Consider the following 144,179-nt stretch of genomic DNA (forward strand, 5'->3'; position numbering starts at 1 on the left):
ATCGAACATTTTTTTTTAACAAAGAACGACAGGAACGTCTTGTAGAGGATACTTTGAAGTTTTCAAAACCCTGCTTAGATTTTCTGTACAATCATTATAGAGGATTTTAAAAGGAACTATTCAAGATATTTTATTACATGAATCAGTCAATTTTTTTCCAAAAATACTTTTCAACCTCTTGTTTTGAAGGAAATTTTATCTACTTTTTTTTTCTATGAGCAATGCCTATACCTATCTTTAATCAAAAAAAAACTAGAGACAAAAAAGTAAAAATATCCAAATCGAATTTTTTGCTATTTCTCAAATTGTTTATTAACGATTTTTTGCATAAAATTTTCGTTTTAAATTTTTTAAATAAGCTATTTCCATGGGAAATTCAATTCTCTAAATAATTTTTCCTATGAACTAAGCGAAATTTTGCTTCGTTTTCGAGCTACAATTAAAAAACTGAAAGGGGTGCATTTTCACCCCTATCTCCAATTTCCACCCTCTAATTTAATAGCACTCCGCGGTTTTTTCATCTAAAATGACCCTTTGAACGATTCATGCAATAAAATTGCTTGAACGTCATAATTCCTCTTAACCCTGTTTTTTTTGGATATATTCAATATCCTATTAGTAAGCAATTAATTATCAAAGCTAAAAAGTCATTTTTACTTTGAACGACGATTACTCAGCGACAAATCATCGTGCAAAGTTCTTGACTGCCTCAAATTCAAGAGGATGAATCAAATTAAAAAACGCTGGCAGGTGGGAGTACCAAAAAAAATTGTTGAAACCCGTGAAGCTTTTGAAAGGGGCGCAAAAATTTCGAGAAATTTTTGCCGCTGGATTTTTATGATTCCTTAAAGCTGGTCAAGGTAAAAATGTTTGGCTTTCAGATTCTGAAACTTCAAGCTTCAATTTGCTTTTTATTTTGTTGCTCTACGTCCATTTTTCGCTAAGTTACAGCCTTTTGAAAAATCTAAAAAAAATTTTTATCCTTTATTTTTTGTAACAATTGTACAATTCCAAGATTAACTCTCTTGCACAGAAAATACTATCGGAAATGGTTCTTTGTGGAAACTATTACGCAATATGTTGTCTGAATCGTTAGAAAACACTTTGTTTCAAAAACAAATTTATATATTTTTGTACAGAATTACTGAACTAGGTTAATCTTTACTTTGTTGTCTTCTAATGAATATACTGACCAGTTTCATTTCTGTTTTGTTTCAACATTTGCGTATTTAAAAGTTATGTGAGAATCAGATATTTTCGTTCAATTTTCTGAATTTGTTGGATACCAGTTCAGTTAATTTCAATAGATGTCGCACATGTAAAATTAGTTGGTTCAAGAATGAACTGTTAAGCTATTTTTCACGAACAAACACTTATTATGGTTAATTTGATATACACAAGTATCAACGTTAAGAAATATAAGTTGAATATAATAATATTTTTGATATCAGGTAATTAACCATCACAAGATATTTTTAATAGAATTTTTAAATAAATATTAACTAAATTCTAAACTTTTTTTTTAACTGGAGTCCAGGTTACTACTATTTTTACTACAAATGTATTGTGTACAGCGACATTTAAATGAATATTGTGGTACTTTGTTAAACGAAATTTCAAAATCTATTCTTAAATGTAATGTTTACACCTCTTCTTTGCAGTTCACCGTGACTGAATTAACTTAATGTTCATTTGAAATAAAAGATAAGTACCTAGTGGCCCAAACACTGGCCCTTGTGGAACTCCAACAAAAATTGTTTGATATGTTCACCTAATCGCAATTAAACATAATTTAGAGGGATACAAAAGAAAAATATATTTTTTAATCGTTTGAATTAATGCAGGAAACAACTGTTTGAAGATAAAACGGCAAAGCAAGTTCCTCGAAATGGTGTTTTCGACGACGTGTGTACTTAGTCGGTTTATTTATGTACGAAATCTATGTATGGGATGTTTTTGTCTGCACAGAATTCGGGCCCCATTTAAAAATATACTCAACCACATGCCAAGCCGACACACGTGACCAACTTTTTATACGGGCATCGTTTTTCATTCATTCCTCGCTCGCGCTGTAGTCTCAAATTTAATATTAATAAGATTCAAATTATCCATCTAATCTATTTTTATTATACCATATGTTTCTATCCGCGGTCGGTTTTTTGTGTCTGTGGTAGATTACTAATATGGAAATCGAAGTAAATTATATGTTCCAGACCTCGATAATTTTTATTTAAACTGCCGAAAAAGCTGAAACGGTATTAATTGGTGGGCGACGGCGCATTTCCACTGCATTTGCAATTCTAATCTCGCTCAGGCTGGTCACAAAAAATGCCCAAAAGATGGTTTTTGATTCTGCCGCGGGCTGTGTCGTCGGCGACTACAAACACGGGTCTCATTCATTTTTGTTGTCGTTTTGGTTTGTCTTCGAGAAGACGACCTCCAGACTTGTAAAAATGCGATGATATGAGATGATTGCAAAACTGAAGAAGTGTCACTGCTATAACTAAAATATGTACAGTTACTTATTCCATCTGGGCGGTGAAGGCCGGATGCGCAGTGGTAAGGGGCCCCTGGAGTACAGAATTTTAAATGCGCAAGGAAGAGAAGTTATAAGTAATAAAATAATAAATAAATAAATATACAGGGTGGTCCCGAGGTAATGGGCCAAAATTCATGGGTAGATTCCCCAAGTAAAAATATTGCGATTTAGCCGAACTTACCTTAGTCCAAAAGTTGATAGTTAAAGAGATACAGGGTGTTAAATGTAAAATATTATTTCAGTTTTTTTTAATTTATTCCTTAACAAATGCAAATATCCTCACAAAATTTTGGGGATTGGAGTTCTTTGAGTAGAGGAATTGAAATCTGTTCACATTTTGGTTAAAGTTCATAGAGGGCGCTAGCTGCAGTAGATTGAATGTGTTAAAAACGACATAACTTTTTTATACTTTAAGGTATCTCATTTTTGGTATCAAATTCTTCTTTTCCAATTTTTTTTACACAAAAAAGGTAAACTTTATGAAAGTAGCTATCTCGCACCGTTTCCGAGATATTTGGCTTTGAAACTTCCAATGCTAATATGTAGTTGAAATAATTAAAATAATTTAGAAATGTCAAAAACAAGGGTTTATTTAGAATTAAAAATTGTAATGAACTGTAAAATAGTAAACATTAGTAAAAAATATGCCTTTTTGACAATAATTGCTCAAAATGTTCACCTCTAACTTCAATACATTTATCAACACGTTTATTAAAATATTGTCTTATTTTAAAGTATAAATCTTTAATACGAATTGACTTTGCAGCATTTAAAACCTGCTACTAAAGTTCTTCTCAAGTGTTTATAGTTTCTCCACAAACAACAAAAAAAGTTGAGAAATAAGAATTTGATACCAAAGATGAGATAGCTTAAAGTACAAAAAAGTTATGTCGTTTTTAACAAATTCAATCTACTGCAGCTAGCGCCCTCTATGAACTTTAACCAAAATGTGAACATATTTCGCTTCCTTTCTCAATAATTGCTACCACTTTTATCATATAGGGTGCACCAAAAAGACACGAACCTCCTAATAATTTTTCAGGATCAAGTTGGATTTGACCATAAATTTTAAGGTCAAGCCAAGGTCATTTTGAAGATATTAAATTTCTTTTTACTTTCTTGGCAGTGATTGCCTCAATAACAAATAATTTAAAACTGCATTGAATGTAATTAGCATAAAATGTCAATACAACTATACGAAGAGAACATTAGAGACTATTTATTTTGTTTTTGTATAATAACCAGTTCACGCGTTGTAAAATTTTAAAATATACCGATTTTTTTAAATACCTATACAGGCTGTTTGTAAATAAGTGCGAAATACGGTTGCCGAAGTTATTTTGTGAAAAAAAAAGTTGAATAAACGTTTAAATTTTAATTTTTTATTTATTTTAATTAATTGTTTCGAAGATCAAAGATATTGACTCGAAATTTGAAAAATGCTTTGCAGGGATAAATTTACAATTTTTGGGGTGATCCGAATAATTCTACTTGCACCAGTGGCGTTCGTGCGATAATGCCATAACTTTTTTTAATAAAAAAAATGGCGCCACTGTAACCTGAAAACAATTGACAATTCGAAAAAAATTTCATTACATTCTGCTATTATTTTAATCCGTAGAATCACCTCCCGGAGGTTCCTCATGGACTTTCCGCACACCCTGTAAAATCGAAAAGTAGAAAAAATCCAAGATAACTATTGTTCCTACTGAAAAAAAAAGATTATTGTTTTATAGCTTCGTAACTACAAGATTTATCAAAAAACTAGTATTACTATGAATATATAAAAAAATCCATTGTTGATATTGCTAAAATCGAAAGTTTTATTTACTTACTACACATTTTGCAGTTCTACCTCTCGTTTTATTCAGTGTAGTTTCGGCGTTGGTTTTTAAATTACAATATTAGTAACGCTCCAACGTGGTGATGCAAGAGCATGAGATAATTTCAAATTTCGTCCCGAACACCGCGTAGAATTCAAATCTTTAGCCCCAGCTGTCTACCTGAGTCGGGCGCCATATCTCCAAAAGAAAAATATTAGAGATAAGATAAAAATTATCAGGGCAGCCGACTCCTAATAGAGGCATGTGAGATTCCGAACGTAATGTCCACGAAAAATAAATCGGTTAATTATTAAAAACGCTCGGGATCGTTAAACCCGGTTAACATTCGAATAGACGGCCTTGGATTCGTTACTGGGCTGGTTAATTTCGTGAGTAATTACGAAAAATGAACGCGCTGCCATAGGGCGTTCGTCTGCAGGTCCACTGACCTGGAAATATGGGTGAGGTCGTTATTTTTTTTATGAACGGCGATGGGATCAGGTGTCGGTTGGCGCCGATTCTAACAGTAGGCCTTGAAAAAAAACCGCGAATGTTGGGTTACATAACAGTTCCGGTAAGCGATGAAATATCTGTTAACGTAATTTTCAAGTTGGCGGGAAACTGGACGCGAAATTGCGGCGTGTTGGCGGCGTGCTCAGGAAAACAGTGGCGTAGCGTGGAAATAGTTCTTTTCGAAATCGATAATATGAAAAAAAAACCAAATTACTGTTTTTACTTTTTTTTTACTTTTACCTACTTGTACTTAGTTTGCTAAACTAATAATCGACGCAATTCGTACTTTTTAGATTTTAATTGATATTTTACAAAGAAATACAGGTTAGTCAAAAATAAGTGCTGCCGAAATTTATCTCTAGTCAAATCTATCTTGTATAGTCTTTCCGAAGTCAGTTGAACGTGCAAAAAAACGTCTGGTAATAAAATTTAATGAGTTTCATAGGCGTCCCTAAAAAAGTTTTCTGCTAAAGGTAAAAAATTATAATAATTTGTATATAATGTGTAGAAAATTTCTATTATATGTTCATTTGGCCAACAACATATTTTAATTATTTATGTCCTCAAACAATTTTATTATATTGGTGGTAAATTTCGTTTTGTTCCGTTTCAAAAGGTCTCCAAAATGCCATGTTGTGATAATATTAGTAAACAAAATATCCCTCTTATTTCTCCCTTTCGCAATTGTAATATGAATGATTGATAGAAGGTGCCTATAATAAATTAAAATTACCTGAATCACACCAAATTCCGCATTGCTGCACTGCACTGCTGGGCAATTTATCAACCACTTGTCATCTGCTGTGATTTATTGCCCAGTAGCCCAATACAACTGTGATCGTTTTCCTTTGCCCGCGCTCGCGCGCTCGCATTCTTCAACTGAGCGTATACATTTCTATCGCCTCCACGTTAGTTCTGCACTGCATTGCTAGGCAATTGGTCAAATCATTTGTCAACGACTGAGATTTATTGCCCAGTCACCCAGTTCGGCTGTGTTTGTGCGCCGTTTGCCCGCGCACGCATTCTTCAACTGGGCGTATACATTTCTATCATCTCCACGTTTAGTTAGACCAGACCTGTATATGGGTATAGCTAAATAAATATGGGAACAAGTTTTTCAGATATTTCAATGCCGAATTGCTGCGTCAGCGACCGAACCTGGTACATACTATCAATCTGTTGGTTCTTCAATTGATATCGGAAAAACTATACAAGAAAATGTTTAATAATAAAAGTGTATAGTATTTTGTTATTGGATGGTATTCTATAATGAAAAATAATACGAACTGTAAAATAATAAAATATAAAAATAAAAGTTTTACTAATATCTCATATAAATTTTTACTTGATTTAAAAAAATAATAATTTGGTTAATACGCCATTATTGTCAAACTTAAGATGTTAAGCAACTTCTCTCTGCTTTAATATTAAATAAAGGGAAAATAACAGTGGTATGAAGTTTTAGTTGCACTTTCTATTAATAGATAACACAACTCTTAACTAGACTCTGCTATGACTTTCATTACAGTATTTTAATAAAAATAATTTCTAGTACAAACTGAAAACGGTCTTTGGAGCCACTGTACTAATCTTTAATGTCTCTGCATGGCATATATCCACTATATTCTTTTGACTTGTAGCTATTTTTTTTAAATATCCAGTTGAGTACCGATTTCATGCAAAAATTAATAATGACAGCCCATTTTTCTTCCACATTATTCCATTTTATGGCAATATCCATTATATTGGTAGTTCACAATTTAAAAAAATTTAGAATCTTTAAAAGCTATACATTAAAACTCTGTTAACATTAAGCTCACTCAAAATTTTAACGATATAAATCTAGTTTTGTCGCTTTTGATATCATTTTTTCAGTTTTACGCTACAAAAGGTACAAAACAAAACACATCGTTACTTAATACACAACTGTTAACTTTGAGACGTGTCCCAATTTGTAATCCCTTAAATCCTGATATTTACCGATTTGTGAAATCTCTTCCTAATACCTCTGATCTCAGTTATCTCCGATTTTACTGCCGAAAAAAATCAACAGCTAATCGAGTCGCCTATTTCGCCTGTATCATTAGTATCCGCTGCTGAATTATTCCGATGTTAAGTGACAATGCCTGCTCATATTGACGGCGGTGTGCCGAGGTGCCGATTTGATATTGTTCGACAATCTCTCCTCGGTCGTTATTCCAACGCTATCGCCGCGACATATTGGGGTTATCGATTGCGCTGGGAAGGATATATTGAACTGGAAGGAACAATACCGCCGATTGTTGTCGACAGAAACAAATGTCGAGCAAACTGTGAGCCGTAGCGTTCGATTTTTTAATAATAGGCGACGTTTTTTATCGTTTTTATTCCACAGTTCATTGCCGAGGGACATCTCCTAGATCAATAGTTTGTTTCACCATGTGGCGTCCATTGAAGCTAATGTTAAAAAGAATTATATGTCCTTATATATTAGTGAGATTAACGTGAAGCTATAGACCGCAACGCTCATCTCGTAAATGTGAATAAAATGTGTAGAAAATTACAAATCCTAAGACCATCTCGGACCTTTCCTGGAACTTCCTTACAATTTTTACCTGGCACCACTAAAGATAGTAGTTTTAACTACCGTCCCCTTATCTACCTGTCACGCTAGGACCCTTGCGGTTCTTTTTCGGTTTCCTGGGTCTAATTGTCGAAAATTAACACTAGCCTTATTATTATTCTTATCAGCAAACTCGAGAACTCAGAGTCGTTTACAATTTTGTCTCCCTTTGTCTCGATTTTTCCTGTTTTTCGTTGAGCTCGCTTTGGTTTATTGCCGACCCTAAATCTTTTCGACCGAGTGTCTAATTTTGGGGTAATTCTCTTACCTACAGCCATTAACCGTGTGAAATTAGGCCTGCGTGATAGGTAGAGCAAATTACCAATGGGTAAAATGGCGGAGGCTTTTTACTATTTAATGAAACGCTTTAACCGAATGATCATCAATTTTGACAGGTATAGCCCGTTTCAAAATACCGAGGTTGTTAGTTAATATTTCTGTTTGAATTATGACTTTCTACGACTAATTTTAGCAAATAGAATTCAATATCAATGGCACATACAATTATTTTTCAAAGTAGAAGTAAGTTTACTTACCATTTGTTCTGTGTAATGTAAATCTTTAGAACAGTTTGTTTAATAAATCGTTTCCGCTGCTATATTAATCAAGGGTGTTACAGAATAATAAAGCCTGCAACGAAATTATTATCTTACAACACCCATGGTACAAGATTACTATATTTACTGAGCTTCTCTTTGGATGATGCCCTGCAAATTAATAAATCGTCTCAGTTATAAAACTTTACCTAGAGACTGAAGTAAATCAATACAGAAGTTTTTAGTTATCCTTTTTCCTTTTGTAGCGCTCTCTTTTATCTTCATTTAGATAGTTATTTTCACACTATATGCTGAACTGGTCCAAGATTGTAGATACATTTCTTTCTTGAGGAAATATATCTTTTGCCAAAGCTTGTAACAATGCCAACGACTCACACTGTATATCAACAATTACGCAACAACTACCTTTAGTTTTATTAGGAAATATGATATCTAAGAACAGGAAAAGTTCATGTTTCAAATCTTAATCGAGAAAAAATGCATATTAAACATGAAACAATGCTGACGTGACGCTAATGCGCTAATGTCAGTTCCTAGAAACGCCGCTAGATAGCGTCTTACTCAGTTCAAACCAGTGTTGTCAGATCTACGTGTTATTTCCTAGTTTTACGGATGTACGTATTCAGCTTCTACAAAGTAGTTTAATAAAATCAAAACAGACAAACCGTTTATGTACTGAAACAATAGGTTTAATCTTTTATCGCTTTATTAGTCATAAACATTGCGTTAAAAAAAGTTGGTGCAACACTTTGAACTTAACATAGACACATCTATAAATATTTTATATTAGTGTACCTACATATATCCATATTAATCTATGTTTTTGTTTTTCTACGAATAGTCCAAGTACTTACTATAGAGAAGTGCTTACAGAAATTATTACCTGAAAACAACAAAATTTGACGTCTAGGATATTAAATTTTAAAATGAGTTTCTTCTTTGAACTCAATCCAAAATGGTGAACATGGCCAAAAAAATGGCAAATTTGCAAAAAACGGTTTTTCTTAAGTAACTAAAAAACTGATCTAGTTCTGATCGAAACATTTTAAATGAGAAAGTTGTAGGTCTTAAAAATATCTATCGACCGATTTTTTTATAATTATCGGTTGCTTCGCTACTTTTTGAGATATATCGAAAAAATCGTTAATAATCTTCTTTTTTCTCTTCTTTTATAATTCGTTTACATTTACGTCCCCATACTTGCTACTTACTGTAGCAAAAAAAAATTAATGACTGAAAAATTACACATTTTGGGCATGTTTTTTTTTTAAATAACTATTTCAATTTTTATTTTATGATAATGAATTTTAAAAAGAGAAATTGCTGAAATTTTTTCAAGAACTTAAAAATATATATTTTTTATGGCCTGGAGCCGAGATAACTTTTTTTTAGCAAAAATCTAGAGGACGCAATTAACATTTTGCAGCGATGCGCTTGATGGAGGTTAATATTGAGTACTAATGTTTTCAAGAAAAAAAAAAAGTATATATTTCCTTTATTTTTTAGTAGTAATTGAGTATATTTTTTCTGAAGTCAGTTGAACATGTATAAAAACGCCTAGCAATAAAATTTAATGAGTTTCATAGGCGTCCCTAAAAAAATTTTCTGCTAAGGGTAAAAAATTATAATACTTTTTATATAATGTGTAGAAAATTTATATTAAATGTTCATTTGACCAACAACATATTTTAATTATTTATGTCCTCAAATAATTTTATTATATTGATGGTAAATTTTATTTTGTTCCGTTTCAAAAGGTCTCCAAAATCCCTTGTTGTAATAATATTAGTAAACAAAATCTCTCTCTTATTTCTCCCTTTCGCAATTGTAATATGAATGATTAATAGATGGTGACTGTAATAAATTAAAATTACCTGAATCACACCAAATTCCGCATTGCTGCACTGCACTGCCAGGCTATATGTTGACAACTGAATTTATGGCCAAGTCACCCAATGCGACTGTGTTTGTGCCGCGTTTACCAGCGCGCTCATTCATCAACTGGGCGACCATTTTAATAATTATTTAATATTACACGGTCATATTTTTTTCCAGGTAATAATTTCTGTAAATTTAACAGGCCGTTACAGAATGCCTGGACTAGAATGTTGTGTTAGATACCTACCTAAGATTTTCCTCCTTTCTGAACTGGCAACACTGCTTCAAACTTCTATAGGTCATTTTCTGATCGAAGTCAGCCTGGCTCGCGAGCGAAATTTCGCCTTCTCTTCGCCGGCGATCCTATCAACCGAATAATTCCACATAAAAAGTCCACCTACCCATATACGAACCCCATCCGGACGACTTCTTAATATGGCGAGCCATCGGCATAACGAAATGTTGCAGGTTGAGTGCATTCCTCGCCTCCCCCCTCGGCCCCGCGGATCTAGCCGGCCGCGGTCCAGATTGCACGCGCTGACCCATTATCCGCGCGACAAGTGCCACGCTACTCCCCGCTCTGGTGCACCGTTTGAGACCGGCGAGAAGCCGGGACGTAGGTCTTAGCTAGACGGCGCGCCCAACCCTGACCTAGGCCACTGTTCAATGACTACTATGATGCACCCACGCGTTTTGATGTGTTTACCAGGGGAACGGCGAAACGGTGCGATGGATCCCATTCAATTGTCTGCGATTTCGTGGCATACTGCGATTCGAATGTTTGGATCATAATAGCGCATAAATTGCTGTCAATGGTAATGTTCGGCACAAACAAAAGCGGAACGAGTAGAAAAAATTTATCTGGTGCTTTTAAATTTTGAATTATTCTTAATTGTATAATCGGTAAAATGAATTTAAGACAATCCGGATTTTTTTAGTTTAATGCTACAATTGTTGCTTGTAACAGTATTACGATATTCCGTTATGCCTATAAAAAATATTGGTGTTTTAGTCTTTCCGATCTCAATTGAAGACCAAAGAGGGACGCAGCAACTCGTCATTGAAATATTTAAAAAATTTTCCATATTTATTTAGCCATACCTATATACAGGTCTGGTCGCCCAGTTGAATAATGCGCGCGCGGATAAACGGCGAACAAACACAGCCGGACTGGGCGACCGAACATAAATTTCAGTTGTTGACAAATTGCCTAGCAGTGCAGTGCAGCAATGCGGAATTTGGTGTGATTCAGGTAATTTTAATTTATTATAGGCACCTTCTATTAATCATTCGTATTACAATTATTGCGAAAGGGAGAAATAAGAGGGATATTTTGTTTACTAATATTATTACAACATGGCACTTTGGAGACCTTTTGAAACAAAACGAAATACCGCCAGACAATATTGAATTAGTAGAACCGGTTGTTGGTTAAACAGATTTAGGATTTAAAAATAAACATACATAAAGAAAATGAAAAATCAAATAATGGAATTATAAATAGAATTCATATATTAAGTAAAGTTTCAGTGTCCGCAATTTTTTGTGTATACAAGGTATGTGTTTTAACAAGGTATTATAGATCATTGCGTAAAGAGGAAGTGAAAATAAAAATTTTAAAATATCGATGACATGACGAGAGACGTAATTCGGGGGACAATTATAATTTATATAAAGAAAATTGAGGACATAAATAATTAAAATATGTTGTTGGTCAGATGAACATATAATAGAAATTGTCTACAAATTATATACAAAATTTTATTATTCCTTACCTTTAGAAGAAAACTGTTTTAGGGACGCCTATGGAACTCATTAAAATTTGTTGCTAGGCGTTTTTATACATGAATGACTTCGGAAAGACTATACAAAGTAACCCCATTGCAAGAGGTTAAGTTCTACACTTTGTTTTCTTGATAATTTTTTTCGTGTAAATAAAGTAAAAGGCAATTAAACACAAAGAAAAATAGAAATGTGTACTCAAAATTTGACTCGACAACAAAAATTTAAAATTGAAAAAGTATATATTACCCTAAAACTAAGGTTTTCGAAAAAGTTATTAGACAAAAGTGGTTGTTTTTGACAAATTCATTACGTAATCAATTTTGACACTTATTTCCTTGGACACCTTATATAAAGAGTAATATTCTTAATGTGTTGTATATAATAAAACGTCAAAAATAATTACAAAGTATTAAAATTTTACTTTAGGTCCAGAAATATTGTAAAATATTTTGATTGTAGTTCGATGCTCAAAATCACACGAAGATTGTTTTAGTTGTCAAAAATACATTTTCAAACCGATTGACGTAACGATTCTTGATATAATTCGTTTTATATTAAATGAAGTAGCTAATTTTTTGCAATAAGTAATATTTAATCATGAAAATAAGGTTACATTCATACCTGGGTTTTCCCTAGAGATAAAAAACATACACAGAAGCTAGTATTTTGACGACATATCACCAAATATAGAATAAAAATAGATCCATCGTCTTTTACTAGTCGGTTTTTATCAGTACAATTCCGGAAATTTTTATTAAATCATTAAACGTTATAAACAAATGCAAGTTTTATCACTTGGCCGTGTTTATTTATTCCATCTAGCATTAAAATAGCTTTTGACACAGTCAGGTGTAGCGTTAATAGAATGTTATCTGCGATGATTAAACTCTTAATTTTTTTAGTGCAATGGTTAAAATAACGTTTTTCGAACCATTTATTAAAATCCAACATACTATACTAGCAAGTCAAAATTTATTTCCGAATTCTGAACACATTTTGTGTGAAAAAGAATTTGTTTAATAAAAATTTTTACTTTGTGTCTCTTGATTGCATCGATTTTAGACTATTTTTTCTTAGAAGCGAATTTTTTCACAAACTATTGGTTAATTGTAAGTTGAATTTAATTTTCACTTGATTTTTTTACTCTGCTTTCATTATCAAGATTTATTACTATTTATAAATTATTTTTGTGTTCATTCAAGTATTTAGTTTGAAACGCACCAGGATATTTACAAATTTGCAGTTTTATAAAACTTTCCTAAACATAAACTTACTTTTCACAATTATTTATTCTTAAACCTGACTCATTTTGATTGCCTGTACTTCTTATTGATGTCTCTTTCCTGCTTTCTTCTGGTATCTGAATTCTCCTTTTACTTGTTTGTGACACCCTATAGATGTATTTTGTTTCCAGAATTGGTTCTGTCGACCACTTACTTTCTAGTGCTTTGGTTTTTACCTATTTTCTTATTTCACTTTAGTTTTGCTTTTGAAAGCTAACCTTGTAATTGTTCTGTGAACTCTTTTCTTCTGTTTTTTTTTTTATTCGGGACTACACTCTATGTTCCTAGTTATTGATTTTCTTTACTTTTCTTCAAGGTTTTTAAATTCCATACTTCGCTGTCGAACTTTTAACCTCACTTCCAATTCTAAAATTTTTCCAACAGTGTGTCAACAGTCTGTGAATCCAAAAGTTTTTTTTATATTACAGAACGATATTTGCCTTTGCGTGGCTTGATACAGACTGATCTTGAGAAACATTCTGAACATTTTTATATGGAATTCTACAAAACAAATGAACATTGAAGACTTTATTTACTAGGGTGCCTTATTATGCCGAATCTTGTTGTGGAAACTTGTATGTTTATGATAAAATTGTCCGTAAATCTAAAATATAGTTCATAATTCTTACGCTGTCTTTTCATATACAACTTGATTAAGTTTAAGGTATTTCATGTTTTTTTCCTCTTGCCCTTACTAAGACTAACTTCAGAATATCAATTGAAATTATTTATTAATGTCAGTTAGCCATCGTGAAATGAAAATTATTGCGATTATACAGGGTGATTCAGTCTTGATGACATTAATTTTAGGGGAAGGTAGGGAAAAATTAGTAAAATACGTATGCGCTATTAAAAAAATTTTAAAATCCACATTTACGCTGTAAAAAAATAATTTCAAATCATTATTTAAACCGTTATCCGGACCGCTTTTGACCCATAAAAGTTTATTCAGAATGAATCTTGACCTACCTTAATATGCGGTCATTAACCTAGCTTTTAATTCCCTTTTAATCCGTAGGGAGATACATCATTAAAGTCAGCTTTTAGCTAGACACATGAATGAATAAGATATTTTTTACCTTTTAAATTTTAAGAAATATTACTTATTTGTTCCATTGGAATTAATTTTACTCAAATCGATTATTGCAAATTCAATGGAAATCAATTCTGGAATGATTTGTATGCTGTTATTCGCCTCTAAGCATTTCTAGTCGGTATCCTTTTTTATGCAAAATATGTAGTCTTTCATTAATTTAAACTTTCAGTGTTTTTATTTTTGAATTTGAATTTCCCATTTTTTTCAGTTTTCAGTTTCCCTTTTCTTTACCATTTCGTCCTTATTTTGTTGTGCGGGGATGTCGGACCCTCGAGTCACCAACAAAAGCCTCCTGAACCCTCCACCGCACCAATTTCGAACTCATTAACGGGCGCATCATCAACAACAAGACCAAATGGACCCCGCCACGACCAGAAACTATATCGCGGCCCGTTTATCGGCGATCCCCTAATTAATAGCGGGCTATTAACGAGGCGAGCATTTCGTTTGGGCAGCAGCTGCAGCTCTTTGTTCTGTCCTGGCGGACGGGTAGAGAATTCCACCGCATATAGACGTCTCCGTCATGCTTCCTGCGCTCTCATGCTCTCGGAGACCTTGAGACGGACCTAGTTCAACATCCGAGCGGCGGACGGTGTCAGCCTCAGCCGAAGGAGTTCATCCAGCCGGGTTTTCACTCATTTCACTTTCATTAAATCGCCTCCTAGGAAGCAGCGGTCCGAAAAACGGCCGAATAACACATTGGGTCGTTGTGACACTTAAAAATGTACACTGTGCACCTAGAACTTAATTTTACACACTTTTTTTTAACAAAGACTTGAGGAATTAAGTAAACAATATACAGGGTATAACTTTATGTGGAGTAATAGTACGTGTGCTCCTGAATACGAATCGGAAATTCTTTTTGTTTAAACAAAGAAATAGTCGTGTAACAATTTATTTTTTAAACTGCGCATTAATTCTTGTGTACGCCGCCACTGGGCGCCGCAAACTGGGACACTGAGAATTAGCTTAGTAATTTGTATTCCTGCACTATCATTGTTGCCAGTTGTTTTTAAATCAACCTACATTGTGCGAAGTTACTATGGAAAATAATTTAGTAAAACAGATCGCTTTTGTGTAGCTTAGCGACGTGTTACTTTAAAGTCATCATATTTTTTTATAACGAGCGTTCAAATAAAAACGTGGTCGAAGTTGGCTCTGACACATTGGACGTAGGGAGTAGCTTATAGCGACCAACTTAACCTCATTCCTCAACGAGCTGTGTAGTAGCTGTCAGTTTCAATAACGTTAATGACTATATAACTTTATTTTAAAGAATAATCGTGATAACAATAACAAACAATTAAAGGAGCTGCGGAAAGTGTCCCCCTCCTTGTTATAACAATAAATTAAAGCAGCTGCTGAAAGTGTCCCCCTCCTTGTTCCAAGCACTTTTCACACCTGTTCCTCAAAGAATTAAAGACATTTTCTAAGATGCTCGGGGTATTGTTAATTTCACGAATCTTGTCTATAAGTCGAGCCTGCAGATGGTTTAAATCAGGAATAGGCAGTTCAAAAATAGTGTTTTTAAGGTAAGGCCACAAAAAGAAATCACACGGCGTAATATCACATGACCTCGGTGGAAATTCATGTTCAGCATTGAGACTTATTAGTCGATTTTGGAAAACTTCCCTCAACATATTCATCGTCTCGCCTGCCGTATGTGCCCTTGCGCCATCTTGTTGAAAGTAAAAGTTTGTAATTTCGTTTTCTTCCAGCTGGTTAACAAAAGGAGCGATAATTTCTTTTCTATACCTTTGCGCAGTAAGAGTACCATTAAAAAAATAGGTCCATAAATCCTCCTTCGATTGAGAGCACACCAAACTCCAATTTTTTGTAGCGTGTAGAGGGCCCTCGACAAAAAAGTTATCTGTTTTTCAGAAGACCACATTCTCATATTCTGTGAGTTTACGTAACCACTTAAATGAAACCAGGCTTCATCAGAAAAAAAGATGATATTATGAAGTTCACTGCAGTTGTTTAAAAACCATTCAAAAAATAGAGCCCGTCGCGGAAAATAACTTCATGAAGTTCTTGCTGACAAGTTAAACGATAGGAGAACAAACGCAAATCTTTTTTTAACACTGTGTGGCAGGTACCGACTGATACTCCCACCATTTGTGATAAAACACGTACAGAAGTTCTTGGCGCATTTTCCATTATTTGTTGGACATTTTCTTTTAATTCTTCAGTCCGCTTTTTAGGTCGGCCGCTTCCTTCTTTTCTTGTTACACTGCCCGTTTCACGAAAAACATTAACACAACGCGGAACTGCACGTTGAAAAATTTTGTACTCAACGCCGGGAAATTGATTTTGAAATTCTATGAAACATTCCTCAATAGAATACTTCCATATTCCATCAATCTTGCGTCCATTTCTAAAGTAGGACTCTATGATAAACACTTTTTGTTCTTGAGAAAACACCATTTTAAACGCTTTTTAAAACGAAAATATTCAAATTGATAGCGGCGATATAGCGCTTTGACAGATGACGTTTAAGTTCATTTGCTATACTCTACGCCCTACGTCCAAATTTTCAGAACCAACTTGACCACGTTTTTATTTGAACGCTCGTTATAATTGTGGTCATTAGCCACAAAAGTTTGCCATACTTATTTTTGTGTATTTCATTTGTTATTGGCTTGAGTTTTCTGTTAAATTACTTGTTAACTACCGTTTTATAGTTTTTTATCTTATTAAAAGCAATTACATTTTCGTTTTTATGAGATGATAGGGCTCCTGACTAACACCCACTCAACAAAAGCAACACGTCAAAGAGTAGTACCTCACGACAGAAGGTGTGGAATTTTTTTTAATAAGTTTTCCTTTAAATTATTAGATTTGACAACAATGCATAGATATCCAAAATAAATTTTAAAATTTTTCACCGTAAATTATAAAATTTGAAAATATGATGTGCATTTAACTCTTTAGCCAATATCCCAGAAACGGTTGGTTTGAGAGATTTCGACCAAGTTTACCTTTTTTGCTTAAAACTGATAGGGGAATACACGCACTACTACAAAACAGCAATACCGGGTAGGGAAAAATTTATCTCTACAAGCAGCGTCAAAAGCAATGATATATTTAAATCTACCTTCCTAAAAAAAAACCCGTACCCCAAGTTTTATGCGTACATTCAAATCCATTTGGAAATTATTCCTAAAAATAAAATACTTTGATCCTGTATATCGAAAGTAAGTTGCCAATTTATGGGCTCTTCTCCAGTTCTGGAATTAAATCTTTAAACGCATCAAAACAACGTTAGAAAAATTACTAAATACATTCGTCTTCCACACCGTTTGTAAAAACTGAATAATTTAAAATATGGTCTAGTTTGTAATGGTGCAGTTGCGGAAATTATTTATAAACTGGAGTTGCATGTCCAATCAAATTCGCTAGACGCTACAATTCTTATCGTTCATGTAAATCGAACACCGTCCGTCGCGTCGGTTTGAAATCGAAACAAGATATATCCACCCCACCTTTCAGGCTATTTATATAGTTATTGATCAGCACGTAAACCCCTTTAATGCTGTCGCTTGGATTATCACTGCATATGTGATGAGTCATAACATAACAAATTGATAACCGATATCTTGATTAAACCCTGGACGGATATAGCCCGATATCGACGAAAATTTGCATCAGGCATTGCAGAAATTATGCGGTTGGTGTAATTACAACCTTCAAGCCGTGTTTACAATGAGTTGTTTCTAAATTCCGCGCAGATGGAAGAGCTATACACTTTTTGCAGGTCTTTTTCTGAGCGTGGTAAATGATGTGTTATGAGTAACTTTTTTAAAAAGTTTGAATTGTAGCGAGTCAATGTGTAGCCATAAAACTTCCAAGTCTGTGTTGAACTCGATATGTACTTTGTAAAGAAATCTTGAAGCCTTAGAAAAAGACATGCTATATGTAATAAATACATCGTGAAGTTTTTTTAGACATTCTAATACATATAACTTTTTTAATTTTATATGTAACACGTTTAAAAAATAAATTGTAGGTTTAACAATCTTGTGACGATGTAGGTTTTTCTTTATACCTAATTCCAGATATTATTATTACATTTTTTTGTGTTCGTTACATGAGCAAAATTTAAGCTTTAGACAATATTATTATGACTTTGCCCATCAAACTTATAAAAATCTATTTGACTATTTGACATTAAAAATTATTAAAAAATATGATTTTGAGTGTTTTTAATAAAGAAACATGTTTAAAGTGTGTTATGTCGTGGTCTATATATCTAACGCCACCAGTTAAATAATTGCATTGCACCTTGCGCTGTTGCCCTTGTTGTTCTCGGAATAAGCTCTGTGGGGGCCAGGCTTTGAGGCGTCGCACACTGATGCCTTTTGTAGTTAGTAGTACCAAAAACGCGTAGAGTCTATAAAAAAGTTCCAAAATAGAAATTTTTTTAAAATCTTTTCCTTAGGAACTTTTTTGAGAAAAATTACTCTAAATTTATTAAGTTGAGCAAGGTTAAATTTGGTTTTTTAATGCTTTTGGTGTAATTTTTACATGCTTATACGACTTGTTCCTAGCAAATCTTTGTTTTTAATGGTTGGAATTGAAATAATTAGAATACTTTAAGAAAAAAGGCTCAGAACTGATAAATTTAGATGAGGTTAGGATTGTAAATGTTATGTTCAGCTTAGAAATCTAGAATTAATCTTTTCATGGAAGTAAATCATCAAATAATTTTAATTTTGGTTTTTCACTAATTGCTGATATTTTACTTTGAGGTTAAGAAACTTTTTTATTTTTTTAGGTTAGGTATGTTAGATTTGAAGTTCTTGAAATAAAATTCACATACTTTTTGCGATGACAAATTATAAATAATTTACTTTTATTTACCTATCAACAAGTATTATTGAATGTTAAAACAATAATACTTTGTAATTTGTTTTTAGGTTATGTTAAGTTAGGTTGGGTTAGACTATGTAAATTTAAATTTGTGTCAAAACGCTAAGTGTGATTTTTTACTATTTGCAATATTGATTTCACTGCTGTTTGAGAAAAAAATGTAATATCTTACACAAAAAGTTAAAATGTTAATCAATTTCTATAAATTTAGAGTAATTTTTCTCAAAAAAACTCGTGAGGGATCCCTTAGGAAATCTCTTAAAGAAAAGATTTTAAAAAATGTTTCCATTTTGGATCATTTTTATAAGGCTTTAGGCATTTTTAGGGCTACTAATTACAAAAGGTCCCAGTGTGAGACGCCCCTACAGAACGCAGACAGAGATCAATAAGGGCAGTCTACGATTCCTAGCTCTGTAACTAGTGGTGACTAGCTACGCTACATAGTATAGTCTTTCCGATGTCAGTTGAACATGTCCTGGCAATAAAATTTAATGACTTGCATAGGCGTCCCCAAAAAAGTTTTCTGCTAAAGGTAAAAAATTACGATAATTTGTATATAATGAGTAGAAAATTTCTGTTATATGTTCATTTGTCCAACAACATATTTTAGTTATCTATGTCCTCAAACAATTTTATTATATTGATGGTAAATTTCGTTTATCTCCGTTTCAAAAGGTCTCCAAAATGCCATGTTGCAATAATATTATTTCCTCCCTTCGCAATTGTAATATCAATGATTAATAGAAGGTGCCTATAATAAATTAAAATTACCTGAATTACACCAAATTCCGCATTGCTACACTGCACTGCTGGGCAATTTGTCAACCACTTGTCAACAGCTGAAATTTATTGTCCAGTGGCCCAATGCAATTGCGTTTGTATTTCGTTTGCCCGCGTTCGCATTCTTCAATTGGGCGTATACAAGTCTACCACCTCCACGTTTAGTTCAACTAGACCTTGTGTATTAGTATGACTAAATAAATATGGGAACGAGTTTTTCAAATATTTCAATGCCGAGTTGCGGCGTCAGCGACCGAACCAGATACATATTGCCAACCTCTTGGTTCTTCAATTATTGATATCGGAAATACTATACCAGCTACATAGTATACCTTTACAACATTCTGTTTATTTTTTATTTCGTGAAACTTAGGGTTCAGATTTTGAAAAGTTCTATTCAGGCCCAAAAAAAAAGTTAAAAGAATGTTACCGATATGCCGATATGACAAACATAATAATATTAGATCTTTTAGCTACGCCCATGGGTAATTGCACAACCACATAAGATTTTTTAAAAAAAGGGCAATGCTGTTTCATGCTATTTTATATAAAGGTATACTTCAAATAAATTTAAACAATTTTTCTAAAATATCTTTATTAAATTAAGTTGGTGTTGCGGGAAACAAGTACTGTATGGGTTATATCCCCAACTAGCATTGAATTGCACCAGCAGTATCTAGATAAATAATATCTGGGCAAGGAACATCCAAAAGAACAAACTAACACGATTTTGCTTTAGTTATTTTTGTTCCAGCGTCTTACGTATACAATTTTGTGAATAATTTTACCTAAATAATGAAAGATCACAGTTATTTCAGAGTTACTATAAAAACCAATGTTAATTATTAAGATCGCTTCGTCTCTTGCAAAGGCATTGTCTTTGCGTGTTCAAGCAAAACATCGTAATCCAGTGGTTTCAAATTTTAATTCGTTAACGGGAAGATGTGATTACTTCAGATGCCGCTTTTGGAAGCGATGACCCCCCCGATCTACGATCCCATTTAACCCCTTGGAAGCCAAATCCGAAGTTCAGAGACACCATGTCAAAAACCTCGACGTCCGCTTCATGACTAACAAGTTTAGCATGTGGTCTTTTCATTTCTTTTTTTTTTCCTTTTCCATCCGTATCGTACCCGTCGAAGATGCGAGTGTTCAGCGAGCTCTAAGGATAATAATAGTTATTCCTTCTATTACGCTCGACGGTCCGTAAAACTAAATGGTAATATTATTGAAACGCGGCGCCTAGAAGGGAGAATTTATGTACGTACGTACGCACTGTACGCTTTGGGAAGGCAAAGCGACGTTCGGTTTAATAACATGAGACACAAACCGACAAGGTCAGTAAACAATATGATTACCCACTGTGGATATTACAATACATTAAAATTTATAAAAGCGCGCAAAGCGAAGCGGCTGGCGGTAGACCTCAGCCCGAGTGCAGCTAAGCCCACACTGCGTCTGTAAAAACTCGGTCAGGGGTGTTAAAAAAATGACGGTGGCGGTGACGTGGACTTCTAGCACACGTTTGACGTGACCGAAGAATGAAATGCACGTAAGAAGTTCCTAAAAGTGGGAAGTAGGATACATAAAACCATTTTTACACACTATAAGCAAATTTGAGCAAATTATAACCAGTGGCGGGTTGATCATAATTGAATTTTCAAAAACAGTTGTCCTGAAACCGGAGGAAATTTGGTGTTGCAAACGTGGATTAAGTAACTGGAAAAAATTAATCTGAAAATATTGCAATTTAACCTAAAACGTTTCAATGAACGAGTTACTTGAAAATTATATTGAAAATACAATTTCCAGTGTGTTTACTATCTCGTTGTAAATTTCCTGTTATTAAACTAGTATCAGACTGTTAAACTATTATCAAACCAATATCAACTAGTATCTAACTAGTATCAACTAGTGTATCAACCTACTATCAAACGAGTATCAAACTACTATCAAATTATAGGTTTGTTCCAACTTTGAATCACAAACAGATTTCCAACAGTTTGCAAATTGTTACCAACGCGCATGTCTGTAAAATAATTGGTTTCCTGATCAATTTTGTCTATGGTTAGAGCAGCTGATAATTTACTTAAAGTTCGAAGTCTGTGAATTTGAACATAACCTTCCTAAAATAAGTGTAGACTGTAGACCTATGTAAATAGACCAATACTATTAATACCAGTTTTTTAAAAACTGGTTTATATCTGCACTTTAGAGGTAAATAATCGTATTTCCAATTTTGTCTTAAAATCTGTAATAGTTTGGCAATTTGGCGGGTTATATAATAGGTTATGTTGCAAGAAATATAAAATTATAACAGAATAACAGCGATACGCATGCGCCAGATCAATGGTTAGAAGATAATCCGCAAATCGATAGTTCTCAAACAGGTTTGATTTATTAGATGGAGAAAAAACTGATCGTTTACTAATCGTTAGTAGAGATGTTTTAAAATCTTATGAACTTTGACCTTCATATGCGCAGAAACATAATTTCGACCGTCGCCTAAATTATTCTACGTCCTAAAAACATTACACCTACTATTCACAGTCTCTTTCGAGCTTTAGCGTAAACAATTCTTTATTATTATTTAAACAATAAAAATATATATAACGAACGTTCGCCAGTTGACTTTATTGATGCCCGAGCGCCTTAGTTCATGTCTACTTGTAATGATGCACATGGTCTAGTTCTGAGTAAATGTTTTAACAACGTGCTTATTAGAAGAATTATGGGGATACGCCACGCCTTTCGCGCATTTCGCGGCTCATGAGATATTAAAAGACCTCTAACTCTGGTTGGAACGCATTTAAGTTACTGCCCAGAATCCTAAAAATGAGTACTTTCACTCAAATTTAGGTAGCCTTAAATAAATTCTGCAAATAATCTCGTATTTGGTGCACTTGTAGCTAAATAGGAGCAAATGTACTCATTATTGATTCTATCGCTATCGTGCGTTGTCTTTGTCCATTCCCATCGTCCCCATTAGGTCATCTCGTGGCGTGGTGTATGGCGTGTAGTGCTGGTCCGTTAATCCGATTATTTTGGCGAAAATTATGATTAAATGCAGTGGTTTGATTATAATAATTAAATAAACAGTAATACCTATATTGAGCCTCAATTAATATGTATTTGGTTAAATAAACAGATAGTTAAATTGTCACCTACACTTACTTACGTATCTGTAACGTACAATATAGATTATGGCATTCTATTCGTCGGATCAGTTAATCAATTCATTTAATCGAGACCTAAAATATTGTCTCTAAAATAGATCTGTGTAGAAACCACGTTGGCCAGCTTAGTAGTTTATGACTTTAATACAATGATATTTAATTTAATTTTAAAGAGAATATGTGGTGCAAAACCACTATAGATATTAACAAAATAGAAGCAGCAGTGGCTCACAATAGAGTCAATAGTCACTCACTTGATAATTAGCAGAAACACAGATTTGAGTAAAATTCACTCACTTTTGTTGTAATGTTTCACTCATAAAATTTTAGTTGTACTCATACTCATACCATACTAATAGAGTGAAAATTTCACTCAACGGGGTGTGGATTGATGCATTATTGAGTAAAACTGAGAGAATTTGAGTGAAATTTTGTGTGTGTCAAATTATATTAAAGTACAACAATTGTTAAATTCTTTTAAAAGATTGGGCAATTTTAGATTCATTTAAAGATATGACAGTGTTAGATTCATTTAAACGACTGTAACGTATTTAATGTTAAATACGTACATATTAGATTTAAAATATACAAAAATATCACAAGTAAGATAAAATTACACTGAAAATGTATAAAGAACAATGTCTCATTGGAAATTTACAAAAATTCTGTAAATATACTAGCGTTTTCTGTGAAATTACTGGTGAAATAAAGGGTACATAATAAAATAAAGAATTACAATTATAAAAAATTATTTTCACTGTACTTGGCAAATATTTTGGGGACTGCTGGTGTTGAAAGGGAATGGCACGTCTTATTATCACAGTAAGCGTTCGAAAACGTTCCATAAAAAGCTTCAGAAAAGCCAGTTTCAATTAACAATTCGCATTGTTATTCTGCAGGCTGCAAATTTTACGTCACAAATATATCCTGGCACTTGAGTCATTCCACATGCAATGTACAGCAAACAAATTCAATGGACGACGGTTCTTCTAAACGTAAAAGTAAACAAAAAAAGGCAGCAGACAAGACAGATACATAAAGCGATATTTATATTATAATCGTTTTTATATTCAATGAACAATCCGAAGAATGGTTCTCATTAAAATAAAATAAACGTGGCTCTTGACAATGACTCGTAGTACTTCCGGTTAATTTTAGCTTCGCTTTAATGGTGATCGTACGCAGTTAAGTTGTAAACAAAATAAACAATCGTTACGACGAATATATTACTCAAAAATTATGGCCGGTCTTGAACGTAACCGTGGATTTTATTGCATCCACAGAAGCTGGGTCGTTGAAAAGATGGTGTTTATGTGTGTCGCAGCCGAAATCTGAAATCGGTTTGTTTTGGTATCGCTCCCAAATTGACAGCGAGGAAAAATATATGAGAAAAAACGTTCTCTTTATTTGCGTTCGTTATATCTTACTTTCATTATTTAATATTTACACAAAAGGAAAACGACGCGATTACTCTCTAGAGTGCATTTCGCATTTGGAGCGAGAACCAAGATCGCAAAACTGCGATAGCGAGTGGAAAATGCACATCAGATATAACAGGAGTTAAACAAATACCTTACACTTATGTAGCACACCGTTGTTTATACAAAACTTTTGACTATTCAGCATTGTTTAACGTTTGCTAACATCATTATCATTTTAATTGAAAACGAACTTTTGCTTTGCCAACTACACGGTGTTTTAAACAGTTTCTAAAACGACGTTAAAAGAAGTCTGCTGCTCGGATATTTTGCTCTGAGCAAACACTGTTTGAAAGAGAATTATACAGCAGAAAAGGAGTTGGTGCAATTCTGTTACGCTTTAGAATAACCGAAAAAAAGTAATTATATGTTTTTTTTTAATTAATTCTCAAACTTACCTTGGATATGAAAATTACAATGAAAGTTTAAATATAAATTTTTCAAAATACAGTAAATTTTCCGGATACTTTTACAAAATTTCATAAAACTTATATAATAAACCGAAGGTAGCAAGAAAAATTCTGCTGAACTGAACACTGTATTGAAAATTTCCAGTGTTATATTTCAGTGTAAAATTGTAGAATTACATAATTCTTCTAAGTATCCGCGATAATTTTTAAGATGCAAGCGCATCAAGCGGCGAAAGCGGTAAGCTTCGAGACAAGGTAATTTTGACATTGCCGTTCGTATTTAGATTCATTTGAACAACATTCGTTTTATGTCCCATTATTATTAGTAATTTTGTTATTAAACTGCGGTTATTTGACTTTTGTGATATTTTATAAGATTCATATATTTCATAAATAAATTTCAATGCAAGTATTTCTGTCTACCTTATTTGTTTCTAGCATTACAATGTACTTATTCTGAGGTTATAACTATGAAGTTATCCGTTGTGGAATACCAACATTTCCTATTTAAGTTCCAAGGAAAACTCTCGTTGTACCTATATCAGAAGGAAAGGCAGTGTTTAACGCTGGTCATGTGGTACTAGGTATGCGGGAAAATTGAGCAGTGATTTAAATTTAGAAATTTATTCATTGTGTCTGCAAACTAGTGCCCTTACTAACGACGCTCTTGAAATTCATGGAGTATTGTCTATCGACTAATATTTTGAAAACTTCAATTTGATGAAAACTTAATTCTGGATTTTTCTTGGACCATGAAGAACAACCATGAACAATAATAGTTCGACAATTGCTTCTTTTTATCCATAACCCTAATTTCCACAACTGCTGAAGTTTTCCTCACACTATGTTTTTAATATAACAGTGTTCAAAAGCAAACACTACACAGTTTTAAATAAAATACAAAACGAAATGTCACACACAAGAAATGTTTACACCTTCTTTCATTAGTATCACTTGTCACCGCCAAAGGGCGAGTTCTTGGCTGCATTCGCGGATAATGACTACTGTTCCCAAGTCAATTTTTCCTATTTTGATTTAATATTTAAATGACATACTGTAATGTAACCTTTCTGTATACGATTTGAGTAGCAAATAAACGGTTTTTTTTTTATCACAAACACATTTCAGCTTTACAAATCGTTTAGTAGAATTGCTTAACTTTTGCATTACAATCTTCTTTTTCTTAATATTGTCAAATCTGTAACAGGAAAAACTAACACAGTAATTGTTTTTTGAGAACATTTTTAAAAAATTTGAAATTTCAGACAAATATTAATATTAAAGGAAATTTTATAGATGTTTGAAAAATAATGACGTATTCATTTTTTATTTTTATGGTTTATCAAGTACAGTACTGACAAATTACCCAAACACTTGAAAATATTATAGATGTTTCGTAGTATACCTATAGGTATTTGGTATTCATTATTTTCTTAGTTGTTTTATTCTTATAATGAACAAACTGGAGTTTATATTATATGAACTAGTTTTCAACTCTAAACTAAAAGAAATATATTTGTTATCAAATATGACATATATAAGAATACACACAATATATACAGGGTGTTTCATAATGATGTACAAATATTTTAAGGAGGTGTTTAGAAAGTAATTTTGGGGGGGGGGGTACTTATATATTTTTTTTATTTGAGCCCCCCCTTTGAGAAAATATTCAAATCTCAAAGTGGCCGAAAAAATTAGCTTTTATTTTTTTTCACGAAAACGGTAAAACTTAGAAATTTGAATTTTGATACAAGTTAACAACTAGTTGAATGGTATATTTTGGCAGCCTTTTTATTTCTGGTTTATGTCTTTGAATAGAAGAAATTGGCACCCCTTGGTTTTATTTCTCTCACAACTTTTTTCTACGTTAGCCAATTCCAACAAGAAAAATAGCTTTTAACACTAAATTTTATTTAAAAACTTTTTTACTCTTCCCCTTGCTTAATAGGTACATATAGTTAGTATAATAATTACTAAAAACGATCGTCATTTTGACATGATTTTTGCAAAAATTCTTTTTTTATCAATAGGAAAAGCTAAGCAAATACGAACTAAAAATTTAATAAAAAAAAATGAAAGCTAATTTTTCGCCCATTTTGAGATTGGAAGTACCTTTTTAAACACCTTAAAATATTTGCACATCATTATGAAACACCCTGTATAATTAAAAATATCTTTAAATCATACCATACAATCAAAATACTCTTCCATAAGAAGGCATTTTTCTCAAAAACCAAGCATTTCATTTAAAAATAGTAAGAGGCCTTTTTGCTGTAGAATAAACCGCAATATAAGAAAAATATTTTCATTTTGAAAAATTTCCAGTAGCGTAGAAATTATATTAAAAATAAGGATTATCAGACATTACCCTTACGGACGGCTATGATTGATCTATTTTCACAATAATTGTAAAATTGATCGAGAGATTTTCATTCGTACACTTCACACTAAATATAAAACTAATGACGTTCATAGTTTAAAAAAAATATATAAAAACCAAAAAAATTTTTTTTTTCAAGAGCTTTATATCTAAAAGGAAGCCTTTAGAAGGAAAAGTGTATACTTCGAAATGACATTATCTTGACGAGATCTATCGATGATTAAAATCCTATTAAAAAGATGTGAATCACCAAGCATGTAGTACTTTAAAATTTAAAACGCTATAAAAACTAGCCCGAAACTTTTTTATATCGCGCTGACTGAAGTTTTGAAAAAGAATTAATTTAAAAGCTGGAGACTGGATAACGGAAGAGAGTGCTAAAAAACTGTATAAATTGGAACATTTACATAAAAGTTCTGTTTAAGCTTGACACGCTGGTATAATATTTATAAGGTAATTACATCTAATTGCATTTCTCTGTATCACACATAAAAAGTTTAGAGAGCGATTTACTTACCTTTTCAAAATACAACCAGTTATACGCATAGTAAATATGCCGCTTGCCGGTATCTTGATACACAAACGAGGAAAATGATATCGAATGGCCGATTTATGATGACGTATCACTTATTTCATTAAATGAACAGGAATATCACTGGTACACTGAAAAATTATAGCTGATATTAAGATAAATCAGATTTTATTTGTAAAAAATTTCAAGAAAAAGCATTTTTTTAGTAGATTTTGTAGATTAAAATACAGAATGCGAATTTTGCCTAGAATAAATGTAACTTTTTGTAATAAACATACACGCTTCTTTTTAAATTGTACATTAAATTAATGTTGATGCTCTAATGCTACAAATTATAATCACCCCGACTATTTCGGACCTTACTGATGTGTTTTTTCTTGTTCCAGGTACGTACCGGTCCTGCGAGTTGGCTGGCTTTAGCAACAAAGTCCTTAAAGCGTTGTGCAATGAAAGAAACGTAAGTTAAGCAGTAAAATCTAATCTTTATAATTCATAAATGCGCGTGAGGATTCCAGGAAGACGATTATATGACGCCGTGGAGTAGGCGCATCTTTTAACTAGCCTAAGACATTATTTCACGTATTAACATTGCGATAACATTGCAAAAACATCCGAGGAATAATCTGCGCGAAGGCGATTACGGCCGGTTCTCGTATGTGCCAACCTCGGGATTTGATGCGTCTTGCAAAATTTTCGTTTCATGCTAAGTACCGGGCGCCCACAATTTTATCGGGCCTCGTTTGCAATTGTTACGATATGGCGGTCGCCGCATCGCTGGTTTCGCAACGATCTGAGAGAAAGAACTTACCATCTTCCTATGTCTTAGTTGAATTTGGGTACTAGATTTTATGTTCTAAACATTTTTCGAATAAAATTTTCGTTAAAAGTATAAAATTTCCTTTGGTTAAAATAAAATAATTATAAATTCGACCTTGATAATTGTTAATAACATCAGTTTTTAAAGCCGACCCTGGATATTTTGGGACGCTGATATTCATTGTATGACAGGCAGCAAATGTGTTTTTTTTGGTCTCGTACGATAGTCACTTCACCATAAAACGTAGTTCCACAAATTCATTGTCGGTCGAAAGAAAGAAGTAGTTTTTTAGATGTATTATTTTACATCTGCAAATACTTCACGAAGTCAATTACTTCACGTCTGCTATAATCGGAATGAATCAGCGGTCGTGAAGTCAAATTGAACGTGAAGTAAAATTGAGCGTGAAATAAAATTGAACGTGAAGTAAATTGAATGTGCATTTTTTTTAATGCATAATTAGAAGACATAAATTGCATATAGTTAATATGCAAGAAATCAGCATTTTTTTCAACAATTCCTCAAAATAATAATGGAAACGGAGTGCGGGAAAATGCACGGAAGCCATGTTGTGACGTCACACCACTCGCTAGCGGCTAGCCCCCATATTTGGAAAAATGATTTATCACCATTAATATTAACGCTATCGGCCTGATTTTTTCACTACATAATTAGGGGGTTAATAGCTTAAGGAAAATATAAAAAAAACTTATAAATTAAATACTACTGAATGAGTCCGTGAGGTTTTCGAGGACGTGAAATAATGTGAAATCCGAGGTGAAATCTAAAAAGTGATACCAAATCAAAGATTAATAAAATCGAAGATAAATTATTAAAGTCGGCAGGAAAATTTTAATGTACGATAAAAACGTATTTTTATAGTTTTGCACAAGAAGATTCGCTTGTAAAAATGCAACTTTTTGTCTCTGTACATAAATAACTATATATTATTAACTCCACTGATTTTTATTGCGACATTGAGACGAATTTTTGCTTAGGGTTTTATTGCATGACGATATACTTATGTTTTTTGTATTTTTAATAATAATAAAATAATGGAAGCGCAAATGGAGGAAAGACTCGTACTTTTTTTGGAGCACCAAATATATTGTTTATAGTCTGTTTAGAAATGAAAGAGAGCAATAAAAGCTTATTATGTATGCAAATCGTAAATAAATGTAGTACTGGTGCTTATATTCAATATTTTTATATTAAATATTATGGGTATAGATGAGGTGTACTTTTAAAAAAACTTTGTGTGACCGGGTTGTACTAAATTGTAGCAGGTAGCTAAAATTTAATCCCCGACAATCCGTCCTTGTCTATGCCGCTTCAATTTCTCGGTCCATTTCTCTTATAAGTAAACAATATAAAAACAGCATTTCAAAACATGAAGCTACTTTAAGCATCATAACCGGGTTAAGAGGGTTTTTTAGTAATTCAAATAAAATTATTCAATATTATCAAAATATTTATTTAAATTTAATGAATAGACTTTTATTCCACACAAAAATATATGTTATTTTGAAAATTCAAATTATGTTGAGTAAATGTAGTGTTGTATAAATGTACAATAAAGAAAATAAAAAAGTAGGTATATTAAAATTCATCCTCCTGAATATTCTGATGAATTATCTTCGTCTCCTAGATTGATAACGATAGGTTCCACAGTAACGTTAATTAAATTATCGAGTTCCCACTTTTCCACGATGTCGTCAACACTGTTGGTAGGATTTTGGTGTTTCTATGCATTAAATACATTTAATATAATAATCTTCTCATTCTGAGACAGCGCACATCTTTTCACACGTTTAGCAGGTACGTAATCTGATAAGCTCGATATTTTACCCAAACAATATTATATTCACTGGAACAATAGTCACTAAACACAAGTCGAATTTTACTCTACTGCACTAGCACGTCTTCGTATATTCAGCTCTAAGACTGGATTGATCTGTCACAATACACTGGCTCCTGCCCTATGATGTATCCAATAAAATATACTAATGTACACCCATTACCTGTTAGCATTAGTGTTACCCGATAATTACCTGAAACGAAATATCACCACGCCCATGGCGGGTTCTTATCTCGGGGTTTTATTACTCTCTTTTATTTCCAAACAGACTCTAGAAGTGTTTTTTTCGAATTTTTTAAATTGTTTTTAAATTTAGACTACGGTTTCTGGTGAAAAAAAATTGTAATTTACCATGTCGCTTGTTCAAAAGCGGCAAATTACAAAGTTCTTTACAAAGTACAAAAAGTAATTTGAGTTTTAAACTAACTCCACTTTATAAAAAATCTGCGTTAGAATTGAGGAAAGTCTGTTATTTGTGCATTTATTCATATTTAGACAAATTGTGTAATAAAATCTATAAAAATGTATTGCTGGTTGCCTATTTGCTATAGAGCCCTCATAAGTAACGAACTAAGCTTTTCAAAAATGGAATTAATTTGGTTGTTAAAACCGGACCCCTCTGCTCGGTGGCTCAGTCCGACACTGTCGACACTACTAGTATCTACAGTTCGGGGATAAGCGGTTCTTAACAGAACCGGACTCGGTTTACTAATGCATAGTGACAGCAATAGAACTAAATAGCACACTGAATGTAAAAGTGAAGAACACATTTAAAAGCGAACAACTGACAAGATATTGATGTCATATTGATGTTTCGATCACTACGTACTTTTTTTAATTTTCCGGAACCAAATTTTCTGCTTTTCTTCTTAATTCAGTTATGCCCTCCACTAATGCAGACTATGTAATTATTTACATATATAGTTATTTAAATATAAAACGCCCGATTGCCATGAAAAACGACAACAAGTAAACAACTGAAATGAAAAATGCAAACCGACTACAAACTCTATTAATATCCGGACCATGTCTATGACGGGGTATAAGTATATAATTAGTGTTACATTTATATTAGTCGAATTCGACAGGTTATTAATTTATTTTCAATCACTTTCTTAAATTGAGGTGTATAAAATTAATAATGATGCGGTAATTGAATTTGTTACATTAATAGGAGATTGATCGTGATTCAGCCAGATAAAATATTGATTGATACAAAGATTAAATGCAGGTTTTTGCGAGGTACGTAAAAAATTACAATTTAGAAATATAATATCCGTTTTATTTATAACAATTATATTTATAACAATTTATAACAATTTCTCAAATTTTGTTTTCAAATACATACGTCATTTTAGGTTTTGTTACAAATATATATTTGACATTCATTTGTTTTTTTTTTGTCTATTTATAGTATGTTAATCGCTCGTACCTATAAATTGGATATCTATAAAAGAACTGAAATAAGTCACTCAATGTCGTCAAATTTAAAAAATAAATAAAAATAAAAGAAAATAAAAGTAGGTATTTCGCTTCATATTTTGCGTTTTATATAAAGATAATTTTTATTTCCTTTTTATATTTCTTATTATACCGTATTTTTTTCAATTCTTTGTTTCTTATGCGACTTTTCATAACTACTTTCATTAACTGTGTCGTTTTAAAATATGTTGACATTTAAGAATATGACAGACAAGGATAGAAAATAAAAACCGCCGATAAAAGTTTATTTTCACTATAGTAGGATTATATTCGATGCTAAGTAATAAATCCTGTCAAGGGATCCAGTGCAGTACGGTTTTAAGGGGTTTAGAAATCGAATAATTTCATTATGCATTATGAAGGGATCAGTTCACGTCTGGCATCCGGTTCCTACAAACATCCCTTTATTCTCATAAACTATTTATTTTAAATGTAATTTATTATAAATCTAATATGTTTTTTGAATGTCACATATGTAGGTACTACATTTTATCTCTGTGTGCGCCTCTGTTGTTTTCTTGTTTTTTTGGAGGCGGTCTCTGAATTACGACAAATCGCCAGGTTAGTTTTTGACGTATAACCGACCACTTCGTACACTCGATGCACCCGGGCGACTACAGCTACTACCAGAACACAGCACGTATTAAGCGGTACTTCAGATTTTACATTCAATTTATTTTTAAATTTGAAACCACAATTTTTTGTTTTACTTTGCATCGAATACGATAATAGTAGATGCTGTAGATAAAAAATACAGAATCTGAATATTCAAATAAGATTGGGGTTTGGTATCAAAATTGTTGCATAAATCGTCTATTTGGCGACAAATTGCCCAATCTGGCAATACTGTTGGGAGAATGAGCCGATTCGTGTTAAGTGCTGCGCGTCTCGGGTCAGTTCGGCGACCAAGAGTATGGAAGGTTTTAAATCATCCAGTGTTGCCAATTTAATAATTTTGTCACTAGATCTAGTGAAATCCAGAAAATATTTAAGATTTTTCTTTAGTAATTCGGAAATGTCTTAATTCTAGTGAATTTGAATCCTGGGTCCCGGTGATTATGTATTGTAACTAATAAATTAAAATTCAAGTGAAATTGATATATCTGTAAGTAAACAAAGTATTTTTTAAATTCTCATGATTAATGAATTAGTTGCGTAAGTATGTATATATTGTAAGTACATACTTTAATTTCACCTCTATTTATTAGTACCTATATAAGTTTAGATATACAGGGTGTTCTAAAAAAACCCGAATCGTCGGATAACTTTCAGTGTCAGTCCTATCAAAAAAGTTTCAAATATAAGTTTTAGGATATCAAAAACCAATTCATCACACACAAAATCAATACCCATCTAAAATTTACCTTACGTATACGCTTTTAATTATTGGCCGTTTCGTCCTTCTCTTAGGCGCGACAGACGTAGGTGGACGCCGGTCATCGGGAACCGCCTTTCAGCGGCAACAACGCAGTAAATGTGGTTCACTTCACCTCGTAGCGAAATTGTTTGCGGAGATACTTACACAGATTATCCTTTGTTCGAGGTCGGGTCTCTGAACTACTCAACTTACTAGAACTGGCGAGCCGTTTGCTCGTTTTCAATTCAAATGTTGGCTAATTGCGTTCTTTTTTTGCCTCGCTATCGTTCCGCGTCGCCTGCTAAATAATATTATTTCTCGGTTACGTAAGACGCCGCGCCGTGCTCGCCGGCGTACTCGGAAGTGCGGAGGCGAGGAGGAGGGGGGAGAGAGAGGATGCACTTATTCCTATTCTCGATAAGGCGCGCTGCACGAACTGTACGGTTTGGGGTTAGGATTAAAACGCGAAGGTCAGGGTCGAACTGCAAAAGTTAAATCACTTACTCGTCCTGGACAATTAGAAAATTTGTATATATGCAATAGTATGCGCTGATTACGCTTCAACCTGTAGGTTAGGCAACCCTTCATGCAGATCCCGTTGGATGCCGTGGGAGTCTATGAAAGTTTCTCCGTGGCACAAGTCATTAATTATACAGGGTGTGAGAAGTTTGACTGCCTTAATTTTAGACAATAGAATACATTAAAATAAACAAAAAAATCTTATATGACATGGGTCCTAAACTCAACCATTTCCGAGAAAAAAATTATCAAAATCAATCTCCAACTTGTACAAAAATCCGACACGCCCTCCCGCTGAAATCTGATGGTCGCGATTGCCTCGAATTGCGCGAGGGTACTGCTTTATATTTTTTATTTCCCCTATTTTCTACGATAATTTGTTTAAAACTGTGCCGAAAATACTCATATTTATCGACCGGGTGCCTATTTCACGCTTTTTCTGTAGAACTTTCCGCGAAATCAAATGCGGGTTCGAAATGCGGCTGTAAATACGTTAAAATGTACTCTCTAGGAAGGTCGAAAAATGTGAATTTTGACCCACAAATTTCCTTCTCCGCAAGCCTCGAAACGGCGTGCGACTGGGCACAGATGCTCAGTCGTTCGTCCTTATTCGTTCAGGGACATTTTTGTAACGTTTTTTTCGCGTTTTCATATTTAACTTTGCCTTTTTGGGGTCTCCTCGACGACAGACGACCATTTCACAAGCCGTAAAGATTGAAGCTTTAAGACACGCCCACTCGGAGAAAATTCGAATGTCGTTAGAAATGTCAGATTAATTATGTCAAAATAATTTCACGCCAAACGCGAAAGACGTCTGTAGGGTTGCGGCGAACCGTTATTTTACCTTACTAGGCCTTTTTTTTAATCTTAATACATTGCTACGCCACGACGTATACAGGCATTTCTTATTATTAGGTTAGGTTGTTATTTACATTTTCGTAGCTCTACCGCTTGACATGCCTACGATTAGGATACCTGTCTCCCGAATTAACGTAAGTACTTGCTCTCTAAAACTGCATAATTTTAAACCAATCCATAGTACCTAAACCCTTGAACCTTTATATTAGTACATTTGCTTCGTTAATTTACTAGATTGCATTCGTATTACTCCCCAAACGTCAAAAGTTAAGAATCAGTAGAAATAAGTTGGAGTTAAAGACTTCCAAGTCATAGGATGTCGTTATTTATCTGTGTTATCTCATTGTGGATCTTTTGCGAGACGACTTTGTGTTAGAAAAATGCAAATTTAACATTACAAAAATTGTTGATTACTTCAGCTGTGAGAATGACAATTAAAATATCAGTACAGACAGATTGTGGATGAAGCAGTCGACAGCACAGCCGTAAAAACGCCTCGTTGTATTCTTAAGGTCGGCGGTTCAATCTCAGACGAGGTAACCTAAGATTTTTTATTTTATTTACTGCCGTAATTTAATTTCTTGTATAGATTAATCATTTTAAACCTTTCTATAACAAAAAAATATAAAAATTCAAATAGGTTTCTATATACAGGGCGTCTAAAAAATTGCGTTGAAACTCGAACGGTCCAGAGGCTTCAGCTATTTCAGTTTATTAATTGCAATATTTTTATGAAAAATCTGATATCGTAGTAATCATATGCTTTCTACAAAGGTATGTACCGAATGTTTCATAAAAATGACACAGGTGACCTTTGATTTTACTTATCTTTTCATTTTTCCACATTTTTAATTGAAATCTTTTCATGAAAAGTGATATAGTTACTAACCAAAGGGTTTTTTTGAAAATCCATATACTGCATGTTCTACATAACTGACCCAAGTTAAAATTATCGATCTCTAGAGGCTTCTGTATATTTCAGAAATTTATTGTGGCAATATTTTTATGAAAAATCTTATATTGTAGAACTCGGAGGCATTTTGCAAATTTATATACTGAGTGTTTCAAAAATGACAGACGGACTAGGATTTTTTTTCTCATTTCACTACGTACCTAAATTTTCAAATAAATATTTCTACACGGTGTCAAATGTTTTTTGCAATTTATGTACAGGATGTTTCATAAAACTGAGACAGGTGGACCGGACAAACTCGTGGGTGCATCAGCTGTGTAACATTAGGTTAAGCGCTGTTGTGATGAAACTCCCCAATATTAATACTCGTTGTATTTTGAAAACTGTTAATCTTACGCCTCTGTAATATGCAACTTTCTTGTTCATTTATGATTACTCTATCCCATGCTGAAGTAACGGCAGTCAAACTTCTTACATCCTGTATTTCAGTCTTTTTGGCATGTTGGCAACGAGCCTTCCATTCTTTTGGTGTCGATAAAATTCGTTGCACAATTTGTCTAGGTCTGTCAAAGTGAAAATGACACTTTTGACTAGCGACATATTGTTTGAGTGACACCCAAACAAATTCGATAGGGTTCAGGACAAAATGGTGTGGTGGTAGTCTCAGATCAGTATGACCTTTTTGTAAAGTTTGATCGATTTCATATATTTTAAGTGTTGCTATAACTCTACTTTCAACATTATACGCAAATTGAATTCCTTTATGTCACAACCATTTGCGACAATGTTACAAATTGTGCATAACTGCCAATTCTGATTGTTGTCTTTCACTAATTGACAGCCATCGTCCGTCTGTTTGCATAGAACAATTTTCTGCATACAAATACAACTATAAAATATTTTTAGTACGTTTTGTTATTTTACTATTACTTTAGTTATATTATCATCTGCATTTACGCTTAATGAAGCTAAAGTACGGCCCTGATTTGCACGGATTGGAACCGGCCCTAATAGGGTTACGGGTCACGTCATCCAAATCGCTCTGCGTCGACTTAATTGCCGAGTATTCCGTATTTGTGTTCGGGATTGATTGTTAGAGCTGACTTCGCTGCTACCATTTCATGTCTAAGTATATCCTACTCGTTCAAGAACGGTCTGCAGGAATTATTAGCAGCCTAGTACTGCATTGGAGTAACTAATTATAGCGGGGCTATTTTCGATCGAGACGCCATTGATAAATACCTAATTGCGAACGTGCTCTCGGTGATGCATTAGAGCAGAAACAAATGACATTGTTGTGGCACTTTTTTACAAAGGTACCAATTAAGAAAAACTAAATGTTATACAATTACAAACAGTATGTTTTTACTAATTTTACTTATTCAGACACTTCAACAACTTCAAAACAGCATAAGACAGGAAGAAAATTAAGCCGCCAATGATACGCACGACATGAAGACTATAAGATGTGCAGTCGTGATGAAAGCGTGTCTTTGGTGGTGATTGCCGTTTGATCTTTTTCCACCAATAGTTGAATAATTTCTCTGTCGCACTCTGATCATTTATACAATTTTAATCTGCAAGTTGACTTGATATGATATGTCAACAGGACGGTAGACAGAAAATAGAAAGTAGTATTTAGTGAAGCGTTTTTGTGTAATGAAGAGAATAAATAATCTTATAATGGTATTTATTTTAGTGTTTAGTGATGAAACGATGTGTTTGTGTTTTCGTTGTTAAATTTATGTGATATATGAAAAAATATGTAGGTATTTTAATCAACAGAGATGAGATTTTACAATTATGCATGCCGTAGTTCGTTCTCCCGGCTAGCGCATGCAGTAGATTGAGGTTATAATTGTTTGTCCAGTGGCGGGGTATGCTAAATGTTCAATTTTCTCAACGGAATTTAAGAAAACAAATAAAAGTCGAAGGTAGGCCTCCGTATGAATATGAATTAAACCATGTGTGTATAAAAAAATATACAAACTAAATTTGGGTGACCTTTTAGGGTGACTTCACACAGCATAAAGACCACTTAATCTGCAGCACTTAACATTTCACTTTCAGTAGATGAAAATATAATAAAATCTGAAACGGACGACCTTCCATTTAACTTTTTATGATGTTTTTGCTATACAGTGCGTCCCAGAAGACGCAAATAACTTATAAATAGAGAATTTGGTCCAAATTGTAATTTATTTCAATATCGTGGGTAGTCCCGTATGATCTAATAACGGATGGTCTTGAACTAGCAAATTTTTTTTATCGAATTTTTCGAACTAATGCCAAGTTTTTGCGGACACATGGTGTTTCGGGTTCCAATTAAGTAGCACTCGAGGTAGCACTTGTCATCAAACCTATCACAACTTTAGTAAAGTCTATTTTGAAATGTTATGGAACAACAAATTAATTGATTTTAAATTGGCCATAGGCGTACCATTAGATTTGTTAATGTTTATAGAAATAATAGTAATTCCTTCGCAATAATTAGTTGCGATCATACTACATTTAAAATTCTTCCAAAGTTCTTTTAAATTATGCTTTAAAATATATAATACCAAATAACTGGCAGAGATGCATAAACCAATAAAAATGAGGGCAAAAATGTGATAGCTTGAATATTAGAATCTATCTAGTACCTCAGAATATTCTGGCACAGGATATTTTAGTTTGTATTTTTTTTTTCAATTTGCTAAATTAGCAAAATATGTATACTATAATCTTTGAATGGGAATCATATTTATGCGGAATTTGATCTTTACTGACCCATATAACGCCGCTTTCTTAAATTCCGTCATGAAAGTAGAGTTTTGTACTTTTTTTATAATTTTCTTGCCCCATCGCTGGACAAGTTAATGTGACGTCAAACAAGTGCATACGCAGAAGGGAGCTACGGTATGCATTGTAGTCAAAGTTCATTTACATACTGTTTTTCCATAATATCGCACAGAAATTTAGCAATGAAGACACACAAACACACCGTATCGTCAGTAAACACTGAAGATAAATAATTTTATAAATGGTTTTAAAGCTTTCATGGTCTCTGCATTGGATAAAGATCGAAACGTAAATATAATCACGAGCTGCACTTTGTTAATTGGGTTTTCAAATATATTAATAGAATATCTTTGATGGCAAAGAATATTATTCATTTGACAAGTTTTTAAGTTTTTGGAATTTTTTTTGGAGATGTGTGAAAAATATTAAAACAACAGAGACAAAAAAAAAAAAAATTTTTTATATCTCCACATTATTTCAAAACAAACTACATATTATATTAGTTTTAATATATACATATATAATTATCACAGTTTTTAACTGATATTTTAAGTTTTTTTATTATTTCGTCTAAATTAAAATAATAGAAACATTCCCAGCTCATTATTCACAGCTTACTTCGATGTTTATCCTTAATAACCCCGTCATTCGCCGCGCCTCTTCGCTCGCGCTAACCAGATCGGGATTTACGGACTCCGGCGATCCAGCTCCATTTTAATAACCCATTCCCAATCAATGGTGTCCCGTCGTACACACGCCGGCCAAGAATCGTAGTCATAGTAACTGCTGCAGTGCGCGGTAGGGGTTGCAGACGATCACGTGATCCGGTGCAGCGCCCCCCTCCCCCTCCTCCCGTGACCGTCAAAGCGTCGGTTTTGCACCGCGACGCTCCGCTCTGCCGGGGTCGCCGCGGGTTCACGTTCAATAAGAGTCATTGCCGTTTCGGACTAGATTCCGCGCTTCCCGAATTTCCACGGTGCGAGAAGGCGGCCATGGAAAGAGGAAATGATTGTAATTCGCGTATGTAGAGGTGCTGAGGCTCCCAACCAAATACACTTTGCTGTGGAAGCTTCTAAAAATTTTATGCTTAACTGCAGCATCGCATGTAGTTATTATGTCAGAGTATTCTTGAGGAGTACAAGTTGCCTTTGTTACACTTTCACATCACAACCTCGCACCGAACAAACCACTTACAATTTTTTTTCAACCTATCGTCGGGAACAGGAAGTGATATAAAAAAAAATAATTTTTGAACAATATAAAATAAGTAAACATAGAGTAACCTACTCTGTTGGGTTCTAATGAATCACCCTGTATTGTACGAACATGAAACGCTCCCAAGCGTATGAAAATAATCTTCGTTAACGAACAATCGTAAGGACTTTCATTTCGTTTGGTTGTGGGTGTTCGCTACGAGTTAGACTTGCGTAATATTTTCTCTTATTTCGTCCTCCGTTTTATAATACATATAATATGCTATTTTTTGCGTGCGTTTTTGGGAGCGGCGTTTTCATGAATGCCGCGGATGTGTGGATGATGGGCGTTTTTCGTTGACCTACATGCGATTGTTGATTAGAAGTGCAGTTAGTGCCACTACTTTTGATTTCGCAAATAAATTGAAATGTATTTAAAGAGATTAACATCGTAATTAATTGGAAACTGGAGACTAACCGGTGGTCTATAAAAATTAAAAAATATACATGCTTTTAAAATTGTTTTGCTTTAATTAAAACTGTGTAAAACTTAACTCTTCTCTGAACTGAATTATTTTGTACATCCCAAGACAAAATTCAATGCATCAATTCAATTCTGCATCACAAATCATTAAAAAATAATAAGGACAAAAGATATATACAGGGTGATTCACAAATGGTGACCAAAAATGACACCTCGTATTCTTTGGTGAATTTTAAGGGCAGTCTTTCCTATAAAGTTTTGATCTGGGACGCTTCGTTAAAAAGGTACAGGGTGTTAAACTTATAATTTTTTTAAATAATTTAAAAACTAGTAAGTAAAATAATTTGAAATTGGGCACATGTTTTTATGTAAACATTGTCCAAAATCTGAGGGTTTTTCCTGAAATTTACTGGCTCCAGTGACGGAGATATAGGCCATAGGTGGCATATTTTTCTAAATAAAATAGTACGACACTGCTTTACGATAATTGGTCTTTCAATTTTCTACAAATTACTACTCTCTTATGTCTTTCGAAAAAAGCCTGATTTTCGAGTAAAACTTAAAAAAACAACTGAAAACGCTAATCACTCGGTTATTTATTCCAATAAAGAAATTAATAACATTAGTCATCATTTTATTTGAGTAAATGCTCAAAAATAGCTTCATTTTCATGAACACGGGCGCGAAATTTATTGTTGCTTGAATCTGATGAAAAGTTTTATTTATTCTTTCTTCTAACTGCTCAGAATGTCAAAGTTTCTATCGCAGTAATTTTAAAATGCATTATATTCGAATATCGAAATGTGTTCTCAGATCGTTTTTTAAGTTTTACTCGAAAATCAGGCTTTTTTCGAAAAACATTAGAGTAGTAATTTGTAGAAAATTGCAGTGGCGTACTATTTTATTTAAAAAAATACGCTACCGATATCCTGGAGCATATAAATTTTAGGAAAAGGCTTCAGATTTTGGACAATGTTTACATACATATATGTGCCCAATTTCAAATTATTTCACTTACTAGTTTTTAAATTATTTAAACAAATTTAAAATATTTTTTTAAGTTTAACACCATGTATATTTTTAAAGAAACGTCCTAGATAAAAACTTTATAGGAAAGACTACCCTTAAAATTCACCAAAGAATACGAGGAATACCATTTGTGAATCACCCTGTATAATAATTAAATATTCTTGAAAATATTTGAAGCAGATTGATAAAAATTGGTAAAATTTTTGCAAAAATTTGATGAGTCTGTCCAGTGGCGGAGATGCCTGGAGATGCATTAGAAATCTTAAAATTTCGACACCACTGAATATTTTACAAATTAGATAAGTGCATTTAATTTCGGTTGGTATTTCTAATAAAACAAACTTAAATTTTATTTAACGAATAAACCATTCTCCAATTATTATTTTTTTTTATTATAAAATAAGCCTACGACATACTTGAATAAATCGAAAATAGCTCCAATAATATTTATTTCATAATAAAAATAGGAATTTTTTAAAAGAACCATTGTTTTCGGGTTGTTGTGCCATGGCCTATATACCTGTTAGCCACCAGTTACAGACTTACATTGCATAGGACTCTTTGATCTGCCCGTGTTGTTCCCGGACTAGGGTCCATGGGGGCGGACCCGCCCTAATTTCTGTTCTTGCTAGTTCTAAGACATTCCATAATTGATCGCATCCAATGCTTCCAGACGTTTCGTTGTTCTTCACTGTCGACATCTTCAGTAGTCACTCTGTAAAAGCTTCGCCGCGACTGAGTTAAATATCAGCACGAGCCTTATAAAAAATTAAAGAACAAATCATTGGTGTAGGAATTTTTAATTTTTTGAAGAATAGCAACCCTCTAAATAATTTAATGTTGCTACGCCAACGACTTTTTTGACTTGTATTTAACATTGTAAGTAATTCTAACAAAAAACTCGAATAATTTTTTATGAGGCGAATAGTTTTGTGATATTTTTATTTGTAGTTTATTCAGAGTTTACAGAGTTAAATTTGAAAGAGATATTTGAATAAATGTGGTATATTTTTTTTAATTTGAACATCCTCTATCTCAAAAACAAAGTTTCTGGACACGCCTTCATAAGAAATTTTTTGTTGGTTTGTGACAGAATCCACCATTAAAATTTGGAAGAGTGTATCAACACCCTGTGTCTGCCGCACATTTATAAACTCGTCTTTATTATCTCGTCCATTTCGAATGATAAAAAGGTGAGGAAGCATATTTCAGCGGCGACCCAGCACATAAAACGTAATTTGTAACAATGTGTATCTCCTTAACGCGTTTCGCTTCGCCATCCCGTTATATACACTTATTAAACCTGCGATATGGAGATAGCAGTTCGGTGTGTGTTAGATAAGAATACCGCCGGTGTTTCATATTACAAAGTAGAGAATACAATGCGCAGCCGGGTTGCTCCCCCAACCGGGGATCACCGTTCGCCAGCCCCTCTTTATTATTTCCCCAGATCTACCCTAATCTAACAGACAGCGCCTCGATATTACATTCCTTGTATGTTTCGGCAGGCCAGAACAAGGAAAAAGTAGTTGGCAGAAGATAAAGTCTAATCTTTCGATGGTGGAATCCATTGGACCTCAATTTTACTTCAGATTATGTACGTGGGGGAGCCTCAGTCCTATAGGGTGGCCCTGGGAATGTGACAAGTTGTAGTATAACAACCCCGGGTTCGATAAAAAAAATACATATAAACGTAGTTGTGGCCAAAAATATATGATCATCATAAGGAATACCTACGTTGTATACATCCATTTTTAATTGACCGGAAGGCGCTGGCTACTAACTTTAAAGAGGGGAAGTATGGTTTAATTTTGTAAAACAAAAGCAGAGTAAATACTCCTAACTTTATTATTTACGTACAACAGTCTTCAAATTAAACATGTGACAAACATAAAGAACAACAAAAACATTAACAACCATTTAACATAAAATGAGAGTGCCAGTCTCACCTAGAGCTCCTGTGGGGAAAGAGCTTGGCAGAGAAACCCACGATCGTTGCTCTAACTATTCAAATATAAATACAAAACAACCGCTAACCAAAAGGCATAAACTAGGATCCTTTGCTAATGATAAATAACGCCCGACTCATTTAATTTCTCACTAAATGTCACCTCACTCGAATTAGACATACACACTTCCAAGTAAAACTGAAGAGGTTTGGTGTTAGTTAGCCGGCATGGCCGGAAGGTACTGGAGTCCGATACGAGAGGCAATCCAGCTATGAGTTGAGATTTCGGAAGATCTATTTTAGCAATTCTTTTTTTGTATTTAATTATTCTTTTTTTTCAGATTCGTTCCTCACGGGCGAAAATGTTAGTAAATTCAACAAGGCTCTTATATGCGTACGACATAAAGTGAGCACAAGAAATACTTTATTACTTGTTTTTCGAACAACGTAATCATGACAAAACAAGTTAAATGTGAAACAAAGGAGTTGTTATTGCAATATCCGGGCAGTCACGACAATATATACATATGTTATCATGTAACAAATAATGAGCAACCTTTAATAATAATTGTAACAATTTTACCTTAGAAAAATGCCATTGAGCATAAAACAATGAAGGCTAAACATATACAGAATTATTATCATTAAACATCTATAACCACCACATGTAATCATAAGATTACATACATAGAACAATTAACAACAAAGTACTTAAATAATTACCTGCTAATTAATACGGGTTAAACACTTTGTATTTTCACTACTTATTTATTTTCACCGTGCACCGATCGTCTTACTTTTCACTCTGCGCTGTTCTCACTTCCACTATCTAGGCTTCCTTTCAGAAATCCCCACCCAAGCGTTTGCTTTTTGCACTTCCTTCTACCAACTGTCAATATTACTTTTTCATTGTTATACAACACCCCCGTAAAAAGTGACGTCGAAGTTGATATGATAAGTATGGTTTTGCACAAAGTTATGGTGCACTGTAAGGAAAGGACAAAACTGATGTACTTTTAACAGTTCCAACACTATACAACAAATTCTAATGTTAAATTTTACAAAAACTCTTGTTAACTGGAATGAAAAAAGACTATTTTTTACTAATTTAATTCGGATAATTTGCTTCAATATGGAAATTTATTTTTGAAATTATGTTTATTTCTATTGAAGAAATTTTACAAATCAAACTAATCAAATACATACCATCATTTTCTTTGTTCAGATATTACAAACTGATATTTCCAATGCTACAGCGGATCCAGATGTGGAGGCAAGTTAGTTGTCCTGTCAACTTGTCCTGGCTCTAATTTATTATTGCAATCCATGGATTACCAAGTATCAAAGACGGTAACAGAGCAACTAAATCAGAAACTTCAACGACTTTTGTATACATTATATTTGAAGCTTGAATTTTATTCTCAAATATCTTCATTGTACATTTCCTCCACTGAAATAAACTTCTAACCCCCAAGTCGTTTCTTGGAGGTAATTTCTTCCTTAGAACCAACTAATTACTCGTATTCATTGATTTGTCTTGAAGTGCTTCTTATTTTATTAAAACCAACGACTTGATTGGCACTTTTTCCATTAGCATGATTTAGCATAAAGCAAAACATTCAATTTTAGTAAAGCAGTGTATTTTCGATATAATGTAACACTAAGTACATCTGAAACGACAAATATCCTCTAAGAATGTGTCTTGCTAACAGGAATTAAAATGATAACCATATAGCCTTTACAAGCCATCCAATTTACTTTTTAAGTAGGTCACAGTGTCAAACCTTATGTGTAGCACCCAGTACATTGCTGAAACGTTGAATAAGAGAGGTCAGGTGGACATCGTCTTACTGACTGGTCCAAAGCATTGACATTGATCATGGTAAACTATTTTGTAAACTTGAAGGTTGTTGTGTCAGTGCATACTTTTTACATTTATGCTAAAATCTTATATTTCCCATCGGGTTCAATTTTACGGTACCGTGTTATTTCATCAAATATCCGGTGTGCCGCAAGGTTCGATACTTGGCTCATTGCTTTTTACTCTTTCTATTAACGATGTCGCCCAAGGTATCAACCTCACTTCTTTAGCAAGACTTGAACCTTCTTAACATATGTTGTCTTTTTTTTTCCATAAAAACGACCATATTCAATTTCATTACATTTTAAATAATCATGTACTTGATTCGTTTACAGTGAACAATGACAAACCGTTACGTCTATGCTGGAGATAATGTCATCGCTGATTAGTTGAATAAAATCTCTTGAGAAGTTATACCAATCACCATTCAGTAAAACAAAATATTTTGTTATAATGTAATCTTGTTCTTAATGTTTATTAATTATGCTAGATTTGTCCAAAATTTTATATTTATTTTCTTTATATATTATTGATATCGTTTTATATGTTATTATTCTGTAATATTTTCCGTTTTGTTTTAATTACTTTGACTATTTTTTTTGTTTATTTTTTTACGTATTTATCTGCATTTTATGCACCCCATATCCAGTTGAGAGAATAAAAATTAAATAAATAAATAAATATTTTTTATTTTATTTTTTGAACTTTAGAACGATATGAGGATTACTACTGTTTGCTACTCCATCAAGAGCGATTAATCGATTTATCCATCAGCAAAGCGAACATCTACGTCGTCCTGTAGATTATTCGTGCTGGGGGCGAGATTTATAAAAACCTTTATCACGAGACCTCTACAGAGGCTTTCATAAAAGCTAATTGTCATGGTAACCGTTGTTGTGGAAACGAAAGGAGGATTGATTATTAGCTACAGCTAGGGCCTCTCTAGCATCTTCTGGGGCCAGCGAGACTGTGATGTATCGTGACGCTTTATTTATTTTATACGCGGGCGTAGATACGTGCGGGAACGCAGGGGACGACCTAGTTTTTTTATATTATGGACCGCATTAATCGAAAGTCGATATTTCCATAAATAAATAAATAAGTAACGATTGGTAATAGGAGTCAGTTTTAAATGTATGTATATGTAATTAAAGGGTAAAAGTCCGAAATGAATAAAAAAATTAGTAGAAATAAGTAAAAATTCACAAATAAAAAAAGAATTAGTATAGACGATGATTTGCTTACAAATAATAAAAACAGTGTTAGTAATTTATATCCAACGAACGAAATTAAAAAGTTATTAAAAGAAAAACAGTTCTGTAAAAAGTAAAACAAATATTTCTTTATAATTCAAAGTAAACATTAGGGCTTTTATTTTCTTTAAAATACAGTTATAAAATATGGCAAGTATTAATTTTGTTTTCAGAATGAGATATTTGATGAGATTACTGAGCATGTAGACAAAATAAAATACATTAAAATAGCTTTTTAATTTTTTATTTGTTTTTGTATACAGATTTGTGGAAATTTAAAATTCAGCAGTTTTGAATACAAAAGCAGCAGATCTTCAAATCAAACATGGAAGTTAGTATATGAAAGTTCCAAAAGTCATTGCCACGCCAATTTTGATTGTTTTAGAAGATTATGGCTCTTAAAAAAATTTAAAAATTCTTCGCCAATATTTTTTTTTAACTTGTTGCAAATACATTTTATTTAAAATCATGACAAGAAATCCCGTAAGTTGTGATTGTAACACAAAAAGTTTTAAAGGTATTATATAATTCAAAAAATTTTTCCTAAAAAATCTTAACATTGAGGTTAAGTAATGTTTCTCGTTGTCAGAAATTGCCCTAATTGGCATTGAATTATACTAGCAATACCTAATAAATAATTATCCAAAATAGAAACTAAAAATGACAAAATACACTTTTGCTGAGTGTATGTATTTAGAAATTCAATTTTGAAAAAAAATCAAATTTTTCAAAATTTTTTAAAATGTTTTTGCTTAATCTTTTTTACAATTTTACATTGAATGAGTATTTAACGCGAAAAAAATAACGCAAAAAATAATTCTTTCATCTTAATCATTAATTGATGTTTAAGGAGCAATAAATCTGCTCCTTTTTGCTAATTTTTTATAAAACTGATTCAGGAAAGGAAAATGGTTCGATCGATCGATTTCAAAATTTACAGGCCTCATGGGCATGTACTGAGCTAAAAAAACCTACAAATATTTTTGTACTTTTCGTAATATTTGTAAAGAGTCGTTGATTTTCCAAAACAACAGAAAAAGTTATTTATTTGCACTTTTTCAAATTGATGCTGAGTATAAAAAAAATTTTCAAACATAGCAAAAGGCCCTTGAAGATGTTTGATTTAGGTTTCTAAAACCCACCTTCCGTTCGCTGTACGATCATTAGTTCATGAGATAACGATGATAAAAAAAGGTGACTTTTCAGTCAATAACCGGTATCTCAATGAGATGTAATCGTACACAAAGCAAAAAAAGCCAAATTGAAGCTGTTGAATTAGGTTAAATGACCCTGGCATTAATTAAGCCAGAGAAAATTTTTCTGATCTCGTGCAATTTTGAAAAAAAAAATTGTAAAATTTTTGCCTTGCATTATTTCTTTTGATTGCAACGAAAGTGGTCCTCAAAAAATTTTTTCATCTCAAGATATCAAAACTAGAATCTTCAAACTTCAAGATGCTTCCTTTTCTCGATACTATTATTCACAAAGTTACAACCTTCCAAAAATTACTAAAAAAATTTGAAAATTTTATGTTCCTTAAATTTTTTTGCTGAGTATAATTAATACAAAAATACGTACTTGATATGTTAAGTTGTTAAATAATATGAAAATTCAGAGAAATGTCTCAAATTTTTAATGCAATTCTATTACCATTGATAAAGAGCAATTACGAAAAAAAAAACAGCTACTACAAAAAGATCTATTTCATAAAACAAAGGATCTCGGTACCGACACCCCGTATATCCGCCTCTTGTAAACGAATTTGTACGACTTCAGATATTTTCTACGACCCACTTTTAAAAGAAAGTTTTTGCTTAAAATCACGTGTTATGTGGGGTAGTAACCTGAAGCACCCTGTATCTACTGAAAAATCAGTAAAACTGGAAACATTGTAGTCCAATTAAATGGGTCTTTAAATCGCAGTTTGGTCAATATGAAAGGAATCCAAACCTTTAATCCAATTGAAATTCCTTTATTAAATACATTAATTTTCTGAATTTTTGATACCTATAAGTTAGTTTGAGGTATATAAATAACAATAAGATAAAATAAAGGGGGTTTTCGAGATAACTCAAAATGGGAAGAGCTAGATAAAAGTTGTAGAGCATAAAATTCTACATAAAGATGGTCCATTGACTTCTTCTTGTAATATTAAAATTTAGGGTTAGGGAGACCAAAAGTAAAGGGATGATTTCAGAAATTTAAAAAATCATAAGCAGAAAAATGAATGAATTTTATAATTATTTTTTCAATCTACTCTAAAAACTGTAAACTATCTTTTGAGAACAGATATAATTTTTAATTTTTAATAAAAAAATTATAACACATTCACAAAGCGAATGTGATTTTTTATCTTTGTCGTAAAACAAAATTTCGAAAGCAACTTTTCATTATTTTAAATAATCACTCGAATGGCATAGATGTTTTAGTGTTAAATCATAAAAATTAATGATTAAAAAATTGAAATTGTTATAACTTTTTTATTAAAAATTAATAAAAAATATATCTAATTCTCTGAAAAGAAAGTTTACATTTTTTAGAGTATATTGGAAAAAATAAGTATAAAATTCATTCATTTTTCTGCTTTCTACGATTTTTTAAAATTTCTGAAATCATCCCTTAACTTTTAGCCACCTAAATTCTTTTAATTTTAATAGTACGAGGAAAACTTTTTATGTAGAATTTTATGCTTTACAACTTTTATAAAAAACTTTTTCCTCTAGCTTTTACCCCTTTTGAGTTATCTTGAAAACCCCCTTTAGTTTATCTTTTTTCACCCCTGGCCGGGGGTTGAAAAAAAAATTGCTGTCACTTATTGTTATCATACACCTCAAACTAACTTTTATCCAAAATTCAGGCAAATTGACCAAATTATTTAATTGGACAATTGAGAACGACCAAAGAATTAAATCCGCGCACCAACGAGTCGTTAAACGCCGGTAAAACTCCCGATCGAAAAAGTCGTTAATCAGGTTATAAACTATTCAAATGAAGAACGAAAGGGGGTCGGACCGGGGCCCGTTCGGCACGTGCCTCCCCGAAAAAACTACTCCCGAAACCGACTGTAACGTTTATGCAAATCTCCCGCGCCGAAAAAAATAAACGCTGTTTAACATTCACCCCTTGCCTACACGCGAGGTTGGGGTGGTGGGTATCGATTCGGTGTTAGTACAGACATCGCGCCGTTACGTGGCCCCGAACCCCGAAAGCTAATTTCCGCGACAGAAAATTCCGCTCCGCAGCCACGTGTTCTCGAGGAAATGCGATTAACGCTATGGGAACGCCGCCGAGCGAAGTTTAATGCGGGACCGTTTCGGGGGGTGTCGGCACGGTTCCCGGCACAATGGACCCTTCAGGGATGCTATGTGGAGGCCATGACGGCCGTGACGGCGCTAAATGTGACGGGCTGGCGAAATTTTAATTTTTATGTGATCATTTTTAAGATGCATATAAGCATTGTTGTCAAAAAACACATTATTGGCCAAACAACCTTTCTGATCGATCTACAGGGTGGACCACCAAACCTGTCTAGGTGGGATGTGTAGGTTAATTACGGCTATATTTAAAAATATTTTGAAATATACAGGATGTCCAGGATAAAAAACGAAACGGCACAAATATCTCCAATACCGTTAGAGATAGGTATAGGGAACCTATACACAGTTTGAAACAGTTTTAAATTTCCTAACTTCCAAAGTAAAAATATACTGGGTGTCCCATTTAAAATAACCAAGTTATATATATAAAGTTGAAAGAAGTATTCAGCAGTTTTTTTAACACCCTGTACAATACTAAGTGACGACAAATATAATAATTTATAACTTCAAGGATCTAAAATAGACTGTCCAAAGCTGCTTCCTTAAAATTATTTTTTTATTGCTAATATTAAATTTCTACGCTAAGCCTGCATTTTCACTAAAATTGAAATATCTCAGAAATAATAAGTCCTAGGCGTGTTCCATTTAAAAATACAAAACTTTGATTGGTACACTTTTCCTGGACACCCTGTATATTTCAAAATATTTTTAAAATTTTAGCCGTAGTCAACCTACACCTATCCACCTAAAAAGGTTTCTATAACATTTGCCGTTTGGTCTCTAGCTACCGAGGCGTTACTGGTGGCCCACCCTGTATATCTAAATAATTCTTTGAAAACAGTATTTTCTTAGTACTTTTCTTGACAAACTGCCCTAGAGCAAATTTAACATAAGGTAGACTTAGATCTGTTTATAACTATAAGACATTTTAAAAACATGGTGCCAAACTGGAACATTGTAGTCTATTTAAAAGCACTTGAGAGTTGAATGACCTTTCCATAATTCTTGCGTTGTAAAAAGTCGCAAATAATTAATACATGGTGTCATATTTATACTTAGGCTACCTTTGACCTTTAGAAACACGTGTTTGTTTTCTCAAATTGCTCGTGAAAACTGATTCTTTTTTAACCTTTTCGTACTTTTCATACCCCGCCACTGGACATGCTAGTGTGACCTCACAATGGCGCGCGTTAGTCTTACCACATATACACTTGGGAATTGCGGTATGCATTGTTGTTAAATCTCGTAATTTAAATGAAAGGTGGATAAATTGATTAAAAAGCAATTTTTTGCGTGTTGCTTCTATTAATGGGTGTTCCCCAGAAGCCCAATCACCCCACATAACCTAAAATTTAATTGTTTTAAATAAGATAAACTATGAAAGACCTAATAAGTAATCTAACAGAAAACTCAGTAATAATTAAATAACGACAAATGAAATACATAATATTAAGTAAATAGTATGTTTGCTCACCTGATTTTTTACAGCATATGCTCAAAATTTCCTCGCTTGCTGTCTAAACACAGTTGAGTCAAAACTTCTCTTTCTTCTACAATAAATCTTTAGGTTTGAACGTCTACATTTTCTGAACATGAGATAGATGAAGTGTTAACGTTGGCTTACAGTCATATGACATACTTGAAATTTTGTAGCTAATATTCGAGTACCGATACCAGGATCTACCACTCTCTGAATTTATTTCCCTTCAACATTTCTTGGTTCATACATTCCTTATAATATCTCACAGAAATTTGAAAATGAAGACAAAAATAGTCACGTAAATAAGATAAGGTTATACACAAATATACTTCACAAAACTTTCCCGAAAACTGATCAACACAAAACTAAAATTCTGCGCTTATAGTCGACCAAAAATACACCGGAAGCTACACTTGTCTATAGACTCTAAATATCTTGTACATAAGGGCCACGCAATTTGATTCGCTGTAGCTTTGCCACCCGCATTCATACGGCACGGAGGCTAGCCTCCGATTGTTTTCCTAAGCGTTCGGAACAGGAGCGGATTCTGGTTAAATTTAAACTGTGCAGGGTGTACAGTTGATCGGTTGAGGGTATTTTGTTTAGAAATTTATAACTGTTTAATAGTACCTACCTATTTTAACTTTCCCAAATGCATCTCTGTCTACGTAGAGGCACAATTGTTTTTAAAAAATTGAAATTATTAAAAAAAATTTCATATCAATCAGATAAATATTTTTATTTTATATTATGTACGTTTTTTAAAAGAGCGAAAAAATGATTTTAAAATAAAAATTTGTTTTACATATTTACAATTAGCTTAAATTTATCTGCATACCGATATTAGTTAATATTTAATAAATAATGTAAACAATTTTAAATGTTTAAAAACTATAGAATGTTTTTTTTTTAATGTTACATCAAACAAATTTGGTGACTTTAAAATAACAAGTTGCTAAGTCATAAAAAAGCAAACTACGCAAGAGAGGTAAGCTAATACATATGTAAGACAAGGATACGTTTCTTTGAAGGCCAATTGCACCGGTGCCTCTTATACAGATTTTACTTTCCTCCTGGATTTACTTTAACCATTCAGATTCAGTTCGTGTCTGTAGCAGATTTAAATACAAACTTTACAGAAAATGCTTTTGACGATTCCATTCGTTGATGTAATGAAACGATTACGCGAGTCTGTATTTCGTTACAATTACAATTTAATCGTATCTGGATTACGCCGTACCCATTCTTGGGGATTTATAAATAACGAAATCCGACAACGGCGTTCATCCTGTCAGATTTCTTGCCGACACTCCGGGCTTTTGTTGCGCGTTGTTTCCAATTCCTCTCACGAACGCCTCACCTCCGGCCCCATCGATTGGGTGTCTTTTGTGTCTCCTCTCTTTCTCGAAATTACAAAAAAATATATATGATAGAATGCCGGATATTACAGGCGACGCTCTTCCAATGCTGCTGTATTTTTAGAAGGACTAACTTTGGATATTGCCTATTAGTCTCTCTGATTTATTACCGACGTCATATATCAGTATAAATGTTTTATTCATGTCAAATTTCACGTTGTACCCTCATATTGACTTCCAGACGGAATAATTGAGCGTGAATCTAACGTTTTTTTTTTTCAAATCCACGGTTGTGTTATGCGGAATAATGAGGCGAGTGTCAGGAAACAATTTTAGGCCTGAAATGGGCTGTAATAAGTTAGGGGTGTCATATTATTAACTCCAAATGAAGACAAATTGTTACAAGACTATTTAAAATTTATGGACCCGGCACCGGGGAATAACGGGGTAAATGGGGTACAAAATGGAAGCACCTAAAGCCGTTTTACAAGAGAAATTTAGACCCCGTCCAATCTATAACAAAAAAAAACCTCATTGTAGATTTAAACAGCGCTTTACATTTTAAATGTATCTAGAGGGCGTGGCGTGTATAATCTAAAAATTAAACTACAGCTTCCTAACGATATTTGTAATAGAAGAGTCATACGAAAAAGATCTATTTTTGTGTTTTTTTTTCGTAAATTAAAGTTCAATTACTGATCTAAATATTTTCTAGAGAAAATATTGCAATTGATCCCCATTAACGCGGATACAGACATGGCACCGACGCACCCAATTTTGACGAATATTTTCCCAAATTCCAGGTACTCCCCTAATTGTATTGTGTCAGCAGCTTCAAGTATACGGTTTCGCAATTGTTCCACCGTAGCAATTGGAGTATTGTAAACCAATGACTTCAAGTGACTCCAAAGATAAAAGTCCATTGGAGTTAGCTCGGGTGACCGAGGTGACCACGGCACAGGACTAAAGCGTCCAATCCATCGCTGAGGAAACATTTCATTCAAGTGTCGTTACTTCTCGAGTACTGTGTGGAGGAGCCCCATCTTGAAGATAAAACATGCGTGCCCGAACTTGTAATGCCACATCGTCCAATAATTCAGGCAACCGGTTCTCCAAAAAGTCAGCATATGTTGGTCCATTTAGTCGTCCTTCAAAGAAATCGGGACCCATGCATCGCCTATTTTGCCAGCCCAAACATTTACCAGAAACCGATGTTGAGAATGAGTTTCCCTAATCGCGTGAGGATTTTCATCGGCCCATATGTGCATATTATGGAAATTCACTTCATCACGGGTAAATGTCGCCTCATCTGTTACACAAACATAACCAGGAAAGTCTACCTGATTGGCACATTGCCGTAAAAATTATCTGTAAAAACGCATTCGTTGATCACAATCGGGGGGTAAAATCTGTTGAACTGGTTGTAGATTATAGGGGTGCAACAGATGACGCCTTAAGATGCGATGTACGGTACGAGATGAGGTTCCTACTTACTGTGCGAGTCATCGAGTACTAATTGTGGGGTCTTCGTCAAGATTTCGAAAACTGCATCTTTATCATGAAGGTTCACTTGCTGACCACGTCCTTCTCCTCGAGGAATAACACTTCCCGTATCTCGCAGCCGCTGAACGCACTGTAGGATTGTGTTTGCACAAGGGGGGTGACGTTCTGGCCATCGTTCCCGGTACAACCTAGTCGCCGCGAGCGCATTTTCTTCGGCTGCACCATACACTAACACCATATCGACACGTTCGGAAATAGTAAATGCATTGTTTTCTCGATTCATTGTAAAATTAGTTTTTGTACAAAATAAAAAATTATGCAAAGTAAGAAATAAGAATATCGTTTTTAATGTAATCGGCACGCTATTGTTATTTTTTATTTCTTTATAAAAATTACATTGTCACTATCGTGGAATTGCAAAATAAAAACTTTTGTCTGGAATCTTTCACTTTTTAACACTGATGGGTCGATGGACGATGCCTAATATTTAATAATTAAGTGAATAATGAATTCAGTACAAATACAAAATCAGTTGACTGCACAAATTTTTTGACAATGTAACCTAAACTTCTTTTAGTATTAGTAGTATTAGATTATACCTACCGACTTAAATTACAAGGTTGCATCTCGGGTCGCATAAAAACATTTCCAAAGTTTTTAATAAATAACACAGGGTCGGCCTTCATTTTCATTGAAAAAATGAACTTTAATTTACGAAAAAAAAAACGCGAAGATGGAACTTTTTCGCATAAGAGTTTTCTATTACAAATATCATCAGGAAGCTATAGTTTAATTTTTATAAATTATGTACGCCACACCTTGTATATGATTTGCTTGCATGTTTATAAAAAAATGTACGTATATTGTCATTTTAATTGCAGTGTCGTATGTCCAAAACGTTTCTAGGCATTGCTTAAAATCGCCACCCAATATTTAGCCGATAATGCTTATAAAAGCATTGACCTAATTGCCTTTATTCATGTTATTGCATAGTTACTTTATTAATGGCGAGCATGATACTTGCTAATAACTACATTTTTAAAACTGGCTTCAATTTCACAACCGGACTAGTGTTGTAATTGGGAGCTGTCGTGTGCGCAAAACTAAGTAAAAAATACAAAGCCGAATTAGTCTCAAACTTTAAATTTCCATTTTTTCCACATTTTTCCAATGACATTAGTTCAATTTATTTTTTTACCAAGACATTGCACAAGAGACACGCCTTCATCTTTCCCTGAAGTGTAATTGAAAATAAGCTATAATTTTAAAAAAAACTGCTGTTTCTTATTTGGAAAACGACTTACTCAAAGAGACCACTTTCGTGTCCCGCGCAGTGTGGGTACACGAAATTGAGAGTAAACACAATAAAGCAGCCAATAAGATGTTAATGAATGCGCAATATTCGTAAACGAACCTAATGACCTTATTTTGGAGACACTATTTACATATCTCGTCAGACAGGTAGGTCTCATTTCAAAACATTCTGCGCGTGATGTAATATGATTACTCTTGACATGGATGGTTGGTACAATATTGAACGATTGGCTTACGTCACAACAACCGGTCCTTTTCTTCAATCTCCCCTTAGAGATTTTCCATTTAGAAATTGTAGAAGAGGGAGCGAAGGAAAGAAAAACTATTAGAAATGTGTGCCATGATTCTACACAAGTGAAAGGGGGGGCTCTCTTTAAACTCCATCAGAGAATTTTCATTCCAAGAATCTGTAATTAAACTTCAATATAATGCAACTGAGGAATATCTACTGGCAACGCTGGAGTACGTGTTAAATGGGCAACCAGTTGGTACCTGTGATAAATTTTAAAATAGACTGCGGAAGAGTGGCGTGGTGCATCGATGTCAGAGAATCTGGGGACTCGAGAGAGGTAGACAACCTCCGCCTGACGGTGTGGGTGCATGTGTTTTCCATACTGTGACAAGTTTTGCTCTAGAACGACGCTAACCAGACCCAGTTTATTAAAATCTTTATCAGTATTTGTTTTGGGGCATGTGGTTTGGTGATAAGCGCGCTTAAAGCGTTTCGTTTTAACATAGTTTTATTCCCTTTTATCGCTATTCCGATAAAACTCGTAATTTCAGTTTAGATGTTTGTCTAGTAAGTCTGGACGAAGAGAAGTTTCATTCCATATCTGCCCGTTTTTATTCGAATCAACAGTTCGTATGAAAAAGGCAAATCAGAAGTGGGATAATTTCTCTTAATCCTAAAAAAATAGCGAAAATAATAAAGGAACATGCGAAATAAGTTGTAAATTCGCAAGGAAAAAATATCACTATAGAAAAGATTTAATTGGGAAAATACACTAGTTACAAAAATTTAAGGATACAAAAAATCCTAAATTTTTAGATGATTTTCGAAAGGCTGTAACATCGCGAAAGATGGTAGTAGATCGATAAAAAAATGCCCTTCAAATGACCTTGAACCTGACGTGATGGAGCTTAGCCAACCTTCAATCAAATTGAAGCTTGGAGCTTCTAGTTTTAGGATCAAAAATTATTATCGATGAGAACCTTTAAGAAATCATAAGAAATACAATAGAAATTTTTTTTCAAAATTTTGCTTCCCTTTCACGGGTTTCAATACATTTTTTTGTCAATCCCACCTGTCGCGTCGGTTCTTTTAGATTGAATGCTGTTCAAGAGCGTAGTACGAAGATTGGTCGCTGAGTTATTGTCGTTCAAAAAGAAAATGACATTGTTTTGATAATTATTACTAATAGCAGTGACTATCTAATAATTATAGTGCCCGTTGGCAAAACTTTTATCGATACATACTCTTTCCAACCTTCTTATATAGCTTCATTAGTCCTAGTCTGACACCTTTCTCCTCTGTGACTTTTTTCGATTTTGGGACGTTTTCCCTCTAATTTTTCCGAAACACGTCGCTTTGACGACATATGACAAATTTATAGATACTGTTTTTTTTTTAATTGAATGATAATGAAAAACTTCAAATGAAACGTGAAAATAAAATTCTCTGACAATAAGATATGAGCCGTTCAAAATGTCTGCAACTCGAACATGTCAGAAAAACTGCTATAAAAAAAATTATTAATAACCAGCTGATTTTTTCAAGATCATATCTTTAAGAACTACAAAAACAACTTTTCATGTTGTCTGACGAAAATTATTTTCCAATTTTCCAGTCTGACGCGTCAAAGTTGTCGATTTCATGATTACAAAAGATTTATTAATAACCGTCAGACATTGAAAATTATATGCAGTACTTAATATGTGGTACACATCTCTGACAAATATATTGGGGCGTAACTAGAGTTTGACGAAAAAATTACATTTGTTCAACAATGACAGTCTAGTTTGTAATAATTATTATTTCAATAATCGTTATTCAGCTTTTTTACAGTACTATAAATAAAAATTGCATTAATTAGGTAATCAATAAATGAATATCATGTATATATAATGATTTTATAGGAAAAATTTCGAAAATTTGGAAATAAAAATAATATAAAATCAAAATAAAATTATAAAAAAATTAATTTTGCTTAATTTTCGTCATCGCTTTCTTCGTCATTCGTACTTTCTTCATCTGTATCATCACTGTCGTAATTGTCTTCTTTCTCAGTTTCGGAATCAAGATATCCATCATCAGCATCTGAAAATCTGTATGTACATAATCAAGCGCGAAGTTCAAGAAATTCAAAATCGGAAAAGCAATCTTTGCATTTGAAGTAATAAAATTTATTCTTCAAAGATTAATATGAAATTATGAGGATGGATTACAAACATTAAAAAATTGTATTTCTTGCACCAGACTGAAAAAATGGAAAATATATTTTCTCAGACGATTAAATTAAAATTAAATTGTATTCTATTTATTTTAATTAAGCTACGGTGAAAAAATCAGCTGGTTATTAATAAATATGGTCTCAATTTATACCTGCGAACGCAATGTCCAAGCGTAGCTAGAAAACTAAATTAAAAACTCTTTTATTTAGGATTTTCATGTAAAGGGCTCTGTTTCAATATCAGACAAATTTTTATCATATTCTAAATTCAATTTAAAAACCAAAAAATGTTGAAAAAAATTGTTATTAATAAATGTTTTGTCATGAAATCGACAACATTGACGCGTCAGACTGAAAAATCAGAAAATAATTTTCATCAGACAATATGAAAAGTTGTTTCTGCAGTTCTTAAAGATAGGACCTTAAGAAAATCAGCTGGTTATTAATATTTTTTTTATAGTAGTTTTTCTGACATGTTCAAGGTTGCAGACATTTTGAACGGCTCTTATCTTTTGTCAGAGAATTTTATTTTCACTTTTTATGTGAAGTTTTTAAGCTATTCAACTAAAAAAAACAGTATCTATAAATTTGTCATATGTCGTTAAAACATGTTTCGGAAAAATTAGAGGGAAACGCCCCAAAATTGAAAAAAGTCACAGAGGAAAAAGGTGTCAGACTAGGCCTAATGAAGCTACATAAGAAGTTTGGAGAGAGTATGTATCAATAAAAGTTTTGCCGGCGGACAATCTAACTATAATGATTTTACAGAAAAACTAAGCAGGGTTTTGAAAGCTTGAAAGTATCCTCTATAAGAAGTTCTTATCGTTATTTGATAAACATTAAATCGATGTAAAAAACTTGATTAAAAATCGCAATCCAAAAGATTGAGGTTGTCACTTTTTTTTGTCAATTTTTCATCTTTTATTACATTTATATTTAAATATTGTTGCAATGATATGAATCAGTTTTAAAGTACCTAAACCTGAACATACAAATTTTTGTTATATAATGCCAATATTTGCACAGTAATGGCTGATGGTGTTCTACTCTACCTGTTCCGTGGGCCGGTCGTAGTTGCATATTAAGTAGTATAGTAAAAATTAAATTTTTGAGGAAAAAAATATTTGTTATAAATGCTTGTGTTGGAATTACAATACAGTACGTGTTTAGTATTAAATATTTAATCTAGATAACAAATATATTGACAAAAAGTAAAAGTAAATTATTTAACGAATAGTAATCTTAAAAAAATTTAAAAAAATGGTGAATTTTAGTTACTAAAACTTCTTACAAATATGAAACAAGATTTTGATCTCAGTTTACAATAGTTTGCAAAACACAATTGAGGTTAGAGTTTTTTAATTTAATAACACTGCTGAACTGAGAAATCTATGTCGGTGCAAAATAACGCGATTTTTGAAATAAATGCGCAGCATTCGAACTGGATAAATAAAAATGTGTCGATATAGGTGGTGAACGGTTGGTAGTCAAGTGAAAATGGCCATGTCGCAAGCGCTAATGCCTTCAAATAGTGTGTAGTCATTAGTACATAATTCAACTATCACTCTATTACAATTAAGTGCATATGAAATTGTTACCAATACCGGAGCTCATGCATATTTCAGTTATTGTAGCACGTACGGATTGACATTTCAGCCAGCGATTCAAATTAACCAGGCTCGTACGACACACATTGTTACGTAATTTCTCCTTTCCTTGTTTGAACTTTCCTCGCGTAAAAAAACCTTACGTAAATATCGTGAGCAAACATGCCCCATGCCCGAACCTCGCTCGGAATTTATGCTCTGATAATGCGCTCCACTGTGTCGTCTGTGTGTGTTTTTTTTTTGGGGAAAATAAATATTTACGATCTGTGGACCACGCGGTATCGGAGCGTCGATGAAATATGGACAGACAGTGAGGAGATTCTTCCATGTGGCAGACGATGAGAGCTGCTAACGTCTGTGACTACTAAGTAGGAGTGATTGAAGCAGAATTAGTCATTATTGTCTGCCTTTTATGAATAAAATCGGGTATTAGGGTTGCTTATACTTCACATTAGAAGAGATTAGACCCATTTTTAAAACAGTGGAAACAACTTACAAGATTTTACAGAGCGTTATTCAAAGAGTAGTTAAAGACAACAAAGTAAAAACGAAGTAAAGTTATGTAGAACAGCTTTTTAAATGTTTTTGAATGTAACTAACTGTTAATTGTTTATAGACAAGGCGAAAACCTTGCATTCGTGGGAGAAATTTCCCGACTCGATTTTTTTCCATATTCAGATTCGTGGGATGTTCCTTAACATGAATCAAGATGACGCCGGCCGGAAATNCAGTGAAACACTTAAATCTGTAATGTGAGTAACATATAAACAATATACGTAGATTTAATTTTAATTTAAAATTTTCTTTTTCGCATGTTATGTACAGGTTGTTGGTTGTTGCGTTTCTTGTTCATTCACCATATTTTGTTATTTTATTATTTATTATATAAAAACATTTTGTTTGTGTAATTTTAATACTTTTCTTTTTAAATTTGTGACATATCAAAATTGTTAGTGTGTCTGTATTTGTAATTTTTTTTCATGTTTATATAGATATTACTGTATTCATTTTATTGTAATGTTTTAGACACACTTTTTTAATTTTTTAATATTTTAATGTTAAGTTTGTTATTTATAAATTGTGATGTAATTTTGATATTATTAAATTTTATAGTGTCCTGAGGATGTCACGATAAGTGACGAAACGTCGACAATTGAGAAAATTTGCTGTTTTTCTTTGAAATTTGGCCTCTAATCTTCCCACTATTGACAACAAACTGAATAAAAATAAGGCTACCAATATCATTAGTTAGAACATATTTTAATTATATTTTTCTTCAAATGCAGAAAAATGTTGTGTTAAGTGGGCCAACATATACAGGGTGCTCTTTGCAAAGAAATTATAGTACAAAGAAATTATATCAGTTAATTTAAGTTTAATATGAAAATGTCGATATGTCGTCCAAAAATGACATTTTGAATAACGATTTTGTTTGGATAAATATAATTTGCCAACTTTTTTTTTCTTAAAAATTAAGTGGGTCTTGATGGGAACAAATTTTTTTTGCGTATAGTGCTTTTTTCGTAAAATATATCAAATTTTATTAGGAAGAAAATATCATTATCTTCAAAAAGAAATTTTAATTATGAATAACTCCTATTCATAATTTTCTTGCTGTCAATAAGGCATACTTAACCTTTTAAAAATGGAAATGTGCAACGAATTACTTTTTAATCATACAATATAAAACTATATTATATTTCCAAACATTTCTATCAGATAGCGAATATTTTTTATATTTTTCAAATCATTTAAACATCTTTTTCGTACCGGTCCTTACCACTGACCTATAAAGGTTTATCGAGAGTGAATCCTGACTTACCTTATTCGGTCACTAACTTGGCTTTTACTGCGTTTCTAATAGTGAACTACAAAAACAGACCTTTTTACTTAGACACATGAATCAATAAGAAACATATTTTTGTATACATTTTAAATATTAAGTAGGTATTATTTAACTAATAAATTAATGAATTATTTAATGTTAGGTTATTTAGTATTTTTAACATTGTTAAGTATATTTGACAATTACGACTAGAAAAAATACTCACTCATTTGTCAATAGGATCCGTTTCACGTTGATTTTGAACCCAATAGCAAAGTTCAAGATGACTGGGGAAATCAGCTGTTTCGCTTCAATGTTTGAACGCTTTGTAGTCCGCCGTCCTGCGCGTTTGCTGTTGCGCTGAGTTCCGAGAAAATCGGAAAAACTATACGTTGTGACAAAACTGTGTTTCAGGTAAAGTTATAGCATGTGGAAATATACAATACACCTAACAAGCAAGGCGATACACTCTCGCTCATTTTGCTTGGCAAAAAAGGCAATATAATGTTTTCTTTTCCATTTCCATTATTTATCACGTCGTTAATTTCCAAACCCCGAATTCCACGCAACAAAAATAGCGTTTCCTCCAGCTGCCCTGCGAAGGTTTTTATTCGGTAGGCTTTTACCCGGGCGACGGGAGAAACCGACCATAATTTTTCATCACGCAAATGTTTTCGCCCGCCCTTCAGGAATCGGTATCGAAAGAAAATCGGAGGTTGCGTGTATCAACATTAGAACCGGCTTAATGGGAATCTACGCAGGCCAATTTATCTCGCTCGATATATAGCCCCGGCGGCATCAATATTGATAATTTTCCGCGAGGCGGAGGCGCTCGGAACGAACGGCCGCAATCCGTTATCTTAATAGAGATAAATTAGCGACGTTCACCGGCGGTTTTTAACAATGGATCCTGGACGCTTTATTTTTAATCGCCGCAATCAACGCACAGAGAGAAGTAGACTGGCGATGGGATATAAATAATACTCTTCGGTGGTAGAACAGCTGTTATTTATTTTTACTGGTTTAATGGGGCGTCGAGGCGCGGCAACTGGGAATCAGCCGCAAGTTGTAATAAATTTGTTGCAATAAGATCACTTTGTTCGATTTTGAGGTTACGTTAAGTGTGAAGGAAACTCTTTTTCGTCGCTCACTCGATCTTGGACAGAACTTCTTTCAGAATATGTTGAACTCATCGAGATTTAGAATGAGTGGAACGAAAAGACGAAGTGGAGAACTAAATAAACGTTTTTGTAAAGATAAGTTGATGATCAAATATGAAGGAATGTTTCTGTAAAGAAGAATACAAATAAACATATGATGGCAACTAATTTCCATTTTTTTCCGCGTTTTTACAAAATCCGTTTTAGAACTTCGAGATAAAAAACATATACTCCGAATATTAACATGGTAAATAAATAAACAATAATAAATTAATCATTTTTTAAAGTAACTGTTTATATGTCAAAAGTCCAATAATTAATAATAAATGGTAATTGAAAATATGATAATTGAATTTTTTAAGCTGCGAGACATCGATTTAAAAAAAATCATCGAAATTGGTACATTAGAAGCTGAGATAAGTGACATTTTTCCGAGCGTCGCAGTTTTGAACTCGAGAATTCAGATCGGAATAGCTGTGTTTGCTCCCCCCAACACTGAGACCTCATTGATTTCACGCGGTCTTGAATATCTTGGATGACATTTTAAATGGGACGCCCGTGATTGCAAATTTTGAAAATTTATATCTGGAAAGTACTCGGAATGACAAACCTATTAGTTCAAAAAACAGCCCTTATACTCTTATAGTTTTGCTGTAAATAAGGGTTAACTTTAACGGGCTATAACTCCGAAAATAATGGGCGGATCACCAGGTTTTTTTTTTAAATACTCGTCTTTCCGAGTATTTTCAAACCATATTTTAAAATAAAAAAAAAACATTAAATTATTGCAAGCGTGAAAATTGCGAAAATGTTTAAACATTCACCATGGCTCACCTAATCGTCCGATTTGAATTTTTCAAAAAACATTTTAAAGCTTGAGAGCTCTTCTTTTTGTGGTGAAATTTTCAAGTACCTATTCAAAGGCTTTAGATTTTTAGAAATTTTAATTTTGAAACAATTATTATGTAAAAACTATCGAACCGAATTGGATGAAATTTGGTGTGATGATTCTATGCACTAAGAAGTTTAATTGGGAAAAGTATGAAGATCCTAGGCATTATTCAAGTTCTGAAAAAAATTGACAAATAAACTAGCATTTTTCCAATTTTTGAAAACCACAAAGATATAATATTCTTCCCAATTGGAAAATTCTTGTACCATCCCCTTGTATTTATTTCCTTCGAGTTTGGATTTGGAGCTAAAAAAACAGTATGTCGGTCTTAATATAATTTCTTCTTATTACGATCAGTTTCTTGTACGGATAGACATGACTTATTTGTAGCAAATTTTTTCTGGATCACCGTCAGCACAACTCGCATAATAAAAGTGTAGATCCCTAGATCTGGGCGAGGTCCGGAACATTTTCAAAATTGCAAAAATGTTTAAAATTTTTTAAAAATATTATTTTTTACTTATATCTTGGAACCTACACATTTTGGAAGAATATTGAAGAAGAACAAAAGTTTTAGAATTTAATTTTGCACAATATAGTGTAATGAAAGTTAAAAATGTTTAAATTTATTACCGATGTTGCAAAATAGCAGTAATTGATGAAAAATAGGGAAACTAATCAAGTTTTTTGGATAATTTTTTTAAAATATTTTAATTGCTCCAAGGGCATTCTAATTTTGGGGAAAAAAAACTTTAGAGTATAATAAAATAACACCAAATTTCATTAAAATCGGTTCGATAGTTTTCGCAAAATAATTTTTTTTAATTAGAAAAATTTTTGGCCAAATTTCTAATGAACCATTTACTGTCTGTTAATCTTTTGCAACCACCTTGTGTAGTGTTAGGGAAGAAGATTCAATCAATGCGACTTGACTTTAACTTTCCCAGATTATCAGTTTCTTCTTTGAAGAATTGAATACTGGCACAGAATCCTTTCTTTTCGCATTTCGAGCAGTTCTGACGGCCACAGATTCTACATCAGAAAATTAACCTTAATTTTATATATTTTCATAAAATATTTCTTGTAACTGTTTTGCTGTGGAGTTCCCCATTGTTTTTTAATTACACTTTCTTTATAATTTTTACAATTTCTCTTCATATTGAGGGCATAACCTTCCAAAATCTTTGGAAATTGTTCGACAACCAATAATTTTCAAGACATTCCTAGTTTCCAGCAAAATTCCTGGTATAATTTATTTTGTCATCATAGTTATTGCATTCTCATAAATTTTCAGAGACATGTAACCGTTCCAACAGCGGTGCACACCGCAGACGTGTTTATTCACCGGAGATTATTCGAGATGACACACTTGTCGCCGTCTCACGCTACCTGTCCCACTATCGATATCGGATTGTCCAAAATTAGACGCGGAAAGTTTTCCAGCGACACAGGCGACAACGGCGCATCTCTATCTAGTGTGCTCCACTCGCAGGAAGGTCTATTATTGTGTAGTGGCATTTACCCTAGAGATATTTCTAGACTCTCCAGCTAGACTCGCTCACACTAATAAAACGAGGCGCGAGTGCAATGTTGTCAGCTGGACGGCCGCCAGATCGGTGACATTTCGTCTTCGAGGCGGCGGGTGCACCTCGGGGATTCGGCTCCCGCTGAGGTGGGGCCTTTCTTGCGTCCTTGAGGCGAAGTACACGAAATAAATAACAGCCGATGTTGTCCTCCAACTACCGTGTTTTTTAACTGTGGGGGCGAGGGCTTGTAGTAAACTCGGAGCGAACATAACCTTAATGTTGACGTAAACCATTCGTTTGTTTCGTTTCCAAGGCGACTAGAGATTTTCGAAGTGTTCGTCCCACGGTTTAACCTCATAGTTTGGAATTTCCGTCGTTTGCCAGGACAAAATAGACGGTTTATTTTTGATGTGTATGTGTAATAATATTGATCTCCTAGAGAGACACCTATAGGGAATTATTACAGTTGCCACCTGTGAACAAAATTAAATAAATTAATGCGTCAAAAGGATCGGTCTAGGGTAGTTTTAATTTCTTATATTCAAGACAAAGCATGAAAAGATTCAGAACAAAGGCAAAAAAATCAAAACAACCAAAACTATATATTTTTAATAAAACAGACATGAATGGATAGAAATATTTTTTTTCAGCATTCATATTTTCCACAAAATAGGCAATACTTGACAAACTCAACAAGAATACAAAACGGTTCTAGTTATTATATTAGTTTATTTTTTTTTAATTTAAATACAAACTTACAAAGGACATTCGGCGTCTTACAAGAAATTATCGCAGGACGCAGGACAACTGATGAAAAATTAGCTCAAGTGGTCATCAGTTTAGAAGGGAAAACAGATAGATTTTCGAAACGTCAACAACCTTTTGAAGTTCGCGAATGTAGCGATGTGTATCTTATATTTATATTTTTTTCAGTGAATATTTTTGTTAGGCAAAACTATTTTTATTTAAAATAATCCTTGACTGATTTTTTGGCGCAATATCGAGAAGACGTATATAGGGTGTAAGAAGTATGACTATCATAACTTCAACATGACATAGAGTAACAATAAATGAACAAAAAAGTTGTATATTACAGGGGCGTAAGATGAACAGTTTTCAAAATACTGCGAGTATTAATATTGGGGAGTTTCATCACAACGTGACAACAGCGCTAAACCTGCTGATGCACACCACGTGTTTACGCGGCAGACTTGTCCTACGGAAAAAATGTAAATAGCTATTATTTTGAAACATTTAGTAAATTCCAAGACAATTGTTTTCCAGTTTTTAAATAAATAAAATAAAATGTATCGATTTTGTAGTACGAAGATACTGTTGTGCTTAAATTTTAGCTCGAATATTACTTAGTGATTATGGATCTCTTAAAACAGGAATTTAACTTTTAATCTAATTGTGAATTTGAAAAATATGGAATTAGAGTACCAGATAATCATACGTTTTAAAAATAATTTAGGGACTTACCAAAAAGCAAAATTCAGTAATTTTTAAACGCACAAGTACAAAACAAACTACGACATATGGTCAAAATGTCCACCACCATTTTCGATGCACGCACGACACCTTCGAATCCAATTTTCGCGCACTCGTTGGAAAACGCTTCAAGAAAAGGAAATAGTGGTAAGTAGTGGCAAAAAATACTCAGACACGGTCCAATTCCAGATACCAACACCAACTGAATTGCGTATTGGTGAACAGTTTAGTACCTCGTGTTAACCGCCGCGCCGTTGTCACATTGCTCGATATCAATTTTATAGAATTTAAAATTTATTACAACGATAATTATTATTTTTTAGAATTGAGCATAAAGAAATTCAATTCATATCATATAAGGTTTTTTTGCTTATTTTAATGTATTCTATCGTCTGTTAAAATTAAGGCAGTCATGCTTCTAACTGTATAAATGCTGAAAAATATGGAACCTTTATTTTAGAGCCAGTTTTAGCACAGTTATAAATAAGTAGGTTATTTTCAATAAGATGACGCAACCGCACATACTACAAGATCAAGAATTCAATTTTTGGAAATTTTTTTGATAATCGACTAATTTTTCAACGGTTGTGACCATCAAAATGATTCGATTATTTTTTTGTTCGGATATCTGAAAAATACTAAAATATTTATTTTATATTGCAGCGAATTAATATTATTAGAGCAGCGGCTTTATGTAAATTAATGTAGCTTTTTATAATGCTATTTTATCTACAAGAAAAAATAAACTGTCTCTTTATTTTACTCTGGAATAAAATAAAGTAAAAATATACTATTATGTTCTTTTTATTCTTATTGTAGAAATTTACAATGTGTTTAAGCAATAAGCTAGGTAGTTTTCTTCTTTTGATACGACTAAAAGCTCTTCAATTACATCAGGAGTAGTTGTCGTAAATTGTTTGTATTAAGTTTAATACCAACAATTTGCTTTAATCAATTTCAAAAAGAGAGAGTGACCGCAAAAAAAGCCATTTTCCGCCTGTTTTTGAGACTTTAACAGAGGCGACAGGGAAAATCCTAAAAAAATTCTACAAATTTTTTCAATTTTTCGAAAATTTTCGAAAATCGCCCTTATTTTAGGGATTGAAAAGACAAAAAAAGTGAACAAATTAAGAATTATCAAGAGTTGTAAAACCCCAAATATTTCTATGTTGTTATCAAAATAATATTATGGACGTGAAAATATCTAATTTCGAATTTGATACGGTCTTGTCCGGATTGAAAATGAACCCATGATATCCCTAAAAACGCCTAAAAATGTAAAAAATATATTAAAAGTTACAATTTTGTTTCTTTTTCTTTTATACGTGATAATTTAACCGTTAATAACCCACAATTACTAGATCCGAAGGAAAATACTCCTAAATGAGGGTAAAACCACCCCTGAGTTCAACAATCGGCTTCAAAGTACATAAAATAATTATAATGCATGAAAAAAATAATGTTTCGAAATGCATTCATTTGAATAATTTACACACTATTACTCCCATACATTATCAATCATTTTCAAAAATAATAATCCCTCTCAAGGGGTAAAATCATCCCCCAAATATACAAAAATTGTAAATAATGTGAAAAAATATTATTTTGATAACATATAAATATTTGGGGTTTTACAACTGTTGATGATTCTTAATTTGTTCACCTTTTTTGTCTTTTCAACCACTAAATAAGGGTGATTTTCGAAAATTTTCGAAAAACTGAAAGTGATACTCATTTTCATTTTTCATGACGAGTTTTTGGATATTTTTAAAATATTTTTAGGATTATTCCTGTCGCCTCTGTCAAAGTCTCAAAAAGAGGCGGATATTGCAGTTACTCTTTATATACTAACTAACCCTTTCAACCACTGCACTGAGGTTTAGGATTTTTGCTTGACAGTGCCAATCGTGCAATGTTGGTTGCCTATGCTCAACGGTTACGTGGCTTGTAATCACTTATGAAGGCTCTCTGTAGATCCCAACAAACGCATAACCTGTACAAAATATAAATACCCCCGGCTATGTTCTCGAAAGATTTATCGGTAATACGATCCCATTGCCCTTCGCATCCTCCAAGCGTGCATCATAACGCGAAATTCGCAACTGTGTGTCTGTGTTTAAATCTCGCTTACAGGTTTCCCAGAAAGATGCCCGTCCGTCTCGAATAAACCACGGCACCGTACGGCCAGTCCAGTCCTTCCTACACAAATACCACCAGTTCTCTTCTCTGCCCGCTGGAATACTACGCGCCGTTTCTTTTCAACTAATCGCGATTTTAATTCGAATTGTCTTCCGCGGGGTACGTTGACCCCTCGCACCGGGAGCATGCACCAGTGTGTCTTTGGCCATTTGTTTTGCTAACCACGCGCTCACTTTGATTCTAAACCAGCCTCTAAATGCCTCCGAGGTGTATGCACTTTTATTCGCACCTGCATAGTGCTGTATCATTCCGGAACTCCTACTCTGTTAAGTAATAGCGCGTATATGTGGCATTGTCCGATTATCGTTGTCTATTAACATTTCCGTAAGGTCAGCTAGAAGTGAAGGTTTCGTTAACGAGATAAAAATCTTTAGAACAAAAAAATTAAAACCCTTACAAGGTAGTGCACAATCTATTCTAAACTGCGTCGCTTGGTCTGTTGAAGTACTGCTGGATCGGATGGATCAAAACTGTGTGGTCGAATATTGGTAGTATTTTTTATTACCATCTTTAATATAAGACCTTACGTGTGATACGTTATTGCTTATTTACGTCACTACCGTTCGTTTAGCCAGTCTCTATTCGAAAATACCATAACTTACACGTTGTTGCCAGCTTGTTGAAGATTTTGCCACCGTCGATGGCTTCCAACCACCATGCCTCATCAACTTAGAATCACCCACATCATCAGGTTTGACTATGATCTGTATACTCCTGCGGATTGAGCAAACCAAGATATCCATCCAGCAATGTCTTTTGATATTTGCTCAAAGGTCGGCCGAGCAGAACGTTTTCCATTACAGTAGCTGACACTCAGTCGATCATGGGTTGTTGCTGACGATCTAAAATTGGCATATGTTCTATAAATTATCGCCATAAATAGTAAAAGTTTGACGTTTATTAGTTTTTATCAAACACTTTTATGATAATTTGATGTTTTNCCCCAAATATTTCTATGTTGTTATCAAAATAATATTATGGACGTGAAAATATCTAATTTCGAATTTGATACGGTCTTGTCCGGATTGAAAATGAACCCATGATATCCCTAAAAACGCCTAAAAATGTAAAAAATATATTAAAAGTTACAATTTTGTTTCTTTTTCTTTTATACGTGATAATTTAACCGTTAATAACCCACAATTACTAGATCCGAAGGAAAATACTCCTAAATGAGGGTAAAACCACCCCTGAGTTCAACAATCGGCTTCAAAGTACATAAAATAATTATAATGCATGAAAAAAATAATGTTTCGAAATGCATTCATTTGAATAATTTACACACTATTACTCCCATACATTATCAATCATTTTCAAAAATAATAATCCCTCTCAAGGGGTAAAATCATCCCCCAAATATACAAAAATTGTAAATAATGTGAAAAAATATTATTTTGATAACATATAAATATTTGGGGTTTTACAACTGTTGATGATTCTTAATTTGTTCACCTTTTTTGTCTTTTCAACCACTAAATAAGGGTGATTTTCGAAAATTTTCGAAAAACTGAAAGTGATACTCATTTTCATTTTTCATGACGAGTTTTTGGATATTTTTAAAATATTTTTAGGATTATTCCTGTCGCCTCTGTCAAAGTCTCAAAAAGAGGCGGATATTGCAGTTACTCTTTATATACTAACTAACCCTTTCAACCACTGCACTGAGGTTTAGGATTTTTGCTTGACAGTGCCAATCGTGCAATGTTGGTTGCCTATGCTCAACGGTTACGTGGCTTGTAATCACTTATGAAGGCTCTCTGTAGATCCCAACAAACGCATAACCTGTACAAAATATAAATACCCCCGGCTATGTTCTCGAAAGATTTATCGGTAATACGATCCCATTGCCCTTCGCATCCTCCAAGCGTGCATCATAACGCGAAATTCGCAACTGTGTGTCTGTGTTTAAATCTCGCTTACAGGTTTCCCAGAAAGATGCCCGTCCGTCTCGAATAAACCACGGCACCGTACGGCCAGTCCAGTCCTTCCTACACAAATACCACCAGTTCTCTTCTCTGCCCGCTGGAATACTACGCGCCGTTTCTTTTCAACTAATCGCGATTTTAATTCGAATTGTCTTCCGCGGGGTACGTTGACCCCTCGCACCGGGAGCATGCACCAGTGTGTCTTTGGCCATTTGTTTTGCTAACCACGCGCTCACTTTGATTCTAAACCAGCCTCTAAATGCCTCCGAGGTGTATGCACTTTTATTCGCACCTGCATAGTGCTGTATCATTCCGGAACTCCTACTCTGTTAAGTAATAGCGCGTATATGTGGCATTGTCCGATTATCGTTGTCTATTAACATTTCCGTAAGGTCAGCTAGAAGTGAAGGTTTCGTTAACGAGATAAAAATCTTTAGAACAAAAAAATTAAAACCCTTACAAGGTAGTGCACAATCTATTCTAAACTGCGTCGCTTGGTCTGTTGAAGTACTGCTGGATCGGATGGATCAAAACTGTGTGGTCGAATATTGGTAGTATTTTTTATTACCATCTTTAATATAAGACCTTACGTGTGATACGTTATTGCTTATTTACGTCACTACCGTTCGTTTAGCCAGTCTCTATTCGAAAATACCATAACTTACACGTTGTTGCCAGCTTGTTGAAGATTTTGCCACCGTCGATGGCTTCCAACCACCATGCCTCATCAACTTAGAATCACCCACATCATCAGGTTTGACTATGATCTGTATACTCCTGTGGCTTGAGCAAACCCAGATATCCATCTCTTTGATATTTGCTCGAAGGTCGGCTGTACAGAACGTTTTCCATTAGTATAGTAGTTGACACTCAGTCGATCATGTGTTGTTGCTGACTATCTAAAATTGGCATATGTTCTATAAATTATCGCCATCAATGGTAAAAGTTCGACGTTTATTAGTTTTTATCAAACACTTTTATGATAACTTGATATTTTAATTTAAACTTTTAAGAACAATAACGGTGACTTCAGCTGTAGCAATTCGTTTACAATTTAGTTTAGTTTATTTTGTGCGTGCTTTATATCAGAATTTGAGGTTAGGTAAACGGAATAATATTGAGTTGTGTTGTTGCGAAATAAGAAAATAGTATGCGTTAACACCTGCCGTGTGCAAGGAAAGCAGTAAAAATAAACCCAGAGTTCATGTCTTGAAGAGATGAAGCTTCGTGCAAGTTACGCTGTAATATAATTTTAGGGTTGTCAACGTTTTAAGGAGGTATATCGGGGTCCGAGGGAAGTGAGGAGCGCAGGGGGGTCCTATGTTTTTCTTATGGGACAAAAACCCGCTGCCACTTTGAAAAAATGAAATTATATTGAAATTATTTGCGATAAACATTATCTATATAACAAATAAATCTACTCATATGCACATAGCATACATATTGACTAATTAACATCATAAAAATATCATATTTAATAAGTAGTTTTAAATTATATTTAATAAACCCATAAAGACTATGTAGATGTGGCAATAGCGCTAATAATTCACTAGCAGTTAGCTGTACACACTGCCAACCTACAGACCTTGGACATCGGAGATATTGCGCGTCAAATTCGAGTAAAGATACGTAAGCGTTCAAAAATGTATTGTGTATAAACTATGTACAATATAATTATTACATATAGCAAATATATCGTATTATCCTCGCGAAGATTTGTATCCTTTATTTAAAATCCATAAATCATGTGAAGTGGTAAAACAACGAGAATTATATTAATTTAGTTCTAAAGAAATGAAATGACACTCGCGCCCATCTCTCGTCCAAGTCAAAGAAAATGTTGGATGCAATTTTGAAGGTTCTGTGATAGAAATTACATTATTACTCACTGTTCGTGTTTTTAATCTCTATTTTAGTAATGTTACAAAAGTTTTGCAACTATAACTAATTTTTTAGATATAAAGTTTGCTGAGAAATATTTATGTTCCTTTGTTATTCCGTACAAATGCTTTTATCTCAAGTATTACTAATTATATTAATCAAGTAAAGAAAACTTTATGTAACCCTAAATATTGCTGGGTAATGATTACGATGTTTTTATAAACCATTAAATATATTAAAAGGATTTATCAACTGTATTTTTTATTCCAATAAATATATCACAGCTTCCTAGTCTTTTTTAATTAATCTAGTTTTTTAAAAACATTACAAAAAATCATCTGTTGTGGATAATTTATTGTTGATAACAATGTACATGGGATTTAGGAAAAATGTATATGTTTGAAATCAATTTCGTTTTTATCAAGTCTTTCAAATGTATTCCCTCCTTGCTGTCAGCTGATTGCGACGTTGCCACATTAATCCTCAAGTCAGACAGAAATGCAATTATTGGTTTCTGTTTCTAATTAATACAGCTGTACTATGTTCAAAACTTACATTAGTTTTACATCAAAAATAAGATAATACTGTGTACTATCTATGGAAAAGTTTTGTTTCACAATTTCTACATTTTTTTCTCAGTTATGGGCAAAAAAAGAGCCGCACCGTCCATCTTCGCCATATAAACCTATGTTAAAATGAACAACTTTCAACAACAATATCTCAAAATCTAGATAAAAAAAAAAAAATCAAAAAAATATGACACGCAAAGGGAGCACTGGGTACTACGCTATATAAATTTCAAGTACATCTGTGCATTTGAGTAAACCCGATATAACTCCTTAATTTGAAAATTATACAACGTAAATGTTGTTTTTATTTTAAAACATTCTTATTCCTCCACCGGTAACTGCGTTTTGTTTTATTGCTTTACGAAGTAACATATCTATCACCACTGACATGACGTACTTAAGATGGTCCCTAGACTGTGTCGCGTAGCGTAGGCAATATACAATCACTTCCTATAACTTCGAAGTGGATAAATGTATTACGGGCTCTTGCAAGTGCCGCTGATTGGGCGTACATTGGGCTCGGTGCCAAGTAGCTCCTTGCCTGTCGGTTTTTCAACGCAACGGCCTGTTAAGAAAATATCAGACGGCTGTTTGGAGGTTTTTATAAGGTATTTTGCCACTGCGTACGATATCGTAAACAAAGCAACATTCGGAGGGCGCCGCGACATAGCGAAAACAGCTTTTTATTATCTGGGTCTCGTAATGAATACAATACACCTTGCTTGCTATTTTAAAGGAGTTTTTATACTTTTTTAAAATTGTTATATTGGAGAAACATGCCTTAACGGTTCGAAAAGTAGGTGTATAGTATAGTGTTTCGCCTAGCTTTACCTTCATTGGTGGCGAAACTAGAGATTACTGATAAGGAATGGAAATACATACTTTTTGCACATGACTTTTATAACAGAGAGCTCAGTGGGGGGCAGAAAACATCTAATTTTGATATAAATGACAGTCTGGTGTAAATAGCGAATATTCTGGATGTTCTAATAACTTTATTATGTATTTCATATAAATCGCTTGGCTTTAGCTATCAAAATTACACTGAGTTTAATGATTGCCAACAGTATTTAGAAATTCTGAGAAGAGACAGTTCTAGTGAAAATTCTACATTGTATTCGAATGGTATTAGTGTTTTTTACTCGCTCTAGCTATTAAAGTTATAGAGAAATCGAAATTAAAAACAGTATTTAGGAATTTCGAAAAAAGACAGTTCTAGTAAAAATACAAGACAGTTATGCATCGTATTGGTATAGTTTTAGTGTTTCAAGCAAACTTCGTAGCTCTAAATACTACTGTTATATATAAATCGAATTTAACTAATTTCGGCAGTATTTTGGAGAAAACACAGTTCTAGTGAAAATAGCAACAGTTCTGCAGTGCAATTGGATAGATCTAGCGTTTCTAGCTAACTGCGTCGCTATAACTACTACAGTTACATATAAATCGAGTTTTACTAATTTCGGCATGTTTGATAATTTCGAGAAACAACAGTTCTAGTTAAAATAGAAACAGTTTCACATTCTATTCGAATAGTTCTAGTGTATATTACGTACCATGTCACTAACTAGTTCAGTTACAGATAAATCGAAATTAAGTAGTTTCGATAGTATTTAGGAATTTCAAGAACAGTTCTAGTAAAAATAAAAACAGTTCTGCGTTGTAGGACTTGAATAGTTTTAGTGTTTCAAGCTAATTGCGTCGCTTTTATCGCTACAGTTATATAGAAACAAGTCCAATTTAACTAATTTCGGCAGTATATTGGAATTTCGAGAAAAGACAGTTCTAGTGAAAATAGCAACAATTTTGAATTTTATTCGAAAACTTCTAGTGTTTCATGCAAACCGCGTAGCTCGAACTACTGCAGTCACACATAAATTGAATTTAAAAAATTTCGACAGTATTTTCGAATGTCGATAAAAGACAGTTCTTGTAAAAATAGCAACAGTTCCGCATGTGCCCAAATAGTTTCAGTGTTTAATGCAAACGCTGTGGCTATAGCTACTCCAGTTATGCAGAAATCGAATTGAACTAAATTCGAAAAAGCATAGTTCCCGTTCTCTAGCTACTCTAGTTACATATAAATTGACATTGGTTGCGAATTTCGAGACAGTTGCATTGAAAATAGCAACAGGTCTGCATTGTACTCGAATAGTTTTAGTGTTTTCAGCAAACCTTGTCGCTCTAGCTCTAGTCTTACAGGAATCAATATGAACTAATTTCAATATAGTAGTAGTGTATAGGAATTTCGAAACACTGCAGTTCTAGTGAAAATAGTAACAGTTCTGCATTGCCCTCGAATAGTTTTAGTGTCTCAATCAAACCGTGTCGCTCTAACTACTCTAGTTACATATAAATCGGTTTTAACTAATATTAGCAATGTTTGAGAATTTCGAGAAAATACAGTTCTAGTGAATTTTCTCCATCGCTATTTAGCAAAAGTTCTGAATTGCATTGGACTAGTTCTATTACTCATTGCAAACTGTGTCGCTCTAATTACTCTAGATACACAGAAATCTAATTTAGCTTATTTTGATACCATTCGAGAATTTCGAGAAAAAACAGTTGTAATGAAAATATCAACAGTTCTGCATTGTGTTCGAACAGTTTTGTTGTTTCATGCAAACCGCGTCACTTCAGTGACGAATAAATCGAATTTAAATAATTTTTCCGAGATTTCAAAATTTCGAGAAAAAATGGTTCCAGTGAAAACAGCAGCAGTTCTGCGTTGTGCTCGAATAGTTCTACTGTTTCATGCAAGTCATGTCGCATCTAAAGTAAGTAACACATTTTGCATGAAACTGTAGAACTAAATATTCTAAAACAATACTATTTTCACCAGAACTGTCTTTCCTAAATACTTGCCTTGATGGTTTATCAACAGTGGTGGAAGAATTAGCGAGATAAGGAATAGAAATACACCTCTTGTACATGATTTTTATAATGACAAATTCAACCAGGGCAAAAAACATCTAATTTTTATATATAAAGCACCTTAATAATAATATATATAAATCACCTTAATAATAATCTTTTTCTACGTAGTTTTTTCTCATAAAAACTTTTTTGTTACTTTGGAATATTGTATCACATATTCAGCCGTTTCTCCCACTCGTCTCTACGATTTTTTTCCAATCTACGTCTATTTTCAGCGCAAATTGGCTCGGAGCTTGGTCTCGTAGTGCCCACGTAGGATTTCTCTCGGCCTAAGGCGATTGCTAAGGTCGAATTTGAGTGAATACTACGACCGAACCGTGTGGATCGGTAGCAGTGTCGACGTCGTGATCATAATGAGTCTCCTAGCGAGATGCGAAGAGACGGTCCGGAGGTCGCCAGACTATATTAAGAACTCAGTCTTGCATTCTTCACACGGGCTGTGTCATTGGCTGCTGCACATACCTCTTAGATTGGTCTACAGGGTGATCAATCGAAATCGTCCAAGTTTTCCGTAAATTTTCTCCTTAATTTTCTCGCTTCGGGTGTACGTTTTGCCGTTAGAGGGGTAGAATAGTGAACTAATGAATCTAGAGACTTTTTGTGTGTATGTTCTATCAAAACTCATAAATGTGAAGACGTTTATTGTTCTGGTTTATTTCAAGAGTGCTACAACTTCTACCGGGTTCTGCTCTAGAAAAAGTGTAAAAGCAAAAGTGTAATATTCAATTTAATAAAGAAGGTTAAAAAATTTTGAGAAACGAAAGTTCTAATTAAAATAGTAGCAATTGTGCGTCATTTGGGTTGTTCTGCTTAGGGAAAACATGAATTTAATTAATTTATGTATTTCGAAAAGTCAGTTCTACTGAATATAGCAATAGTTCTACATTGTGCTCTAATAGTTCTAGTTCTAATGAACAATTCTAATGAAAATAACAGTTTTGCATTGTATTCGAAAAGTTCTATTATTTCATACAAACTGTGTCCCCCCTAGCTAGTTACACATAAATCGAATTTTACTAATTTTGACAGTGTTTAAAATTTCGAGAAAGACAGTTCCATTGAAAATAACAACAGTTCTGTATTGCACTCGAATAGTTTTATTGTTTCCAGAAAACCGTATGTAGCTACTCTAGTTTCACAGGAATCAATATGCCCTAATTTCAGTAGTGTATAGGAAATTCAAAACATGACAGTTGTAGTGAAAATAGCAACAGTACTAATCAAAATAGTCATCGAATAGTTTTGGTGTTCCAATCAAACCGTATCACTCTAGCTACTCTAGTTACACGTAAATCGAATTCGAATGTAACTAGTATTAGCGATGTTTGAGAATTTCGAGAAAAGACAGTTCTAGTGAATTTTCACCATTGCTATTTAGCAAAAGTACTGAATTGCATTGGACTAGTTCTATTATTTAAAGTAAACCGCGTCGTTTTAGTTATTCTAATTACACAGAAATCGAATTTAAGTAATTTTGGTAGCATTGAAAAATTTCGAGAAAAGATAGTTCTAATGAAAATAGCAACATTCTACGTTGTATTTCAAAAGTTCGATTATTTCCTGCAATCTGTGTCGCTCTAGCTACTCTAATTACATACAAATTGGCAGTGTTTGGGTATTTCGAGAAATGACAGTTCCAATGAAAATACCAACAGTTCTGCATTGTACTCGAATAGTTTTAAGAGTTTCAATCAGACCGTGTCGCTCTAACTGCTATAGTTACATATAAATCGAATTTTACTAATTTCGGCATGTTTGGGAATTTCGAGAAAAAAACAGTTCTAGTTAAAATAGCAACAGTTTTACATTGTATTCGAATAGTTCTACTGTTTCTTATTACATACCCTGTCGCTCTACTAGTTCAGTTACAGAGAAATGAAAATTAAGTAGGTAGTTTAGACAGTACTTAGAATTTTCGAGAAAAGACAGTTCTAGTAAAAATAAAAACAGTTTTGCGTTGTACTTGAATAGTTTTAGTGTTTGAAGCTAACCACGTCGCTTCAACCTTTACAGTTACATATAGGTAAATCGAATTTAACTAATTTTGACAGTATATTGGAACTTCGAGAAAAGACAGTTCTAGTGAAAATAGCAACAGTTCTGAATTTTATTCGGATAATTCTAGTGTTTCATGAAAACCAACCGCGTCTAGTTACACAAAAATCGAATTTTACTAATTTTGGTAGCATTCGAGAATTTCGAGAAAAAACAGTTCTAATAAAAATAGCAACAGTTCTGCATTGTATTTGAAAAGTTCGATTATTTCATGCAATCTGTGTCCTCTAGCTACTCTAACTACACAGAAATCTAATTTAACTGGCTTTGGCAGCGTTTAAGAATTTCGAGAAAAGACGGTTCTATTGAAAATAGCAACAGTTCTGCTATTATTGCATGCAAATCACATTGTATTAGTTGCTCTGGTTGTGAAGTTAATGAATATGTGTTTTAAGATCTCCGTAAAGCAAAGTAATAGTAAATAATAACAGCTAATAATTCGATCATGTTACTGAAATATTTGATTTTCTTTATACAGGGTGATTCAAAAAACCGCTGACAGACTTCTAGGGTAGATAATTCATAAAAAATTAAGACGAAAAGTTTTAATAAACATAGGGTAGCAAGTGCCTCCTTAATGAGATACAGGGCGTCAAAGTTTCTGTAAAATTAAACATTGTCTGCAATAATTCCAGAATGCCTGAACATTTCTATTTCAAATTTGCTATGCGTAGTTAGCACCTTAAGACCAATGTATGATGTACTGCTCAAAATTTGATGAGCAGCAGTGTCGTAGAGACGGGGTCAACGTGACCCTTTTTTAAAAATNTGAATATGTGTTTTAAGATCTCCGTAAAGCAAGGTAATAGTAAATAATAACAGCTAATAATTCGATCATGTTACTGAAATATTTGATTTTCTTTATATATATAAAAAATGTCGAAATTTCGATTATTTAAGCGAAAGAAAGAATTACTTCAAATAAAAATACGTTTAACGATTAAAAGAGGTAAGATATTTGTAAGTGTACCGCTCATCTTGGGTGATCGATTTTTCCTATCATCCAGGTACAAATGCAAGGTAAGGCAGCGCTTGCCGTTAATACTATAAATACAAGTCGTTACAACACGTTTGGGACGACTCGCGTTGTTAATTACACCGGGAGAGCGTTGGTAGATTACTGTTTGTATATTTATTTATATTTCTGGCTGTATCAGATACGACGGAAATATTCCAACCAACCAACAACACAGTAGTGTCTCCCGACGCATTCTAATACACGAAAGTGACACAACTAGAAATTATTTGTATTTTTAGAGGTAGGCGATGAAATGAGCCCGCTAGATGTTTACATCAAAAAATAAAATTACTGGAATTGTCGACGTTTAATGAGGATTTGAAATGGGAGATGACAAAACGATATTGTTCGACATTCTCATCATCTCTAGTACGATGAACTCTTGCGTATGAATTAACGATTCGTGCAAATTCACACATTTAACGAAGTTATCGGCACTTTTAACTGCAGAACGCAATCTATCGAAATTAGCAACGCCGCCAATTGATATTTCAATGATAATAACGAGTTATCGGCCGTTCGCCGCTTCTTTAACTACATTGTTCCGACATTTTTGTACCCACGCCGGAGAAAATCAATGGTACAGGTACCCCTTCCAGCGTCAGAACGAAATGAGACGCGCTAAGGCCAACGTGTGTGTGTGAGAGACCGTAAAAACTCCTCCGCCTTAAATCATCCAGCGAAATGGAAAAATTAAACAGGTCTTTGTGCGAGCAGCCGTACAAAGTAGGCATCCTTAGTACAGGGCGTCTCTAATTCAAGGTCCGGCGATGTCGAGCGTGTAATTCGAACAATCGGTATTCGATTTTGCACTTTTTGAAGATTAAGTCAATACGATTAATTACGGCGAACGAAAGAGGACGGGTTGGTTGTTGTGAAAATTGTCCTCTGTTTCCCCACGGTAGCGATCAGGTTATTAAAATGGCAGTCGACGCGGCTGAACGAGATTCTCTCCCACAACCACCAGGATATCAGGCACATCCTGTGCAGTTGGGACCAATTAGTTCCCTCGGATAACGCCGCAAATACACAAATATTCTTCTCACAGCATCAGCAATAGATAATTGTTATTAATGGGTACGGCGGCTAGACTGGGTGACGGGAAGATCGATCTCGCTTTGTAATATGTATCTGTCAGTTTCGGTGTAAGCGATATGTTTCAAGGTAAAGGTAATTCTCGGAAAATGACTCGAATGCGATGGTCTGGAAGCAAGAATTTAAGAATAACAGTAATGTTAGCGTTTTGGTCTAGTCTGTTTCAAAATCTTGAAAAAAAAAAGAGTCGTATTGCATAAAGACCTACATTTTTTATACTAATTAAATCGTATAATATGTCCCATAATGCTTTAGTGTGCGCAAAATCAAATACTAAATGAAAAAATAACAGTTATGCGTGATAATCAAAAACACACGGATTATCCATAGTATTTTGTCACATACAAAACTGCATATATTATGTAGCAAAATAAATAATTATTATGAATGAAGAATTTTGTAGGTTTCTTAACTGATCCGGCCCGCGGGGACCAAATTAAGCGATTCCCGCTGAAAAAATCCGAAACCTTCCTCAGCCTCGCGAGCCGAACGGGCAGGAGCAACGGTCAGCAATAAATCCCGGCCTTACCTGGACGATGCCGCTTCGTTCTCGCGCCGTCCCAAGGTTATCCTCGGGTATACCTGGGCAACGTACCCAACGTCGCCGTCGTTCGTTATTTATAAGGCCGATACAACTTTCTGCGACTCGAACAAAAATAAAATAAGGCTAAGATACGTTTGAGCCCGTTTCGTTTTATTAATTCGCCGAAGGTATTCGAGCTCGCGATGGAGGAGGCCTAAGCAGGAGAATGCCGGGGTGCCGAGATCGTGGTCGGTGCCCCGACGGAGACGAGATATTGTAAGAGACGCGGTTTCTGATAAATACGTCCAATTAAAATTCTATTGGAAGCAGTTATTTCTGTAAGTGTATCGTTGTGTCATATTTGGGAAAGACATTGATTTCTTGGGCAGTACTTACCATTCGTATTCAAATCTCGTTAACTGTTTTCCAAAGTTAATGGTTTTTTTTAAACAAAGCTCGTGGATAATTAGAGAACACGATTGTCACGCGAAAATGTCGATATTCGACCACTTCATTCAGAAAAGTAAGAAAAAATGTGACAAAAAACTAAATGAGAAAACGTCATTCTTTATAAAACCTACTTGACTTTTTAAGAGGGAATCTGTATCCAGAACGACATTTTCTGGAAAGTTACAGTGTCACGTGGTCGTTAATGAAGGCGTGACCGACACAAATAAGTTTGCGTCCGAGAGCCCACAAATGCATATTGGGCTCTGCAAGGGAATTTGCTATCCCAAATCACCGGTCTTTGAACCATTTCGGGAATAATGGCCATTTACCTTAAAAACATTAAACTGAAAACAATATATAGTATCGATAAAATAACAAGTAAAGTAGGTAGTAAATGGTAATCAACAATCCGCATATCTGTATGTAAAGGTTAGGCAAAGTCCAATACGATTGTTATTGATGTTTCTCATACTTTTCAATAAACATAAACCAAGAGTTACACAGAATTTAAACAAGCATACAAAAAAACATCTGAACAAACCTAAGTAAAAATATAATATATAACAAGAGATATAGTAGGACGTAACTAATGAAGCCAAAAATGAACACAAAAAAACCAACACAACAACCAACAAAAGCCCCGAAACACGTGACTGATGTGATTGGTTGAGCCAACTCAAGTCATGTAAATTCACAATTTTATTGGTATATTTAGGCCAAGTATAGTAAACACATAAAGGATTTGAAATAATATATTTTTAAATGTAATATTACAACGTAAAAGGTAATAATGCGTTGTGAAAAGAAAATATATATTCAAACACGTAATTCTACACAATGTATCAAGTATCTATGTCCAATTCATTTACATTTTTCATGTATTTTCCACAATTTTTGTCAGTGTGTGAAAAAAATTGCCGAACCATTCTTATATTATTTAGAGTAATTGTATAGTTATTACATTTAGTAACATTTATAAAATCTGGATAATTATTCCCCTCGCGTTTACTAATTGTCACATTTTTCTCAAAATTATTTGACCGCTCCATTTCAATCACCGGGGGCTCAATATTAACTGACTGATCCATTAAAATAACATGATGCGACTTACTACTAGAACCTGGAGTTGAAGTGTCATTGTAAAGAATCCTGTTGGCTGTTTCATTTTTGTTCTTTAAACTGTCAGCAACATAACTTTCTGCAGTTGTGACTGATTTCCAACCACCATGTCTCTTGATTGCTAATACATCAATTCCTGTATTAGCCAGTAACGTTGCCGATGTTCTTCGGAATGAATGTCCTGTATATGTTTCAGGATGTTCTAGTTTCAAAAACTGTGCAATCTTATTAGGAATTATAGAAAGAGTACTCTTGCCGACTGGTTGGTTGTAACATCTACCTGCTTGATAGCGTATAAAACCAGTATTTTTGTTCTGGCACGATTATTTGAAATTTCTATATGCTATTCCGTAGCGCACTTTCGACTTCTCAGACAATAAAATTTCGCAGGCAGCATTTGCTGTACTTTCTATTTGAAAATCACTCATTTCGAAATAATAATTCAAAACCAGCTAAATTGCAACTTTTTTGTAGCGTTTTTTTATAAACACCTTAGAAACGACAAAATCGAACCTTTACTTTACTACCTTTATGGTGTAAATGACTATTTTTCTAAAACTGTCATTAAAAGTTGACTTACGTGATATTTATTAAGTGTCAAAACAACAGTTTTTTGTCTACAGAACGTAAAAGTCTTTAAATCCAGGATTTAAAAATCAATGAAATTGTAGATGATAGAATCAGTTCACCAGCTTATTTATTATTATCAACAGAAAGATAGATTTTAACGATCATTTTAACAGTTAATATTTTTTTTTAATGTTTAAATTTAAAGTCGTCATTGGGTAAATATTGAAGAAGCATCAGCTTTGGGAGCGGATATTCACGGGCCAAAGAAGATTTGATATTAAAATATATGCAGCAAGTTGTAGATGACATAACATGTCAAGTAAATTAATTGTAAATGTCAAAATGTTCTCTTCACATTTTTAGTAATTTTTGAACTGTAATATTTAATTTTCGAAAAAATGTTGTTTGTACTCGAAATTCTTTTTGCTTTTACAATGTTTTCATCTCGAATGCAAAATCTAGCATCAAAAATAATTATTTATACAAAACAGTTTTTTCACTCTACTGGAAATTTAACTTTTTTGGCGTGTGTGGTTTCTAAAATTCAGTTATAACTCAATCGAATTACAATAATAAACGTTTTTAAAATAATTATAATAATTTGTTCCGCCACTCCGTAATACGTTAATAATAATTAGCTGCAATAAACGATCGACAAAAAGCTATCCAGAGCGATCATTCGGTCAAGTGGATGCGGAGTCTGCCGGGAGACTACCGGTCGGTCTCGGCTCCGTATAACCGACGCGGAGACTCGTGAATGGCGATAAATCGATGCCTCCATACTAGACAATTAAAAAGCCCGGCCAGCGGCACCGGCAGCATCCGCGAAGGTTGCCCAAGTGCAGAATGCAGCCCGCGATGCAGTTTCGCACGGCGGTCTGGCTGGTCGAGTGCGCACAAGGTGAATGCGACTGACCTGTCGGCAGGTTGAAGGGCGTCGCCATCGCGGGCTTTGTCTGCCGGTCCGCTGCTGCCGCTGCTGCCGATTCCCAGACATGCCGATCATATTAATTATATACCCGGGGACCAGACGTCGAGGATGGTCGTCTTTTTGGCTGCGCCCCGCCGAAAAACGGCCGTTTGATCCCTCCGCCAAGCCGCTCGACGGCTAGAAAACGGAGCAGGCCGCTTTGGAGGTCATTAGATGCACCTTATTATGAATCGAGTCTTAAAATCGGCGCGAGTCGAAGATTCCTCGCGAAATTAACCTGTTCGGCGTCATTTCCATAATACGGGCAAGTTAATAGGGCACTGAAAATGTTGATCTGTTTTCGAGAATAATTTTCGTAGTCAGTATAACTTTTCAAGCTTGTGTTGGTAGATTGGAAAAGGTGAAGAATTAAATCAAATTCTGGTACTGTGTGAAATTGTATCATAAGTCTAAACACTAAGCGCAAAATTAATGTCTGACATTGCTATTGACATTTCTAGCGAGAGTAGCGAGGTTTATTACCAGGCCATTGAATATTAAACTTTAGCATCGGTTAGAAAGATAGCACCTCTGCCGCGTAATAGTCGTGTTAAGACTTCTATATACAGAAAACTGTAAATGAAAAGTACTTGTACGCAAGACAATATATCTTAAAGCTATAAGCTTTATCGTCTGTGTTGTAGAGTAACTTAAATGTTTTTAATTGCCAAATTTTTAAATATGTATATCCTGGGTTCAATCGCACTGATAGTAAATAATAAATTTAATAAATAACTTTAGTGCGCATTTTTATTGCCATTACTTTATGTTTTAAAAGACTGTAAGGGGCAATAGTAAATATTTTCTCATTGTTCATTTAAAATAATAAAAATATATTTGTTGTTATTCATGATTTAAGTACCCTTAGGCCAATCATTATAGCTTTTTTTCGGGAAAAAAATACTATTAGAAGTTTCTCTGCGGAATATTGTTCAGAAACGTGTTATAAACAAAATATCAAAAAATCAACTCGAGACTAGTTGGGAAACTTTTTTAAAACAATGGTCAAAATTATGGGAAAGTAGTTTTTCGACTGGCGTAAAAAAACTGTTAATTATAGAGAAAAAAAGGTTTATACAAAAAAGGTAGGTATTAAATAAATCTGTAAAATAAGACAAGTCCGATTAAATTCCGATAATTTGTTTATGCGCAAGAGCTCAAAAATGGTCGAAATTGTCCGCTTTTTTCAATTGCTAATAATTAATGCAATTTTCATCGCAGACACTTGTAATTCAGGATTTTTGAAGCTTTTTGCACCCTTAATAAGTGGTAAAAATTTCAGCCCAAAAACTTCATTAGCTTGGCGTTGGCGGAATTTGTTATCTAAGAAGATGCTATTTTCAATTCATTTTTCCCAAGCTCACAGGCGTTGTAGGGTTTCGATCATTAGTTGTTTTTGTACCTAAATAGTTGTATTGACATATGCATTTACTGATAATTTAATTTTTCAAATTTAATTTGTTTAAAAATGACTGAAAAAATGTTAATATTTATTACATCGTTAAGCGCGCATGCTAAGCCTCGCCTTCCCCACTCGTTCGCTAGACCAAGTAATAGAACGCATCGCCGCTATCTTCTTTTTCGAAATTAAATAGTTGAATTCACCTTAATGTTAATGTAGGACATGAAAATATAGCTCTTAATGTATACTCTCTCCAAATTTCGGCTCTTAATATTAATAATTAAGGTCACTGCGATTAAATAAATAAAAAAAATTATCTCAGCTTCTAATCAACTTACAACAACGATTTTTTTTTAAATTCGAAGAAAACTAAAGTAAAGAGGTTACTATTTTATTTTATAATAATTACCTATCTTAACAATTTAATAAATATTAACATTTTTTCAGTCAATTTTAAACAAATTAAATTTGAAAAACTAAATTCTCAGTAAATGCCTATGTCAATACAACTATTTAGGTACAAAAACAACTAATGATCAAAACCCTACAACGCCTGTGAGCTTGGGAAAAATGAATTGAAAATAGCATCTTCTTAGATAACAAATTCCGCCAACGCCAAACCAATGAAGCTTTCGAGCTGAAATTTTTACCACTTATTAAGGGTGTAAAAAGCCTCAAAAATCCTGAATTACAAGTGTCTGCGATGAAAATTGCATTAATTATTAGCAATTGAAAAAAACGGCAATTTTCGACCATTTTTGAGCTCTTGTGCATAAACAAATTATCGGAATTTAATCGGACTTTTCTCATTTTATAGGCTTATTTAATACCTACCTTTTTTGTATAAACTTTTTTTCGCTATGAATAATAGCTTTTTTACGTGAGTCAAAAAACCACTTTTCCATAACTTTGACCACTGTTAAAACAAAGTTTCCCAACTAGCCTCGAGTTGATTTTTTGATATTTTATTTATAACAGGTTTCCGAACAATATTCCGCAGAGAAACTTCTAATAGTATTTTTTTCCCGAAACAGGCTCTTTCATGTCTATAATGACTGGGCTATCTTTGATGTCTCGTCTTATAATTGAAATGGATTCATTTCAAGTGTTATTTCACAAATGTGGGACTTGCCAAATTAATTTTGCTTCATCATTAAAAATACCCGCTTCAATTACTTAGTTTCAATTGTTATATTATTTACTGAATCACGCTCATTAAGCAAGTTAAATCAATTCGTGTCTATATGAAAACAAAAAACAATATGTACAATTAAGTAGTAGAGTTGAAATTTCAACAACTTCCGGAGTTCTTCAGGGCTCCATACTTTGCCCTTTTTTATTTATTTATTTTATATTAATGATAGTGTGGTTTATGTGAATGTGCAGTGTTTGATATTTGCACATGATATGGAACTGAATTGGCGAATAATTGTTCCAGAATTCAAAATAACTTGAATAAAATCCAATCCTGAAATAAACTTCCCCTGAATAATGATATAGATTATTTTTTTGCCATAAGAAATTTGCGAGGTTTCAAAGAATAGCATGATTTACTCTATAAAATCTAAAGTCTGGTATGGAAGTTTAATTTGGTATCTAGAATATAACAGCTACAATTAATACATACAAGGAAAATGTATTTTCTATAAAATTAGATTCTCTTGGATGATTTTCATTACTTAATTTAGTGGATTGTGGTAGACGACATTCTCTATTATTTCTATATAAAATAATAATTCACAACGAATACGATTATATAGAGATTTTGTCACAATTGAAAATCCAGGTATCCAGAAACGAAAAAAAAAAAATGTGGCCATTAAAAATGATATGTAAGTGACAGGTATTGTATTAAGGTTAAATTAGGTTGGGTAGAAGAGAGTTGGCCCTACCTTTGCACCTATTTGTTTTACACTTTTTGTCGTAACCTAATTTGAAATTCTACTTTACTTCTTAGTTTTTCGGAATAAACCATCGCGTTTTCAATTAAATATGATGGCTTGAATCCGAAATTCATTTGACATTAAAATAAAATTATTTTTTACTTAAGCACTTGGATTTGGTCATTTCGCCAAATGTTTGGCCATTACTACCAATTACCGATTTAGGACTTAGACAATAACATATTCAATAATATACACCTTGTCCACAACGCGGAGATAAAAGCTTCAATAAAATATAGCTCTTCTAATGTTATTCGTGTAACTAATAGTCGTTTCTTTTGTTGCAGGTTGCAAAATCAAGGCCCTTCGTGCCAAAACGAACACTTACATCAAGACCCCCGTGCGAGGCGAGGAACCGGTGTTCGTGGTGACTGGCCGTAAGGAAGACGTCGCTAAAGCCAAGAGGGAGATCCTGTCGGCGGCGGAACACTTTTCGCAAATCAGGGCGTCTCGCAAGAACAACCTGGCGGGCCTCGGCTCTGGCGCCAGCACTCCTCCAGGACCTCCAGCCAACATCCCCGGTCACGTTACAATCCAAGTAAGGGTGCCGTACCGAGTGGTCGGGTTGGTAGTAGGACCGAAGGGCGCGACCATTAAGAGGATCCAGCATCAGACTCACACCTACATCGTGACGCCCAGTCGCGATAAAGAGCCAGTTTTCGAGGTCACCGGATTACCAGAGAGCGTCGAGTCCGCTCGCAGGGAGATAGAAGCGCACATAGCTATGCGCACGGGCAACGGGACCTCCATCAACGGCCTGCCCGGTCTAGGAGGTCTAGACGAGAACGATTTGATCGCCTCCCTGTACAAATCCGGTCTCAGTTCCATCCTGAACTACATGGAGCCCTCCACGGATACATTTCCCACCATGACGTCGTCGACGGGCAGCAGCGGAGCCTTCTCAAGCTCCGGCTCCTGCTCCAGTAGCTCCTCCAGCAGCGGCGGCCGCGACCTGGGCGCCATCTGGAGCTCCAGCGAGCGCGACGAGGGTCTAGGCGATTCCCCCAGCTTCGACACGTCCACGGCACTGTCCAATATCTGGTCCTATCCCACGGTATCGGCACCCTCGAGACCCTCACCGGCCAACAGCACCAGCCCAGCGGACTCGCTGCTCAGCTCGACCACCAAGTGTCTGGTGTGCACCGACGCCAAGGTGACGCACGCCCTGGTGCCGTGCGGCCACAACTTCTTCTGCATGGAGTGCGCCAATCGCGTGTGCGAGGGCAACGAGGCCCAGTGCCCAGTCTGCTCCCTGCCCGCCATCCAGGCCATCCGCATCTACTCGCCCAACCCTTAAGCCCTCACGGCCGCCGCCACAGCCGCCGTCGCCGCCGATCGATCTCGCTCGAATCCTCTCCGCATTCCCCGGGCCCGCGCCCTGTGTTCAGCCCCGGCGGTCCGCGACGCGCCCGCAGCCTCACGGCCGCCGCAACACGCACTCATACAACGAACGCTGCTGGAAACTGTTCACTCTGGTCTTTGAGTAGTACTTATTGCGTTGTCCTTTCCCTTGAGTTGTTAAATTGGATGTTGTTTTGTTTTCTTTTGAGTAGAGGTGTATGTGGCCATGCCTATTGTTTCATGATGAGGCGGCGGTGTGGCAGAAAGGCGCGGATCGCCGGCGCGTAGTCATCTCGTATGCCAGTTCAACAATATTCTTATTATATCACGGTTTTATAGTATTAGAGTCATATTGGTTTATTTTTGTTTAACGTTTTGCGTGTAACTATCTCCCCCTCTCGACATCTCTACCCACCCCCTGTAAAAGACATGACGCGACACTACGTAATAATAATGTAAATTTTTATACTATTGATAAGTGTTTCGTTATTTTTTTAAATATATTTTTTTAAGTTCGCCATGTGCAGTGTCACATTATTAAAGTCTGAAACAGCAATTCTCAAAATATATATTATTTAAGTAATGTAATATTTAAAAAGTTAAAAATAATATATGAATAAAAAATATTGCAAAAAAAAACACTAAAAAATATAATATGTATATCGATATAACGGAAGTGAGAATTAGTTTGATAGTAGTTGCAAGTAAGAGGGTTGGTTGTGCGGTGAGAGCAATGCAGCAGCAATTGGGCGAAGTGAGCCAGCGTCGGCGACAGGGGCCGGCAGACAGGGGGCCCCCCTTCGGCTGTGATCCACGCCAAACTGCCACCGGTCGGCCGCGGTCCGTGCACCCCCTAATAACGAGATACATATCCCTTATTGTTAGTTGATCACTCATTGTTGCTATTGTTCTGTTATGTCATGTGATGTGATACGTATATTTCTATATTTCTTATAGCGTATGAGTTGTGAGAGATTTTATGATGATATAAATAAATAAATTATTTATCGTGCACACCACTGGCCGGCCGGCGACCGACGCCGCCCCTCCCACATTTTTTAGTTCCCTGAGTTGTCCGTATCAGATTCCCTCAGCTGGCGATGTCCGCCCGTCCGTCCGCCTTGCGTAAGTAAAGATGCATTTCACGTACACGAAAATGTAGTTCTAACAGATTCTTCAGCACTGCCGATAGATGCATTACATAAACTGTCAAAGTAATATTAAAAGAGAAGTAGAAGTCATAATACCTACATATCACATGAAACTCCAATTCAGCTAACTCTTCAAAGTTTTCAAAAGTTTCCAAGACTTCCGTAATATTTCCATTTCTTTAATAATTACTTTTAAATGTATGTTTAATCATTGAGTAATTATGAAAAATTTTTCTTTAATAACAAAATGGTCAGTAACAAACTGTTGAAGTTAATTTATCATATTTCTCAGAAATTTAAATAAAACCACTAAAATATTGTAAAGCAAACAGTTTTTTTATTGATAACAAAATATTTATTAACAGAATTAATTGACGTAAATTTGTCAAAGCATATTTGTTAAATATATCAAATATTCAGTTTAATTACTAAAAAATTCTAAGGCAAACAGATTTTTATCGATAACAAAATGTATATTAACAATAACAAACCATTAACGTTAATTTAACAAAACATATATTTGTCACGAATAATTGCGATTAAAGAAGTTTCACCAAATTCATTACTTCATTATTTTAGTAACAGTATGTATATTAACATTAACAAACTATTGATGTTTGATTTAACAAAACATATTTGTCAAAAATATTAAATATTCCGTTTAAACGTTTTTTTATCGACAACAAAATGTATATTAGCAATAACCATTAATGTTAATTGCAACTAATTAATGATCAAATTCAATAATAAAGTTATTACTTTATGATTTTGTTAACAGAATAAGCATATTTTTATATTTTTATTTTATATTAACGTTAATTTAACAAAACATATTTGTCACAAATAATTGCGATTAAAGCAATTTCATCAAATTCATAGCTTTATTATTTCAGTAACAAAATAGTAAACATCATTACCACTTTTATAACGGTGCGAAATGTAATATACATTAACAAACTATTGATGTTAATTTAACAAAACATATTTGTCAAAAATATTAAATATTCCGTTTAAACGTTTTTTTTATCGACAACAAAATGTATGTTAGCAATAAACATTAATGTTAATTGTAACTAATTAATGATCAAATTCAATAAAGGTATTACTTTTTCATTTTGTTAACGGAATAAACAAGTTAATTACCACTTATATAAAAAATACTGCACAATATATACATTAACAGTAACAAAACATACATTTGAGATAAAGATTAAGTATTCAGTTTAGTCGTTAAGAGATTGCACGCAAACAGTGTTTTGTTGACAACAAAATGTATACTGACACTAACAAACTGTTGATGATAGTTTAACAAAATATATATTTGTCAGACATATTAGTTATTGAATTTGATTATTAAAAAGCAAAGTAAAATTTTTATTGTCAACAAAATATATTAACAAACTGTTAATGTTAATTTAACTAAACATGCATTTGTCAAAAATATTTAATAGTTATTCAATTTTATCATTTAATATTAAAGCAAACAGTTTTCTATCAACCACAAAATGTATATTAATAGTAACAAACTCTTAATGTTAATTTGACAAAACGTGTTTCCACGAATAATTGAAACGATAGCAGTTTGATCAGATTCAGGAAAGGTATTACTTTATTATTTTATTAGAAATAAACAAGTAAACTACCACTAGCACTTTTAATGGTGCAATAACAGTAGCAATCTATTCATGTTAATTTAATAAATGTAAACTACTACTACCTTTTTTATGGAAGTCTTGGGGTTTACTGAAAGCTATGTAGCTCGAATTGGAAATTTTTTCGTCTTTAATACATTATAATTACTATAAAAGTCCTGTTTGTTTGACTCAAATGTACATTTTATTTGCCGTTAGTAAACCGATTATTAATAATTAATGTCCCGTATTGTCGGAGGCGGTCATCACAGCTGGAAGTTCTCAGACGTGTATTAAATGAAAAATAGCGTGGCCCCCGTCTGCCCCTGCGCCTCGATCCTTCAGTATTCACGTTCACTAGAGAGTGGCGACCCACCCCCCGGTCGTTAGTTACTTTCATGCATTTCTCCCTGCCCTGCACTTCAGAGTAGATTCAAATCAGCAGCCAACTACGGCCGGCGCAGATCCCAGGGCTCGCGCGCTTATATATTACTTATTAATATATGTATTATTATATATTATTAAATATTAAGAAGCTATATTTTGTTTTTATTTATTTTTTTATTGTAGTATTTGGAAATTATCGTTATTAGATAAATTTATATATTTTATTATGATTATTATTATTATTCGCTTCGCCCGATCTGCGTCTGCCGCGCCCCCCCGAGACTTAGTTTGTTTTACGTACATACACTGTAAATAGGTTGTTGTTTTATAGCTATTAATACCATATTATTATTATTATAATTATTATTTTATTTTTTTACATATTTTTGTGAAGATATTTAAATATGAATGTTAGTACAAGTACATGTCCACAGTTGTGTGCAGAGTGACTGTTTCAAATAGTTTAATTAGATTTTTTGATTAGTTATATTTATATTGATATTTTAATTATATTGAAACTATCCTCGAAGTGATTTCTTTTTTGTAATTTTTTATTGATTTTTGAATATTAAATGTATAGTGTGTTTTCTATTTAGAAATTTATAAATTAGTACGAATTTTTTATATAGCGACTGACCTTACGCTTAAGAGTATTTTGCTTAGTTGGTCGTGATCTAACGGGCAGCCACAGAGCGCGATCGGTACTTCGCTATCTAATTATCCAATTACACAAGACTAAGCCGACCGGGTCACTGTGGCTGATCCTTAGAGAACTATAGCAAATAATAATTAAGATATTGACTTTTTTATAAATTTAATTGCTACCAAATATTGTAATAAATTTCGTGATTTGTATTTTTCGTTTTTTTATTTTATTTTCTCTTTTTCGCAAAGTAGGCTACTAAAATCTCCAAAGAGCTGCGACACACCCGTTTAAATGCAAAGATAAGCGGGCCCCAAAATTGTACCTTGTGGTACATCCTTGAAAATATGGTGGTGAAGGTTTCGGAATTTTATTAGCCTACTTCAGCCACCGCTATGTTGTGTTCCCCGCATGGTTTAGGTGTGTTCAGCTGTGTTTGGTGTCATCATCCCCCCTGCATGTTAGTGAGTACTGTAGAGTCTAGAAGTAGCTCACGAGGCACAATTTATAATACATTTTATAGGAAAAGAAAAATAAAATCGCGTTTTATATTTTAATAATCTCATATAAAGATATTTTAGTACGCGTATAATCTAGATGTAGCAACTTTAAATGACATTTTGAGTATGTGTAATAAATAAATAATATGTAATATGCTCAATAAGGTTGAATATGCAAGCGAAGCGAAAATTTTCGGGTCGCAGAACGACGCAGGCGTGGGCGCGTGTCGTCGTAGATCACCACCAGATGGCGTGATTCCGGTTTCGAGCGTCGTTCTCTAGGGCACGACTTTTACGAAGGTGCTGCAGCAACCGATGGTTTTAATAAAAGTCTTCCCGCCCGAAATCATCTTAACTTTTTTCAATTCCGCTATCATTTCACAGGATTCCGTCAATCGTTGCCAGGACCGTATCCAGTCCAGTGCCGCAACTGGAAAATATCTAGACGAATTCTTACTTCTCACTTTTTTAATTCCAATTCTCTAGAATCCAAAGATTTATCAACTTCGTGAAGGCAACGATCATTTAAGGGAATTTAAGGATTATTAACAGACAGATAGTTCTTTAGATGTGGAGTACGGTCCTGGGTGAATTGACAAGACCCGGCTCTAGTAGGTATTTCTAAAGTATGTAGATTTTTTGATAACTAGCTAGATTAATTGTCATGCCCATCGCTGTGTTTTGATGTGTTTATGTGTACTTATATTCTTAGTGAGCTCTGAGGGTTGAGTGGTGCGTTCTCGTCACGGAATCGTCCCTTCAACCCCACAGCTTCATGCTGCAATAAAAACATAGATAATATGTACTTATTCATCATCAGTGCTGCTTTTGCGGGGTAGCTTCATCTATCACGATTTTGACTGCGACACACATTTTAAGAAAATTGCAAAATCACACTGTATATTAGAATATTTTTAACACTTAATATACAGGCCTAACTACGATATTTAAGTAATATCTATATTTCATATTTATTATGTATATGAAAGTAATTTTTGAAATAGATTAAGGAAATACTTATAGATGTTTTTTAGACAAAAAAACTGTATTTATATTATAAGTAAATGAAAAAATATTTATATAATTAAGATATATCTTTTTGTAGCCTCCTGTAAAAGACATCAGCTTAGGGTCGCAGGTTCGGACTGTTACGCGAATAGCAGGGTTGTCCCGTGTTTTATTTTTTTTGTGCCAGAGGACCCACCCATGCATTCTTCTCCATGCTTGGAAGAAGTTGTGGCAGATATCCCTTCATATCAGAATCCTTACTTGCTAAACAACCAAAATTTCAAACAGAGTGGGAAACGAGGGATTTTCATTGTATATTCACCGACCTTTCTATTAGATCTTTCGCGCAGTTAGAGCTTTTAGCTGTCGCCTCGCAGAGAGGCGCTTTCTGTCAAGGTATCGTAACGATATCCAAATTTTGTCTTCTAACGTAACTCAAAGCAATAAGGTAACGAAATAACTAGTATTGTAAAATCTATAATCTATTTTAATAATAATAAGAGTAGAATAGAGGCGTTTTATCCCGTAAGCAGGAGACAACTTACGACCCTAGCACAAGTCACCGCTCATATACTATATACTAAATTATATTTAGCTGCAAATGTTAAAAAAAAATATTTCTATATTATTGAATGCGTGCGAGCCTGGACGTACTATTATGGTTAGATTTTTGTCGTTTTCTGAGATTTTTATGTTTTAAATAAACGAGGCTTTACCGCTGCTGGTCGCAGGCACTTGAGGCGAAACCCATCATTGAATGATGTAAATTCCAGCACAAATTGGTCGTTTATTTTTTTAGGGAATTGATAAGTAAATGATATTTTTATTGAAATGAGTTATTTTTATATCCAATCTTACATTCCAATTACGGGGCCGCCAAAAACACCGGCACGCCTATGGTTAAGCGAGACACCTACGCAGAGGGCGAAGGGCGATACTTCTTTTGTGCCACAGCAGATAATTGCCATATCATTGCCTAAATGAAAAAAGAAGTGGTTATGTGGGCAAATAATTCCAACCACTCTTTGACCGTCTTATAAGGCATAAGAAGAAAAGAAAGTTTCTAATTAATAGAAAAGGAATTACATTAATTCCTTTTTTTATCCAAAAATTTTCTAAAACTGCCAGCAAATGTTGACCTTTTAATTTGGCTTTCTAAGTATCCGAAACACATTTTAGTTAACTGGAGCGATGACTGTTTTCTAGAAAAAAAAGTCCCATTACTGTTGCTTATTAATTTAATTAAATAAATTGGTTCAACAGGAGTTATTTTTGGGTTAAGAAGTACCGAAGTTGACGGAGCAACTAAATCAGAAACTTCAACTACTTTTGAAGGTGTTCTATTTAAAACTTGAATTTTATTCTCAATATATCCTTCAATGTACTTGGACTTCCAACACCCCATGTCTTTTCATGAAAATGTGGTCCGCTCCGGAATCAGTTAAAATCGTCGCAGAAGAGCATCCATATAATGAAATATGAATATGTGTCTTGCCAAAAGATTAATGATATCAACATCACCTTTGTCTTCTACATCTTGTACTGTCATATTTAGTAGTTGTTCTCTCTTGAATAGGTACCTGTTGTTAAAATAACTTGGAAAAAGAATTAGAGAACTAATACATCCTTCTATATAGTATTTTACTTTCATCAATACAAATTGTTTATCAGGGGCTTGTATAATGTGTCCATTTCTACTTTCGTTAAAATCTTAGGCATTTTTGGAGTATGCAACTGTTTGAGTTTTCAAGTAGACCATCAGTTTTGAAATTCCTTATAAGTATTAAAATTTTCTTTAACATTCAACGCTTCAACAGCAAATTGATTATAATATATAATTTGTATGATTCAAAATAACCTAGTAACACACTCTCAAATGTTGTCTTAATTGTCTTTTTAGTATACCATTTGTTGAAGTCATTACAAGCTGTATCATATTGATTTGCAGATTTTTGAGGAATATGTCGAAATAGTGCACTTTCCGAGTCTTTCGGTACTTCGAGGCACATATTCTCCATTACTTGACAAATCCATTTCACTTTCCACTCTTCATTGATTTGGAATATATTAACAATAATTTTTTCTTGGTCACTTAATTTGTTAACACTGTATTGATACTTTGGTTTCTATGAACATTACTGCCACAAACGTCACTTTAATTTGACATAAATGTCAAAATTTATAGTTCTTTTTCGACAGTTTTAACAATATTTCTTCGAAAAAATATTGTGAAGTCGCTTTGACAACCTCGAAAGGTATTTTTAGTTGGTGCTAACAAAAAACTTCATTCTTGCACCTACATCTGAACCTAGAATTAAAAATAACTAGGTATTGTCAGTGTATGATTGCTTTTCTTATAATATTGTGTAGGTACCCATAAATCACAACAGAATCCTAGGTACTGTATTTATACCTTAGTTTATCTTAAATTTTCGTTCTAAATCACCATATTTATTTATTGACGTGATCGACGGCTAGACGGCATAAAAACTTCTCGAGAGACACGTCGAAGTATGTTCTGCAATATAAATGGAAACGCAAGTAAACACGAAATTACAGCTACCTACTTGTTTTCAGCATTTTCGTGATGGCAAAAAACTAATACAATCAGTCTTTTTTGTACTTAATCACTCTTTAGACACACCTCGGAGCAACAATACGTTCTGTGGGTGGCAAAGCCATCAGACTCGCGGTAATAAAATACTTTTAATAGAATTAATTCTATCGGTATCTCGCGAATGGCGCTTTAATGTGTTTTTGTCGCAAACAAGCAAAACAAGGGCAAATAAATGATTCGATCGATGGAAGTGTTTTAAGTCTCAGATTCTTGCGTTCGTATTCTGTTCAGTTCTAGAGATTGATTTCCACTAAACTTAAATTAAGAGCGACCAATACAACCAATTCAAAGTGCATACAACAGATTGTAGTTCGTTATTTCCTCGACACCACTGACTGATTTTTTTAGGATATTATTCTCTTTAAAAGGCACATAATTATAGGGGTTCTGTAAGATTTAGACAAATTGTAACAATATTCCAGTTGGACTAATTCCAATAGATTGCAACAGCTATTGGTATCAATCCATTAAGATTACAGTTGAATTGCCTTCAATAAATTTTGATTGATTAGCTATTAGCTAAGGCGCCCACCAACTCCAATAAATTTCCAAATGGATTATCTATTGATATCAATCCAGTAAGAATACGTTTTCATTGGATCAGCTATTGCAGCCCCATCAATATTCAGTTGGACTAACTCCAACTAAGATCATAACTGGACTGATTCTCGAAGATTTCAATTAAATTGCATCCAATTCCTCTTCAATTGTGTTAACTATTGGAATTAATTCATTAAGGTTGCAAATGTACCATTTCCGAAAGATTTCAATTGAAAGCCTTCAGAAAATTTCCAATTGATATCAATTCGGTAAGATTGGAATAAATTTCGAACGGATTAGTTAGCTATTGGAATTTATTCACTGTGGCTGCAACTGGACTGACTAATAGTATTCAGTTGACTAATTCCAACAATTTGCATTTGGATTAATTACTAATATCAATCAAGTAAGATTATAACTGCACTTTTCGAATATTTCAATAAGATTGCTTCCGATATCTCTTCAACTGTTGTTAACTAATTGGAATTAATTCAATAAGGTGCAAATGTACCGTTTTCAATTGGATTAACTATTGATATCAATTCATTAAGATTGGAATCTGGATAAGAATTGAAATTTTCATTGGATTAGGTATTGGAATATCTCCACTAAGACTGCAGTTGGGCAGACTCCAATAATATTCAGCTGGATTAACTCCAACAATTTCCAGTTAGATTAATAATTACTAATATCAATAAAGTAAGATCGCAACTGTTTCATGAAGATTTCAATTGAGTTGCGTCCAATATCTCTTTAACTGTGTTAGCTATTGGAATTCAGTAAGGGTGAAAATGAATCGTTTCCAGAATATTTCGATTGGATGCCTTCAGCAACTTTCTCTTTGGAGCGGGACTATGTCACTTAGGTATCGTTCTTCGCCCACCCTGTATCTAACCAGAGCACAATAATTTCATCATATCAAAGCTTCACTGTGATTCGTAAGACTGACTTAAATGTTATTTCGGAATAGAAAATTAACGAGGTCTCCTTCACTGAAATATAAGATTTATTTTTGTTTGATCGTATAAATGCTATATTTTAACCAAGATGTGCAAGCCAGCAGCCCTAAAGCTCAAGAAAAAAATATATAAAAATATTTAAGTGTGATGTAAGTGTGGATAATATTTTTCCAGTTAACTAAAATCATAGATAAAATATTTAGATACGTTTCTATCACAATATATTAATACGTATACTATAATATAATTATTATTAAAGAAATATTGGTATTCAGAAAATAGCCAAATGCTGAGAATCGCTTGTGTAAGTTGTATTATCATTGTTGCTTATTTTACTAAAAAAAAGATCAATACAATAAGATATACAATTGCATATTTACTACGATAGAATGCAGTCGCACGTTTCGCATTACAATAACTATATATTGGGGAACAGTCATATAACAGACATCGATCATTGTGGATTCTAAAAATGTTTTATATTATTATTGTAATTCTGGTGCCAAAGCGTAAAAAGTTACTAAAATTTGTTATGCAGATATAATTTTATTCATATTCGAAGCAATAATCGCCCCTAGACTCATAAGTCGACCTCAAGAACTTTATTCACTACGAGATATAGTAACAAATATCTGTTTTTTGACATTTTTATATGAAATATATTAGTAAATTTATACTGCATAGCAACGTATTATAATCTATAAGTAATAATTCTCGGTGACCAATGCATAATTATATACTTCTATTTCTTATTAAAAAATCATCCTCTATTTTTATTACGTGTTGATGTTTTCCGCATGCTCCTCCCCCCCGTACCACCCAAATCCGCCATATCACCCGTGGTACATTTCTTTCGGTGTTACATGTATCTCTCTTGGTTTGCATTCACACATAGACCATTAATAGCTGTCAGGGTTTGAATACATATTTTTAGCGACAGATTCTAGCTCTTCTTCTATACCTAGTGTTGCGAGCGCCACCTGCACCTACACCCGCAACACGATCCATGAAATCCATGAAATTAAAAACTTCATTTTAAAAATTCCTTTAAATTTTTAAGTTTTGACTGCAAAAAGTCGGTTATTCCAAACGAAACGCCCTGTATATTTACAGTGGCATTTTGCTGAGTCTGAATTTCTTAGCTGAAATAATTTGTTTTGGGTGTCATTTTAAAAAAGTTATATAAATTCATTAATGAAATAAAATGGAAAGGACACAAAAAATATACCGGGTATTCTTTCTAAAGCAATTACTTTTTAAAAGTAATTATTGGCCACTAAACGTGAGTCATAATTTAGTGAAAAAAGTTTGACTGAAGCTTCTTCAGAACAAATCAAATCAAAATAATTAATGAGTATGCTCCGTAGTAATACCAGACAGTGTTAAAATTTGTTTATGTGATTTGATTGAAATAAAAACAAATTGTCAAGGAAATAAGCACTATTAAAAATAGAATACATCATAGATCAATATTAACGGTGATATAACCACAAATTTCCTTTTTTTTTTGTTAGTATCTTCTCACAAATTTCTTTAGTTAATTGATTTTCTTAAATTCGCATACATACGCATACATACATTCGCATACATACGATACATTTATTAATAGTAATGAACTTTATCTACGAAAAAAATCATGAAGCAGAAGACTGATCACAACTTATTCAGTTTTTTTTTTTTAATTAAATTAAATTGGTGTTATTGTATTGTAATTATTTATTTGTCATTTTCAGTTTTTTTTATTTTGTGCTTCTATCATATTGAAAAGAAAAAAATTAATAACCCTTGTGTCAAAAGGATTAGTCAGAAGGTTGAACTTATAAATTCAGTTGTATATAACAAGAAATATCTCACGCTGAGGAAGTACATAATTCTTCATGACCACACAGTTATAACAACTCAACAAAATTAACACTGTTTTCTTTATCAAAACTTAAATTGAATTAAAGTCAAATGTGACATTGTCTTTTGTTTAATTTTCGTAATGATTAATTAATTTGACTCTCACTAAGTAAATTTTTAATTAATGGGACCTATAAATATAGTTTCCTTAATAATTTTTTGTTTACTTTAAAAATAAAATCAACATTTTGGCAGATCTTTTTTATTTTTATTTTCTTTCATAGTCACAGAAATCGCAATTCTTTAAAAAGTCTTACAAAAAGGTTCAATCTATAACAAACCTTTCTAATCAAACTGCAGCAAATTATTGTTACTTTTAAATTTCATAATTCTTATAAATTGACCAGTGTAATTAATTAGGGATAACAGACTCTAATGTTTACAATGAACTTTGATGTTTCGAAAAGGTATATTTGAGATACATAAAATTATTTTTGTGAGAAAATAATTTAAATTTCTTCATAATTTTCAGATAGTTCAAGCTGTTAATTCCTAAAACATTTTTTTGAGAAAAGATTCTGGTACTGAGGTAAATTATATTAATTGTTTTGTGTTGCCTGGTTAGAAGAAACTTTCGTCAAACTCTACACCTAACAAGGCTTATCAATTTATTTTAAATATCAGCGACTAAGCTTTATGTGTTGTGGATGTGGATGTAGTGTGGATCTCGTCGAGCGCACCACACATCAAGAATAAGCGTTTTGTATTCAGTAGCGGCTTGAAAAATCGATATATTTTCTTATTGAAAGATATTCGAAAATGTGCGTCAAGATAATCTACCAAAAACAAGTTAAAAAAATATAATATAAAAAACTTAGTGTCCATGCCCTGTACTTCAGATTAGTGGAATCAAAACCGTAATCGTAAGAGTGTGTGTTGTCGTAAACTATATAACAAAAAAAAATGTGTAACGTATATGTTCTAATCTGAAATACGGATTGTAAATGGCCTTTAGTATTATTAAAGGAATTTTGCTTAAGGTATACTAAAAATAGATATTTTTGCAGGAGATATTTTTTAATTGATATTCGAAATTATTTTTTATTGATATTCAGAGTTCCACAGGACGTGTTCTCGATGTGAAATATTTTAAATCGCATGTAATATGTTCATGGCGTGAAATTCCCATGATGCGTAGTCGGGAAATTGTTCCCTGGGATGGGCCAGAGAGTTGTACATTTTGGGAACAATTCCAACACTGTATATTGATTGTTATTGTGAGGATGTAACTATAATAAGAATTAAAAGTGAATGTAACAATTTCCCTAACCATGTTAACCTATCCCCATATATATTTTAATAACTATAAAAAGTTATATACGTAGCATATACATTATATATATGTTATGCCGTCAGTATTTTCTACGAGTACACGTTTTTGGGAAAATATATATTCTCTAATTAATATTATCTTTCTACATACTATAAAATACATATAATAAATGTTGCTATACCATTATAATACTTATATTTATTTTATCATACACCGGTAAATATACATACATAGGAATATTATATCTAGTGAAATATATAATTATGATAATAAAATGTATTTGTATTCTATATCGACTATTTATTTCCCCAACATCTATCCTACAACCACCATATACCTATAGAATGTTTTGACATCTATGATATCAATGATCAATTAAGCTAAAAGGTACAGTATAGGGTTGTGTATGGAATAGCGTATCAGGTAAATGGCCACCACGGCTTTGCTGGGACATACGTACTCCTTTGTCGAAGTTTTGCATGACCGTCTTGCATAAATACGGTTGAATTTCTTTAATACAGCGCACAATCTCTTCATTCAAAGCGTGGGCGTTAGTGGGCTTGCTGGCATAAACTTTAGACAAAAAATCCAAAGAAAAAAGTCCAACGACGTTAAATCACATGCTATACCCAGCCAATTCTTATCAACAAAACGGGAAATTACACGACCAGGAAATGACTCGTGCAGTAATTGAATTTCTCTGGCTGTATTGCATGTGGCACCGTCTTGTTGAAACCACATGTCGTCTACATCCATATCTTGCAAGTTAGTCACAAGAAACTGGATTATCATGTCGCATCATTAATTAACCGTATTCTCGAAGAACAATGTCCCAACAATCACTAGTGGATTTTCTGATCCACAAATGCGATTGACGAAGCCAACATGAAAATGAGCAAAAGGCATTTTTTCGCGAGTGAACTCGTACCTATGTTATATTATGTGCAGTATGAGTGAGTGGAGAGATTTAAACTACCATAGGACAACTAAGATCAAAAGAGATAGAAATACAAGTCAGATATTCACCAATATTCGCGAAAGTCAGCGTCCACTTGCTCTATTCAATGAACTCGTTCTGCGTGATCAGTAGACTTCAGTTCTTGAGTCAATTGAATTTTGAAAGCATGAAGATGCAAATCTTTCGTGTACCCTGTAGAGAGCTTCTCGATCTATTTTTAATAACCCTGAACTGTCTCGCTGTCTTTTTTTTCGTTGAGATAAAGCCTACTACTGACTTTTTGATTATTTTCTGATGAACACTGTTAAAATCTTGTGTCAGTTAATAAGTACAGTTTTTCTTGAAAACCATAAAATTTTTTTAAATTTAACAAGAGTAAAAAAAAATTAAAATTAAATTCTGCTGCGAATTAATATTACTATTTTTCAATTCGGCCAATGAAAAAAAAGTTCGGCACAATTTTAAGGGTGAGTCATCCCCAATGAACACCTTATAGTGGTTCAATTAACTTTAAATCATAGTCAAAGAAGACCAGTAATAAACCAGAATCGTGCACCAAATTTGGTTCTTCTGCGGTAAAGTGTTGCAGAGATATTATTTTTTTTTCGAAAAGGGCCCCACTTTGGGGGATAATAACTCCTCAGGGGTGCAACTTTGTATATAAGTAAGTTTGGTTAAATTACAATATGTTTGACACCCCTACATCCACCTGCCCTGTGTCAGTTCTTATGCGGGACACCCTGTATATGTATATTTACAGTGCGATTAGAGAAAAGTTTACCAACAACCGAAAAAAGCTATATTTTTAGTAAAGAATGCTTTAAAAATGGTACTCTTTATTAAATTCGCTCAATCTAATAGTATCGCAGTAAATCGCGTAGTAACCTCCACAACGACACCAAAATCGCTCCGATCGCACAACTCCTGCGCTCAGCGACAACGATCGAACACTCGTATACATCTTTATTATCCTAAATTAATCCAATTTTTTTCATACCTACGCGCTTTTAAATGTTTCTGTGTGCTTAATCACTTATAGAATTTTGTCGGTTGAATATTGCACCGTCATGTATAGAAAAAATACCTAATGCTTATAAACAAAAAAATATGAAAATCTGAACTGAAACCATCTCTGTTTCGATGATTTGCTAACACAGTAAAATTTACAAGATAAAAGATTTGTTCAAAACTGAAGTTGTACAAGTAGTAAGATATTCGGAAATAAATAAACAAACTCCGCAATACTAGAATTCGGCACACGTAGACAATCTAAATAAATTGACAGTAAAATAGAACATATATATTTATATCCTCTCATCATTATTAATATGTATCCTATTTTCAAAATCAGGTGTACCAATTCTAACACTTCGAAAACACAAGTTAAAAACAGACATTGTTCTTTTTTTAGAATCTTATCACGTCATCTCATTATCAAAAAATAAAAATAGAACAGAGTAGTACTCAAACCAGAGGATATTATGTTTAATATCTGATCTGACATCCAGATAAATATTTTTCATTTGATATTTTCTCTTCGAATATATTTGTTTTTTTTTTTAATTAAGAACTGATTTGTGCGAGAAAAGCACGAGATGTTAAATTGAGAATATTAGGTATTTTTAAACAAACTTCCTATATCTATTCCGCCTTCACTCTCGCTATAAAACAAAGATGCATACGATCTTGAAAATTTTACAGCCGTATCTGTTAAACAGTCAGCATTTAGATCGTACAATTTGGTACAATGGAAGTAGAACAGTCTAAGTTAAGCCCAAATATAAATAGAACACCGTTGTGAGGTCTAACCCCTTTAAACTTTAAAAGAACGACACTCAAGGTAAGAGCTGACGAGAGACAATTTTCATTTGGTGTAATTTTAAACGAAATTCCACGTTCGGAAGGCGAAACTTTTCGACAAACCGCAAGATAATGAAAAGGCACCGCTAAAAGTGGCTCTACACTGAAGTGGTTAATTTGGCAGAGTAAATTCGGTTCCTCTTAATCATTTGCAAAGAATCGATTTTGATAAGAATCGTATCTTAGAGCTGACGTACAACGCGATTAAGAGAAATTTGACGATTTTTTTCGTATTGAGGTTATCCATAAAACAACGGAAAATCTTGATATGCGCTTTTATTTTTTTTAAACGCTACTACAGCACAATCTATTAAATAGTTCAACAAAATGTTCAGTTTTTACAGTCTCAGGATTATCGTCGACGGTACTTTTGTAACCAGGCATTGGGAAAATCTTCAGTTCAGTAATTTTTGGGCTGGAATAGTAAGCTAGTGTTTCATTGGACCTTACATTATTCCAGCTATGCTATTTAGAAAGTACAACATTTAGAATATCTGACGTCTCTTAGGCCAAATATTAGGATTCTTGTTTTGGTAAAAATTAAATTGAATTGATTTGAAATACGTCAGTTCTGTATTATTATTTCAGCTAGATGGGCCTTTTCAATTAAATCCTCAATTATTATAGGACTGTGGTTAGTGAGGTTTGTATCATCAGCAAATTGAACAGTTAAAACTGATTTATTCACACAACAACATAAATCGTTGACATAAGTTTAAAAGAGAACAGGGCCAAGAACTGATCCTTGCGGTATTCCTGTATAAACACTCCATGTTGATGTAATATGATTATGGATGACATGTTGTTACCTATTACCTATCAACACTGTGAGCTGTGAAATCGTAATAAGATAATTTACAAGAATTGAAAAAAGCACACAGTCAATCCCTGATACCAGTTTGTCTATGTTTAAAATTGTCGAAAAACTGTTTCTAAAGCCCTGTTGATTTGACTAAGCAGAGTCTAAAGTAGCTGTCTCGAAATACAACTCATAATATACCGGGTGTTCTTTTAACCTGAAACATTCAAATATCTCGAGAAATATGCACACTACGAAAAAATTATTATTAGGATTAAAGAAATATAAATTGTAGTTACAAATAAGTACAATGATTTAAGTTTTTGTAGAAATACTTTTAATAAAACCTTTTTAATACAAGAAAAATTTATAAAAAAATTATAAATAACTAAGAAATATATAAATTTCCTAAATCTATTAGTAAACCTACAAAATTAAAAACGTTTTGCTTCCCCTACAAAATACATAGACCTTCAAAATTGGTGCGTTACACATACAGGGTGTTTCTTAAGTAGAGGTCAGAAATCCAGGGGCATATTCTTTGGCCAAAAATAAGGGGTATTTTGTTATGTAAATGTGAGGTCTTAGGACAGCCATGGTCCAGCTACAGCATTTCAAAAATTAAAAAAAAATCAGTTTTTAATTTTTAATTTCTAAACCGCTTGAGATAATTTAACCAAATTCGGTGTGCATATTTAGTATGTCAATAGGTATGAAACTAAGTATTACCAGCTTTACCAGTGGTGGAGGTGTGGGTATCATCGATCATTATTTACAAATAAAATTGGTCATCACATGCGCCATTGTATTGTATTATATTGTACACTTTTTTTGTATTCCAAACCGATTAACAACAAAATTTATTTATTTGATCAAGTGCATTTTTATGATACTCATTACATTACTTAAAATAATAACAAAATAATTCATTTTGATCCCTATTTAACATATAATTTAATATTTTAAAATTTTTTCTATTTATAGTAATTTACTACCATTGTTTTTTTTTAATACCTATAGTGTTTTAATTTTCAAAATTAAAGTTTAACTAAATAAAATAGTTTAATAAAAATTTCCAATATATTCTTGGTTTAAGAAAATGTTTGTACTTTTTGTCGAATTTCTAAGATAACAATTTCCCAATTAATTGAAATTTGCAAAATAAATAAACTTTTTTGGGGACGAATTTTGAGTATTTACATAAAACGTGGTATTTTTTATTCCAAACACATTATAGAATCGTATACATAGGTTCTTAGTAGGTGAAATGGAAAATAATTGAATTTCGTCGATTACAGCACTATCTATTATGAATTTAAAAAAAATGTTTCAAACAAATCCTACGTACTTCTAGCAGCAGAATTCGAATCTGCAATAAAAAATTGGGGTTCTTATTTAAGATTTGAAAGTTATCTCCCTTCCCCACCTACAAGAGATGAAGGAGAGGTACTAATTTTAAAAACTAATACTTCCCCTGCCTAATGATTAAATCTTGATCATTACAATTTTTTTCGTATTTTTCGAGATATTTGGAAATTTCAGATAAAAAGAAACATCCGTTATAATATTAATAACGGCTATATCATAAATGTTGTACAGGGTTAGTTACTATAATCTGACAACTTATTGTGAGTTTATTATTGAAATTACAAAACGTTTTTAATACAAATGTTTTAGCTTTTTTTTATAAATTTTTATAATACAGTATTAGAAAAAACAATTGAGTAATGGAAATCACTAATTTTTTTTTAATGGAACACTATATTATATTAGTCATACGTCGTTAAATTTTTCTGTTTTCAAAAATATATAATATATTACTGTTTGATTCTGGACTTTTCGACATATTTCAGTTTAAAACTATTTTTGAAAAAACAGGAGGGAAATTTATGTCTGACGGATCGCAGTGGCTATGGATGAGGTACGCGGACTTTGACAGAAGTTTATTTATCATCACTAATTTATTTCCTATAACAAACTATTTTAACAAAGAAATAATGTTTAGTAAGAACAAAAAATTTGAAGTTATCCGTTTATTTTATGAGAATAAAAATAATTCTTAACTTTGACAAGTCTTAACTTTAACAGAATTTTAATACCTAATTAATAAAAATAAACTAATTGTAAGACACAAATGGTCATAGATGCTCAATGTGACCGCCATTATTATTGATGCACTACGTATAATCCTCATTAGTTTTCAGAACTGAATTTAGCATGAAATGGGAATTAAATTCACTTAAATTTTGTATATGTTGATCAACTTTATGTCTTAGTTCATCTAAGTTTACATTAGTTTCCTTATAACCTCGTTTTGTAAGTAACCCCACAGAAAACTGTCCAGGAGTGTAAGGTCTGGGCTATTTGAAGGCCATTGAATATTTCCTCCATTATCAATCCACAAATCAAACCTATTTTTTAATAATTTCGTACTGCTCTGGTTCTATGCGGAGACGCTCCGTCTTGGTGCCAAATTAAAGTGGTATAGTCGATCAGCTGTAGGTTCTCCAATTTGTTTTCTATTTGACTTTGAAGAAAATGCAGATACCTTTCCCCAGTCAAAGCACTTTCATAAAATATTGGGCCAATGATTTTATTTCTTAATATACCCCACCGAACATTAACGATGTGCGTCCTTGACTTGGGATTTCCCTATTACAGTGAGGATTTTGATTTGCCCAGGTATGAGTAAAAGTATAAGTAAAAGTCACCTCATCAGTCCATAAAATCTTTTCAAAATAGTTTAGGTCGCCATTTTTCAAGCGCAGCATTTCTCTGCACTACTCTAATCGCTGAATTTTTTGATTTTGGGTGAGTTTTTGGACTGGCATAGTTTTATAGGAGCAGTATTTATGTTTATGTAACGTTCTAATAATTTTACTTTGGCTTATTTCTAACTGTCTTGAAGCATTTACTGTGGACTCTTGTGGCCATTCTACAATAATACAATATTTGAATTTACCATGGTAAACCTCGAATAAATATTTGCTTACCTTGAAAATATAGTAATATAGTTATAATTCTTCATTTGGAATAATTCTTCGTTTCTGTCTTCCAAGAGATTTTGTTTCTTTAAAACGTCGCTCAATGTCGTAAAATGCAACTCGAGATGGAATTGGAAACTCGGGATGCAAACGAGCATATTGGCGCGCGCTGCTTTCACATTATTATTATTCTTGTAAAATAAACGGATAACTTCAAATTTTTCGTTGGCACTATACATTTTGTTCCACGTGCCTCATCCATAGCCACTGCGATTCGTCAGTTTTGAACTGAAATATGTTGAAAAGTCCTGAATCAAACAGTAAGATATTATATATTTTTGAAAAGAGAATAATTTAACGAAGCTGTAAGTATACACTAATATATAGGGTGTTCCATTAAAAAATATGTTTTCTTTAATTTAGTGATTTCCATTATTCAATTGCTTTTTTTTAATACTGTATTATAAAAATTAATAAAAAAACTAAAACTTTTATATTAAAAACTTTTTCGTAATTTCAAATTGTCAGATTATAGTGACTAATCCTGTACAGTCCATGTCCATATAATTTAAACTGTTAAAACTTTAAATCCCCTGCATTATTAAAAAATATTTTTAACATTGTTGCCTTACCGTTAGATCACCCTGTATATTCCGTTCTGTAGAGATGAAACATCCCCTCCCCAACGTTAATAGCCGCTCCTGGGACCCCTGCGCCGTACAAATTTCTCCCGTCAGTGCCCCCATTTTTTACATATCACCTGGCTCCTGTCTTTACCCCGGGCATAATCTGATTCCGTATAATATTATAATAAATAACGTCAGCGTGGAAAATAAAGGGCTCGAGGCCCCCGGCACGTGCGTCTTCATCCCTCACGAGGGCTCGCCATAAAACATTCCAGCCACCTTCCCGTCCCAAATCACGAAGAGATAAAAACCAAATTACGGGTAAATTATAAAAAGCGGCGAACGTCCTCGACGGCGCTTAATGGGAGATGAAATTTTTCTTTGAGCTCTAATTGAATCGGGTGCAAGTGCAAGGATCCCTAATGCTCCTTGGAGGAATCAAAGAGGATCAGCTTGCAGGAGGGTGGGAACGGTGAGTAATGGACTTTCAGACTTTTAATTTGCACTAAATCACAATTTCCTTTATTGCGTTTACTTAGCTGATGCCTCGGCTGATGCACAGTAAACTATTTTGTGTTAAATTTCACACATTAAATAACGCAGTACGTCCGCTCATGGGTGTTGCAGTATAACAACCCCAGGTTCGATCGAAAAAAGAAAAATAAACGTACTTGTGGCCAGAAATATGTGATTGTCATAAGGAATACCTACGTTGTATGTATCTATTTTTTAATTGACCGGAAGGCGCTGGCTACTAACTTTAAAGAGGGGAAGTATGGTTTAATTTTATAAAACAAAAGCAGAGTAAATACACCTAACTTTATTATTTGCGTACAACAGTCTTCAAATTAAACATGTGACAAATAGAATGAACAACAAAAACATTAACAACCAATTAACATAAAATGAGAGTGCCAGGCTCACCTAGAGTTCCTGTGGGGAAAGAGCATGGCAGAGAAACCCACGATCGTTGCTCTAACTACCCAAATATAAATACAAAACAACCGATAACAAAAGGCATACATTAAAATCCTTTGCTAATGATAATTAACACCTGACATATTCAATTTCTCACTAAATGTCACCTCACTCGAATTAGACATACACACTTCCAAGTAAAACTGAAGAGGTTTGGTGTTACTTAGCCGGCAGGGCCGGAAGATACTGGAGTCCCATACGGGAGGCAATCCAGCTATGAGTTGAGATTTCGGAAGATCTGTTTTAGCAATTCTTTTTTTGTATTTATTTATTCTTTTTACAGATTCATTCCTCACGGGCTCAAGGCTCTTATATGCGCATGACATAAAGTGAGCACAAGAAATGCTTTATTATTTGTTTTTCGGACAACGTAATCATGACAAAACAAGTTAAACGTGAAACAAAGGAGTTGTTATTGCAATATCTGGGCAGTCACGACAATATATATATTTTAACATGTAATAAAAAATGAGCAATCGTTAATAATAATTGTAACAATTTTACCTTAGAAAAATACATGCCCTTGAGCATAAAGCAATGGAGCCCTAAACATACAAGGAAGAATTGTTATCATGAAACATCTATAACCATCACAATCATTAGATTACATAGAACAATTAACAACAAAGTACTTAGAGATATTACCTGCTAATTAATACGGGGTATACACTTTGATTTTTCACTCTTTTGCCTCACTGCCCGCCGATCGTCTTACCCATCTCCACCCTGTTCTCACTTCAACTATTTAGGCTTCCTTCCAGAATTCCCCACCTAAGCGTTTGATTTTTTCGCTTGCTTCTCCCAATTGTTAATATTACGTTTTCATTATTGTGCAACACTCACGTAACAGGTGACGTCGAAGTTGATACGCTAAGTATGGTTTTGCACAGTGTAAACATTTTACCTAGAAGTTGTTAAAAGAGGTATAACTTCTATTCGGGTGTATATCAATCTGCTTGGGTTTATTCCAATTACACTACTGGAAAAAATTTAAGGAACAAAAAATATTCATTAGTGATTTTCGAAAGGTTGTATCTCAGTGAAAAATGGTCGTATCGAGATAAAAAAGAAAGCATTTTGAAGCTTCAGGTTTCTAGTTTCAAGAGCTTTAGACAAAAATACATTTTGAGCTACTGTTATGGAGCAAACAAAAGAAATACATCGAGAAAAAAAAATCAATTTTGTTTGTTCTTTAGGGCTGTCCATGAACTCAGGATTTTTTTTCAATTTCAATCAATGCAGAGGTTAGTTAGCTTATTTATTCAGCTTCAATTTGATTTTTGAAAGGTCTCCGTGCGACTATTAGTTGTCGAGATATCGATGGTTGAATGAAAAATAACACTTTTGTCTTTAATCATTTTTAATCTCCGCAAGAAATTATTGCACAGTAAATCCAAGGGCAGCTTTGAAAACTTGAATATTTTTTTTACAAGGACCTGTCTTGGTTTTCAAAGAAAAAATTATTATTCATCCTTGTCATCAATTTGAAAAAAGTGCAAAAAAATGACTGTACAGTTTTTTTCAGGAAATCTGAAGCTAATTTACAAATATTTATGAAGAGACTGACGTTAAGAGAAATTTTTACAGCTTCATAGAGCCACGATACCTCTGTTGTTTTCCTGTTCCAAGTTTCAAAAAATGTTTCAAAATTTGAGTTGAAACTAGATCAATTTCAGTTTTATCAGATTTTGGCAAGGATTTCTTTCGAATGCATTAAATATTATTAAGTCATATTTGTGGAAAATAGTACAGTAGGTGTGAAATTATTGGTACATTTCTGCTCAATATATTCCGCAGGAACACACTTAGGACCATTTTTATTTATGTTATAAATTAATCAGTTAAGTGATTTAACAAATTGTTATAAATTCTTCTATGTTGATGATTTAAAAATATATTTCTAGCTGTATTGATTGTTTAAAGTTGCAATATGACTTAAATGATACACGATATTGATTTACTAGAAATGCATGTAATAGATTGCTGAGATTGGTCTGATATACTTAATGACATTAATTTTTTGATCCAGGGAAACTTAAATATAACAAAACCTAGAACTAACATTTTATTTAAGTTACCAAAGCATATTATGTGATCAAATTTTAATAAATTTTGCTGTTGATGTGATATAAACTTTGAAACTGTTATTACAAAGTCAACACATTTTTTTGTTGAACTTTAATGTAATAAGATTAGTGGCCAGTTTATTGTATTCTAAAAATAGATTGATATTTTTTGTCTTACTGATACCCTACATACGTAACTTATTTTTTAAGTTTTTCTCCATAATTGGATTTTAAAAATATGTTTGTGAGCAAAGTGTAATTATCAGTATTGTTTGTGATTTTATTTTATGGTACGATTATGGTCAAATGAAAATAATAAATTGACAAGTATGTGAATGTGTTTCGTTAAAAAAAACTTATAAAAACACATAACTACTCACCTGTATTAGTATGAGGTCCCCTAGTTTTGAAAATAACTACTATTTATTGACGTTTGCATACTCTACTTCTACTTATTGATGCGGTACTTTTGAATCTTTGTACCATCATTGGCAATGTCGAGTTGACCAGGTACCCTACTATTCGTAAAGATTCCATTATCTTTTTCATATTCTTAATGATATTTTGTCTTTCATTGTTTAACAGGTCAGCCTGTACTTGCCTTCGCATGCAGCAAGGATCTGTATTAAACTCTTACTGGCGACAGGCACAATGGGTGTCGAGCATTCTAAAATATAAATATGAATATTTTATTTTATTTTTTTCAATAGAGCCATGTATTGCTATTTCATATTTTTTGTTTCTATTCCTATGTTGAGAAAAGGATGTCTCATAATAATAGCATTTTCGAAACTAAAGTGGACTGAGAATTTTATTAACATAAAACGTACATAAATATTAGAAAAATAGTTACAAGAATGTACAAATAAATTTATGTTTGAAGTAATAAGTCAGCTTTAAAAATGCGCACTAATAATAATTAATAAAACATGAAGAGTTTTTTGCCATTTTCACTTGACATTTGCAAGGTATTAGTTTCATAAAGTGACTTATGTACTTTAATATCTCAAAATACATTCTGATGCATACACAAATTTAATACTTTCATACAAACTGGCTATGATACTTAATATTTTATGTAGTGGCCAACAAAAACTCATCCCAGTATTTCACTTTCTCCCTCCGGTTTCTGTCTAGACGCAACCCTGTGTCGTTGTCTATCGCATCGGTTGAATCGTTTTCTAAAGTAAGTGGAGATCTGCAAGGGTGAGAACCTCACATTGAACTCCCTTTGCTAAGTCATTCTGGTAAGGGTTCACTATTAAAGTCGCTGATTTAATTAAGGGGCGAAGGTGGAGTATTACTCGTATTTTTAAAGAAAGGGACGGAAATTAGGTGTTTAAAGTTCGATTTAAAGTGTCGGCAAAAGCGTCGGGAATTTAATAGATTTTTGGTGTAGCTAAATCCTCAGATTTTGAAAGAAAGTATGGATACAGTTTTAACTAAATCTTTTAGCAGTAGCTAATTAAATTTTCCATATCTTAGCAATCAAAGTTAATTTGGATTATTTTTTTAAGATGTACTAATCTAATGTTTATAAGTTAGATAAGTTAGACAAACTTCAACACAGAAACATTGGTGTTTCTTACACTTTTAATAAAAAAGTCAAAGTTTGCATAATTTATATAGAAATTCAAAACACTTTCTTTCCTCAGTACTTATGCAGGGTGTCAATTTGACCTTGACATCGACCTTCAAGGTCATATGAAGTTCAAATCTAATTTTTTAAATAGGAAACTCTATTTTTGACCTCGCATTCAGAAAGAGTCCAAAATTTTACGTTTAGATGCGTTGATCTTCAAATGGCTTTCAAGGTCAAGATCAAGTTGAAGTTCACAAAATTAAGTTTGACCTTCAAATGACCCTGAAGGTCAAGGTCAAATCCAAAGTCACCGTCCGATATCCCTGTCCGAACCCAACAACTTTCGTATGTATGTATTAAACAAATTTAGATAGTTAAAACATTATGCTACATTACTACGCTACAAATGAATCTAAACATGTGGTCTGCTAGATCGCTAGCAGAGTTCTCTGCACACAACATGTGATCATATGATTAATTTGATTAGTTGAGCCGCAATAGTTAGTAGCCATAGCAGGTTAGTGTAAATTCACACTTTCATTCGTATACTTACCTGAATTGTAATAAAAACACAAATGATTAGAAGTAATACATTTCAAAATTTAACAATACAACAAAATAGTAGCAGTACGTCATAAAACGAAAATATACACTCAAAGGCATAATTCTATACAGGGTGATTCAGAACTTATCCAAAAAAAAAAAATTCTGGATGTACAGGGGACTCTTACAAATACTTGCAAGGGAAGCAATAAATAGAATTTTATAGCACCTATTTTATATCAGCAAATTCAACTGATTTTGCCGTTATTGTTATTACTAATTAATAAAATTAACTTGTGGTTTTAAATAATAAAATAATTTGTCACACCTGATGTTACAACAATGTTCAAAATTTTGTCCACCGACGTGTAAACACATTTAGGTCCGTTTTACTCAGTTTCTACGAACTAACACGAATGCTGTCTTGTTTCATTATAACACAAATGCTTCACCATAAATTAAAACGATATCCATCAACTCCGAACACGCAAGCCATTTTTGATACTAACTACTAAAAGACTATTGTAAACACTATGGCAACGACGACTGTAAAATCGGATTTCAGTATTCGCTGAGAGTCGCTGAGGCCACGTGGCTCTCCACGTGTATTACGAATGACCCTGTATAACGTATTATGTATGTTTTCTTATTTTATTTATTTATCTATTTGCTCATTTTGTTATGGACAGCATAAGTTGTATAAAAATAATCAACTAACACCTAGGGTAAGGTAACTAAATTTCTTGAATATAGGTAGATTTTTTGTGTATAAAAACCATTACAAATATGAACAAAAAATATGTATATTTCCACCACTTTTATCATCACCTATTGAATCTATTACTATAATCCGTGAAGATTTTTTCTGAAGCTATTTTCATTTTAGACATTCTATAATAGAAATTCTGGTTACATATCGTCAACACAGTCATTTAAAACTAAAATTTCATCAATGTATAGTACAGGTTTAATGTTTAAAATTTATCCATTTTCTGATTTAATTGAAATATGTGGGGGCATTGAAAATGATGAAAATTAGTTTGTTTAACTACTGATTATAATTTTGAAATTATATCTGCATGTTCATCACTTTATTTTAGGCTCAACATTTTAACAATTTCATTTCCACTTTATTGTTCACTATATTATTTACTACTTATTCAGAAAAAAAAATGATTTCCTTCAAGGATTTACTGGAAAAAAATTTTGACACCATATTTGGACGTAAAGTTAGGTTGCTGCAGGCTTCGAAAATATCATGATATTTATATAAATATCATCATATCGGATATATATCCGAAATTTATCGGATATGTATCGAATTTTAATATTTATTTTGTAATGCTAATTAATGCTTAATAATGCTATTTTTTGCTAATGTAAATAACTGATAAATATATTGCTATTGTACTTTTTTTATTTAGAAAAGAATAGAATATTGATAATAATATAGTTTCATTAAACAAATACAATTTGAAAATGGTAATCAATTTAAAATGATTTCACTTCACATAACTAAATTAGTGGTTAGGCATCGAATAATGATGAACGACATAGTCACACGCTTATTTTTTATGGAAATAACATTTTTTAACAGTCTCGGACATTTTACATTTGTTATAAATATCCATGATATATCAGAATTTAAATATCATTATATATGTATATCGTGATATACATCGTGATATATTTCGTTGATATATATCCTTCGAACACTGAGGTGCTGGTATAAAAAATTTTGTTTCATTAAATATTATCAAGTTGAGCTTGGTTTGACCTTGAAACTTAATGACAAGGTCAAATCCAAGGTCACCAGCATATTGGCTTCTTGATATCCTACAAGTTTATCTGAAATATTTTTTTTGATATGACATTATCAATTTATCGTAACTCGTCCAACAAATACATCTAGAAGACCACTATAAAATAAAAAAATCATCAAAAGTTTTAGAGGGGCGTTCGGTACCGTCACGGTACTGGCTAATGAACATATTTGTCGCATCCCTCGAAGTTCGTTATAACCGATTTTGACCGTAGTTTGCATCTGGGCCATCATATGCAAAGAATAACTTTAACGACTTCCATTTAGCCATAGTAAATTTCACGGTGATTCTTTTGCCCTGTTATATTTCCGTTGGCATAAGAACAGTCCATAGTATCGCCAAAATGGCATTCCGCCCGACAAATTACCATAACAAAGACAGGTAGAGCGCCTTAGAAATGCGAAAAATAGGCCTCCGGATTGAAGTGTCGAGCATCAGCCTGTCTCTTCCGGACCAGAATGTTATTTAACAGGGCATTGTGGCGGGCTACACTTGAGCCGGCTATTCATCAGATGTGGATAATAATGGAATAATACTCTTTTGGCATGCGAATTCGTCTCCGCACGAAAGGATCCAGCTGTTCACAAAACTGTGGAATTACTTTGTTTACCTTTTCGAGGAGAAAATGGTGGTTTCCAGGTGTAGGAATCTGCGAGGATGTGATTGTGTTCCGTCCTTTTTGTTATTGTGTTCTGTGCTGATAAATCTCTCTGCAAAGAGGTCGGTCTTTGTCCGGGGGACAAGGCCAAGGATAAGGATAATCTAGCTATTTTTATACGATTTGGTGCATGTACTGAAATGAAATTATGCAGGATGTGACTTTGAATGGGGATCGTCTAACGATCCTATAGAGCGTCGATTTCTTTATATCGGACTAGACAATGAAATTAGTTTGGAGATTTTAAAATTAATCCCACCAAACAAGATTAACAACAATTAAATGCAATACATTAGCAAAACCAAAAATAACAACATCTTAGCACTCGAGCTATACAGCAAACATTTATTTATAAACTGTAAAATTGAACTCAAAAGAAATATCAGTCCCTGAATGTAGGATATATCAAAATGAATAACGTTATTAAGCAACTACTATGCAATTTTTAACAGAGGCAATACCAAACATTTATAGTTTATAGTTGCAGGTCCTTGAATAAATAAAATGACTGGATGGAGAGATAAAATGCTAAAACAACAAACCATAATTTTTCGTAANCCATTTTGCATAAATATGCGGCTAAATTTCGTTGATACATCGCACAATTTTCTCCTTCAAGGCGTGAGTAGTCGTGGGCTTGTTGACATAAACCTTAGACTTCAAAGAAACCCAAAGAAAAAAGTCCAATGACATTAAATCGCATAATCTGGTCGAACAATTCTAATCACCAAAACGGGAAACTTACACGACCAAGAAATGGCCCATACAGTAACTGAATTGTTTCTAGGGCTGCACGACATGTGGCACCGTTGTTGAAACCACATGTTGTGTACATCCATATCTTGCAATTTAGGTACAAAACACTGGATTATCATATTGTGATGGCGATGATGCCTCCAACCCAAAATTTGCACCAAACAGTAACACGTTGTGGATGCATTTGATTCTCAACAATCACTCGAGGATTTTCTGTTCACCAAATACGATAATTTTGTCAATTAACGAAGCCAACGAGATGAAAATGACCATCTTGAACTTTGTAAGCATGAAGATGCAAATCTTTCATGAGAATACGTTGTAGAGTGCTCACGAAATGTCCAATTCTTGACCACGGTGCCGAATTAATGTTCCTGGACTCTCAACAACACTCCCATGAAGTGCTTCGATGTTTTGTGTTGAATGACTTGTTGACGGACGGCCAGAGAGACAGGTTTAAGATCACTAATTGATCCAGTTTCTCTCATTTTTTTTTTCAATTAATCTCTTCAAAGTTAATGAAGTTAAATCGCTATTCCTACCATATTTTATACAAAAATTGCGAATTGTATCTGCCAAATCTTCATTATTTTTAAAATATTGCTCAGCAATGAAAATGCGTTCTTTCTTGTGTCGCTCCACGCTCTCTTTTTTTCGTTGGCAACACATTACCACACAAATGGCGCAAAATTCAAGTATTGCATGAATAAAATGTTCATTTATAAAGTCTATATGTTTAATTTAGTATTAATTACGATTTTATCATTTTATAGACCTTTAATAAAAAAATGACAAACAAATATTTATGAAATCAGAAAAAAATTTATGTTTTTTTTCAGTTTGCGTTAATTATGGTGATATTTTATTGAATTGCATGTAAAATTATCTATTAATTTATATATTTATTAATTTATTGATAAACGGGACAAGCCCTTTTATAGTTTTTAGAGCAAAAACAACAAGAAATATTAATTTATATATTTATTTATTTATTGATAAACGGGACAAGCCCTTTTATAGTTTTTAGAGCAAAAACACAAAAACATATAAAGTAAAATGTGTATGCTACTTAAAAGTAGTTAGTAATATGATTAAAGTAAATATAACAGTACTTACAATAAAAACAAACACAAAGCAGATGACAAAGACATTTAAGAACAAGCATTTTTACTTGTAGCTTTTTACAGACCTCTTGAATGATGGAAGCAATTAAATAGATCAAATTTACTGGTCACTAAATTAGCATTACGCAGGATTCTAATAATTGGTTCATTCTGTCCATAACAATTAATTAGTATGGGAAATTGGAATATGAAAAATTTCTGTGTTTCTATTTCTTCTTTCAGTAACATTAAAATTCACTAAAAAAAGCTGCGACGATTGAATGTGTCCCGTGAATATTTTCTTTAGAAAAACAAATCGATATGTAAACACTTATGTTCCAATGAAATTAAATTGAGATCGCTAAGAATTTGGTCATAGGTGTAATATTCTCTTTGGTAACCCAGCTTAAATGCACAATGTCTTAAAAATCTCTTTTGAACATTTTCAATCAAATTAATATGAGTATTATACTTCGGACACCAGATAATACAACAATATTCTAAAATGGGCCATACTAAACAACAATACAATATTTTGAGACTATGAACTGAGAAGTCAATCCCAGTACGATGAACAAATCCCAGCATTTTTAAAGATTTTGAAACAGTATTCTCAATGTGAGTACAATGGGACACTTTACAATCAAAATTGACACCAAGGTCCCTCACTTGATTAACATTCTCTAATACTGTGTTATTTAATTTATAGAGAAAATTTAAATGAGAGTAAGATCTCGTGAATGTTATCTTGAAGCATTTTTTTAAAATTTAAATGTAAGGCATAAGATTACACCAATTGACTAAATTATTCAAATCTTTTTGAAGGAGTAATGTCTCCGATGAATCTTTAACAGTTGGAAATACTTTCAAATCAACAGCAAAATGAATTGTTCATTATTATATTCGATAAGTCATTTAAAAATAAATTAAAAAGAATTGGGCCCATGTGGGAGCCCTGAGGGACCCCAGAGGTAACATTGATAGCAGACGAAATTAAATCTCCATATTTAACAAACTGTACTCTTCCTTTCAGATAACTATCAATCCAATGCAAAATATTCCCATTAAAACCCACTTAAATTTTTTAATAAGTATGCCATGATTGACTCTATCAAAGGTTTTAGAGAAATCTGTGTAAATGTAGTAGGCTTGAACTTTGTTTTCTAATAATCTGATAATATAATTGCTATAAACAGCAAGATTAGTAGATTTATTTCGGGAGAAACCATGTTGCTGATCAACGATTACATTTTTGCAGTCCCATGCAAACATTGTTATTGAGCATTCAAGTAATTTTTTTATTTCAAATTGCAAAATTCTCTGTAGTTCTCCACATTTTCTCTTTTACCAGATTTAAAATAGGTTTATATTCGGAGTTCTCAGTACTATTTGATACTATGATCATAGTCAAAATCTGCAGATCACTTTTCACTTTGTCATTCGCTCCTTGCTGCCGACTGGGCTAGCCTCCCTCTCCCATCTCCATCGGGCGTTGTCGCTCACGAACTGGAACTACAAGCGCGTGCTTTATTCAAATTCAAAAGGGATATTTGCGCAAATACTTAACTAAGTTTTTCATAATATAATTTAACAAATTATTACAGAATTAAATGACTGATGGATAGCGATACTTAGAATGTTGGATGTTTCGAAAATAGTTTTAAGAAAAAAAGTTCTTATTAACGTGGGTCCGCAAACACCGTTTTCGAGATATGGGGTGTCAAAAAAATATTATTTTTCAGTTTTTTGACGATATGTCAGGAACCGTTTGAGATGGAGAATTCAAAATTTGTACACCTATTGTCATTAATATTAGCTACATTTGAGCGCTAATTCAATTTTTATTCATATAACAGTGGCGGAGATTTTAGGATTGCGTAAGGTTCATTTTCGCCTAATTTTTATTTATTTTTTTTATATATTTCCGGGAAAATTGGAATTTTGAAAGTATTTTTTAAACCGCCAATGTTCTCTACACAAAAAAGATACTCATCATCAAAACCTCTAACGCGAACCGTATTCAAGATAAATTGCGTTTTAAGATGGAAAATATGAAAGAAAGTGGCAACATGATAAAAAAAGTCCAGATCTAAATGTTTTGAATTTTTTTTCTTTGTTGCATGTTAATAAGATTTTTTTTGATTAAATTGAGCCAAAGAATTACTTCCTTAATTTTCCAATACAAATTTAAAAACACCCTGTATAACAACACGCAAAAGAGATAATCTATAGAAAAAATGGTACACTATAGTAGTTTCTAAAATATTTCAGTTCTAACTAATCAAATATTTTTTATATCATATGCCAGCTTATTTATTGGGAAAAAATGACATTGCCTTTCTCAAGTTTATAAAAGCAAATCCGTACAGCCCAATTAAAAAAAACGAAAATTTTTATTTTTTTTTAAATCTTGTAAGAAACAGCCATTTTTTAATAAATTACAAAAGAAATTGCATACAAGTTGAGAAATTTTTATACTTCCTGGAGAAGGATTTGAAAATTAGAATTGACATTATCACATTTTGCTGTCTAGTAAACTAATCATTTCTTTTTTTATATAAATTAATAATTTTATACATATATTCCTAACAACTCTTTTTCTTAGAACTGGGGACCACTTTGTACGTTACTTTAAAAGTTATCTGTAACATGTCTGAATGCGTTATATGTATATGTTACTGTTTTATGTAAATAAGCAAATAAAAACCAAAACAACCCTCTGTATTCTGCGGCGAATATCAATTTGTAGCCTAACCCTTTGGCCAGTCACCCTCGGATCGGGATCTGTCACTGGATTTTTATTATAATAATAACCGACGCAACACTCCCAGCCAACCCTCTGATTAGACGGCAACATAATGGGTATTTCTATGCCAACGATTTGTAACCTACCGGTTCCCCGGATCAATATTGTGCCACGTTACAGAAATAACCTCTTGGGCAACTTTCAGCGTTCGAAAGGTGAGTAAATTTAGAGAATGAGGAAGACCCTGTGCCACGCCAGTAAAAGTAATTTATCTATCGTACATTAAAACGACAGGATTATAAAAAGTTCAGTGTATAATGTGTAGAAACAAAAAAAAAATACAAATATAATTTTTATTTCATATCTGTAGGGTTTTCTGTGGGTACCTACACTTGTTTTATCCAGATTCTTAATTTTTGTCGTTTGGTAGTTCTCCTACTTATTATTTAACTTCACCATATTCACTTTTGCTTGGGTTTTTGTAAGTATACTGGGTGTTTCAAAACAACATATCTTAAGATGCATTGAGTAAAATTATGTTTTAAGATGTATCGCATAATAATTATATTCGTCAACATTTCGTTTTGTTGGAAATAAATCTGTCATCAATATTGTTTCATTGTTACAGTTTTGTGTTTATCTAAAACAAAACCTTAGCTTGTTTCCAACAGCCTGTAAAATACAAAATGGATGACTGTATTGTCTCCTTAATATTTAAATATGACGCCATACACATTCTGGCGTCTTCCTATAGCGATAACGACACGAATCCCTTAATTATAGGCCCCTTGGAAATAAACTTCCCCACTTTTAACAGTTATGGGACGGGACGGGATCCCAATTTCTCATCTTAAAACGTCGTGAGACCCGGAAGAATGTGTGGGGTGAGTCAAATACATAGTTATATTCCCTCTAGGGCCAGATTTCTCTCAAGGTAGTGGCAACCCCTTGAATTTGCGAAACCTTTCGATTTTATGCGCGCAATGAAATATTAGAGGATAAGTATTTGACTATGGACGAAACATTGCCTCCTATATCTCTTTTCAAAACTTGGTGTCAGTCTTTAGGTCAAAATAAAAAAATGATCTAATTAAAAGAGGACTAAAATCATTATGTTTAATCTTCACCATAACTCTGAAGGAATTAGTAAATATTTTAAAAGGACTTAAATTTAATAACTACCGTCAGTGCTGTATTTCTAGATTTCTAATTGTGAGAACTCATTTTTTTAACTTGAAGAAACAAAATGTCAAAGCTTACTGCGAACTTTTTTCCAGAACTGCTGTAAAATTTTCATATTCTAATTATGTTTCCTTTCTAAAATATATGTAAAAATATGTGTATAAAGTTATAACAATTTAAGTTTAAGATTAACAACTAATAATGGATTATGGTGAAAATACACAAATAAATATCTACCTATAGAGGGTGTTAGAAGTTTGACTGCCTTAATTTAACAGGCGATAGAAGAAGAAGAAGAAGAAGAAGAATAAAGAAGAATAAGAAGAAGTAGTAGAAGAAGAAGAATATAATAATAATAATAGCTTTATTGCTCAACAGTTACCCCATTTACAGAGCAATTTTATAATGCAAAAAAATACAATGATAATCCACATATCATCAAAAGATACGTTTAGTAATTGTATAACAACATCCAACATACGCTTAAAATTATCAAAATTAATGTCACACAAACGGCATAATTTATTAAAATTATCAATATTATTAGGTATGTATCATTTTGTCTAAAAAAGACAGTGAAGAACATGTTATTCTTAGGTCCAAAATGGTAATATCAAACCTTCTCAGTAACGTATTGTATTGAGTATGAAATTCTTGGATAATTTCCAACTTCTTTAAACTACAAAAATTTTAAAAACTTTTTCTGAATTCTTTCAGTACTAATTTTGTAACACTGATAATATGGATTCCAAATGATGCAACCATATTCTAACTTAGACCTAACAAACGAATAATATAATGTTTTTAAAGTTTTAATGTAGCTAAAGTTTCTACAGTTTCTTAATATAAAACCGTACGATTTTTCTGCCTCATTTATTTTAGTGAATAGATAAACTACGAGTATAATCAAAAAATACACCAAGGTCCTTAACGGTTTCATAGCGAGAAAGTGCAATGTCAGTAATAACATATTAAAAAATAATAGGTACCTAATCTCTTCTTGGTGTAAGAATCAATTTTATATTTGGGTATATTAAGATGCAATTTGATTTGAACACCAAGTTTACAAATTGGTTAAATACTTCTGTAATTTTAAGCAATCACCTATGGAATAAATCGATGTAAGGATTTTCATATAATCAGCAAATAATATGTCGTTAATAAAAATTAGAAATAATAAAGGCCCTAGGTTTGAGCCCTGAGGGACTCCTGAAGTTGCAAAGTAATAGGGTGATACAAACCCATTATATGAAACAAATTGGACTCTATTATTTAAGTATGATTTAAATAGTGATAATACATTGCTGTTAAAGCCAAATTTGACAACTTTCTTTAAAATGATTTGGTGATCAAGTCTGTCAAATGCTTTTGCAAAATCTGTGTAGTGTCCACTTGACCGCTTTTACCTAAAGTATCAGATACAAATTGAGTAAATACTATCAAATTTGTAACCTGTTCATCATAAAACCGTGCTGTTCCACCACTAACTGACCCTTAATAACATTGTATATACGACTATATAGCAAAATTTCAAAATTTTTGGAAAAGTTGGAAAGAATAGATGCAGGACGATAATTTTCAATATTCACTTTGTTGCCATTCTTAAAAATTGGGCATACCTTTGCTTGTTTCCAATCAAGTGGAGATATATTTGTCTCCAAGCATAAGTTAAATAGTATTTTTAAAGGAACAACGCACACAGATATACAATCTTTTATAATGAATGAGGGTAATTTATCTGGCCCAGATGTCATCTTATTTTTAAATTTTTTGGAATCTAATAAAATTTCAGATTCAGATATACGAGTAGGTTCAAAATTAATGAATGCTGAGTTGTTACATGAATTATAATTAGATATATTGAGTTCAGAAGTAGATGGAATAAAAACACTTTCAAAAAATTTTGCAAAAACATTGACGATAACTTGAGAATTATCTAAACAAATATTTCCATCCCTCATTTTGCCGGGTATTCTAGTGCATCTATTTTTTGAATGAATAAAAGACCAAAACTTTTATGGATTGTATGAAACTGAATTTTGGACATTGTCTAGATACTATGTCGTGAGCTTTATATTGAGGGTTGCTTTCGCTGTACAGCAAAAATAAAACGTTTTTTCAACGGTAATAATAAAGTATTTTATTGAAAACTAAGTTTATGGAAAAGACGTGTTGACGGGGCGAGTGTTCGTTGGAGAGTCCCTGTGTGTGTAGTCGGTCGTAGGTATATGAGTACGCATCTGGTCGCCGGCGCCAGTAGTCCGCCGTAGACCCTTCCTGGAACGCTGGTACGTCCGGCGGCGTCCCGATGGCGCTCTTTACGTAATGCTTAAAAATGGGTCACTTGCAACATGTGTACCCATAATATTAAATTACTGACGCAAAAACTAACGCAGGTTTTTAAAAATAAAAACAAAAATAATACGAAAAAATGAAAACACTCGACCACAGATCTTAAAATCTGCACATTATAAAATGAGCTGAATAAGAATTTCCTGGTCTGCCTCAACGTTTTATAGAGGGGGTGAATCCAAAAAAAAATGCCCTAGGTGTGTTTATTTTAGATCTACACTTCGCAACAAAATTTTGTTGCAAAAATTTTGTTGCGTAGTGTATTTATAAATCAACTTTGAAAATTCCTTTATATTCCATTCGCCTGTGCAGGTATTCAGGTTGAATTTATCGATCCCGTACGTTTGAAGAAACCACCCTGTGAAATATATTTCGTAGCCTCCGGGAAATCGCACCCCCGCGCGCCTCGCACGCAAAACAAAACCCTGCGACAAATTCGACGCTCCCAGCTGGCATCCCGCTCGACGCGGCGCTAGAAACAAAGTGGTCGGCAATCCTTACATCATTTACATACCGCATTAAACACGTAAATGGCCATCAGGATAAACGAATTCTGCACAAAGCACAATATAACAGGAAGGAATGTGCTAGCTACGAGTCCGGCCGTACGAAAACCTCATTTAAAGGGATGATAAACCAGCTGAGACAGGGGTGGATTTCACGAGAGGACGGAAGGATAAGCCCGGTGGCAGGATGGAAGGTCCATCTCATATTTTGCAATTAGTCCCCCAGCGAAAACCCCAGATGTGTCTTCGTTAACTGATATAGTGTACATAGTAAAAAGCTGTGTTAAATTTCGCACTCACGTAAACACTTCAAGTACAGTCCGTACAATATTTATTGAGATAGACCCCTGCGTCAATTTATTGGAATTAACCGCATACGACACCCCATTGGAGGAAAATTTCAAGGCACGCCCTTGCCGCCGCATTCGACACCCGGGTTGAAAGGCAATCGCAGAAAATTTCAAGGCACGTTCTTCCTGCCGCGGTAAATTGTTACAGTAGTTCCGATAACAGAACTTTATTGGCTCTTCTTGGAATTCTATCTCGACAAAAATTGTACGGACTGTATACTATAGAGATTTACGCAACTACTTATAATATACAGAGTGTTAATGAACTTATGTCAAATATTTTTGTCACATTTCCGTTGTGTTAAAATGAGGTAAATACACGCATTTGTGTTGAGTAATTTTAAATTCTGACTTACCTCAAAACTGTAAGGAGCCACCTTTTGAGAACTCCTGATTATCATAGAAGTTGTTCGATGTATCTACCATTTGCTTGCACACAAGCGTCAGCGCGACGTATTCAATTCGCGCGCACGCGTTGCAACATTGCCATGTCCGGCGTCTTCTCGATTCATATTCCAAGCTTCGGCAATACGATGTCGTAGTTGGTCGATGTCACGAACTTCCGTGGAATACACATTACTTTTCACATATCCATATCCATAAAATTGCTAAATAAATGCGCCATTGTCAAAAGAGAAATTGGAAATACGGCTATCAAATATACTCTCGAAAAACAGCACAGCAATCACTACAACAATGTATTACAAACTGATTTTCTAATACAGTCCGGCTTCTTAAGAAACCTCATAAAAAGTGATAAAATACATGTATTTTAGCAGTTCCAAAACAGTTTTAAATACATTTTTGATTAGCTTTTTCCTCTATGACTTTAAACTTCCGATGCAAGTTTGTGACATCAGTTAACTCAGTTTTTGCTGCTTTTTCACCTCTTTAAATTGTTGATAAGTTCATTAACACTCTGTGTAGTACACCATTTATTGTAAAAGAAACATCCTGTGTAAGAAATTGGCATGTGTTTTTCTGGAGAATATTTAAATGTCGATAAAATATTCGAAATCAAAACTGTATTTTTTGATTAAGTTTTATTTCAGCGAGTTATTTGGTATAATAAGAGATGAAATAAATGTGTTCTAGAATAAACAAATTTAACCAAAAATTAGAAGATTTTACAAATAAGCAAACCGACACAGTTGGTTGCATACCCATGTCTTTCTATTTTGGTGTGGAGTTCGAGAAACGAAATCTGTCAAAAAGAAGCTCGATAAAAAATCGGAAAACAGCCCTACTCCGACCCTGGCGACGCGGAGCACAACAGATGACGGGTGAGCAGCCTCCGAAGGAGGGTTTCCATGGACACGCTCCCGAGCAATCAGCCAGGCGAGTGGCGGCCTTGAACCGCGCCGCAGACCCCGCAGTTGGGGGTGGTCGACTGGAGGGAGCACTGCCACTTTAGGGAAATAGTATGAAACCTGCTTAAAAAATGAGTTTTCCGAGTGATCAATTGTATAACACAGGGGGAATTCGGATGGCATACCTGGTGCGGTCGGCCCCGCCCATCCCTCCGAAGGAAAATTGTTTTGCAAACACCCCCGGCCTCGGCCGCACCCCCGCAGTGGTTTTAATTGCGCCGGCTGGAACGGCGACGATCACTTTGCTGGGTGTCTACGGATTTTCAAAATAAATTCTTCCTGACAGCCGAAACCCCTCTTTTTCTTTATTTTATTTAAGAGTTTCCCTGCCCATTTACTGTTTGTCCCTCGATGAGGAAATTTACAGTATTCACCACCAAACAAATTTCTGGCAATAACATCAGAAACACTTATGTTATCCAAGTGAATTCATAATTATCGCACTATAAAAAGAGGGGGATCATATTGCTGATGTCTTTCGTCATCTCAATTTATCACAGACTAAGGTTTCTCTTGATGTTTCAATGACTGACTGTTTCAATTTTTGGATCGATTGTGTGTCTCATGTAAACAACTTGTGTTCTATGGTTTTACGATTCAAAGCTCTGATTTAATTATGTCGTATCTAACCAACAGGCATCCTAATATGTAACAGAATAATTCTAGATCAACTTTTCTTGCTTTCACTGGGAGGAATGCTACAGGGATGTGCGCTTAGACCCGTACTATGCTTATTTTAGGTGAAGAAGACTCTACTAATTCTTCGGTTTGCTGGTGACAAAAATATTAGGTACTAGAGAAGGATATGAAAGTATTAAATGAGGATTTATTTGTTTAAATTAAACAAAACCAGAACTTGTAAAATTCTTAAGTGTATATTTAGACCGCAAGTTATTGTGGAGCTGACTGCAGAATCTGTCTGCGGAGAGAAAACCAGACACATCAAGCTAGAGAGACAACATTCAGACATCGCTCAAAAAATCTTTAATGTTTCGAATTTTTCAGTAAAACAGCACAAAAATCGAGCCACGAGCCAACATAAATCCAGAAGCTCAATCACATTCAGTGAAAGGTCAAAGCATCACGAGGAATCACCAAAAGATATCAAAAGCGAGAAACGCCAGCGAAGGTCCATCTCGAGAAATGGCGGAGCTATCAACAGATGCCGTGGGCCGTGATGGAACGTCGACTTCGCTTTTTTACGATTAATTATTTAGGTCAGAGTTCCTGGTCAATATAAAGTCTTCAGTTCCATTACATTGTATGTGTCTTACTGCAATCAAACCATATCTTGAATATCTATTATATCATGTAGTCTTTTTGTATCCAGTACCAAATTGTTAATTCTACCTTAATCCCTTATCCAATCGACTAGGTGCCGCTACAGTCCTGCGGGTAAAAGTGCTAAAACAAAAAATTACAAATTACATCTTTTAAAATTTCACTGTTCTTTCAGTTTTCTAAATAATCACGTTTGACATACAGTGTGGCCAAACGAAACAGAGCCATTTTCAGGAACTGCGTCAAGATTGTAGAAAAACGCTCAGACCCGTCGATTTTAGATTAAAGGGGGACATTCTTTGCTGGTATTTTTGACTCCGCCACTTTCACCCCTAAGCAAGGGTAAGCATCACCCCAAAATATTTAAATGGCAATGGGGGTTGAGTAATATTTCTTTTGAAAGCTCTTACAATTCTCTTCACAACAAACTTTAAATTTTATAATTCCGCCCAATATTTACTAAAAATTATGATTTTAAAGTTGAAACTTATGTACAAACAATTAGCAACGGTAAAAATGTCAGTCATTCGAGTTAAGTACGCCAATGGTATAAATTTAGTATTTCTTGCGTTACATTGGTTTTTGGCGATATGTTATCACTTTCGTAAAAAAACAAAATTGTAAAAAAGAGAAATGAATGCTATACACACACAATGAACGTAAAATTAGTGGATTCCAAATTATTTTCTAGTATTATTTGGAAGCGTTGGTTGGTAGTTTGTTTAAATGTGTTTTTGAAAATTAAACACTATGGTTTATTCCATTGCGGAAAGGGTAGATATCATTTCGCATTACTTTATGAACAATAAATGTGCGAATACAACAGCTCAGTTATTTAATGAACAACCTCAAGATCGACATGTCAGGAGGAAGTATGTTCTAGAGTTAGTAAAAAAATTTCAAGAGACAGGGAACGTAGCCATTGAAAAACGAGAAATTGAAAAACCTATAGTTAATGAAGCTATTGAAGTTGCAGTTTTGGGACAAGTTCATCTTGATCCTACATTAAGTACGAGGCAGCTGACATCTGTGTCTGGGATGAATCGAACCAGCATACAAACCATTTTGACTAAGAATAAATTCCATCCATACAAAATACATTTAGTCCAGGAACTTCATGAAGATGATTATGACCGCCGCGCCGTTTGCAATTTTGCGAAATAATGAGTGAGCGAGCAGGGAACGATCCACAGTTCCTTTTTAACATCTGTTTTTCTGATGAATGCAGTTTTTTCTTGAACGGGACGGTAAATCGTCACAATTGCCGCTATTGGTCCGGTTCAAACCCAAGAGTTTTGCCTTGACTGATATTATTGAAAATGTTCCAGAGTATGATGAAGATCATTTGATTTTTCAACAGGACGGTGCTCCTCCGCATTATACGTTAATTGTCCGTAGTATTTGGACCAACGTTTTCTACGGAATTGGATTGGGAGAAGAGGCAGCATTGAGTGGCCTCCACGATCACCGGATTTATCGCCCCTTTATTTCTTTTTGTGGGGATACCTAAAAAGTAAAATCTGTACTCAATCCCCAATGCCATTTAAATATTTTGGGTTGATGCTTACCGTTGCTTGAGGGTGAAAGTGGCGGAATCAAAAATACCAGCAAAGAATGTACCCCTTTAATCTAAAATCGACGGGTCTGAGCGTTTTTCTACAATATTGACGTAGTTCCTGAAAATGGCTCTGTTTCGTTTTCATTTATCCACCGTGTATATTTTAACCAGATTCAAACTACTATTCAAAGCCTACAATACATACATATTTTTTAGTACTACCAGCATATTTACAAGCACATGAAACCACCTAACGTCTCTGTAGACCATATTTTATTATCGCCGAGCATGTAACGCGCAAATAAACCCGGCCTAATCCGAATCTAAATTTTTTTCTCCGTTTGTTTGATAATTCGATAGATGCCATTAGCATGTCAATCCGCATATAGTGTACCAAGCACGAAGACGTTCTGGGAAGGGAATTACCCATTTTAATACGCCAGAGACACGACAGGACGTGGTAGACTTAGCGAGCCTATTACGAGGATAGTATTGCAGTAAAATAACAGCTAATAGGTTGGGGGAATAAGTGGAGATTTCAGGGTATGCGACTGAATTAGACTCGCTTCAAGTTAAGATGTTTTTAATTACGTGTGACTTAAATCTAACGACTGGGCAACGTAGCTTTATCAGTACGAATGATAGTCAATTATGAGTCATTTTCTGTTGTTTTTACTGTTTCCCGCATAAGATGCGTATCTCTAACACCCTGTGTATATGAAAGAATGCGGGGAGGACGCATTTGATCCTCATTTGCTTGTTTCTTTTGGAAGACAGATTTTATTAAAGTTTCGCGCTGCCGGAATGGCGAAGTTTAGTCGAGTGGTAGCAGCAGGCTGAGGTGGATACACTTAGGAGTTAACACATGATTAAATTTCGTTCCATTAAGGCGCAAGTGGGACAAAAGAGAAGCATGGGGAGCTTTATTTGGTAGCTGTCAGATGCCCTTTTCGTCGGCTGAAAGACCAAATAAATTCAATCTTTTCGCCAACGTTTTTTCTATTTACTGAGCGGGGACCTTACACCGTTTATGGAAAACCAAAATGTACAAAATGAAAAAGGACAAATAAAATACATTCAATGAATATCTGTAATTTTCTTATTAACTGTGTATCTCCCTTGATCACAGGTTCCTTGGATGAAAATCAGACTATTTAGCCTTACTTACCTATATACAAAAGTGCACGCCTACTGAGATATAGCCTTCTAAATATAGAACAGTTAACATAGTTTTTTTCAAATAATTTGAAAACTGTTTTTCTTAGAAACTTCAAATTTGGTACACATTTTTTTTTATATAATTATATTTTTATATAATATAATTATGGATTTTGTTGAGAATACATAAACAGGATGTTCTCTTTTTATGCCTGTGCGCCACTGGCTATCCTGTAACTTTTTTGTGTGTACACCAATGACGACATAATTTAATTTTTTAAAAATAAGCACTATTTTAGAGGATTTTTTGCCTCTTACAAAATTTTTCTTTGTTTTTTATTGCAATTTATACTTTTGCTGAAGAAACTGATGATATGTTATTAGTTTTGGGTTATTGAGAAGGAAATTGTTGTGCTACTGTTCGAACATATGCTGAAAGATTTCCTAATCGAAGAATTCCAAATCACAAAACATTTGCTAATGTGGAGAGACTTCCTCGGGAAACAGGACGTTTTTTCCTGTAACATTAAATCGTGATTTTGGAAAGGTTCGAAGAAATTCCGCAAGTAAATACAAGGCGTTTAGCGGAAGAAGTTGGCTTTCAACAAGTTCCGTTAATAAATTATGAAAAGGCCAGTTATTACAGGCTACTGTCCTAACAGGTGGATAGGTAGAGGAAATAATGCCCCTCTAAATGGCTACCTCGATCCCCAGACCTAAACCCATGTAATTATTTCCTTTGGGGAGCGTTGAGGACCACAGTTTATAACTTTTCAGTAGATACAGAAAACGAATTAAGGAAAATAATTCATAATAATTAATAAATTCATTTTAATTTTCGAAGAACTAATGTTTGTGTTTAAGAACAAGGAAGTCACTTTGAGCATTTACTGTAATATTATTTTAAAATATTAGTGTTGATTTTTTATTTTATGGATTGATAATACTAAGACTAAAAATGTGTAGTTGTTTTTTTTAATTTGACGTTTTTTTCATTATTATTCCCTGCTTTGAGGTTACAGTCATAAATTATTTTTTGCAAATCGGAATTTTTGTCTACAGGGTGTGGCGTCTTTAATGCAGAAAATTAAAAACCTAGACTCTTGACAATAAATGAAGTAAAATAATATATGCTACCATAAGGCGATTATGAGATTTGAGTATCAAAAACATTTTCCAAAAAATTACAAGAAGTGACAAAATGTTAATGCCGGTTCTGTTTAACATAGCACAAAAAAACATTGACCTACTCCGCACTCCGTACGGCACCTGTAGAGTGTCAGTCTGTGTCAGTGTCAGTACGCGGGTGAATTGCTGCTAAGTTGTGTCAAAAAGATCGCGTTTCTACTGTTTAGACGTTAAGTGTTTATTAGAGACGTTTCTTATTTTTTATTTTTTAAGTTATTGTTTTAACTAAATCGGCAATGGATAACGAGGACAACAATAATACGTTTACTACTATCGAACGATAGCGGTAAGTTTGCATCTCTTTTGTTTGTCGTGATCCAACCTATCACTTGCTAAAATAATAGTAGTCTTTTCTGTAACACCATGTACTTTGTTTCTGCAAACTTCTTGTCTGGGATTGCACATTATCATTTACAGTGAAATAACTAATTAAATGTTATGTTTATTTTTCCTTTTAATTAAAACGAGAGGATTGTATTAAACTGGCCAAAATGATTTATTATTGCATTAAAACATTTTATCTCTTCTGTGTGTATTTCATACATTTTAATTTGGCAACACTGATTTGCGCAAAAGCTTGACTCTCTGTTAAGTTCGGTTCGGCAAGCATGCGCTGATGTTAATCGAGTGGCATGGCATTTTTTGACCAGGACCGTACTAAGATTTATTTCTTCGCTACAAAATTGAAGTTCAATTTTCTTGACAAAACGTGGATATATGAATTTGTTATATAAGGCTTTTTTATTGCATATGCTCCTAGGAATCTGCATTTTATTTTTTCTGCACTAAAGACGACACACCGTGTATATTTAATGTATAAAAAATGCCAATTTTACTCGAAATCCATAAACGATATCAAAATTTTGTAAGAGCAAAAAAATCTTTTAAAATAGCGCTTATTTTTAGAAATATAAATTCTGGCCTCACTGGCGTACACACAAAAAATTACGGGATAGCCAGTGGGGCACATGCACTAAAAGAGAACATCCTATATATGTATTTTCAACAAATTTTTTATTTACGTTGCCCTCATATAAAAAAATAAGTGCTCCAAATTAGAAGTTCCTAATAAAAATAGTTTTCAAATTATTTTGAAAAAAACTAGGTTATATATTCTATATTTAGAAAGTTATATCTCAGTAGGCGTGCACTTTTGTATATAGGTAAGTTAGGCTAAATAGTCTTATTTTCACCCAAGGAGCCAGTGGTCAAGCGTTGTCCATCCTTTTCAGGGACACCCTATATATTTTTTTGACTCGCATACGTGTTTTTTTTTGTGATTTTTCATAATATCACGTAGAAATTTAACAATGACGACACACAGATACATGATACCGTCACTAAAATAAGGGGCTTGATTATGTGGTATATTTTTATGGTTTATAGTTTATACACTTACACTATACTTACACAAAATACTTCTCTAAATACCACATTAAATTTGACTATAAAATTAAACTTAATAAAATATAACGCTGTGCCATCAAATTCTATTTCGATTGCAGAAAAAACTAATACTTGCCGTTTGTTTTTTATCCGCCTAGTGCCCTGTTGTCATATCTCATCAGGTGGATTAACATTATGTAGTTCACCTGAACAAACGAAAATAGTTACAAATAGGTTTTATTAAATTGAGGTTGCGTTAAAAAAATAATAGATTTTAAAAGGCAACACTGACACGTGCGCTGACACAACCAAGTGCGGGAGCTGCCCTGTAACGGCGTCGACAAGGGTTTAAGTGCAGTTTAAAAAACGAAACGAAAGAAAAAAGAAGATACGAGTTTTTTAAATTTTCAAAAATAAAACCATTTCATAATGTACCTAAGTACTATTAAATATTTCTTAACTGTCTGCTTAGTTTTGGAAGGTATTTCTGTTAAAATTTTAATTAGGATAGATTTTAATTTCGCAAATGAACTGTGATATTTATACTCGAGAAAAACTCTCTTCATAACAAACGTCATTGTTCGCAGAGTGTAAGCAAACTCTCGGCAGCAGGGAATTGAAGTTCAACCCCTCGACTAGCGCCAAATAGTAATTTTAAGCTAAATTAAACATCAAATAGTAACGTCTTCTAAGCAAGGAGGCGAACTGTTAACAACAAAGGGTAAATTTCCTCAACAGTAATCTCCGTAAAATAACTGCAGTCTTTTTACTTAAATGTTACAGTGTGTGAAAATATGCTTTCGTATACAATACGCGCCTAAGGTATGGGATAAATTCAGTAAAAACGAAACAAATTTTTATTGGGAAAAATCTTCGAACAGGTCGATTTTTAATTTAAAAAATACATATTTTAGCATAAAAGGCGATTTTCAACCGTCATTTGTTTTCGAGTAATGACGTCATCGACATTTTTTTTAAATAGCAACCCCCTGTTTTTTTCTTGACTGAAAGATCGTTTCATTGTCGATCCGACAGTGTTAAAATGTTGCCATCTTACATAGGAAAGTTTTCGAGTAAATGACGATTGAATGTTAGAAAACGCAAATCAATTCAAATAAAGCATAAACGTTATCAAATTTAGTTTTTCGAAATGCCTGAAGTTTTTTATGGATCACGTAGGTGTAAATCTTTACAAAGTGTCACCGTCATACCGACGTTTTAAGTTTTGTAAGCGATATAAAAATTATTGTTGAATTTAAAGTATTATGGCACATTTAATTGTCACACAAAGAATTGAAATTTTAATTCTTATCGGATGCGGGGATAAGACTAAATTTAGACAAACTGACAATGTTGTAGATATTCCAAAACCTGGACGTCCAAGCGTTAGTGAAGATCACAAACAGAACATTTTGATAAGTATGGTAGATAATCCTCATAATACTTCACGATTGGTTGCATTAAACAATGAAATTAGTCAGACCACAGTGCTACGTATCCTGAGGCAGGAAAAATACCATCCCTACAAAATTCAACTTGTGCAGCAACTCAATGAAGACGATTCCGACCGCCGCTTACACTTTTGTGAAATTATGATGGATTTATGTCAAGTAAATAGAAATTTACACCGGCAAATACTTTTTTCAGGCGAGGCCACATTTTGTCTCAATGGTACAGTGAATCGTCAAACTTGGAGGTATTGGAGTCGGGAAAATCCTCATTGGATGGCAGAGACACATACCCAACACCCACAGAAATTAAATGTGTGGGCTGGAATAGTTGATAACAGAATAGGGCCTTTCTTCTTTAAAGGAACCCTTACAGGAGAAAGGTATTTAGAGTTTTTACAAAATGATCTTGTTCCAGCGCTTGCAGTAATTTTTCCTAACGATAATGACCCTGATATGACACCATATGGTTTCAGCAAGACGGTGCACCTCCGCACTATGCGCGCCCTGAAGTCGGTGGGTGGCAATTCGAACACTTAATTTAGGTAGAAAACTTAATGAATTCTATTTGCTTGACATAGGAATTGTTATTTTTTTAATGAATAAGATTTACGTTTTCTAACATTCAGTCGTCATTTATTCGAAAACTTTCCTATGTAAGATGGCAACATTTTAATACTGTCGGACAATGAAACGATCTTTCAGAATCAAGAAAAAAAATAAGGGTAGCTATTTAAAAAAATGTCGATGACGTTATTACTCGAAAACAAATGACGGTTGAAAATCGCCTTTTATGCTAAAATTTGTATTTTTTAAATTAAAAATCGACCTGTTTGAGGATTTTTCCCATAAAAAAATTGTTTCGTTTTTACTGAATTTATTCCATACTTTAGGCGCGTACTGTATAACTGAAATCACAGTCAACTTCGTGAAATTTTTGCCAACAACCCTACGGGATTCGTATGAATAAATGTTTAATACGTCTGTTTAATAAACATGACACAAATGTGTTTCACTTTACTTCATTCGCTTCGTTAGGTACATCAGAATTCGAATGGTGTTTTATTTATTCGCATTTTTTTCCGGGAGTCACCCTCGACATTACTACCCCTTCTATATGTACGCGTACATTTAAAAGGTCTCACGATTTTATCCTCCACAAAAAATTAGGACGGCGTAGATTCAAATTCATATAAATACATATACAGTGTTGTTTATACATCAAAGTAGGTTAACTCGTTAACCTTGACTCTTTGATCCTTTGATTTACCACACTTTTTTCTTTTCTTCTTTCTTTTACCAGCCTGTATATCAGTAAATAGCAAAAAAACGTAAAAACTATTACTGTCTAAACTGTAGGGACATGATTTCAGTGTAGATGTGTAGATACAGAGCCATTTTCATTTTTTATGCGGCCCTAAATAATATAGAGAAATATGTTCCTTTAATTTAACAAAAAAAAAATAGAAAATTTACTATCTGGTTGTCTACTGGCACAAGAAAACTGCTAAGGAAAAAAGTATATTCCATTATAGGTATAAAAAATATAACAGAGTTGCTGATTATAATTTGTTTGCGAGTCACAAAAGTTAGTCTAAAAAACAAATAAACATTGATTACAAAAATTTTATTGCTGATATAGAAAGTAATAGATATTAGAAATTAAAAAAGATTTTGGTAATATCAGAAGTATCATTATTCCTAAGTTTTTTGGCGAATATTTTGCTTCTGTTTATGAGGCATCTGATAAACCAGTAATTACTAATGACCCTGTATGTTTTAACAATACTATTAATATTACCTCTATCGACATTAATGACATAACAGATAAAACTAGCGATTTAGATATTAATAAAGGTGCTGGGTGTAACAATATTCCTCCAATTTTTGTCAAATCGTGTTGAAATCATATTAAGTGACCACTTTTTTAGTATTTAATAAATCTATCTAAAATGTTGTTTTCGTGAAAAGTAGAAGATTGCTAAAGTTACACCTATTTGTAAATCTGGCAGTAAATATGAAGTAAACAACCACAAATTAATTTCTATTTTATGCACTTTTAGCAAAATCTTGGAATCAATTATTACGGGTAAATTACTTTTTCAAATAAAATTTGTATTAAAATTAAACGAAAACCAGCACGGATTTTCTAGTCGTAGATCTACTGTGTTTAACCTTGCTCCTTTTGTACAGTTCATCTCCGATAGTATGGATAAAAATGTTCAGGTGGATGCTGTATACATCGACTTTTCAAAAGAATTTGATAAGGTTCACTATGATACCTACTCTTTTTAATAAGCTGCGATGTGCAATTTTCTGGCATGGATTATATCATATTTTACCAATTATTGTTCCCGGTACGTTGTTATTATGAATTGTATCTTTGATATCGGCAAAGTCACGTCGGGTATTCCCGATAGGTCCCTTACTTTTTTATATAAAGGGTGGGCCATTAGTGTGAGAAAGTAAAATAACTCCCTTGTTAATCATAATACAGAAAAAAAGTATATATAAAAGTACTGATTCAGGAAATTTAAACTTAAAAATTAATTTGATACAGGGCCATGAGTGAAAACGGGACATGCCAAATATTACATTTTTTAAGTGGAACACCCTGTATATTTTTTAACATATGGATTTCCGAAAAAATTCTGCATATGGCAATATAAATAGTTTGTCATTTTAGTACGGGGTTGCCAAGTTATGTAGAAAATTCTTCGAATTTTGAAAAACATGTCCTCGAGGAAGTTGTATTAACTTTCAGCTACTAACACTTGGAACAAAATAATTAGACAGGGTTATAGGCAAATGTTAGACAAAAGCTCCTATATTAATATCATTACGATCATTTTTAGAAAGTTTAAAATTGATTTTCTAAAATTTTTCAAATGGAACATCCTGTATTTTATTATTCTATTTCATTCATTAATCGGTCCACTTCAACTTTTATTAAGCATGTTCTATATCTAAAATTGTTAGTTTTTAAGATATAGCAACATTTCTGAAAAAAAAATTATTATTTTTTAAAAAACCAAAAATAAATATTAAATAATAAAATTAACTCAAAATCGAATGATAAATTATGAACTGACAAGTTGACACAGTGTGACAGTTTTTTCCAAAGCCATTTCGTGCGACCGAAAATAATAAAAATTAGTTTTTTCCAGAAATGTTGCTATATCTTAAAAACTAACAAATTTAGGTATAGAACATACTTAATAAAAGTTGAAGTGGACTGATATGTGAATAAAATAGAACAATAACATACAGGGTATTCCATTTGAAAAATTTTAGAAAATCAAGTTTGAACTTTCTTAAAATGATCGTATTATAAAAAATGCCCTGTATAAAATATAGTTATTAGCTAATACATGAGTCTTTGCTTAACATTTGCCAATAACTCTGTCAAATATTTTTGCTCTAAGTATTAGTTGTTGAAAGTTAAAACAATTTCTTCCAGGTCATGTTTTTTCCAGAATTCGAAGAATTTTCTACGTAACTTGGCAACCCCGCACTAAAATGTTAAACTGTTTATATTGCCATATATAAAATTTTCTCAGAAATCCATGTTCAAAATTATACAGGGTGTTCTATTTAAAAAATGTAATATTTGGCGTCTGCTGTTTTTACTCATCGCCCTGTGTGTTCCAAATTAATTTTATCCTTTAGGTTTTTTGATTCTGTGCAACTTATATATAAACTTTTTTTCTGTATTATGAATAACAAGGGAGTTATTTTACTTTCTCACACTAATGGCCCACCCTGTATAAATAATATATCTAACTGCTTTAAGCATTGTCATTTCTCGATGTTCAAACGATGCTGATGTTGAATTTCAGGCAGATAAATAATACGAACATAATATATTGTACAGGGTGTTAATTAAGCACGTTGACAAAATTTAAGACATGATTCTTCAAGTAGTTAAGTCAAAACTGTTATAAGGATACGGCTAAAGTAACTATATGATTTGTTTTTTAAATAAATATTGAATGGAATGGAAAAAACAAAAAATTGAATGATAAAAATAAAGTTTATTTTATGTTATTTTTTTACATTAATTATGAAAAATAATGTCAGTTAAATGAGAACCGTTTTCTCTACCGCATAAATGTGCTCTTTTTATAGCATTTTCCATAACTTTGTTGAGTGTTTCTTGTGGTATACGATCAATTTCTTCTTGAGTGTTGTCCTTTAGTTGCTGCAAGGTTTGGGGCTTATTCACATAAACTTTGTCTTTGGCTTATTCACATAAACTTTGTCTTTGAGATCATCATTAAATTTGACAAAAAGTTTTCATTTTGATCAACGAAATTTAAAACTGCTCTAGCATATTCCAAGCGCAATGCGAAGTCCTCAGAATTTAGTTTTTGCACTAGTTGGATTTTGTAAGGGAAGAGGTGCAAATCGTGTTTCAAAATTCGCCGAAGAGTGCGGTCAGAAAGCTGCAACTGGGCAGATCGTCTTCTCGATGTCTCCGGATTTTCTGCGACGCTCTGTCTCACAGCATCAATATTTTCGGCCGATCTGCCAGTTCGAGGTCTGCCCGTACGTCTTGAATCTCCGACAGTCACATATTCAGCAAAATAATCCACCAACGAACTAATGGTTGGACCCGTTGGAGCAGTTATTACACCATAAAATCTTCTGTATGCACGTTGAGTGCATTAATCACAGCCACACAGAAAAAAAAAGTTGGGTATACTTTTTATGCGACATGTATTTTTCGTAGTAATTTGGCCTCCTGAACACGAATCTGGGGTCAGAATTGGCCCATCACGTCACAATTTTTTCCTAACCTCAAAAAACATGTGAAAAATAGTGAAAATTGATGAAAATTTACTGGGAAAATTTGGAAAAAAATTTATTTCCACATCAAATAGTACATTTTTATGTAAAAGACTCTGCTGAATTCAAATCCACTGTCAGAATTGAGCTAGAACGTGTGGTTTTTTTTCTAACCTCAAAAAACCGAGCAGGAATCGCTATTTTCAAATTCTGAGCGGATTTTGACCAGATTTTGTATAAAGGGGTTTTTTGGGTCGCTGATTACGAATATGAATTCACATTGTAAAAATTCAAGATGGCTAATCCAATATGGCGGGTGTACTTTTTTGAAATCCACCGATTTCAGTAAAATTTGGCATCATAAGGATTGCTGGTTGATCTCACCTTCATTAATCACACATCTGGAGCCAGATTTTCATAAATCAAGGTAAAAGATTCCACTCCGTCTAAAAATGTGACTTCGCTTAAAAAAATGACTTAAGGACTCTACACATGTAATGATGTGTAGTGTGATGTGCTTGTTTCCATGGGACAAGACAAAAAAGTTTCTACTTTATTCTTTCATTTATTTAGTCGTGCATGGGCTTATGGTTTTCCAATCAGATTTTTTTAACTACTATGCAGTTTTCCTATGGCATTTAGATGCTTTTATTTCTTAATAATTTTAAAGTTCAAGGAAAAGGACACATTACTGCCACACAGCACATCACTGCATCTGCTTATGCCTTCAATCTAAAAATGTGACTTTGCCGAAAAAATGCCGCCTACTCGGCCTAAAATTATGACTCTGCCTACATCTTTTACCTTGATTTATGAAAATCTGGCTCCAGATGTGTGATTAATGAAGGTGAGATCAACCAGCAATCCTTATGATGCCAAATTTTACTGAAATCGGTGGATTTCAAAAAAGTACACCCGCCATATTGGATCAGCCATCTTGAATTTTTACAATGTGAATTCATATTCGTAATCAGCGACCCAAAAAACCCCTTTATACAAAATCTGGTCAAAATCCGCTCAGAATTTGAAAATAGCGATTCCTGCTCGGTTTTTTGAGGTTAGAAAAAAAACCACACGTTCTAGCTCAATTCTGACAGTGGATTTGAATTCAGCAGAGTCTTTTACATAAAAATGTACTATTTGATGTGGAAATAAATTTTTTTCCAAATTTTCCCAGTAAATTTTCATCAATTTTCACTATTTTTCACATGTTTTTTGAGGTTAGGAAAAAATTGTGACGTGATGGGCCAATTCTGACCCCAGATTCGTGTTCAGGAGGCCAAATTACTACGAAAAATACATGTCGCATAAAAAGTATACCCAACTTTTTTTTTCTGTGTGGCTGTGTATCGAACGATTATTTTCAAGGAATAGAAAAACAATCTTAGTTCTTTGCGCAATTGTATAGCGTTCCATTTTTATATATTATCCCAAGTTTAATTCCCGAAATAGAAAAAAAAAATGAAATATTCACAAGCAAAGAAGTTACAATTTTTTTTACATCATATAGTTACTTTAGCCGCACCCTGTATAAACATGAGTCCGCAAAACGACCTTCGTACTGTAGTTTTAAAGAGAGTAACCTCGCATTTACCCTTATTTGCGACCTTAAACAAACTTTCTGGCTGCATTTCAGACCAGGGTTGAGGACTCGTCTCGGAAGCTAACGCCCTCGACGGCCGACCAAAAAAAAACGACGATGTCCGCGACGCCTCAATATGCGGAAGCGCTAAACTAGACGTCGCATAATTCAGCCCATTGCGACTATTTAATGAAAAGTCTGGCCGCCGTGTGCAGCGCGGGAGCCCGCCGTCGTTCCCATGGCGACGCTGCACCAGCCGGGCCCGCAGCCCAGTCTGGGAGCTGGGGGTGGCTCTGCAATGGGGTGGCCGGCACCGCTCCATCTGCCGCTGTCGTTGCCCCCGTGCCGCTTCCATTCCCATCAAACGCAACGCCGGGTACGGATATTTTCATTATTTCCCTCTGTTTCGTCGCGGCTCGGCACCGGCTTTATTAAAATAGGAAGGCCCGACTTTCTAACCTACATAGGCCTGCGTTTTCGTAGCGGAAAGAAATTGTTGGCTTTCCTTGGCTGTTACTTGATTTTTTACCACAAAGAAGTGGTATAGTTAGCGGTTGAATGGCTGTGTGATACGTATTTTTGAATACTAAAAGCAAAAAATAACTTATAGCCCAGTCGCAGTCGGTGGAAGTAATTTTGCACCTAAAGCACAGCTTATACAGCTTCCGCAACTGTCTTGGCGGGAACGATTAGCGTCGATTCTGCCGCGCAGCGTTTATGCCCCGCCATCCAGCGGAAAAGACGGCTTTGGCGTTCGTTCAGGCGAGCAACGACAACGGGTAGTAAGAATTGCAATCATAGGCGTGGGTATAATTTCGTTGATTTATTTTTATTTTATATAATAATGAAAATGAAGATACCTTATTTGGACAATTGCAAATGCCAAACGATAATTTTGTTGAGCTCATTTGTAACACTGAAAAGATATTTTAGATAATTTTGAACAATTATCCACAAAAAATAACATTTGTAGCACATTTCTTGAATTAATTAAAAGACTACCTTTTAGTCATCCGTGTCATTCTTTTCCGAAACAAATTGTACTTACGTTATATTTAAGGGTTAGAATTTATTATACGTTATAAACTATACAGCAAAATTTTAGGAATATTAAAAAAAATAAACTTATAATAATGGAGACATCTGTAATGATTATATTTTTAATACTATATATTACGTTATTATATATTTTTGTATATTATATTGTAGGTATGTTTTATAATATGTATAAATATTAGTCCAGGCTGTATCGTTGCTCCCGCTAGGAACATGATTCTCATTCGAATTGAAATATTGAATACTAACTAAAAACTAACTAAAAAAATGACCCTTGAATCATATCCGCATGTTGCCAGACGTTACTAATGGTCAAAAATTGTTTAAACTATTTTTTTTAAAGAAATTCGTAATTTTCGATTTTTTCGCTCCAAATACATTTTTATAGGCTTTTTGGGGTATTCTGAACAAAAATGTTGTTATGCAACTTTTCTCTAAAATCTACCGTTTTCAAGATATGAACGATATTTTGTTCGAAAAAAACGCGATTTTAACCATTTTCTTCCCTAAGAATTACGTCAGTAAACAGGAACTTACAACGAGGAATTTTAATTACTCTTCAAGTTTTCTTTTAATAATCCGTATTAACTCCAAGTACAAAACCTATTACGGTAATAGGTTTTGTAATAGTATTACCTATCTAAAATACCTATTTTCTACTTTTAATGTCATACCACGTAATATTCTAATTCAAATTTCATATTATTAAAATTACCTACTACGGTTCTGTCAGGTAGAAACTAAATATTTTATTTCAATAATAAAAATTATTTTAATCCAGCCCCGACAATTCCGCTTAATCTGAGAGAGTTAGCAAGATTCCGTCTCGCTTGGTTCTCGACCGCCACATCAAAGGCGCCGACCAGCTGTACTAAGCTGTGCCAAAAGTACAAGTAATTAGCAGTATGGCTGATTTTTTTTATAACTTCTTCAAAGTATGCAGATTAATATAAGAAAAAATTCATTGGTTTATCGATTTCCTAGTTCAGTCCAAAAAAATTTTGAAAAACATTTTGATTTTCGAAATTCTTTAATATTTTGGACTGGGATCAAGATACAGAAAAATAAAAAATACTTCCTTGTAGAAGAAGTTTTTTCCAACAAAAAAAATAATTTCACTTTTTTCGTCCGAGCTATGGTTTGTCTGGAAAAAATTATTAAATGCATGAAGTAATCTTCCGCTGGCAAACAAGCGAATAAATTAACTCTTCAAACGTAAGAGTTGCCAAATTTCACTGAAATATTGAATACATTGATATGTAGAAATTAATGTTCGATCTTAATTCAATGCAAGAAAATAAAAAATAAAAAATAAATAAAAAATTTCAAAAAATTTTCGAAAAATTTTTTAGATTTTCGAATATACTCAAGGTAGAAAATAGTAAACACAAGGTAATATTTACATATTTTTATTACAAAATTATGTACATATTTTTATTACAAAATCATAGGAAAAAAATTAAATACAAAATTACATAGAATCATCGTTTTCACGTATACTGTATTTCCTACCTGTTGACTATTTACATCCTACTCTTTAAATATTCGTCTTCATAATGTAACAGTATCAAATTTAAACGATTATTTTTTAAAACGATTGAAGGAGATTTACAGTGGAAACCAGAAAAATTGCTATTTTCTTATAACATACAAAAAATCATTAAAAGTTCGTAACAAAAGAAATTTGTGCTTAGAGATTCTTAATCTGGGTAATTCCCCCAACATTAAAAAAAGTCTCATTCAAATTAGTTTAGTTTTAATAAAATTCCAGAGGCTAAATATATTTTGCCGTAAACCCAAGATTCCTAAAATGTTTAAAATAATTATAAGGGTCGTATTTCGTAATGGACAAAATCCTTTATCTTACTTTTATTTGAAAAAAAACTAAGCATACCATTGAAAAGTTTAGACTTCCTACTTGAAAATGGGCTACCATAATTATCAATTTAATACCCCATAACTATGCAATAGTTTATAATTTATAACGCCGGGCTACAAAAAATAGGCTCTCATGCGACTGGCCGAGCATCGCGCGCGCGGAATGCATACCCGATTTATTTAATTTTTCCGGCCAAACCGTAGCTCGGATGAAAAAAGTACTAAGTATCTTTTTTTCTTGGAAAAAAACTGCTCCTATAAGGTAGTAGTTTTTATTTTTCTCCATCTTCATCCAAAATATTAAAGAATTTCGAAAATGAAAATGTTTTTCAACATTTTCTTGGACTTTGGCCAATCGATAGACCAATGAACTTTTTCTTATATTAATCTGCATATTTTGAAGTACTTATAAAAAAAAATCATACTGCTAGTTACCTGTTTCTGTGGCCTCTACCGACTGAGCTATTGGATGCTTACGTCAGCAGCCTCCTAAAGACAGACGTTTTCGAAAGATCAGTAGAAAATTTGTTAACATTAGACATTTGTACTTTTTTGTACACAAGATACAGACACATTTCAATACATTTTATTGGAATTGTACCTTGTATTTGAATTGTACCTTCTAAGAGGTGATAATCCAGTCGCCAGCTTTTTGAAGCGAATTTGAAACGTTCAAGTCAAAAAACTCGACCGCTATCGAGAGCGACGTTCACGCGCCTGAGTGGGCTCAGAGCTCCTTCTCCTGTGTGTAAGCCGTTCATTAACGTTAACTTTTATTGCTGCTAGCGAGTTTATTACATGAACTATCACTGTAAAACTTTCTGAAAATAAAAGTTTAACCCTTCCTTTAACTGGTTCTAAGATCCCGGTCCAATACACCCAATAGTTAATTAACAATTAACGTTATAAAAAAAGGAAGATTTCTCGTTCTTTTTAATTACCGTAAAAATAAGCTCTATTTAATGCAAAAAGAGCGAATTCCCGAGCGACTTTTACCCATTCTCGTCATAAAGTGCAACAAAA

At 33.5% G+C, this 144,179-nt stretch overlaps 1 protein-coding gene across 1 annotated transcript; it reads left to right on the forward strand.

The window, feature by feature from the left end:
- The first annotated feature begins 86,521 nt into the window (after positions 1–86,521).
- Positions 86,522–87,936, forward strand: LOC108913173 (RNA-binding protein MEX3B). The gene is made up of 2 exons (XM_023454723.1): positions 86,522–86,528; positions 86,927–87,936. The coding sequence occupies exons 1-2, from the start codon at positions 86,522–86,524 to the stop codon at positions 87,934–87,936; spliced, it is 1,017 nt and encodes a 338-aa protein (XP_023310491.1).
- The last annotated feature ends 56,243 nt before the right edge of the window (positions 87,937–144,179 follow it).

The sequence above is a fragment of the Anoplophora glabripennis genome, unplaced genomic scaffold, assembly GCF_000390285.2.
Source record: "Anoplophora glabripennis isolate ALB-LARVAE unplaced genomic scaffold, Agla_2.0 scaffold30, whole genome shotgun sequence".
Classification (NCBI taxonomy): Eukaryota; Metazoa; Arthropoda; class Insecta; order Coleoptera; family Cerambycidae; genus Anoplophora; species Anoplophora glabripennis.